The sequence below is a fragment of the Hippocampus bargibanti genome, linkage group LG13 (assembly GCF_051943395.1).
Source record: "Hippocampus bargibanti isolate YZ-2025 linkage group LG13, ASM5194339v1, whole genome shotgun sequence".
Taxonomy (NCBI): domain Eukaryota; kingdom Metazoa; phylum Chordata; class Actinopteri; order Syngnathiformes; family Syngnathidae; genus Hippocampus; species Hippocampus bargibanti.
The window spans coordinates 4,032,401-4,176,579 of NC_142746.1; the positions used below are offsets into that span (position 1 = coordinate 4,032,401).

Consider the following 144,179-nt stretch of genomic DNA (forward strand, 5'->3'; position numbering starts at 1 on the left):
TTTTGAAGGCTCCCTTTTGAGAGAATCTTTCACCGCAATCTGAACAAGCAAAGGATTTCACAACTGTGTGTGTTCTTGTGTGTATTTTTAAACTTTCCTTCCGAGTGAATCTTCTCGCACACACTGAGCATGAAAAAGGTTTCTCTCCTGTGTGGGTTATTGTGTGTGATTTCAAATGACTCTTAAAAGAAAACCTTTTGTCACACCAAGAACATTTCCAGGGTTTGTTGTCAGTGAGACATGTCAGATCACCATCATACACTTCATTCTTGTCATCATAGTCATTTAACAACATGTCATGATCCGATAGTGGCGCTAATAGGCCATCTGTTTTTTGTTCCCCCCAGTGGTTTACAATAGCTTGTGTTGTGATATGTTGACATGAGCTGCTGCTTGACGGCTCCACCCCTCCGTCAGCCTCATTTCTCTTCTTCAGGGCAACACCAGTCAATGGCAACTTCCAGGAAACCTCCTCATGCCCTACTGGGATGTAGGAGGGATCATCCACCTCCACCTTTATGCATGGCTGCACTGGCTTCTCTATTGTTTTGATGTAATCAGCCTCCCTCTCCTCTTCCTCCTTAAAGTGGGATACCTCTTTTGTCTCTACTTCCAGTTTAATATCAGCGAGTGATGCATCCATTTTAATGTCAGAGGGCTCCGCATCCTGCCGCTCAGGATACACATCTTCACTGGTGACTGTAAGACAAATAAAGACAAACGTGGAATTACGGTTTACATTTTCGAATTACAATCAACATGGCACTGACAAAGGCCATTATGAGACCAGCGAAACATTCCCCTGTTCTGCTCGGGGATACATTTGTGCCATCCCCCCAAGCAGGGAACAAGGGTGTGGCTGATGAGCTAAACGCATTTATTTGCTAATTTGAAAAACACAACCCCACGGACAGCCGTGTAGAAATGTCTCTGTTCGGCCTTTTTCAGGATGGAGGTGGTGTGGACCTCCCACTTCAAGTCCTGAGAGACTGTGATTTCCAGGAACTTCAAGATCTCGATGGTTGACACGAGGCAGTTGGATAGTGTGAGGGGCAACTGTGGCAATGGATGTTTCCTGAAGTCCAAGATCATCTCTAGGATCTTGAGCGTATTCAGCTCTAGGTTGTGACGGCAGCACCAAAGCACCATCTCCTCCACTTGTTGTCGGTACTCGTCCCTGTGTTTGATGAGACCATGGTGTCATCTGCGAACTTCGTGAATTTGACAGCTGGGGTGTTGAGGTGCAGTTGTTTGCGTAGAGTGAGAAGAGTAGCAGCGAGATGACGCATCCCTGTGGGGCTCCAGTGCTATTGGTACGTGTTTATGATGATATTTTTCTATTTTCCCAGTCTCACCTGTTGTGTCCAGCCTGTCAGGAAGCTGAGGATCCACTGGAAGATTGTATCATGAGAAAGACCCAACAGAGGATGTACTTCCTGAGGCTGCTGAAGAAGAATGGCCTGCCAGTGAAGGTGCGATGACATTTCTACACAGCAGACAGCAGTGTTCTACATACTGAGTATTCTGATGACAAAGGAACCTGTTTAAAATACATACGCTCCCCAATTTACAAACCTGATACGTTCCGAGCGGTTGTTCGGAAGGTAAATTCATTTGTCAGTTGCTTCAGTGCTATATTTTCTATGGAATGTATGTTTAAAGGACAACCGACATCACTTTTTTGTTTTTTAACTGACACCAGAAAAACGTTTTATAGCATCTAAAATACCCAAAACAGGCAGTATGATATTTTTAGTCAAATGCAAAACACCAATAAAAATGACTTAGTGTCCAAAATCTGCAAAAAATTGAGCTGCGAATTGGGCATTTTCAGAAAGTCCCGCCCCCAGTTCGTGACGTCACGCCAAGACGTCTTGCATTGCTGGAGAATCAAAACAATGGCTTCAGATTCGGAGAATATGCTTTCTTGTTACACATCCAGTTATGAATATGATTCAAATAGTCCTGATGAGCAAAGCATACATGTTTGCAATCGATTAAATAATTTATTTGGGCCATTTTGAGGCAAACGGGCGGGGGGGGGGGGGTGTCTCACACAAAAACAGAAAAATGGCGACCAGCTCCGGTGAGGAATGAAACAGCCCGTTCCCACAGGGTTATACATTCTTTTCATGGAGTTTGCCTCCCTCTGTTGGCGGCTTTTGGGTGTAAGACATGGTTTAAAAAAACAGTACAGCAAAATACATTGATGCTACAATGCGTCTTTTGTACGGTGAGGAGGCGGTCCTTTTCTGACGTCACGTACGGACTTGTCACCAACTCAAAAACAAGACTTCCTGAATGTTCAGCGCGAGTCTTAAAACGTAAAACGTAAGCTATATGCGGTGGAATCTTATTAAAATACGCCCAGTAGAAGTCATTTGAAGCCATTTTACAAATTATGGACACAACTTGTCCGGAGACGTCGGTTGTCCTTTAAGGCTTACATAAGTATGTTCAAGGTTTATGTAAGTACGATTCCCGTTGTATACACGTGCAACGCTCAACATCTTCTCACCCGCATGTACCTTCTTTATTATTGCCACTCAAATGAAATGGCTGGCATCTTCTTTACACTTATTTCTTTACACACAGCCTTTGGCTTTTCACCAACCATATTGAATAAAGGATGCACGAGATATTTAACAATAACACATGTCAAAGTTCATAGCACGCTGGAGATATGTTGACACACTCGGGCAATTTGACAAACTGGAGAAAGCCGGTGCAGGGTGGATGCTGCACTGAAATACATCGAAATTCGAACCAGATGCTTTGTTTTTGACCATTAAAGTATTATGACAATTGTAAGCTGAATTTAAAAAGTACTGACGTTGAAATTAAACATTTTTGACAGTTAGAGCCACTTCATGTAAGATTCGGTTTCGTCAGTCACTATGTCGTACACGTTTAGGGACTTCTAATGATGGAAATATGTTGTGAGAGCTTTGTGTTTTTCTACTTGTCATTTCCTACAGCCGGTGTCTGTGACTTATTTGAACATGCGTGCACTGCGTTCAAAAAAAACAACACATGAAGCCCGTTCAAAAAGACTTGGAAACAAGCGAGACGAAGAGTGTGACTCAACCTAATCTGTGAAGAACAATTCTTGGCTGCATCCTCCAAATGGCGTCCTGCAGTTGACGTTGTCCTTTGTGGTCCTCTTTTTCCTCATAAAGTTCCTCCTCGTCTTCTGGTGTCCTTCTTGCGCACATTGCTCACACGAAAATGACAACAATTTTCGCTGACGATGACTGCAGCCTTTTTTTGCAGCGAGCTAACTTGGCTAAGCTAAACTAGGCCGGGAAAACACCTGTGGCCAGAGGCGACTTGAATCGGACAATAAACTTCAACTAAAGCTGTTGTAGCCGTGCGAGATGGCGGTGGGCCATCCGAGTGGGGGTTTGAGCATGTCGCCGACAAATTCAGGAATATTTGGTCAGGCGCTCTTTGCGCCGCAGTGTGAGCCTGCGTCAGACCAGCGATTGTGAATTTGTGATGTGTCATTCGCGAACAAGCCGGATCACTGACGAAGAGAGCCGGTTACTAACAAAGTGCCGGAAATGGGAGCCTACTTTTTCCGCTCTATTCCCCGCTCCCAGTCTTTGGTTAAAGCCGCACTTGATTGGTCAAGATCCGCGATAGAGTCAGGGCGGGAGAATTACAGACACACATAGCAGTGAGGAGAACACGAAGTGGTTAGAGAAATAGAAGCACACCGTGAGTAGCACATGAAACAGGAAAGGGCTTTCTGATTCTGAAAAGACTTTCTCAAAGAATCATACCAAAATCATATATGACAACGAACGTGCTGCAGTCCAAGAACGGGTCAAAAAAGCCATAGTTATTTGTCTAAAGTCAAAGTCAGCCTTATTGTCAAATATGCTAATATAAATGGCATACAGCACAGATGAAATTACTGTCCTCTCGGACCCAGCGTGCAAAGCACTTATAATGACTTTAACAAACATAATAAACATGAAAACGCCAATTTGCCGGGAGAGGGGAGCCGCTGCGTGTTCACACGCCGCCATCTTGGGGAAAAACAAAAATAATAAATAATATGACAACACAAAGACACAGAGAGTCATTCATTCTTCAGGACTCGCTGTACCCTCTTTGTGATGACATGAAGCAGTTCTAGATGAAAGAGGAGAGGATCAAAGCATCCATTTCATCAGTGGATCAGGGACGTCATGGTGGAGTTTGCACGTCTACTACAAGCTAAATGTTGAAAGCAAACACGAAGCTGTAGCATCCATTGACGACAAGACACAAGTCTCACATCTCCTGTTCCACATAAATCCGCTTCAATTCCAAGCCGCGACAGTTCTACATACGCATCGGCGCTCTGCGCTGACGCTCCTTTCTTCTTATCGCGGGCTCCTCGAGCCATGCATCCATCCAACAGCAGACTGTCCAACAGCACCGACCTTTCCGCTGAACAAAGCGGGGCTGTGAAGATGCTGCCCATTACAGGCAGCATCTGACAACTGACTGCTAGATATCCAGAACCACGAAATCCTAGATGTCAGTTACATGCCATTTTATTGAAAATTTCAAAGTAGGGACACGTCTGCTGAATGGTTTTGAGTTCAATGAAAGACAATTTTCAGAGAATTTAGCAGAGGAGCTGGGGAGGCAGTGTAGGGCGTGTGAACTGTTTTGGAGCCATTTGAGCAGGTCACTGGAAATCATTGTAGACATGTACAGTGGACAAATGGTATCACATTATGTTGTTATTATTATTCAATTATTATCAATTTTACTAGTTGGGATTATAGCATTATTAATATGAAAAGCAATCATCAGACAAGAGTAACCACAGGGAAAGTGAAAGTTAGCATCCACTAACTCTGTGCACATATAAATAAAGCCATACATTAAAAAAACATATTTGATATAGTGTATTTTTTACATGAGTAATTCGTTTTTCACATTATTTTACATGATTTTTGATAGTTAATTAATTTGGAATTGGATTGGGTTTGCCTTTATTAGTCTCTCAGTGGATACATTTACATTTCACAGCAGCAAAGTTATGAAACGAATGAAAGTAGAAAAACAAAATACAGGAGCTGCTGGAATTTAAGCAAAAAAAAAAAAAAACTAGGAGCCATTTGGGAGCCAAAAGAACCGGATCTTTTTAGTGAGCCGAGCCAAAAGAACCGGCTCTCTGAAAAGAGTCGGAATTCCCATCACTATTGTGGACATTCTGCATACCGGAAATCTTCCCACGGTGAGCGCCGTTTACTACCTTCGAAATAAAAGTTTCAAAACCGTCCTTGGTTTTGATTTAAAATAATGTTTTAAAATAATTTCTAGGCGGTCATGCAACGGCGAGTTCACCCAAACCGAACGAAAACGATCTCAAAATAGAATCAAGGAAAGGAGACACAAAATGAAGTCAAAATCAATGCTCAATAAAAAAAAAAACAAAAATGTTACCATATTTAAAAAAATATTCCTGCAACAGGACCAGACCAGGTCCAAGGCGCACAAAACGGCATCAATTATTTTTTTTACATTAACGCCTGTTGTAATAAAAAACAGTCAACAGTAAAACAATGCAGCCTTTGTGAGGAAAATGGACGGCTGGGTGCATCTTTGGATTGTCTGGTTGTGGTTGTGATTACCTTTTCCTCCTCGCTGTTTTGTTTGGGTGAAATTAAGACAGGTTTGTTGAGTCATTTCCTCCTCGCTGTTTTTTTTTTTTTGGGTGAGATTAAGACTGGTTTGTTGAGTCAATGTGATTTAGTTTTGTTCGAATGCAGTTTTTTCCATCTTGAATTTTCTTTTTGTGTTCTTCAATGAAAAGCTGTACACTCAAAATGTGACTTTAACATTATGTTTAAAGGAAAACCGACGTAATTTTTTTGTTTCCTAACTGACATCAGAAAAACGTTTTATAGCATCTAAAATACCCAAAACACGCAGTATGATATTTTTATTCAAATGAAAAACACCAATAAAAATGACTTAAAGTGTCCAAAATCTGCAAAAAATTGAGCTGCGAATTGGGCATTTTCAGAAAGTCCCGCCCCCAGTTCGTGACGTCACGCCAAGACGTCTTGCATTGCTGGAGAATAAAAACAATGGCTTCAGATTCGGATAATATGCTTTCTTGTTACACATCCAGTTATTAATATGATTCAAATAGTTCTGAAGAGGAATGCATACATGTTTGTAATCGATTAAAGAATTTATTCCGTGTCATTTTGAGGCAAACCGGCGGGGGGGAATGTCTCACCTAAAAAGAGGCAAGAAAATGGCCACCGAGCTGTGAGGAATGAATCAGCCGTTTCCACAGGTTGATACGTTCCTTCCATGGAGCTTGGGCTCCCTCTGCTGGCGGCTTTTGGGTGTAACACATGGTTTAAAAAAACAGTACAGTAAAATACATTGATGTGAATATGATTCAAATAGTTGTGAAGCATTCTTGAAACATTCCCCCCAATGTGTGCAACATTGGGGGGAAATGTCTCACCCAAAAAGAGGCAGAAAATGGCCACCGAGCTCCTGTGAGGAATGAATCAGCCCGTTTCCACAGACTGATAAATTCCTTGCATGGAGCTTGGACGCCCTCTTCTGGCTCTTTCTGGTGCAACACAAGGTTTTCAGACCAAACAAGCATTGACGTGATGGAAGGACTGCTACAATGTGTCCTTTTTTTTCGGACAGGGGCGTTCCTTCAGTGACGTCACCTACGGACTCGTCATCAACTCTTCCGGAATATTCAGCACGAGTCTTAAAACGTAAAATATAGCTATATGCGGTGGAATCTTTGTAAAATATGCTCAGTAGAAGTCATTTGAAGCCATTTTACAAATTATGGACACAACTTGTCCGGAGTTGTCGGTTGTCCTTTAATTGTTTTACATGAATGTACATTAAATTGCATTCAACAACAATGTGATTACATTTAGTATTATTTGTCAATTCCTTCAATTTAAATCAAGATAATGACGAACCACCGTGCACTGTTGCGACGAAGTGGGTCACCCTTCTCTGCCTCACAGCAATACTCCACCAGTGACGTGCAGTCTGTGGAGGCAGGGGAGGCAATATCCCAACCCTGAAGTCATTTTTTCGTGTTGCTTGGCCTCACTTTCAGAATGGAGGATTACATATCTAAATTTGAATTTTCTAAACTGGACTTTCAATCGAAGCAGGAGGTAATAATTAAAGGAAGACCAACACCGGAGCTAAACGGTTTGCTTCAGACAACGGGACACAATAATCGCTCTTTTCAGGTGGACTGGTACACATGAAAAGGCTGGCTGTGTGGATGTCCAGCAAGAAACCGCCTTTTCTGCTTTTTCTGCCTTCTGTTCTCAAATTGTGACAATGTCTGGACTCAAATGGGATATTGCGACCTGAAAATTTTACAACGGAGCCTCATCAAAAATGAGCGAAGACTCAACATCAGCATCGACAACGCTAAGGTAAAGGAGAAGCGGGAGATTTTTAAAGATCTCATCAATGCCACCTGCTTCCTTGCCAAACAACAGCTGGCATTTCGTGGAAATGATGAAAGTAAAGGCTCCGCTCATCGTGGCAACTATGTTGAACTATTACATGCTTTCGCTGAGAAAGATGACAGGCTAGCGAGTCATTTTGGGACATCCACTGTATTTTCTAGCCTGTGAAACAGAATACAGAACGATTTAATTGAAGCAGTTAGTGATGTCATTAGAAATGACATTAAAAAGGAGATCGGTGCAGCCCAATTTGTTGCTGTAGAATCGGAATCAGAATCAGAATACCTTTATTCGTCCCGCAATGGGGAAATTTGCAGTCCACAGCAGCAATTGAGGAGGGATGGGGTTGGGGTGGGAGTGAAAGGATAGAAAACAAGATATTCTAAGCATAACAAAATAAAAATGTCAACTGTATACTGTGCAAATGTAGATGTGCAAAAACCGTTCTATAAACAAGACTGTACATAGTGCAGAATCAAGAAATGCATTTAGATATATTGCAACAACCCATATTTACAAGTGTCCAGTTTTTTTTTTTTTTTTTTTCACATGTGATCATTGGGAATTGTGAAGCCTGACAGCAGTCGGTAGGAACGAGCGGCAGTACCTCTCCTTCTTGCAGCGCGGGTGTAATAGTCTCTGGCTAAAGGAGCTACCCAGAGCTGTCAGGATGGGCAGGAGGGGGTGGGAGGGGCTGTCCGTCATAGCTTTTAGTTTAGCTAGCGTCCGTCTGTTGCCCACCTCCTCTAGAGAGTCCAGCGAGCAGCCCACGACAGAACTGGCCCGCTTGACAAAGCGCTCCAGTCTTTTTCTGTCCCGGGTGGTGATGCTGCCTGACCAGCAGACAATGCCATAGTGGATGGCTGATGCCACCACAGAGTCATAGAAAGTCGTTAGGAGTGACCCCTGAACTCCAAAAGACCTCAGTTTCCTGAGGAGGAAGAGGCGACTCTGTCCCTTTTTGATTAGGGCATCCGTGTTTGTTGTCCAGTCCAGTTTATTGTTGAGAGTAACACCCAGGTACTTGTAGGAGGTCACCCTCTCAATGTCCGAACCCTGGATGTTCAATGGTGCAGGTGACGATTGTTTCCTGCAGAAATCCACCACCAGCTCCTTGGTTTTGCCGGTGTTGATCTGGAGGTGATTCTGCTGGCACCAGTCCACAAAGTCCTTTGTCAGTCCCCTGTACTCCCTATCGTCTCCCTCTGTAATGAGGCCGACAATAGCTGAGTCGTCAGAGAACTTCTGAAGGTGGCAGGTTGGGGTGTTGTAGTTGAAGTCCGAGGTGTAGAGGGTGAAGAGGAATGGAGCCAGGACTGTTCCCTGCGGCGCTCCGGTGCTGCAGAGAAGCCTGCCAGACTCACAGTTCTTTACTCTCACGTACTGTGGCCTGTTTGTGAGGTAATCTGTAATCCAGGATGTGAGGTGATGGTCGACTCCGGCATGCTGCAGCTTGTCCCCCAGTAGACTTGGCTGGATGGTGTTGAAGGCACTGGAGAAATCGAAGAATGTGATCCTCACCGTGCTCCCAGCATTCTCCAGGTGCAGCAACGCCGTATGGAGGAGGTAGATGATGGCATCCTCCGCACCGATGCTGGGCTGGTAGGCAAACTGCAGCGGGTCCAGCGATGAGCTTGCCAGCGGTCGCAGGTGGGCGAGGACGAGTCTCTCCACCGTCTTAATCAGGTGAGACGTCAGCGCCACCGGTCTGTAGCTGTTGAGCTCTTTGGGGGAAATAGACGAGATTGTCATTCTCAGCACTGAAAACATACAGTCGGAACAGGACTGATCAAGGACGACTTTCTTCACTGGCAGTCATCTCCGTTGAGACAGAGACTTTTAAAACTGAAGAAAGATAAGGAAGGCTTCTACAAAGAAGTTATCGATGCCTTTCTTCAGAAGGAGCGGCGCATGGACTAAAGGTAACACGATAAAAACGTTTTTTTAAATTATTTTTTTCTATGCTACAGTTTGTATACAGTATATAAAGAATGCTGACATGAAATTTTAAACAAAATACGTTAACTGTTGCCAATCAAATGGTGAATAAACTACTCTGTAGAGTTAATATGTTTGTAAATCTGACTATGATGACGTAATTGCCTCACCAGCCATGAACCTCACCGCACGTCACTGTACTCCACTATCTTTGTGCAAATGGTAGCGGAGTATTTTCATTAATCTTGCAATATACAACACTTATTGCAAGATTAATGCGGCACCACATCACACCTGATATTACGTTGCTTTAAGTAATTTTTATTGGTGTTTTGCGTTTGACTCAGCCTGCGTGTTTTTGGGTATTTTAGATGCTATAAAACGTTTGTCTGATGTCAGTTGGGCACCCAAAAATTGTCTGTGATTAAAGTAGAAAAACTTAGCTCGTGTTGATAGACGGACATATATATGACGGACGCACACTTGACCTCGCAGCCATTTTGCGTTGCCATTGTGACGGACAATTATTTTTTTTCGTTCGTTGTGGAGTGTCTTGCACTTTACTCTGCATTAAACACTCAGGATAATCATATGATTGCTTTAAGAATTTGCTTTTAATTTCATTCATGGTACTGACAAATATATGCAAAGCTTTGGGTAGCAATCGGGAAAAACGCCCACAAGATTGAATCAATAACTGTATTTTTACCTATGAAATATGTAAATACAGTCGCGCTTCTTTCAAATGTAATAATACAGACGCACGCTGGTGTCGTAGTTAAATAACGGCACCGGTGGCTTCCTTTCACGCTGTGGCAAGTAGGTGGTAGTTGTGAGTCCATCGTCTAAATGTTTCCGTGTTGTCTCGGATTCTTTGAAAACTTCCTTATTGACCGTAGTCGAAGAGGATCAAAACTAATTCCTGTCCTAAAGTCAAAGGACGTCGACAGCGAGTTGTGTCTTGACCGGGGTTACTATTTTAAGGTGAGTCTCAAGGGAAAGTGCCAGTTAAACCAGCTTTCTTGACATACAGATACATGTTGTTTCGCCCGTCTGTACATGAGCTGTTTCATAATCTTGGCTATGGAGCAAAGACTTTGAATTTTTTCACATTAAATGAACAGAACACAGAAAACACAGAAAACGAAATTTCTTCAAAAAGTGCGATTATGCAGGAACGCTGCACGATTTTTGCGCTCGCTGGTCTATGAAGGGCTTGGCCGATCGGAGATGAGAAAATATGTTTTTATTATGTTACAAATTGACAAAAACCCAGTGTGAATTATGGAAGGGTTTGAACACAAAGCGGGTGTGCTCAAAGTCTCAAAGTGTCGTGTTTTTGCCATTATTTGCAACATATGTTAAACCTGCTGTCAGCTGGTGAGAGAACGCCCCTCTCCTCATTTCCAGTTGTCCTTACTAACTAATTAATAATAAAAATGACCAACTAAATTCGAGGACGGAATGGCTCAATGATTTTATAGCTAGTTGGTTAACTATTTAGTTAATTACCTAGTGAGTTAGTTCACGTACAGTCCTGCTGCAATGTTTCTGACATAATTTTGTTCCAAAAGGAAGGTGGAAAAGTAGAAAATAAAAGATACAATTTTATTTGGCTACTAAACTATTGCTGTTAGTATTTGTTGAATGTTTTGTTGCCCCTTCAAATAAGGTTGAGCCTTTTTTAAAGTATTGTTTTCATTTATTTACAAATATATTTATTTTATATTTCAATGTACATGTTCTACATTCTTGGCCATTGAAAAATAATTACATTTTAAAAGGATGTTATCCATCCATCCATCCATCCATCCATCCATCCATCCATCCATCCATCCATCCATCCATCCATCCATTACATCATTACATCGAACATCCTCAGTTTATCAGGGGCATTTAAACCAGCAACAAACAAAACTATTGCTTATCATGTCATAGGTACTTATTCCAGTTGACGGTTCAATGTTTCATATCATTTCACCCTCATAGAACAGTTATTTTAAATATATTTATTGGGGTAATTACATTCCAAACAAAACATATATCCCATGTTTGCAGACGCAGCTACAATATATCTTGTGTGAATACAATGACGCAAGTTAGAAGTCAGCCATGGGGGCAGTTCCCCAGCAAGGTGGATCTGTGGACGCTCCAGTCCTCTCAAGTGAAGGTGGAGGTCCTCACACTTGGAGCGATCATCAGGTCTGTTTGTAGCAAGGGCAACAACGGTCAAATGGAGGATGTTGTCTTGGGTTATGATGACCTGGAAGGTAAGCAGTCAGGCTATATAAGTGTGTTCAAGTATGGAAAACAAACTGGATCGGATGACTTAAAAACACGTCTGCTGTTGCCAGGTTACATGTTAGACAAGCGGTTCTTTGGAGCTGTGGTCGGCCGTGTCGCCAACAGGATTGCTCAAGGACGTTTTGTAGTCGAGGGAAAAACATACCAATTAGATATCAACAATGGACCTCATGCTCTCCATGGAGGCCTCCGTGGCTTCAATAAGGTAAGACAAAATAGAAACTATGCAACTCACTCCATCAGAGTTCATCAGCAATCAGATGTACTCAATTAAAAGATGGTTTTCTTTATTTCTCTTTGTTCATTCAATTTACAGTACAGTGATACCTTGGCTTACAAACTTAATTGGTTCCCAACAGAGTAAGTAAGACGAAAATTGTATCCCAAAAATTAATTTCCCATAGGAAACAATTAAAATGAGAATAATCTGTTCCTAGGTCCCCATAAAACATAGGTTTCTACTTTCTAATTTTCTAAGCCTTAAAGCTACACACAATATACCTTATTTTATGTATAATAAATGTGCTATTGTATTATAATTAAAGAAATAAACTGTACTTTATAATAAAGTCATTTTATTTACCTTTGTGATGGTCGTTGATGGCTTGATGGAATGGAGTGGCCACTTTCATCAGCATTAAACACTTGATGAAGAACGTAACCTTCTTCTTTCACCATCTTGAGGAATGATCCCTTGTAGGTGCTTTCGCTGCTATAATTTTACCTAGTTCCTCATCAATTGTGTTCTGTTTAGCTGGGTTGATAGCTTTTTGCATAAAGTGTACAGATGACTTGTGCGGGTTATTTGTGGAGCCTGATTGATGGGATATTTTAACCTTGCAGTCTACAGTCTGCTTTTGAAACAAGTCAAAATTTCACTGTTTTCCATCCATTTTCTCACCGTTTCGCTTTTGTTTTTTTCACTTTTGTTTTTTTGTTTGAAGCTCTGTCGTCTCCCTTTCGTGTGTGTATGTATGTGTGTGTTTTCTCACTCTCTCTCTCTGTCGTCTGCCTGTCTCTTTAATGTTTAACCCCCCTCCTCCACTGCTGCGTTATTGACCAATTAAGTGGTTTTAATCGACGACGCCATTTTGTTTTATGGAGAACGGCCTCACTCGCTCTCTGTCTGTAACCCCACCCCTTCACTGCTGCGTTCTTGACCAATCACGTGTCTTTAACAAAAGACTGGGGGCGGGGAATAGAGTAAAAAAACAGTGGCCACCGTTTTCTTGTTAGGAGAACGGACTTGTTCGCAAACGACACATCACTCATTGTGGCAGCTCCATATGTACCCTGAAAAATAGTTCGTATGCCAGGGTAAAATTTTCATAAATGTAAAGTTCATAAACCGAAAAGTTCGTCAGCAAAGGGGTTCATAAACTGAGGTATCACTGTACTTCTACCCTTTGTCCTCATGCTGTACAGAGAATTCCAAGTAACGGTACACTAACTTTAAGATTAAGAAAAGACATGTAAATAAAACTAGAAAGATGTCTCAGGTCGGATCTCTATCAATTGAATCTTTTTCTTTTCTTATCGGTACACATTTCCAATGTATCTAACATTTGTTAGATCAGTTATAAATTATATTTCAGCTAGCTTTTTATAAAATATTTTATTTTGGAAATTTTATCAGATAATCATGTATTCAATGAAAAATATATTTTTTATTAAAGGACAACCGACGCCCTGGACAAGTTGTGTCCATAATTTGTAAAATCACTTCAAATGACTTCTACTGAGTGTATTTTACAAAGATTTCACTGCATATAGCTATATTTTAGGTTTTAAGACTCCCACTGAATATTCAGGAAGTCTTGTTTTCGAGTTGATGACGATGCCTGACGTGATGTCACGTCTGCAACGCCCCTGACCGAGAAAGCGACAAACAATGCATTTTGGGTACTTCGTTTGGTCTGAAAACTTCGTGTTGACGGCAAAATTAGAAGTAAAACACATAAATAACGCAATGGTGTATCGTTGTGTGTTGCACCAAGACTACTATTTGATACTCGTTGACACAAATTCCCAGCAGACAAATCAGCCCATTTCCAACGGAGCTTGGGCGCCATCTTGTGCATTTTCAGGGACGCTACATTGGAGTCCAGGCGCCTCAAAATGATACGGAAGGACTTCTTTAATCGGTTGCAAACATGTATGCTTTCCTTTTCAGAACTATTTGAATCATATTCATAACTGGATGAGTAACAAGAAAGCATCTTCTCCGAATCTGAAGTCATTGTTTTGATTCTAGAGCAAGGCAAGACGTCCTGGCGTGATGTCACAAACAAAGGGGCGGGACCTTCTGAAACTCGCCATCCTGAGGTTATTTTGAAGTAGTTGTGGGACACTTTAAGTCATTTTTATTGGTGTTTTGCATTCGACTAAAAATATCAGCCTGCGTGTTTTGGGTATTTTAGATGCTCCAAAACGTTTGTTTACATCATAAAATATGTCTGTGTAAGCTCTCAGTCGTACAAGAGTGGTCCATCGATGAAAAGGTTTCTTCAGCCGTCATCTGTACTTTTTTTGAAGGTGTCGGACGTTTCGCTTCTTATCCAAGATAAGATATGGTAGGGTTGTGATCGTTCGTACAATAGCCTGCTAAGGCAACATAGGTTGGGCAACATTAGTAAGGCTGATGAGGTGATACTGGAAGGAGTGGGGCAATCAGGCCAGGCGTTAGTCAGGAATGTAGGAACAATCGGTGGGCTGCAGGGAGTGGTCCTCTGCTCCCCCCCCAACCTGAGACTAGGGACATATCATAGCAGTGTCCGGCGCCGCCATGTCTGGACATTAGGGATATATATTTAGGGACGATACTACCAGTAAGACTTTAGTTCGCTGAAGAAGCATCAAAAAAGTACAGATGACGGCTGAATAAACCTTCTCCTTGTTAGGTTGCAGTGTCCATGAAAGGATTTAACAAAAATAAAATTTCAGAGCTTGTTCCTCAAATGTGGAGATACAAACAATTTGGTGGACGGGCCTCGCGGGTGATGTGACTTCTTTGTATTGCTTTGTTTTCTGTATTTTTTTTCTTTTTTGTACTTGCTGAAACGTTGCTGAATTGATACAATATATCGTACGGTTTTCTGTTTAGGCAATTTGGATTGCTACAGCCGTGAAAGATGGTGTGAAATTGTGTCTTACCAGTCCAGATGGAGACCAGGGCTACCCTGGAACGTTGCAGGTCTCAGTTACCTACACATTGGAGGTAAACAACTAGACAGTGGTACGCCACAGTGTCACAACAAACTGCTCCGCTCCATTGAATATTTATCCGATTAAATTTCAAATTAGATTCAGATTCAGCAATATCAAAATCCGTTTTAATTCTTGGACTTTTCCTTTTTACTAAAATTGTAGTTGATTAGAGTAATTGAAAATGGAATTGCTGGCATACCAAACTGCCAGATGGGAAGATCTTCCCTCCACTACTTGCAAAATGAAGCAGTTTTAAAAATGTGCATTCATTCATTTTCCCCTCTGAGTCAAGAGGGGTGCTAGAGCTATCCCTGTTTTTTTTTATATATATATATATATATATATATATATATATATATATATATATATATATATATATATATATATATATATATATATATATATATATATATATATATATATATATATATATATACGTAAGTCGAAATTCATTCAAAATGTTGAATAGAGACTCGGCGCTGAATGACTTGCAAACGACCTGATTTGGACGCCGCGGGGGCAGGCAGTTGTGGGTCTGGGTCTCCAGTGTCCTACCGTTTGCCTTCTCCCCGGCCTTACCCCGCTCTCCGACGTGCGGCCGTCTGCGGCGCAGATGCGCCCAAACCCGCCACTTCGCAGAACCAACTGTTTCAAAGAGGCGGCGGCGCCGGCTGTGGGCGTGGTATTCTCGTGTGTGTGTGTGTGTGTGTGTGTGTGTGTGTGTGTGCGCGTGTGTGTGTGTGTGTTGTGTATAGACTTATTTTAATCCAACTATGTTAATTTTTAATACATAAACTGATTTGTTGAACAATGATAAATATTTAAGACTTTTTACTGTTGTTGTATTCTGTACAGGGGGAAACATTAACTGCAGAGTATCAAGCCCAATCTTCTAAAACAACACCAATAAGTCTCACCAACCACTCCTATTTCAACCTTGCTGGAAAGGTAAAAAAACATGTTGGAGGGCCTTTTCTTAATTTAATTTCCTTCTTTTCAACAGTGCTTTTGTATGTTCTTTGAGACAAACTACTCAGAGGTGCCAACTGTTAAATTGTCTATATTTTGTTTATGAAATCACTGAATGTAATAATAATAATAATAATAATAATAATAATAATAATACATTGTATTAATAAGTCCCTTTCAAAACTATCAAGGTCACTTTACAGTCAAGGGATGCGTTTTTCTGTGGGTGAGCAGTGGCAGCCACACGCGCCAGCGTTCACTCAACCCGGAAGCAAATCAAATGGATAGAAAGCTAGCTAGCTAAGATATAGCTAATGATGATAATAATAATACATTTCATTTACAAGCGCTCTTCAAAACTCTCAAGGTCACTTCACAGTCACAGGACAAGCTAAATAGCCAGCTCTATAGCTAGCTAGATAGCGAGCCAATAGATATCTAACTAGATAGCTAGCCATCTAGATAGCTACATGTACAATTCTTTCAATCATCGGTGAGGAAGGAAAGCGCTAATGATTCGAGAAAAAAAAACTCGTTTTCTTCTGAAAACTAGTTTTAGCATGTTAGCATTAACATACACTCAATCGGATTCAATGTTGACTGTAGCAAATCGCCGCCAAGTTAACAGCAAATCGCTGAAAGACTGATTGTTACAAATAATTCCGCAAACGAACTGCAAAGAGTTCATAGACAATTTGTTGTCTAGTATGTTCAACAATATGCAAATTACAGATGCTCCAGTGAATATTGCCCTAGCATTCTTCACACAAGACAGACATTAGCTAAATGCAAACAGGTTTCCGCTAACTCCATTCGCCGTTAGCCTGAAAAGATTCATCTCAGCAGCAAGGAACAATGCAATACTATACATATTTATTTATATAACATTTTCACAAGAGCCTCAGCTATAACAAAGCACTTTACAGAACAGTTAAAGGACAACCGACGTCTCCGGACAAGTTGTGTCCATAATTTGTAAAATGGCTTCAAATGACTTCTGGGCGTATTTTAATAAGATTCACTGATTTGTTTTTTAACTGACACCAGAAACACATTTTATAGCATCTAAAATACCCAAAATACACAGTATGATATTTTTAGTCAAATGCAAAACACCAATAAAAATGATTTAAAGTGTCCAAAATCTGCAAAAAAATTGAGCTGCGAATTGTGCATTTTCAGAAAGTCCCGCCCCCAGTTCGTGACGCCACGCCAAGACGTCTTGCATTGCTGGAGAATAAAAACAATGGCTTCAGATTCGGATAATATGCTTTCTTGTTACACATCCAGTTATTAATATGATTCAAATAGTTCTGAAGAGGAAAGCATACATGTTTGCAATCGATTAAAGAATTTATTCCGTGTCATTTTGAGGCAAACGGCGGGGGGGAATGTCTCACCTAAAAAGAGGCAAGAAAATGGCCACCGAGCTGTGAGGAATGAATCAGCCGTTTCCACAGGTTGATACGTTCCTTCCATGGAGCTTGGACTCCCTCTGCTGGCGGCTTTTGGGTGTAACACATGGTTTAAAAAAACAGTACAGTAAAATACATTGATGTGATGGAAAGACGCTACAATGCGTTTTTTTTTACGGTCAGGAGGCGGTCCTTTTCTGACGTCACGTACGGACTCGTCACCAACTCAAAAACAAGACTTCCTGAATGTTCAGCACGAGTCTTAAAACGTAAAATATAGCTATATGCGGTGGAATCTTATTAAAATACGCCCAGTAGAAGTCATTTGAAGCCATTTTACAAATTATGGACACAACTTGTCCGGAGATGTCGGTTGTCCTTTAAATTTGCATATACTCTCAATAAATAGCTTGGCAGAGGGCTGCAGAATTCGGGCGTCTGTCATTAATTGCTGTGTCTCCTGCAGGCAGTAAAGACAATCTTTTTGGGTTCAAGTCTTTGTCCACAGTGTCCGATCGAACATCTCTGACAGTTTCATTCCCTGATTATGTTCAGTCATGCTCATAAACAACTCACAATGAAAACCTGGTTTCTCATCGAATAACCATCAGAATGACACTTCATGGCACCTGTGTCTTCACTGTCACAATACACATAATGATTGAAGCGTAGCTGGCGGCCATTGGAGGGTTAGTGCACCGATCTCACAATGCAGAGGTCGTGGGTTCAATCCCACCTCCGGCTTCCCTATGTGGAGTTTATATGTTCTGGGCCTGTGTGAGTTTTCTTCAGTTACTACGGTTTCCTCCCACATTCTAAAAACATGCATGGAAAGCCGTTTGAACACTCTAAATTACCGGTATCAAAGTCAAGGCCCGGGGGCCAAATCTGGCCCGGCACATAATTTTATTGGGTCCGCAAAAGCAAATCAAACTTGTGAACTTCCATGATGCTTGCTAAAGTGTGAAGGAAAATGTAAAATAGTCCCATGTAAACCACACCAACAGTCATTATAAGTTTTTCATTAATTTGTTGTGTGCTCTTCATGTAATATGTGGAGGGGATTTAACATTCAATGAAATTCTGCGTCGGTGGATATAATGACCCTAATATTCAGATAGAAATCATTTGCAATGGCAGTCTGAAATTTGGAGCCCATGGACTTCAACACATTGTAAATTTTAAAGTTTTATGTGTATCTACAGGCGGCAGATAATATTTTGGACCATGAACTGTCCATCTTTGCTGATTCTTACTTACCAGTGGATGGCACGTCTATTCCCACAGGTAAACTGTGAAATAAAGTGTCCCTGTAATTGTTCTGTAAAATGCAACCCAATGTTTCTTGCAGATTATAGCAGATATAGCATGCCCAATAGTTACTTGTAGTTTATCCAAACATCAATTTTCTTGGCTCAGACTGTGAGTTTCGGCCTGGATGAGCATGTCTCAACAAATGAATTAACTTGAGGATAAGACAGGGATGGGCACCTCAATTAGTTAACACCAAAAGAAAGGGCAATTATAAACTTTAGGTCAAAGTCAAAGTCAAAGTCAGCTTTATTGTCAAATATGCTAATATGCATGACATACAGCACAGATGAAATTAATGTCCTCTCGGACCCAGCGTGCAAGACATGCAAGGCACTTATAACGTGGCTAAAAAAGACATACAATTGACAACAGACAATACATGTAATTTCTGTATGTAAAGTGAGGTAGTGTCGTATGGAAAGTGAGGTAGTGACGTATGTAAAGTGAGGTAGTGACATATGTAAAGTGAGGAAGTGACGTACATAAAGTGACGTAATGTTGTAATTGCAAAAACAAACAACTAGAAAGGGTTGAAGTGAGGTCTTGTCTAATGAGAAATAACAAAAAATAGAGTTCAGGATGATCGTACAGCATGTAGCGTGTACTCAGAGTTCGGTGAGTGTGGCAGTGGGAAGGGGCAGGCTGGGCAGGGCTGGGAGGGAGTTGAGTCTCCGGACTGCCTGGTGGCAGAAACTGTCCTTGAGCCTGCTGGTCTTGGCTCGGAGACTCCGCAGTCTCCGACCCGATGGCAGCAGGCTGAAGAGGCTGTGGGAGGGGTGGGTGGGATCGCCAGCGATCCGGATGGCTCTGCGGGTGAGGCGGGTGTTGTAGATGTCCTGAAGGGGGGGAGAGAGACACCGATGATCTTCTCAGCTGTCCTCACGATGCGCTGCAGAGTCTTACGGCAAGACACGGTGCAGGCGCCGTACCACACGGTGATACAGCTGGTCAGGATGCTCTCTATGGTACCGCGGTAGAAGGAGGTCGTGATGGGGGTCGGGGCTCCAACTCTTTTGAGCTTGCGGAGGAAGTACAGGCGCTGGTGGGATCTCTTGGCCATTGATGCCGTGTTGTGGCTCCAGGACAGGTCTTCGGATATGTGCACTCCCAGGAACTTGGTGCTGCTCACTCTCTCCACTGCAGCACCGTCGATGGTTAGTGGAGCATGCTGGGGGCGCACTCTCCTGAAGTCCACAACAATCTCCTTCGTCTTCTCCACATTCAGACGGAGATTGTTGTCCTTGCACCACGTGGCCAGGCGGCTGACCTCGTCCCTGTAGGCTGTCTCCTCATCGTTGTTGATGAGGCCCACCACAGTCGTGTCATCCGCAAACTTTATGAAGAGGTTGGAGCTGGGTGATGATGGTGAGCAGTCGTGCGTGAGCAGAGTGAAGAGGAGGGGGCTCAGCACACACCCCTGGGGGGCCCCTGTGTTCAGCGTGATGGTGCTGGAAGTGTTGTCGCCAACTCTGACTGCCTGTGGTTTCCCCGTCAGGAAGTCCAGCAGCCAGTTACACAGGGAGGTGCTGATCCCCACTTTGCTCAGTTTATTGGTGAGCTGTTGGGGGATGATTGTGTTGAATGCTGAGCTGAAGTCGATGAACAGCATTCTGACGTAGGAGTCTCTGGTCTCCAGGTGGGTGAGCGCTGTGTGGAGAGCAGTGGAGATGGCATCATCGGTCGAGCGGTTGGGCCGATATGCAAATTGGAAGGGGTCATGGGTGGGGGGGAGGGCAGCCTTGATGTGGTTCATAACTAGCCGCTCGAAGCACTTCATGAGGATGGGAGTGAGTGCGACCGGGCGGTAGTCATTGTGGCAGGTGGGGGACGACTTCTTCGTGACCGGGATAATGGTGGTGGCTTTGAGGCACGTGGGCACAACAGCCTGGCTCAGAGAGGTGTTGAAGATGTCCGTGAAGACATCTGTGAGCTCCACAGCGCAGTGTCTCAGAACACGGCCAGGAATGCCGTCGGGACCCGGGGCTTTTCGTGCGTTGGTCCCTCTGAGGGATCGCCTCACGCTGTCCTGGGACAGTGTCAGCACCTGTTCGCCGGGAGGTGGTGGGGTCTTCTGTGCTGGAGTGCTGTTGTCTGCCTCGAAGCGGGCGAAGAAGTCGTTCAGCTGGTTCAGCAGAGTGGTGGAGTTCTCGCAGGTCTGTGGAGTGGGCTTGTAGTCTGTGATGGTCTGTATCCCACGCCACAGGTTCCTGGTGTCACTGCTGTCTTTGAAGTGGTTGGCGATCCTCCTGGAGTGCTGTCTCTTGGCCATCCTGATGCCACGTGACAGGTTGGCCCTGGCTGTCCTCAGGCCCAGCTCATCGCCAGCTTTGTAGGCAGCGTTCCGAGCCCTGAGGAGCCTGTGGACTTCACCCGTCAGCCATGGCTTCTGGTTGGCCAGGATGGTGACAGATCTGGTGACAGTCACGTCATCCATGCACTTCCTCATGTAGGAGGTAACAGAGTCTGTGTACTCTTGGAGGTCGGTGTTGTTGTTGTAGGTGGCCGCTTGTCTGAACATGTTCCAGTCGGTGTTGGAGAAGCAGTCTTTGAGTGCCTCTGACGACCCATCAGGCCACACCCTTATCTGCTTCTTCACTGGTTTGACGACTTTGACAAGTGGCCTATATGCGGGCTTTAACATGATAGTGGAGTGGTCCGAAGCTCCTAGGTGGGGGAGGGGGTAGGCTTTGTAGGCTCCTTTGTGTGTGGTGAAAACATTGTCCAGAATGTTGTTACCTCAAATTTTAAACTCTACCTGTGAATTCGCCATTCCTATATTGTTTAAAATACAGATAACATCTGATTTACGGCCGGCGCGACTTAGAACCACCTGTATTTACGACCACGACCGCCAGACCATTTTTTTAAGTCCCTCCCCTGATAAAGGGGAGGGACTTTATCAGCCATTTATGAGAGAAGGAAAGCGGAGAAAGAAAGAGCGGACATTAATAATAATAATAATAATAATAATACATTTCATTTCTAAGCGCCTTTCAAAACTCTGTCATTTTACAGTCACAGGATAAGTTTTTCTGTGGGTGAGCAGCGACAGCCACATGCGCCAGCTTTCACTCAACCCGGAAGTAAATAGATAGAAAGCTAGCTAGCCAGCTCGTAGATAGCTAATAGATAGCCAACGGATAGCTAACTAGATAGCTCGCCACCTAGATAGCTATATAGCAAATAGAAAGCTAAGTAGAGAGAAAGCTTGTCAGCCAGCTAGTAGATAGCTAGTAGATAGCTAACAGATAGCTAGCTAGATAGCAACCCACCTAGATAGGTAATTAGAGAGAAAGTTAGCCAGCTAGCAGATAGCCAATAGATAGCCAACGGATAGCTAGCTAGATAGCTCGCCACCTAGATAGCTATATAGTTAATAGAAAGCTAAGTAAAGAAAGCTAGACAGACAGCCAGTAGATAGCTAATAGATAGCTAGCTAGATGGCTACCCACCCAGATAGCTAATAGATTGACACGCCCTCGGAACTGCTGAAAAAGGCCAAAACGGGGGCTGGATGGAACAAAAAAGATGGACGATTGATTGACAGATTGAAAAGGTCCCTTTGTCGTCATCCAAAGAACCTTGGCAAAGATGTTGAAAGTGAACAGCTGGCACGGTGGGGATCTCAAAAAATTGAGATCTTATGGAGGGGGGGTTATGTTCAGTTTTCTTAGTATGTCACAAGGGATGGAGAGGCAACTTCTCTCGTTATTAACTTTAGAGAGGCGATTCATTAAGTGATCTCTGCAAACAGCCAATCATAATGCTTGCCTCCAAGTCCTCTCAAAAACCAATAGAAAGCCCAAATACCAGTGACTGATGGTTTTAGCAGTAATTGAACCTTTGACTTTTTAAAACCATGGTAACCCCTCAAACCAAGTATTATAGGATAAAAACATTTTTTTCCGTCTTACGGGTTTTTTATTTAGGTTCCCCATTCAAAAAGTACACATTTTTGTTTCAACTCCAGGTGAAATCAAAGATGTGGCTGGATCACCTTTTGATCTTCGGCAAGCTGTTCTGATTGGTCCTCTGCTAAAAAATGTTCCTGGTGGGGGATTTGACCACAACTTTTGTCTCTCGTCACCTGGAGAGCCATGGACGGAGAGGGTTGCTGCTAGGTTACCCTCAAACATTTGTTTACAACACAATATAATACATATTGATTTACAATACATATTGATTTATATGGTGCTTTAACAACAGCTGAAGCTGTAACAACGCACTCAACAAAACTTGTCTCACGTTGCCACCCTGTAATTTCAGGGTTTCTCACTCAGCCAGTGGTCGCATTTTAGAGGTTTCAACCAGTCAACCAGGAATCCAATTCTATACAGCTAACGTCTTGGACGGCTCTATCATCGGTAAAGGGGGAGTTCAATATGGGAAACACTGCTCTTTCTGTTTGGAGACACAGAATTGGCCAGATGCTGTCAACCAGGTATGCAATTAACTCAGAAGAACACATTGTGAGCTCTATGAAATGCAATGCTGTTTTTAATACGTGGCTTGATATACAGTACCAGGAAATGAAGTTAAGCAGGCTCACTTTCATACTACTTACAACCGACGTCTCCGGACAAGTTGTGTCTATAATTTGTAAAATGGCTTCAAATGACTTCCACTGAGTGTATTTTACAAAGATTGCACGGCATATAGCTATATTTTACGTTTTAAGACTCGTACTGAATATTCCGGAAGACTTGTTTTTGAGTTGGTGACAAGTCCTCACCCTACGTCACTGAAGGAACGCCCCTCAGCGGGAAAGGACATACCTTGCATCACCTCAATGCATTTTGCAATACTTTGTTTGGTCTGAAAACTTCGTGTTAATCCGTGTTGATGGCGAAATTAGAAGGAAAACACGTAAATAACGCAATGTGAATCCTTGTGTGTGGCACCGAGCATCTATTTGATATTCACTGACAAAAATTTTAAAGAATTAATCAGCCCGTTTCCACTCAGCTTTCCACAGAGCTTTGTCGCCCTCTTCTGCCACTATTCGGTGCTACATTTCCCCCCCAGACGACACACATTCAGTGCTACATTTCCCCCCTCAAAATGACACGGAATAAATTCTTTAATCGATTGCAAACATGGATGCTTTCGTCTTCAGAACTATTTAAATCATATTCATAACTGGATGAGTAACAAGAAAGCATATTCTCCGAATCTGAAGCCACCGTGACACCACGAAGATGGGGGCGGGACCTTCTGAAACTTGCCACTTCCGGTTTCAAATTGAAGTACTTTTGACACATTTTAAGTCATTTTTATTGGTGTTTTGCATTTCACTGAAAATAACATACTGCGTATTTTGGGTATTTTAGAGGCTATAAAACGTTTTCCTGTCATCAGTTAGGAAACAAAAAAGTGACGTCAGTTGTCTTTTAAAGGACAACAGATGCCTCCGGACAAGTTGTGTCCAGAATTTCCAATGGAAATTGGGCGCCATCTTCTGCATTTTCTGGGACGCGACATTGCTGTCATTGACGGCTCGAATTGATATGGGAGGACTCCTTTAATCGATTGCAAACATTTATGCTTTCCTCTTCAAAACGATTTGAATCATATTCATAACTGGATGAGTAACAAGAAAGCATCTTCTCCGAATCTGAACTCCGTGAGCCCATTGTTTTGTTTCTTGAGTAGGCAAGACGTCTTGGCGTGACGTCACGAACAAGGGTGCGGGACCGTCTGAAACTGGCCATTTCCAGTTTCATTTTGAAGTAGTTTTGGGACACTTTAACTCATTTTTATTTGTGTTTTCCATTTGACTAAAAATATCAGCCTGCGTGTTTTGAGTATTTTAGATGCTATAAAACGTTTTTTCTGATGTCAGTTAGGAAACAAAAAAATGGTGTTGGTTGTCCTTTAAACAAGACACTCAAAATCTGGGTCCTGAGAAGTTTTTCAAAGAAGTGATCAAAATATTCATCATAATGTATTTCAATGACGATACATTGAAATACAGTGATACCTCGGCTTTCGAACGCTTTAGCTAACGAACATAGAATGAAACTAGAAGTAATCAGTCAGGACAATACAAGTAGTTAGTGTAGCCTCAGGGAATAGTCCTCTGCTCCCCCCAACCTGAGAGCAGCCTGAGAGCAGGGACCTATCAAAGCAATGTCTGGCACTGCCACGTCTGGACAGTAGGGATATATATATATATATATATATATATATATACACACATATAACACATACATACATACATACACATGAATGGCTGCGTCTCCTGCCGGCAGTAAAGACAATCTTTCCGGGTCCGAGCCTTCGTCCACAGTGTCTGATCGAATATCTCTGACAGTTAGCTTCTTGTAAATCTTTCTTCTGAAGCACGAAGTGATTCGATGCAGGCTTCTGATTGGCTGCCAAGTATGCAAATTGCCAAACGAACCGAAATTAAAAAAATACATATTTCGTTTTTTTTTTTTTTTTTTTTTTCTTGAAAAAGTTATCTGCCTTTTGTAAGTTATACGCCCGACGTAAAAGTTGCACTCCCCGGGCATCCGGGCAGTCATTATTTCAGACACTGCTATAAGCATATCGCAAAAGCAATCAACATTGTGTCAGCCAATGTCATCAGTTGTTAATTTTGTTCTATAGTTGTCATTTTGTTGTTCAAGCCGCATTGAATGCCTGTTCTCTTGTCAGATTGAGTCATCCAAAACAAAGATGAAATCAAGCCTCATGTAAATAATTACAAAAAAGATAGTCCTATTTTTGTTTTCTTCCATTATTACCTGCACAATCCTTGTCGCGATCTGGTTGGCGACCCCGCCTGCACTGCACAGGTGTTGGTCGTTCCAATCAGTTGCAGTTAAAAGGACTCCCATCACGACTATTCGTTGTCGGGTCATTGCATGTGTTTGCTTCACCCTGTCAAGTTTTGTTCCTGCTGACTTTATTTAATCCAATTTGTCAATCATACCCTGCTGCTCCCTCATGTCTGCTTTTTTTGGGATCCACCACCATGCAAACCGTGACAATCCTCCACCTTATAATATGCCAAAGTAGCTTGGTGGAACAGTCTCAAAAGTGCACCAATATAATGTTGCAATAAAATAATTATAGTCTTTTCTGTTGTGTCTTTCATTAGGCTTCATTTCCTAGCTGCCTTCTTCATCCAGGCGAGGAATATCGGCATGTGACTCGTTACACATTCACTTGTGCTGACTGAGTCGGTAAATGCTTCACAGATTGTTGGATCCCTGTGATAATTGTATTCAGCGACATGAGGCCTGGAAGTACAGGATTCTAGCTTATGTACATTCCATTCAATGACTTGTTGTGTATGCGGTTTCCTAAACCCTGAAATATCTTGTCAATTTTCATCACAGTTTTGTGTGCAAGTCTTCACTAAACAGTGTGTTCACAGTGATTTTCCCAGAACAGGACCTGCCTTTTTGTGAGAAAGAAGCACTGTATTTGTCATTTTGAAGTATTGTACGGTTTTAATGCTTTCAATCATCCAACCTTCCATTCAGCCATCCAGGAAGGGATGGAGGAAGGAGAGGACATTCTTATTTTCATTTTTCCTAGTATGTCACAATGGGGGGAGAGGGGCAGAGAGAGTAAAATCTATTAAAGGACAACCGACACCTTCGGACAAGTTGTGTCCATAATTTGTAAAATCACTTCAAATGACTTCTACTGACCGCGTATTTCAAATATAATATATCCATGCGCACCAAATCCAAATCCAGCAGACATTTAACTCTTTCAACAGTAGCCAAAATGGAACTGTATAGTGCCACTTAGCAGTTTTTTTGACGACGATACTAGTGCAGCGTGTTCTACTGGAAACAAATTCCTTGTGTGTTCTACATACTTGGCAATAAAGATGATTCTGATTCTGATTCTGATTCATATAGCTATATTTTACTTTTTAAAAGTCACGCTGAATATTCATGAAGTCTTGTTTTCGAGTTGATGTCGATGCCGGAAGTGACGTCACATTCGGTATGCCCCTGACCGAGAAAGCAACACACAGTGCATTTTGGGTACTTTTTTTCATTGTGTCATTTGTTCCTCTGGAGTGCTGTTGAGCTCTCTCTCGTCTCAACAGCTCGGATGTTCGTGTGCTGCTCAAAGTGTGCCGCTGTCTCCAACCCTCTGTCTTCTACCACGGATTTTAACGAATCACGGGCGGCTTTAACCGAAGGTTGGCTCTTATACGCGGCTCCATATACTGGACGAAACGCCGCTTGTGCACCATCTTGTGCATTTTCTGGGCTGCTCCATCGGAGTCCAGATCTCCTTCACCGGTTTCATTGCTTGCAGATGGCTCAAATTGATACGGAAGGACTTCTTTAATTGATCGCAAATATTTATGCTTTCCTCTTCAGAACTATTTGAATCATATACATAACTGGATAACTGGATGAGTAACAAAAAGCATCTTCTCTGAATCTGAACACTCTGAAGCCATTGTTTTGATTCTGGAGCAAGGCAATTTGTGGGTGGGCCAAACCTAACGTGACGTCACGAACAAGGGGGCAGGACTTTCTGAATCTCCCCAGTTTCGAGCTCATTAGTGGCAGTTTTGGGCAACTTTAACATTTTTATTGGTGTTTTGCGTTTGAATTAAAATATCAGCCAGCGTGTTTTGGGTATATTAGATGTTATAAAACGTTTTTCTAATGTCAGTTAGGAAACAAAAAAATGGTGTCGATTGTCCTTTAAATATGCAACAACACAATCATGTAAATATAAACAATCTATGGGTTTCCCTTTGCTTACTTTTGTGGTAAATTGCTTAAATACTGTTTGTTTGCAGAATGTGCTTGGTTGAATGTAATGTAATGCAGTATTGATTTTGTGTGTGAGATTGTAACAATGTATAAACGTTTTTTTTCTCGCAATTTCAGGATGTTATTCTTAAAATATTTGTTTGTATTCAAACGAGCGTTGACGTCTTTGCGGTGCAACTTTAAAGGACAACCGACGTCTCCGGACAAGTTGTGTCCATAATTTGTAAAATGGCTTCAAATGACTTCTACTGAGCGTATTTTAATAAGATTCCACCGCATATAGCTATATTTTACGTTTTAAGACTTCATTGGTGTTTTTCATTTGACTAAAAATATTAGCCTGTGTGTTTTGGGTATTTTAGATGCTATAAAACGTTTTTCTGACATCAGTTAGGAAACAAAAAATGGTGTCGGTTGTCCTTTAAGGGAACGTTATGAGCACGTTGGTTTTTAACGTAATACAGAAACAACAGACAGAATGTTTTTTTTTCAATGTCGAATATAGTATATATAATGTGTGTGCGTGTGTGTGCTTGGAGAAAGCCGTAGAGCTTGGTGACGTGACCAGTTTGCGTTCTACGTATTATGTAAAACTTTGCAAAAATACAAACAAACATATAAACAGCCTACGTGTAAAGGAACTTTTATTGTAAAATATTTCACAGCGTTCATTTCTCGCGAGCACAGATCACATGACAGGCTGCCGTGTTTGATAGGTGTCTTTAAAATACGTCTTCGAGGCTCATTGGTCTGTTTTGAATGTTACGTCGCAACGCGTCGAATTCGAAACATCCTGCTCCAGCAGAAGTCTGTTAGCGTATTCCACCAGAAAGAGCATATTCAACTACACCAGTCAGGTATTGTTTGTCGATTTTTTTCTCGCAATTTCAGATAGTTATTCTTAAAATATTTTAATTTCGTATACGTTTGTTTTCAAACGAGCGTTGAGGTCTGTAAGGGAAGGTTATGATCATGTTGGTTTTTAACGCGATACCGAAACTACAGAGAGAACAAGGTGTTTTTTTACAATATCGAATGACTAACGAATTTGCGTATTTATTATTCTTCAAACACGTAGATTAATATATTTAAAAGTTAGTTCCATCATATATAATACGTTTTGATGGCATGTTAACATTAATCAGTATTAACAAAATCTGTGTCCTAATCAGGCAAAATTAATACAAAACATGTTGCAGTGTTGTTCCAGATCTGACAGCAGTGTTTTCATCCACCTCACTGACAGCAATGGACGATTATTTGAGAATCGAGAAAATCGGAGAAGGTTGGTCAACATTTTTGATTGTCTTGCCCGTGAGATAAACAACATTTCAGACATGGTAGCTGATTTGTTTTTATTGTATTACTTAAATAGAATACGGTTCAGGCACCCACATCTCAAAACCAACCTATTTAAAATCGCATTCTCTGTAGCTCTTTTTTGTTTCTATTTATAACTGTATTTTATTTATTGTATTGTATTTGTGATTGTATTTTATTTATTATAGTCTCTGACTGTAAAGTGTCCTTGAGAGCTTTGAAAGGCGCTTAAAATGAAATGTATTATTATTATTGTCGTATCGATTTGGTCCGGGGCTCACCATCTAGATCACATCCAGTTGACTCCAACAATACTTTTCATTCTAATCTAGAAATATGTCTAATTACTTTTTTCGTGCAGGTACGTATGGGGTGGTGTACAGAGGCAAACACAAGGCCACTGGTCAAATCGTGGCAATGAAAAAGATCCGCCTTGAGAGTGAGGAGGAAGGGGTTCCCAGCACTGCTGTGAGAGAGGTCTCCTTGCTTCAGGAGCTGAAGCACCCAAATGTTGTAAGGTAAAGTTGCTATGTTCTTCCTTTTCGGCTGACCAGATCATTTGCTTGGCCAATGTATTGATTAAGTGTTTTGCTTGTGTAGGATTGATAGTTGATTATTAGAAATTTGGTGTGTCTGTAGAACAACATGACACTTGCTATATATACACCAAACCAAACGGTCGTACAACGCCACGGTGGCGGGTGGACTGGTTTTTGTCACCCCCTTTCTTTCACTGTACATTAAACACAATCAAGTCATGACCTTGGTGTTACAGTTGGCACACTTTAGTTCTCCAGAATTTTCAAGAAAAAAATAACATGTATATCCAGGAAAACCATTTGTCACTATGCACATATGCACAATCACACAGTGTTATTTAAAGGGTTGTTGAATTTTACAGACTCTTAGATGTCCTGATGCAAGAATCTCGCCTCTATCTTGTCTTCGAGTTCCTGTCCATGGACCTCCATAAATACCTGGACTCCATCCCTTCTGGCCAGTACATGGACCCAATGCTCGTCAAGGTAATACACAATTTTTTTACCCTGATCCTTTCAATTAGTCATTGTTTCCCATAATTTAATGTGGCATGGTGTGTTTCTGACATTAGAAAAAGGAAGGCTGATATGAATTCAGATTTCCAAAATACTGAAGTAATAATAGTAACAATAATAATGACAGTACCGTGTGTGTCTTTGTGTGTATATCTATATACCTAGCTAGCTATCTATCTATTTACTATCTAACTGACTGGCTATCTAGCTAGGTATCTGTTGGCTATCTATTAGATAGCTAGCTTTCTATCTATTTCAGTTACTTCCGGGTTGAGTGAACGCTGGTGCGTGTGGCTACCGCTGCTCACCCACAGAAGAACACATCCTGTGACTGTAAAGTGACCTTGAGAGTTTTGATAGGTGCTTAGAAATGACATGGATTATTATTATTATTATTATTATTATTATTATTATTATTATTATTATTATTATTATTATTATTATTATTATTACAGTAAAGTCTCGTTATATCGATATCGGATATATCGATATTTTTTCGGACTCCCTTGAATATCGATATAACGAGACTTTACTGTATGTCCCATCCCCACCGGAAACTGCACTGCATTACATCCAACATGACGGATGAGTAAAACTCTAAAAGATATTAAAAAGAGGCAGCAAAATCAGCTTGCCATGAAATTAAGTATACAGTATATCAAAAGCTGGCAACCAATTCAGGGTGTACCCCGCCTAGTGCACGAAGACGGCTGGGGTAGGCTCTGCAGCACCCCCCCGCGACCCTGGTGAGGATAAAGCGGTCAGTCAGTAAAATGAATGAATGAATGAATAAACACACCGCATGATGGTTGATTGACTGATACATCTGCAATTGACTACTTTCCCATGGCACACTTTGTGGTTTTTCATGACAAAGTGGTTAGGAATCAGTGAAATATGCTGTCTAAAATATTGCAGACCAGTTTTTTTCCCATATTTTTTCTTCTCTCTGAATTTCATTGCGTGATGCTACAGAATGATCTGGAGTTCCACATTACTGCAAACTGCAACCACGAAAAAACACATTGCATAAAATATTCCCCCTATTTTCTAAGGGTAAAAAAACTTGATTTGAAGCGGATTATATTTTTTAGAACCAGTTCTACTTTTTGTACGGTTTCTTTGTTTTGGATAAATGTTGACCAAAAGTATGCTTGTTCTGTATTTCTCTGTGATAGCATTTTAAGAATACCCACTTCTCATTTCCTCTTTAGAGCTACCTCTACCAGATCTTAGAGGGCATAAATTTCTGTCATTGTCGCCGAGTCCTCCACCGGGACCTGAAGCCCCAGAACCTTTTGATTGACAACAAAGGAGTTATCAAACTGGCTGACTTTGGACTGGCTCGAGCATTTGGTGTTCCTGTCAGGGTCTATACTCATGAGGTGAGAGACCATTTCAGTTTACGCTGCCCTGAGACTATTTTTTCAAAGCCAGCAGCGCATTGATTGTAACAAGAAAACAAAATGGAACAGGACAATCACAAACTACAAATGGTGACTAGGGATGTGCCAATATTAGATTTTAAAAAAATGGTTTCATATAACAGCATTAAAACTGCAAAAATAAATTCTCTCTTTGAAATATTTCGAAAAATATATTATTAAAAATCCACAGATGTTTTCTTTTGAGTGTCTAACCCAGGGGCTGGGAACCTTTTTGACTAGGAGAGCCAAAAAAGTCAAATATTTAGAAAGGTTTTTCAGTGAGTGCCACGCACGCAAACACGCATGCACGTGATTTCAACAAAATGTGACGTCGGTTGTCCTTTAAATAATATATTCTTATTTAAAGGACAACCGACGTCACTTTTTTGTTTTTTAACTGACATCAGAAAAACGTTTTATAGCATCTAAAATACCCAAAAGACGCAGTATGATATTTTTATTCAAATGCAAAACACCAATAAAAATGACTTAAAGTGTCCAAAATCTGCAAAAAATGGAGCTGCGAATTGGGCATTTTCAGAAAGCCCTGCCCCCGGTTCGTGACGTCACGGCAAGACGTCTTGCATTGCTGGAGAATCAAAACAATGGCTTCAGATTCGGAGAATATCCTTTCTTGTTACACATCCAGCTATGAATATGATTCAAATAGTTCTGAAGAGGAAAGCATACATGTTTGCTATTGATTAAAGAATTTATTTCATGCCACTTTGAGGCAACATTGGGGGAAATGTCTCACCCAAAAAACGAGGCACAAACTGGCGACCTCCTGTGGCCACCTCCCTTTCCACAGGCTGATAAATTCCTTATATGGAACTTGGACGCCCTCTTCTGGCGGCTTTTGGGTGCAACACGGTTTTCAGACCAAACAAATACAGCAAAATACATTGACGTGATGGAAGGACTGCTACAATGTGTCTTTTTTTTCGGTCAGGGGCGAGTCTTAAAACGTAAAATATAGCTATATGCAGTGGAATCTTATTAAAATTGCTCAGTAGAAGTCATTTGAAGCCATTTCACAAATTATGGACACAACTTGTCCAGAGACGTCGGTTGTCCTTTAAAATACCTGTCACCATTAAGATGAACCGTTCCTCATGATTGGTAAAAAAAAAAAAATCAAGCCAAACGATCGGAATGCAAGTCAACTTGCCAGGTCCATAGGCGAAGTTACTGCTAGCTAGCCTGCACACTGTTCATTAGCTTGTAGGCCTGCTTTCTGCTGTCTCTCACAGAAGTATATTGATGCCAACGTTAGCATGGGGCTTGTCAAAGTGCCACTGATATTCAACTGTTTCATTCATGGTATTGTTTCATTGCAAATTAGAAACTCGGCAGAACATTTCCTCTCCACAAAGGCGAATCCTTCGGTCTATTAAACCTGGAGTGTACGATACTCGCAGTGACGTGCAGTCAGGGGAGGCAGGTGAGGCTGTGCCTCAATAAATTAAACGGTTATACAGTAAAGTCTCGTTATATCGATATTCAAGGGAGTCCGAAAAAATATCGATATAACCGGGACTATCGATATATCCGACCCTGTTTGCATGTAATTTTCTCCGTGCGTGCATAGAAATAGTATCGATATAACCGGGACTATCGATATATCCGATATCGATATAACGAGACTTTACTGTATTTATTTAGTGATTTGTATTTTAACGTTCTTTTCCATTTAACATCACCATTTTTTTTTTTTTTTTTCAAAATCGCTGAATTTTCTCATTTACCGTTCAAATACTAAGTGGAGACGAGCGGTGAGGCACCAGCCGGCTGAGCCTCTCCATGGATTGTGCGATCACTATGCTAACTGTGCTGGCTTGCTCTGCAGTGAGACCACATTGCTGCCCCTCTGCAAATCGCTATTAAAGTGTTCAAAAGCTTTTAGTATATGAACTAAATTTCTACAGTTTAGCTGGTGTACATAATGTACAGTCACTGTACATTATAAACGCTGTACTACAGTGTTTACACACAGTTCTCCTGCCTCTTGACAGGGGTCGCTGGTGATTATAGATTCTTCATGCGACTCCTCGGCTTCAGAATAATAGAATTAGTGAAAGCAAGCTACAGTAAACAGTAAGCAAGTTAAGTGCAACCATCCAGTCATTTTTTCGTGTTTCGTGCCTTATTTTCAGAATGGTTGATTACATATCTAAATTGAAAGAATTTTCTAAACTGGATTTTCAATCGAAGCAGGATATAATAATTAAAGGAAGACCAATACCGGGATGTATAGCTCACAAACGGTGAGGGATGAATGTAAATCTCGTGTACAGCTTCTCAGCTTTTTGGCCAAGAAGGATCTCATTGAAACAATTCCTGAAGCGACAAAGTTGCTCCAGCTCGTGCTCACTTTTCCACCTACTACTGCATCAGTAGAGCGGTCATTCTTAGCACAAAAGACTGAAAACATACATTCAGAACAGGACTGATCAAGGACGACTTTCTTCACTGGCAGTGATCTCCATTGAGACAGAGAGACTTGGACTTCATTTGTAAGTAAAGGTAACACGATAATAACGTTTTTTAATTCTTTTTTTCTATGCTAGTTTGTATACAGTATATAAAGAATGCTGACATGACATTTTAAACAAAACACGTTAACTGTTGCCAATCAAATAGTGAATAAGCTACTCTGTGGAGTTCATATGTTTGTAAATCTGACTGTGATGACGTCAGTGCCTCACCAGCCATGAACCTCACCGCACGTCTGGATACTCGTCATTTTTTTAAAAACTTGTCAGGCTTATTTAAAAGTGGTGTTTACCTGTTTTGACATCAACGCCCACCTAGGTCAGTATCATCCAATCAAAATTGCACTTTTCGCCAACTGCCGCCCAAACAGGAAATGAACAGCGAAAAAGCAAGAATATGTATTTAGTTTTATCGGCGAGCCAGAGGCAATCATCAAAACAGCCCTATATGGCTCGCGAGCCCTAGGTTCCCGACCCCTGGTGTAACCCCTACGATCTGGTGTCCATGCGTGGACATCACACTTTTGGTTGTCAAGACTACAATGTTAAATTTTGGACTACAACGATGATTCTCTTATGTGGACATTATTTTCTCATAAACTCTATTGTGTAAAAAGATAATGCTTTGTTTTTAACATTTAACAGGTCCAAATTAGCCCAAAAACACAAAATAAGGAGAAAATGGTTGCCTTTGGGTCCTAGGAGTGCTACAAATCATAAAAGAAAGAGACACCCCCTTCCCTTTCTTTTATGAGCCACACACGTACCCTTAATAGCTTCCTTGTTCGTAATGATTTTTTTCATTCATTGAAGGTGCGCCTTATACAGTATATAAGAAATAGGTGGCTCTCTAGCTAGCTATCTAGCTGGCTACCTAGCTAGCTATCAATTCGCTATCTGTTAGCTGTCTAACTAACTAGCTAGCTATCTATTAGTTATCTATTAACTAGCTAGCTAACTGTCTATCTATTTGAGTTATTCCGGGTTGAGTGAACGCTGTCGCATGTGGCTGCTGCTGCTCACCCACAGAAAAACTGATCCTGTGACTGTAATGTGACCTTGAGAGTTTTGAAAGGCGCTTAGAAATGAAATGTATTATTATGACCTCTGAGATAAATACAACTTGATATCTTTCCAGGTTGTAACGCTTTGGTATCGGGCTCCTGAGGTTCTCCTGGGCTCCCCCCGATATTCAACTCCTGTTGACGTTTGGAGCGCTGCGACCATCTTTGCTGAGCTTGCAACAAAGAAGCCACTATTCCAAGGAGACTCTGAAATTGACCAGCTGTTCAGAATCTTCAGGTAGTGTGTTGTTTTTTCTTGAAATGCAAAGCTGCAATATGTGCAGCTACTGCAAAAAATGTCAAATTCGCTTACAGAGAAATGTACAGGGATGAGAATTTTCCGCCGATCGGTTGCTTTCTGGCTTTTTTCAGACCAAAATGACCATTCTCGAGAAAAGCGCAAATCCGTTGAGAAAATTTCAGGGGGTGTGGGGGATATGTGCAGTGTTCCAATCACCCGCCTTCCGCTAAAACTAAATACATATTTTCGCCTTTTCGCTGTTCATTTCCTGTTTTGGCTGCAGTTGGCAGAAAGCGCAATTTTGATAGGATGATACTGACCTATGACCATTGATGTCGAAACAGGTAAACGCCCCCTATTAAATAAGCCTGATGAGTCAAAAAAAATTACGCGTATCGTACACTCCAGGTTTAATAGACCGAAGGATTCGCCTTTGTGGAGAGAAAAAGTTCTGATGTGATTCTAATTTGCAGTAAAACAATACCATGAATGCAACAGTTGAATATCAGTGGAACGGAAAACTGTTCATCTTAATGGTGTGTGTTATCACAAAGGTATTTTAAATAATATAGTGTATTCTGACATTTTTTTGAAATCACGTGCGTGCGTGTTTGCGTGCAAAAAACATCCTGGTCAGAAAAAAAAATCGGATTTACATGTTTGCCTCCAGTGTAAACATAGCCAAAGTAATCAGCAAGTGAATTTGATTATTAAATTACCTAATCACTACTTGCTGCCCTAGCTATCTATCATCTAGCTAGTTAGCTTTCTATATATTTGAATTACTTCCGGGTTGAGTGAACACTGGCGCGATAAATGAAATGTATTATTATTATTATTATTACGTTGCATTTTATAAAAATAATTGACTACTTTTGAAGTATGGTTGGTTGTTAACTAAATTTTTCAAATTTACTTTTGATATCCTTTGTCTATCTGTTTTTTTTCCTTTTCTTTCAGGACATTGGGAACTCCAGATAATGTTGTTTGGCCTGATGTGGAAAGCCTACCTGACTACAAAAGCACTTTTCCAAAATGGAAGCCTGGCAACCTTGCCTCAACGGTGAAAAATTTGGACAAGAATGGTCTGGACCTATTGAAAGTAAGGTTATTCATTCATACACGGTATGAGGAGATCTACCAAAACTCATTATACTTGACTCAATAATTTGGCTTGAATGCTTTGGAACATAGAACCAGGGATGAGAATTTTCCGCCGATCTGCGGATTTCCGACTTTTTCAGACCAAAATGACCAGATAAAACTAAATATGTATTCTCGCTTTTTCGGCTTGTGTTGGCGGAAAGCGCAATTTTGATTGGATGATACTGTCGCCGGTTGGCGGAAAGCGCCATTTTGATTGGATGATCTTGATTTAGGTGCTATTGATGTTGAAACAGGTAAACGCCCCCTTTTGAAAAAGTTTTGTAAAAGAAGTGAATTTGAATGGACCGAATGATTCGTATTTGTGGAGAGAACAGGTTCTAATTTTATAGATTCTAATTTGCAATGAAACAATACCATCGATGAAATAGTCAAATGTCAGTGGCACTATGAAAAGCCCCATGCTAACGTTAGCATCAATATACATGTACTACTGTGAGAGGCAGCAGAAAGCAAGAGTGCAAGCTAATGTGCAGTGTACAGGCTAGCTAGCAGTAACTTTGCATATGTACCCGGCAAGTTTACTTTTATTCCGATAGTTGGGCGAGAAAAGATTTGTTTAAAATTGTTCATATATTAGAAATATAGATGTTAGTCAAATGTTTTCTATTTGTAATTTAGAAATATGCTCCAATTAACGTATTTTGGTTTATTTCAATCAGTTTTGTATTTTTCGGCAATGTAGTTAAATCGGGCCCATCAACTGGCCCAGTTGGTCCCAGATGTTGGCATGCTAAACACTCGATAACAGGCCACCTTGCTTTGTCATAATTTCCCTTAAAGTCCATTTACGTGCAGTCAGCTAATCAAGGTAGACTGCATTGTGTGATAAATATTTTGAAGCATTGGTAAAGTAGTTAATCCTTTCACAAAGCAACAAAGTCAATGTGGCTTTCAGTCCCGAGGTGCGTGCATGCCCCAACGACTACCATTTTCTCTTCTGATTTGCAGAAAATGTTGGCCTACAATCCTCCCAAACGGATCTCCTCCCGTGAGGCCTTGACTCATTGTTATTTTGATGATTTGGACAAGTCAAGCCTACCCTCAGCGAACATCAACAAAATCTAATAGTTTAGAACCACAATTAATATTTAATCTGTAAATACTTTTGTGTAACAGCGCTGAACCTTTTACAAGTGTGTCATTATTCTTTTCAATAAAGCAATACATCCTGTCGTCTCACAGAGCCTTTTACTCCAATGTTCTGATTTCTGTTGTTTATGGATAGCGTCTGGCGCTTGTGTTGTGCATGTTTGGGGGCTGGGCTTGTCGGGAAAGTGTGACGTCACGGAGAGAAGGAAGGACCAGACAAGGATTTCGATTGATAGATTTCGAATGAGTAGAATGACTGCGCGTGAGTTGTGACGGAACAACGCACATGTATGTTTGTGACAACTGCTACGCTTTTGTTATTAAAAGACCGACCCGCTATACCAGCGACTGTACATTATTTGTCACATACATACAGGAGCTGTTCCGCCTCTACTCACGCGCAGTCACCGACAAGCTCAGCCCCCAAACGTGCACAACGCAAACACCGGACGTTACAATACGTTCAATAATTTCATTTAGGGCTGAACAATATATTTTAGGATTTTGTGTTGAAAGAAGCTGCATAAAAATATGTATGTCTACAGTACTGTATATGCATTTTGCTTTCTTGTTAAATTCCACTTTCCCGCCCCCAAAAATACAAAACTCAACCCATATTTCTAATCGCTAGTTGGCGGTAATGCACCTAAAGGTTATTTGCCAGACAACATTTAACACCAGTGCAAGTGGGAGCAGAAGAAGACAGACGGAACTGAGTTGAAATTCTCATCTGCGACGCGGTCGTAGGATCCCACGCTGCAAAAAGCGTTCGTAAACGCTTTGTTTTCGGTCCAATGTGTCAGGTCCTTGAGGCTTATGATGACTTGCCGCAGGAGGAAGTTCCAAGGTAATCCTTTTTATGTTACACTATTATGAACTCCTTGTCTTCAGCACACACAGGCGGTGTTTTAATATAAGTGGGTCTTGTTTATGCGTCTGAATGAAGTGATCGATTAGTTTTATTGGTCGATATCAACTATTGAATCACAAGGAATGTCTCGTTAAAACGCTGGTTTCAAAAGTCACGTACCAGGGCCAGATCTAGCTACTGTAATGCCCTTCGGCGTGATAAAGGATGCGCACAGTCGCTGGCACAGCTAGTGAGGTTTTTACCGGAGTTGTTGGTGGCACAACTCACGTTCATGCTTTCCACTCAGGCTCTCCCGCGGGCTACTAGTTGTCGGGTCCTCCCTTCTCTCCGTGACGTCATGCCTCCTCGACTCGTCCAGCCCCCAAAAATGCAAATCACAAGTACCGGACGTTACATACAATACATATTGATTTATATAGCGCTTTAACATCAGCTGAAGCTATAACAAAGCACTTAGCATGGACAACTATTATACAAGAAATAAAGTAGTCACAAAGATGGAAAGCACCTGGGAAGTCAAGATGAATGGATACCAGAACCATAAATTAGTCTAGTCGCTGCTAACTTGAAGCATAAAAAAGCCGCTTTGATTTTGAAGCATAAAAAAGCAGGTTTGCGCTGCTCAGTAATCTATTTGTTGTTGACGTGGAAAGCTCACCTACAGAGCTCCAAATGCAGTTGATAGACATCCAATGCAATGGAGCACTGGATGTCTACAATGCTTACAATGGGTGCTGCAGAGTTTGCCCCATTCTTCTCCAACACAATGACCCAGCTGCACATCCAGGCTGTTCAGACATCGATGTTTGTCAGCACATACCTGTGTGAAGAACTCTTTTCTTTGATTAAGATGAAGAAAACATCACACAGAAGTCATCTTCCTGCACCTATACTCAGTTTTAATAATAACAATAATAATAATAATAATAAATCATAATACATTACATTTTAAGTGCATTTCAAAGCTCTCAAGGACATTTTACAGACAGAAAAGCATAGGTACTAAAATAAATAAACTACAATCACCAATAGAATGCAATAAATAAAATACAATTATAAATAGAAACAAGAGAGAACACAGAAAATGTAATTTTAAAAAGGTGGGTTTTGAGATGGGACTTGAAGGTGGGAAGAAAATTGATGTTACGAATGTTGGGAGGAAGTGAGTTCCAGAGTTTGGGGGCAGAGCAGTTGAAGGCTCTGTCACCCATCGTGCTGAGATGGGCAGGGGGGCACACAGGCGGAGGGAGGAAGAGGATCTGAGGGAATAGAAATTTGAAGAAGGTCAGATAGGTATGGGGGGGCAAGGTTATGGATATCTTTAAATGTATCAAAAACAATTTTAAAGTTGATTCTATATTTGACCGGGAGCCAGTGGAGCTCTTGGAGGATGGGGGTGATATGGTGAAAGGGTTAGGTTCTGATGATGATCTGGGCTTAAGAATTCTGGACGAGTTGAAGTTTGTGGAGAAGTTCCTGAGGGACACCAAAGAGAAGTGAATTGCAATAATCAATCCGGGAGGTGACAAGACTATGAACGAGGATAGCAGTGGTGTGAGGGGTGAGAGACGAGCGAAGACGATTGATATTGCGTAGTTGGACGTACGCAGATCGGGCTAAGTTATTTATATGGGAGTGGAAAGATAGTGTGCTGTCAAGAATGACACCTAGGTGTGTGTGTGTGTGTGTGTGTGTGTGTGTGTGTGTGTGTGTGTGTGTGTGTGTGTGTGTGTGTGTGTGTGTGTGTGTGTGTGTGTGTGTGTGTGTGTGGTGGGGGTTTTGGGGATTTCCTCAGCTCGGAGCCTCTCAAATATTGAGAACCTTTCTCAAAAAGATGGCGCACCACCAAGTATCTCTGCTTGCAGTGATTTTTTTTTTAATGTATCCGTCCGTCCATTTGACTTTAACACCCTTGCTCTAATTGACGTCAGATAGTTCGATGGAGCAGAGCTGACTTACAGCTTACTAGAAGATAGAAAGGTAATTTATCTGAAAACAATTCAAACCTTTACATAGAACAGAGCAAAAAATAAGGTGGAGAATTGCATTCACTTGTTAAAAAAAATAGACACCCTATCACTTGATGTCTGGATCACCTGATAATCGATATTCATCTGCGCTTCCTCCCGATCGGGCGATCCGATCACTAGCGCGCGGTCTGGCTTCAGCGGGACACTATGCGAGTTCAAGTGGTGACAGCGCTGCCAGGAATGCAGCGGCGCTGCCTTATCGCCTTCAAACATCAATAACCTACATATTGGCCAACTTGGTCTACCTAAAAAGTGGGCTTACTACAACATCTCAATTACTCTCTGATCTCATCAGTACGGCACTAGTTTATTGTTCGGAACTATCTTTGCGATGCTATTTTGTGTGTTCATAGCCATCTAATTTTTGCACACTTGCCCTGCCTCGAAAGTGGGGTTACTACTAGCCTCTCAATTACTGTACTTTATGATCTCATCGGTACGGCACTAGTTAATTGTTCAGAACTATTTTGCGATGCTAATTTGTTTTTGCATAGTCATCATTTTTTTGCCAATTTTGAGGTGTTGCATGTCCGGCTTAGAAAGTGGGGTTACTACTAGCCTCTCAATTACTTTCTGATCTCATCAGTGCGGCACTAGTTAATTGTTCGGAACTATTGAAAAATGTTGGTATTATCCTGTGCCTGTAAAGTGGCCTTGAGAGTTTTGAAAGGCGCTTCGAAATGACATGTATTATTATAATCTGATAATCATGTGTATCGTGTGCACATTCCACCATGATGTTCCTGATCCACTGGTGAAGAAGAGGCTTTGATCCTCTCTTCTTTCATCTGGAACTGCTTCATGCACCAAAGTGGGTGCAGAAAGTGCTGAAGATTGAATGACTGCCTGTGAAAGGTGCAGTGCTGATGCAATCATTAGCAAGAAAAGAGCCTTAGAAGAGATGGAGAAACATTTGGCTCGGGGATCAGTGGCAAATTTTAATTACACAAAACTCCTCCCAACAAACCCCTGACATTCTGATACAGTTTGTTTCCTTCTGAACACACTTTGGCGCGGCACATCCAAACTTTGCAGTTCTTGTATTGGTTACATAATTATATGTTAATGAAATATGCACGAATGCGAATGTTTTGCTTCACGCCTTATAGTGAGGAAAATACATTCATTCTTACTCTGTTTTTCCTGATTCCTGCTTGATTTTGCAGTGTGTCAAAGAAATGTGTCAAGTGCAAGGAGTCGACTGCCATGGTGGCCATCAGGGCAGGGGACCAATACTGCAGGTAAGATACACATCGGTGTGACTTACTGATCCATAGCCAATGATTTGAAAACCAGGGTTTGACATTCAGTCTTTATGGATGTTGAGCCAAATTGTAGTGGCCCTGTCAGGTGACCCATATGTTGATGAGCTCTGTATAAGCAGGCATTTTTAAAAATAATTTCATGTTAATAGATGCTTCTTCAGCGAACTAAAGTCTTACTGGTAGTCTCGGCCCTATATATATCTCTACTGTCCAGACGTGGCGGTGCCAGACTCTGCTATGATAGGTCCCTGCTCTCAGGTTGGGGGGAGCAGAGGACTACTCCCTGCGCCTCCACTGATTGCTTCTATTGTCCTGACTGACGACTGGCCTGATTGCCCTATCTGCCTTGGTATCACCTCATCAGCATAACTAATCCTATCTTGCCTAAGCGCTCTCTTGTACGAACAATCCAAATTGAACTTCACACCACCATATCGGTTTAATGAAGTTGTTTTATGAACATAGCTTCTTTTACTCCCCTTTCAAACCATCTATGTTCTTTTGCTAAGATTTTAACCTCATTGTCGTCAAATGAGTGGTTGCTAGCTTTAGGTGCATATGTACTGCCGATTGAGGCCCACCAGTATTATCCCTGCGATGTTGATAGTCTTTTTTTGAGAATTTGTATTGCTCTTTACAATTTTCATTTTTACAATGTATTGAATAAACTACATTACTTAGTTTATCATTTGGCAGCCTATCATTTGGATGCCCACATTTTCGCCTTAAAGGACAACCGACGTCTCCGGACAAGTTGTGTCCATAATTTGTAAAATGGCTTCAAATGACTTCTACTGAGCGTATTTTACAAAGATTCCACCACATATAGCTATATTTTACGTTTTAAGACTCGCGCTGAATATTCAGGAAGTCTTGTTTTTGAGTTGGTGACGAGTCCTCACGTTACGTCATGAAAGGACCCCCCCTGACCGACAAAAAGACACATTGTAGCAGTCCTTCATCACGTCAATGTATTTTGCTGTACTGTTTGTCTGAAAACCTTGATGTTGCACCCAAAAGCCGCCAGAAGAGGGCGTCCAAGCCCCATGGAAGGAATTTATCAGCCTGTGGAAACGAAATTCCCCCCCGCCCGCCCACCCGTTTGCCTCAAAATGACACGGAAAAAAATATTTAATCGATTGCAAAGTTGTATGCTTTCCTCTTCAGAACTATTTGAATCATATTCATAACTGGATGTGTAACAAGAAAGCATATTCTCCGAATCTGAAGCCATTGTTTTGATTTTTCAGCAATGCGTGACGTCACGAAGTGGGGGCGGACTTTCTGAAAATGCCCAATTCGCAGCTCAATTTTTTGCAGATTTTGGACACTTAAACTCATTTTTATTGGTGTTTTGCATTTGAATAAAAATATCATACTGCGTGTTTTGGGTATTTTAGATGCTATAAAACGTTTTTCTGATGTCAGTTAAGAAACAAAAAAGTGACATCGGTTGTCCTTTAAAGTGTTTATCGGTTTGAAATAAGTAGGAATTTTGTGTTGCCAAAGGACTCTGTAGTTTTTCAGAAACTCCTGCAATGTAAGGTACTACCAGTAAGACTTTAGTTTGCTGAAGAAGCATCTTGGATAGGAGGCGAAACGTCCGACACGTCAAAAAAGTACAGATGACAGCTGAAGAAACCTTTTCATCGATGGACCACTCCTGTGCAACTGAGAGCTTACACAGACGTTTCATGTTAATACTTTATTCTGTACAGTTTATGGCTATGAGGGTGTACCCTTCTCCCAAAAATCAAGGCATTGCAATTCTCACAATTAATATGAATGTTTCAATGAAGAAAATAATGAAAATATTTCCTTCCCACTGGGATAACAAAAATGCACAACAGCCATTAAATAAAAAAAGCATCTCTTCCCAAAATACTTAGAGGCATGTGAAGACATTTGGAAGGAACACCATAGAGGCAACCAAATAAAAAATATTGCATACCTACATTTGTGCACAGTGTCCTAAAAGTTCACGGATTAATAAATCACTCTTGATCACTCAATTGTTGTGGACAACTGTACATCATAGTATGTACTTTACATCAGTGCCATTGTTGTTCGATTCCACGGTCCCGCTGCTGCTTGCCTGAATCTGCTACAGGTAGCAGTGATTTGGCTAGCCAAAGGTATTGCCATCAGGTTGTGCCCAATTTACTGTGGCTTGAATCCCTGCGATTGGCTGGCACCCAATTCAGGGTCTCCCCTGCCTCGTGTCTCCGAAGACAGCTGGGATAGGCTGCGGCACCCCCGCGACCTTAATGAGGAATAAGCGGTACGGAAAATGGATGGATGAATGTGTAGTTTCCCTCAACATCATCATCTATTCTATAATGTCTGACACCTACATATATACACACATGCGGCACCACCGCATCCAACCCACCACCTCGCACCGAAGCAGAACGAACTGTCTTAAAGAGGCGGCCGTAGGCCTGACGCGGCATTCTCGTCGCGGCGTTCTCGTCGCGGCTGATAGAGTGCTTATGCACATTAGTATATATATTACGTTATTTCATGCTTAGAGTAGTAAACATATTATGTTATTCCATGTTTAGCTTAGTACATATTATGTTATTGCATGTTTAGTTTAGTCTACATGGATTTATGAAGCTTATTAGTTGAATAGTTGTGAAAGCAGAATGTAAACTTTCAGTCTAAATGTTCTCCCAAAAAACTTGTCCGTAGCTGATTGGACAACAGATCGCTGCTATGTGACTTCCAATACTTGTCCGTAGCTGATTTCAAAGCTAGGTTGAGCGGGCGGGCTTTGTTTTCTTGGCTTCCCGTCCCGACGAGAGATATTCTCCTTTTGTTTCACTAGAATAAAGTAGCTTTTTGTTCACCATCTATCGTCCTCGCTGATATTTCATCACAGAACTTCGTTGAACACCGAACCAGATGAGAAACAAGAATTAGAACCGAACAGCGGCGTTCCCCCGCACCTGAGCGCCGACGCCCGACCCGCCTCAGTTCTAGTCCTGGCCATCACACGGTCAATTACTGTGCAAGAGTGAGATGCTGGCTGCCTGGCCAAAATTATCATACGTGTTGCCGGGCTGCTAACGCATTGCAGTGCCAGGCGTAGAATTAAAATTTTAAAAATAGGGTCTGGCGGTCGTGGTCGTAAGTACGGGTGGTCGTAAGTCGCGCCGGTCGTATGTCAGATGTTACCTGTATTGTGTTTGTTGTACCAAAAAGATCTGACTAAGTTTTTATGTTGCACACACCAATCTGCTGTTGCAATTTTTTTTTGGTGTGTGATTATGTTTTTTGTTTTTTCCTTTTTGTTTACTAGAGACTGTTTCAAACAGTACTTCCTTCACAAATTCAGGGCTACACTGGGCAAAAACAGAGTGATTTTCCCAGGAGAAAAGGTATGGTATTTTGTTTTCTCTGGATATTGAATTGGATTTGCCTTTATTAGTCTCGCAGTGGAGACATTTACAAAGAGCAGGGTTTTGGAACCTATGAGCCATATATGGATTTTTTGATGATTGCATATGGCTCGCCGATCAAACTACATACTCTCGCTTTTTTGCTGTTCATTTCCTGCTGGGGCTGCAGTTGGCGGAAAGGCCAATTTTGATTGGATGATACTGGCCGTCATGTTGAAACAGATAAACACCCCTTTAAATAAGCCCGGCGAGTAAAAAAAAAATGATGTGTAAATGTCAGCTTGAGTTGAATTCGCCTTTGTTACCATCGATGAATCAGTCGAATGTCAGTGGCATTCTAACAAGCCCCATGCTAACGTTGTCATCAATATACTTCTGCAAGAGACAGCAGAAAGTAAGCGTGGAAGCTAATGAGCCGTGTACAGGCTAGCTAGCAGTAACTTTGCCTATGGACCAGGCAAGTTGTCTTCCTCCCAACATTCGTAACATCAATTCTCTTCCCACCTTCAAGTCCCATCTCAAAACCCACCTATTTAAAATTGCATTTTCTGTGTAGCTCTCTCTTGTTTCTATTTATAATTGTATTTTATTTATTGCATTGCATTTGTGATTATATTTTATTTATTATAGTACCTATGCTTGTCTGTAACTGTAAAGTGTCCTTGAGAGCTTTGAAAGGCGCTTAAAATGTAATGTATTACAGTAAAGTCTCGTTATATCGATATCGGATATATCGATAGTCCCGGTTATATCGATACTATTTCTATGCACGCACGGGGAAAATTACATGCAAACAGGGTCGGATATATCGATAGTCCCGGTTATATCGATATTTTTTCGGACTCCCTTGAATATCGATATAACGAGACTTTACTGTATTATTATTATTATTATTGAGTACTATCACAAAGTTGTTTTAAATAATACATTCTGACATTTTGTTACAATAAATTAAACACCCAATTAAGTGCCCGTTATTTGAAAATCAAGCCCCAATCGCTTACTTTTTTTGTGACGACTCCATTGATTATTACGTTTTTTTGTACTTTTAGGTGCTGCTGGCTGTATCGGGTGGGCCATCTTCTTCTTCCATGCTCAAACAAGTCCAAGAGGTCTGCCTACGCCAATAAATTATTGTTTTATTTCTAAAAGGGAAACCAGAAGTGGTTAAAAAAAGTCCAAAAAGTACCACGTTTTCCCCGTGAATGTTAAAATTATTTACTGTTGGGGCATCTTCATAATTATTATGATTTATGCTCTCTGCTCACATTTGAAACTGATATCTCGTCTACAGAGCTTTCACTAATCAAACAAGACACTTTGCCCCAACATGTCCTCATGTTTGTTTGTTTGTTTCATGCTTTTCATCCAAACTACCATTATGTTCAAGAATTCACTTTTCATACTTATTTTATCACCTTGAAATACCCGCTCCTTCTCCAGATGGGATAGCCAGCCGGATAGCTATCCAGCTAGCTAGGCAGCTAATAGCTAACTAATAGCTATCCAGCTACCCAGCTAGACAGCTAATTGATAGCGAGCTACCCAGCTAGATAGCTAGACAGACAATAGATAGCCAGCCATCCAGCTATATCTACTAGCTAAATAGCTAGCTTTCTTTCTAGTTGAGTTACTTCCGGGTTGAGTAAACGCTGGCGCGTGTGGCTGCCGCGTGTGGCTGCCGCTGCTCGCCCACAAAGAAAAGCTTATCCTGTGACTGTAAAGTGACCTTGAGAATTTTGAAAGGCGCTTATAAAGCAAATGTATTATTATTATTAAATAACAAGTACGGCTGTTGTTACAGTAATCAAAATAATAACACATTGTAGCGGTAGAGAGCTTGCGTCATAAGTCATGCAATTTACTTAACTTTGATTTCGTATTCATCAGCCTTTATGTCCTATTTGCGGGTCATAACAGATTTTTTTATTATAGTTGATTATTTTCTTATTTTGACTTTTTTTTAATTCAGGTAGTTTTAATTAGCGTTCAGAGTCGGTTTGCTAGTTTTCATTAGTTTTTTTAAAACACGTGGCTTTTGTTCGGTTTTTAGTTGTTATAATTTTTTAACATATGGCTGTGTAGAGTGTACATTTAAAGCAAAGGTTATCAAGCAAGTATAGTGTTATGAAATGCAATTTACAAAACCTGTATGATACTGATTGAGAAAGATACAATACATATTGATTGATTGATAGCTATTCTCTTGCTAATAGCTATTAATCAGAATCAGAATCATCTTTATTGCCAAGTATGTAGAACACACAAGGAATTTGTTTCCGGTAGAACACGCTGCACTAGTATCGTTGTCAAAAAAACTAATTCGCTAGCTATTAGCTATCTATTCGCTACCTATTAGCTATCTATTCTCTAGCTAATAACTATCAATTCACTAGCCATTAGCTATCTATTCGCTAGCTGATAGCTATCTATTTACTAGCGAGCTATGCTTGCTCTCTATTTGAGTTACTTCGGGGTTGAGTGAACGCTGCCGTGTGTGGCTGCTGTTACTCACCCACAGAAAAAAACTGATCCTGTGACTGTAAAGTGACCTTGAGAGTTTTGAAAGGCGCTTAGAAATCAAATGTATTATTATTATTATAAAACAATCACCTACTGGTTTTGCACAAAGGTTCATAAGCCGTTTTGGCAAGAGTAGAAAACAAATGATATTATTGATGTAACTAATACAGTAGTTGGATGGAGTTTAAATTAGTTTGGCTTTAATTTAATTTGTATGTGAACTCATTAACTGCCAGACATGCAAAAAATGTGTCCACCAGTGCCAGGGTTTTTGTCATTGTCACTTGATTTCCAGGACCCACAGAATATTGAGTTTTAGGACTACATAAACATTTAATACAGTGTTAGAAACATTAGACTCTGTTCTTTCATCAGAAAAAGAGTTAATTCCTAAATTATATGGGTCTGGTGTTAAATGAAATGAGGGCAGCTGTTCAAAATACATATTCATTTATATAGCGCTGTAACAACAGCTGAAGCTGGAACAAAGCGCTAACATGGAAAAAGGAAAAATGGAAAACGCTGCCCACTTGTGGAAAAGAAATAACATTGCCAGGGGCCATTGCCAGAGGCGATGGCCAGCGTTTATCGGCACCCAAGCATGAAAAAAAGAAAACCCGAACCCGCTCTACGTCATATTTTCAATTCATGAATAGCAGTGAATGAGTTAAAAGCATTTGCATCTATATTCCATTTTGTTTGTATTAAATTTTGTTTGTTTTCTTTAACTTTACGACTACGGCCAAACATTGAAATTATATCATAGTTGTGAATGGAAAAAGTAAAAACGAGTAATTGTTTGTTTGTTTTTTTTAATAGCTCGGAGTTTCAGTTGGTGAGAAACAGTACTAGCACTACTTTCCTCTGAATTGTGGTGTGAGAAGCACGCGGTTAGGTCTTGTTAAATATTAAAGCCAAGATCCTAGTAACAGGCGAACTGATTAGTGTTGTGTTTCTATTTCATAAATGTTGGAAGTGGAATTAAAGTGTATAAAATGATAATACAGTGAGACCTCAACTTACGAACTTAATTGGTTCCCAGACAGAGTGTGTAAGGCGAAAACTGTATCTCAAAAACAAAATTCCCATAGGAAACCATTAAAATGGGAATAATCCGTTCCCGGCTTTCCATAAAATATAGTTTTTAACTAAATAAGCCTTAAAACTACACACAACATACCTTATTCTATGTATAATACATGTGCTATTGTATTGTAATGAAAGAAATACACTGCATTGTATCATAAAGTCACTTTATTTGCATTTGTGATGGTCATTGATGGAATGGCATTGGAGGTCGAAGGTCAAAGGGAATTGCTGTTTGGAAATAGAGGCACATTACATGAGGACCGTAATTAAAGAAATAAACTGCTGTAAAATAACGTTTTATTTAGCTTTTTGATGGTCGTTGATGGCTTATGGAAGGAGAGTCACCTTCCATAAGGACTGTTGATAACTTAACCTGGTGCTGTTCGGTCGTGTGCTTTCGCCGAAGATCACTCCGCCAGCCGTGGTGGGTGTGTATTATGAAAATAGTGCTTATTAGTGCCTTTCCAGCAGCTCATGTATTTCGTTTTTCTACTTTCATTCCTTTCATCACCGCTGCTGTGAAATGTAAATTTCTCCACTGTGAGACTAATAAAGGCATATCCAATCCAATCCAATCCAATTATAAGGTTTAATTTTCAGAAATTTGAAATTTGTAAGACGAAAAGTTTGTAAGATAAGGTGTTTGTAAGTTGAGGTCTCACTGTACAGGTAACATCCGACTTACGACCGACTCGATTTACGACCACCAATAATTGCGACCACGACCCCCAGAGCCTATTTCAGAGGGAGGAGTTTGCAAGTCATTTAGCCTCCGAGTCTCTATTAAACATTTTGAATGGATTTCGACTTACAACCATTTTGACTTACGATCGTTTGGTCGGAACGGAACTCGTCGTAAGTCGGATGTTATCTGTATTGAATTTCCAGGCTGGAAGATCAGCACACCAAAAATTGCCCCTCGAATGGCCTTTGGTCAAAAGTCTTGGCGGTAGACTTTGCTTACCTTAAAAGTATGCAAACTAAGCATGTTAAAAACAAACAGCATGTGCACAAGTGGGAGATTGTAGCTGAATATGCATAACAAGGTATAAATTTCAACTTGTCAAATACCGTCTTGTTTTTTTTTCTAACAAAACATGCTCAAAAGTCAAGGCTGTGCAAATTTCTTTGTGCAATTCAACATATCAAGTCAGATTTCTTGAAAACTTCTCAACCTATATTTCAGACTAATTGCCAGGCAAAAGGTTACCTAAAAGATAAAAGCTTCACAAACATGCAAGGATAATAAACCTTTTCTTGTTACCTATTTTTTTAAACCATCTTTGCATTCTCACTTCCAGGGTTTGAGTCAAAATGCTCACAAGAAGCTGAGATTTGTTCCCGGAATTGTCTACATTGATGGTAAAATTCTAATCACACTTGAAACTGTGCACATATTATACTTGTTTGCATAGATGAAGAAACATGTTTTTGTATTTTTTTTAGAGGGTTGTACTTTAAATCGATCGAAGGAGGAAAGAAGACAAACAGTGGAAAAGTTGAAAGATATTTTTATAGCAACAGGATTCCCCTTCCACATTGTGCTTCTGGAACAGGTTCGTGTGATTACTCTAAAACGGTCACATTAAATGAGTTCCATGTTTCTTAACAAGAAACTGCCCCAGTCTGAAGGCCCCTTTGAGATCAGATTGATTTAAGTACAAACATTTTTCTGGCTTTTGATATCACTCATAAAATGTATCAAAAGGAAGATTAAAGGTCGCTTCGCCTCACATTTCTTACAGGAGTTCCATCACTGGGTACTACAAAAGTTGCTGTTTAATTTGCGCCACGCCGCAAACTTAATTATAGGGAATTAAGTGCACAGAGGCAGCTCATTAATCTGCTTTTCAAGCAGCATCATATTCTGCATTGCTGAAAAGTCCTTTTTTAAAAACCAAAAAAGACTCATTACCAGTGCAGTGAGACCATACATTTTTAATAGATCTCAGAAAACCATTGACGCACCAGAACCATGTAGTTCAGGGGTCGGGAACCTATGGCTCGCGAGCCATATATGGCTCTTTTGATGATTGCATATGGCTCGCCGATAAAACTAAAATATGTATTTAGTTTTTCGTTTCGTCGTTTTTTTTTTCGCCGTTCATTTCCCGTTGGGGCTGCAGTTGGCGGAAAGCGCAATTTTAATTGGATGACACTGACCTTCAATGGCCGAAAGCGCCATGTTGATTGGATGATAGTGGCCGTCATGTTGAAACAGGTAAACGCCCCTTTGAGCCCAACTATTGCACTTCAGCGTGAATGCCCCGGAGCATTAGAGGAAAGAAAATTTTCTGATTCTAATTTGCAATGAAACAATACCATCGATGAAACAGTCGAATGTCAGTGACGTTTTAACAAGCCCTTTGTTAACGTTAGCATCGACATACTTCTGCGAGAAGGAGATTGCAGATAGCAAGTGTGGAAGCTTATGAGCCGTGTGCAGGCGAGCGAGCAGTAACTTCGCCTCTGGACCGGCAAATTGAATTTCATTCCGATCGTTTTCCTGGATTTTTACCAAACACAAGGAACGGAAAACCATTCATGTTAATAGTGAGTACTATCACAACGTTATTTTAAATAATGCATTCTGATATTTTGTTGAAAAGTAGCCGTGCGTGTGCGCGCGCGCGCGAGCGTTTGTATGTGTGCGCGCGCGTGCGTGTGGCTCTTGCTGAAAAACATTTCTAAATATTTTACTTTTATGGCTCTCTTAGTCAAAAAGGTTCCCGACCCCTGATGTAGTTGTCAAACTCAAGCCCTGGAGGCCCACCATACTGCATGTTTTGCATCTCTCTGTTGGAACACAACAGCTTGGTGGTCGACAATCACACATTTTTCTTTGTGGATACCTTAAAGGGCAACCGACACCTCCGGCAAGTTGCGCCCATAATTTGTAAAATCACTTCAAATGACTTCTACTGAGCGCTTTTTAGAAAGATTCCACGGCATATAGCTATACTTTATGTTTTAAGACTCTCGCTGAATATTCAAGAAGTCTAGTTTTCGAGTTGATGACGATGCCCGAAGTGATGTCACATTCGGAACGCCCCTGACCGAGAAAGCGACACACAATGCATTTTGGGTACTTTTTTTCATCTGAAAACACAGTGTTAATCGCGCAAAATTAGAAGAAAAACTACATAAATAACGCAATGGTGAATCGTGTGGCTGCCAATTGCGATAACACGCATAAAGAAGGTGTAAGTTTACACAAATTCCCAGTGGACAAATCAGCCCATTTCATATACTGGACGAAACGCAGCTTGTGCGCCATCTTGTGCATTTTTTGGGCGCTACATTGGAGTCCAGACGGCTCAAGTTGATGCGGAAGGACTTCTTTAATCCATGGCAAACATTTATACTTTCCTCTTCAGAACTATTTGAATCATATTCATAACTGGATGAGTAACAAGAAAGCGTCTTCTCCGAATCTGAACTCTCTGAAGCCATTGTTTTGATTTGGGAGCAAGGCAGTGGATGGCCCACAGTGATGTCACAAACAAGGGGGAGGGACTTTCTGAATCTTCCCAGTTTCGAGCTCATTTGTGACAGCTTTGGGACACTAAGTCATTTTTATTGGTGTTTTGCATTTAACTAAAAATATCAGCCTGCGTGTTTTGAGTATTTTAGATGCTATAAAACGTTTTTCTGATGTCAGTTAGGAAAGTAAAAAATGTTGTCGGTTGTCCTTTATGTGTACCAACTGTAACACCAAGGTTGTGACTTAATTGTGTTTAAAGTACAGTGAAAGAAAAGGGGTGACGAAAACCAGTCCACCAGCCACAGTTTCTGATGGCAGTTCGGAAACAAAAAAATGGTGTTGGTTGTCCTTTAAATAGACGTAACAATACTGTATATCTGGTACACTAGAATGTGTGCTGGGAAAAAAGTCAGTTTTCCCGTTGCCGCAAATCGATTTCATATGTGGGGCAGTTGCCTAATGTGCTGCATGGAATTACCAAAGGGGTGTTTTGTTTCTCTGCAATTGTCCAGTTTAGTTGCTTTTGACTGGGTCAGTCAGTCGATGAAAAGGTGTTTTTCAGCCGTCATCTGTACTTCTTTGAAGATGTGGACGTTTCACTTTATATCCAGGAGGATTCTTCAGTGAACTAAAATTTGCTGGTAGTTTTGACCCTATATACCTACCCCATACAATGATGAGAGACAATAAATCGAATGACATGCCGGCTCAGACGTCGCCCGGCGGCCAAAAGACGGTTGGAGGCTAAGATCAAGGCGGCTCGGAAAGATGTGAGTCAATTGACGGAGACTCAGAGAGGTGTGAATAAAAGGCCAATACCCGAGAGGTACATGCAGATCACCATACCTGAAGCACTCGAAACTGCCAAACAAAGGCTCCAGGCCTTGTCCAGTCGCCTGAAGAGGTACACGAAAGAGAATGAGGCCAGAGGAATAAACAGGCTCTTCGCAACACAACCTGCGAAATTGTACGCTCAGTGGCAGGGTTCTAACAGCAGAGCAGACCCTCCAAGGTTGGAAACTGAAAGATACTGGAAAGGCATATGGGAGAAGGAAGTCGCACATAACAGAAGTGCACAATGGCTGGTGACTCTGAAAGAAGAGCACAGCAACCTCCCTGAACAGAACCCAGTTACCATAACACCGGCAGACATACAAGAAAGAGTCTCAGGCAACTGGATGGCACCAGGCCCGCGCATATGGTCCACACCTACTGGCTAAAGAAACTCACAGCACTCCACGAGCGCCTAGCAGCACACATGAACAAGTTGCTGATGGATGGGACTCACCCAGGATGGCTAACCGAAGGATTCCTCAAATGACCATGAGAGCCTTCGTTGCAAACTCGATGAGGATGTGGAAAACCACAATTGAAACCAATGGCAAGCCACTAACGCAAGTGTCCATCAAATGTGGCATATACCAAGGTGATGCACTCTCCCAACTGCTGTTCTGCATAGGACTGAACCCCCTCAGCCAAATAATCGCCAAGACAGCCTATGAATCATAGATTCAGAATAGAATCAGAAATGGAGCTACAATTAGTCACCACTTCTACATGGATGACATAAAGCTGTATGCTAAGAGCGAAAGGGACATAGACTCCCTGATCCACACAACCTGGATCTACAGCAGTGACATCGGTATGTCATTCGGGCTGGAAAAATGTAGTCAGATGGTGACTAAGAGGGGCAAGGTAGTCCACACTGAAGGGGTCTCACTCCCTGAAGGAACAATAGCAGATATTGAAAACAGCTACAAGTACCTCGGTATCCCACAGGCCAATGGCAACCTTGAACTAGCAACAAGGAAAGCGGCTAGGACCAAAAACCTCCAGCAGGTGAGGCAAGTCCTAAGAAGCCAGCTCAATGGCAAGAACAAGACCTGGCTAAAACAGCTATACCCTGCCAGTGATCAGATACCCTGCAGGAATAATAAGGTGGCCAAAGGAAGATATTCAGACCACGGATGTTAAGACCCGAAAACTCCTCACCATGCATGGAGGGTTCCATCCCAAAACCAGCACCTGAGACTGTACACAAGCCGTAAGGAAGGGGGCCGGGGACTAGTGAGTGTGAGAGCCACTGTCCAGGATGAAACATCCAAGCTCCATGAATACATCAAAGAGAAGGCTCCAACGGATGATGTGCTCAGAAAATGTCTCAGACAATGGGGAACAGAGGATGAGGTGCTGGAAGAGGGACAATCATGGGAGGAAAAGCCCCTACATGGGATGTACCACCGAACCATAACTGAAGTGGCTGATCTCAAGAAGTCTTTTCAGTGGCTAGAGAGGGCTGGCCTAAAGGACAGCACAGAGGCACTCATCCTGGCTGCTCAAGAGCAGGCCCTGAACACAACAGAGCCATAGAGGCACGGATATACCACACCAGGCAAGACCCAAGGTGTAGGTTGTGCAAAGAGGCACCTGAGACAATCCGACACATAACTGCAGGGTGTAAGATGCTGGCAGGGAAAGCCTACATGGAGCGCCATAACCAGGTGGCTGGCATAGTCTACCGAAACATCTGTGCGGAGTATGGACTGGAAACCCCAAGGTCAAAATGGGAAACACCTCCCAAGGTAGTAGAGAATGACAGAGCAAAGATCCTGTGGGACTTCCAGATACAGACTGACGAGATGGTAATGGCCAACCAACCAGATATCGCGGTCATAGATAAAGGGCAAAGGAAACCCGTTGTCATGGATGTAGCGGTCCCGAGTGATGGAAACATCAGAAAAAAGGAACATGAGAAATTCGAGAAATACCAAGGGCTCAGAGAGGAGCTGGAGAGAGCCTCGAAGGTAAAGGTGACAGTCGTGTCTGTGGTGGTCGGAGCGCTCGGGACAGTGACCCCAAACAGATCCTGGGAACAACATCGGATATCTCGGTCCAGAAAAGCGCAGTGCTGGGAACAACATGGATACTGCGCAGAACCTTCAAGTTTACTGGCCTCTGGTAGAGGACCCGAGCTAAAATGGGGGACAGACACCACCCATGGGGGATGAGACTAGGATATATATATACAGTAAAGTCTCGTTATATCGATATCGGATATATCGATAGTCCCGGTTATATCGATACTATTTCTATGCACGCACGGAGAAAATTACATGCAAACAGGGTCGGATATATCAATAGTCACGGTTATATCGATATTTTTTTGGACTCCCTTGAATATCGATATAACGAGACTTTACTATATATATATATATATATATATATATATATATATATATATATATATATATATATATATATATATATATATATATATATATATATATATATATCTATCCCTACTAAGGGCCAAAACTACCAGTAAATTTTAGTTCGCTGACGAAGCATCTTGGATAAGAAGCGAAACGTCCGACACCTTCAACGAAGTACAGATGACAGCTGAAGAAACCTTTTCGTCGATGGACCTATCCTGTACAACTGGGAGCTTACACAGACGTGTCAGTCATTGTCACGGTTCTACAGTCATTTCCTGATTTTTCCACATCTCTCCATGTAGGTTCTTGACCTCCCCGGTTCTGTTTTAGCGATGCCTCCTTCTTCCTCACCGACAGAACCAAGTTCTGACAAAGCATCTGTGGATCCATTTGTTTGCAACAATAGCAGTATATGTTTGGCACCAAAGAATCATCATCATCAGCAGCAGCAGCATGAAACTTCATCACCTCATGCCGATGAGTCCCAAACTCAAATGCTGCAGAAGCTTCTGGACTCCTCTAAAACCCTGACGGCCAAAGCAGAATTATTGAGCATGTTGAGGTATTTCAAAAAAATTATATCATTTACTTGCAGTTGTATTCAAAACCATTTGGATTATTTACTTTTATACATGACCACAGTGAAATATAAATGAAACTGACATTTTTTAGGTCTTTTCAAGATCCTATTATTTCTTTTCAAATATTTAAATGATCTCGCTGCACCCTACCTTTCCAAGCTCATCCGCCTCTATACTCCTTCCCGGCGCCTAAGGTCTGGTGACCAGAAATTATTACAAGTACAGTGATACCTTGGCTTACGAATGCCTTGGCTACCGAACTTTTTGGCTTACGAAAGTTAAATTCCCGAGAATTTAATCTTGGCATATGAACTATTTTTCGGGATACACATGGAGCGCCACAATGAGTGATGTGTCATTCGCGAACGAGCCTGTTCTCCTCACAAGGAAATGCCAGCCGACTTCTTTTTTGTCTTCTATCCCCCGCCCCCAGTCTTTGGTAAAGCCACACGTGATTGGTCAAGAGCGGGGGGGGGGGGGGGGGGGTTACAGAAACACAGAGCTGCAAATAAAAATACATAGGCAGACGACAGAGAGAGAATGAGAAAATGGATAGAAAACAGTGACATTTGAACTTGTTTCAACTTTATTGATAGTTCAAAGTCAGAGTGTTGACTTCAAGGTTAAAATATCCCATCAATCAGGCTCCACAAATAACCCGCACAAGCCATCTGTACACTTGATGCAAAAAGCTATCAACACAGCTAAACAGAACACAATTGATGAGGAACTAGGTAAAATTATTGCAGAGAAAGCACGGCAACTTCACTCGGATATCGTCAAGAGGCAACCTGGAAGTTCGTCATCCATTGATGATTTCAAGGCTACCTATGGATGGTTCGTGAACTTTAAGCGTTGTACAGGCATTCATTGTGTAATTCGTCATGGTGAGGCAGCCAGTTATGACGATAAAGCTGCCACATCTTACAAGGAATCATTCCTCAAAGTGGTGAAAGAAGAAGGCTACGTTCCTCATCAAGTGTTTAATGTTGATAAAACCGGCCACTCCATTCCATCAAGCCATCAACAACCATCACAAATGTGAATAAAACGACTTTATTATACTGTACTGTTTATTTCTTTAATTACAATACCATAGCACATGTATTATACATAAAATAAAGTATATTTTGTGTAGTTTTAAGGCTTAGAAGATTAGAAAGTAGAAAATTGTTTTATGGGGACCTGGGAACGGATTATTCACATATTAATGTTTTTTATAGGAAATTAATGTTTGGGATACACACTTTTCGCCTTACACTGTCTGGGAACCAATTAAGTTCGTAAGCCAAGTTATCACTACCAACAACTAAGCGGAGGCTCAGAGGGGGTCGAGCCTTTTCCATTGCTGGTCCCCTCTCTGAAGTGGCCTGCCACGGAACATTCGGCAACACCTCGAGCTGCCCATCTTTTGAACCCGCCTCAAAACTCACTTGTACTCTTTGGCATTTGACTCAGCATGACTCAGACTTGGGCTTAGTTTTACACCCTTGTGCTTCCTGTCTTTGTGATTGATTTATTGCTTTATTGCTGTGTATATGATAGTTCCTTCATGTACCACACTTTGTATGCGGCGTTGGCTGTTTGAAAGTGCTTTATAAATACAAACTCAATTAAATTCGAACTTCAACGTACTCAGTGAAATGGCATAGAATCCCTCGCCTGGGAACTGAACCCAAAACACTTTGTCACATGAATAACCTCTTTGTCAATGACAATATGCATCATAGATTTAAATATCTGGCTAGATACCTAACTGGCTATCTATTTGCTATCTATTAGCTATCCGGCTGGCTCACTAAATATCTAACTCAGGGGTGTCCAAAGTCGGTCCTCAAAGGCCGCCGTCCTGCCTGTTTTCCAGCTCTCCCAGGAGCAATGCACCTGGTTTAAATCATCAGGACCATTTTGATGCTGCTTCAGAGCTGGCTGATGAGCTGGTCATTTGAATCAGGTGTGTTGCTCCTGGGAGAGCTGGAAAACAGGCAGGACAGCGGCCCTCGAGGACCGACTTTGGACACCCCTGAATTCTAACTGGCTATTAGTTATACGGCTACCTAGCTAGCTGTCTATCTATTAGCTATCGGCTCTATATTAGCTAACTAGCTAGCTTTCTATCTATTTGAGTTCCGGATTGAGTGAACGCTGGTGCTGCCGCTGCTCACCCACAGAAAAACTTGAATTGGTTCTGGTTCAAATGTGTAAAGTACCCATCCAAAATGCAAGCCAACTAGTCAATATTCAATCTAGGCTATTTATTTGCTATATGGCTATCTAGCTACCTAGCTCGGTATCTATTTGCTATCTATTTGCTATCTATTATTTATCTACTTAGCTGGCTATCGATTTGCTATCTAGTTAGCTGGGTATCTATTTGCTATCCATTTGCTATCGATTAGCTAGGTACCTAGCTGGATATGTATTTGCTATCTATTAGCTCTATGGCTAGCTAGCTATGTAGCTGGCTATTTATTAGCCAGCTACATAGCATTTGCTATCTAATTGCTATTTATTAGCTTTCTACTTAGGTGGCTATCTATTTGCTATCCATTTGCTATCTATTAGCTAGGTACCTAGCTGGCTATCTATTTGCTATCTAGCTAGGTATCTATTTGCCATCCATTTGCTATTTATTAGCTAGCTACCTAGCTGGCTATCTATTTGCTATCTATTAGCTTTATGGCTATCTAGCTAGTTAGCTAACTGTATGGCTGGAAAAGTGACCTTGAGAGTTTTGAAAGGCGCTTATAAATGAAATGTATTATTAATTGAAATGAACTGCAAATTCTCACATTGAGGAAGTTTCACAAAAATGAGGACATTAAACCTTTCTTTTTGTTTTTAGTTTTAGTTTTTTACTGCATTAGAAATATTCTCGTGGTTGTTTAATTTAAACTCCATGATGATGGTCAAATGGTTTTGGTCTGCACGTGTTTCTCTCAATACTTTTATTCTGTCGGAAAGAAAGAAATGAAAAAAAATCTTGACTCTAATATTGTAAAAATAATGCATTACACTTTTTAATTTTAATTGTTTTTTACACTTGCCAAGTTATTGTCACTCATACAAAATGCAGTCTAATATTTATTTTAGATCTAAAATATCTACTGTATATTTTTCCTTAAAGACAGCATCTTTTAGTGCACACCGCTCGCAGTGAAGGCTACAGTAAATTGATGTTTGGAGACAACTGCACCAGACTAGCGGTTAAACTTCTCATTAGTATATCACTGGGCAGAGGAGCACAGCTTGCTCAAGATACAGTAAGTGATTTAAAAAAAAATGTAAATGTTTTTTGCCAACCTGGCCCTCCTGAAAAAAGTGCTTTGTGTATGTCGGTTTTTAGAGTTTCTCTGACTCTCGCTATGGTGACATTATATCATTGAGGCCGATGAGGAACTACTCTGCAAAAGAAATAGCCTATTATAACCATCTCTTCAATGTCCCTTCTGTTTTCACACCAAGCCTTCACACTAAGGTAAGCTCAATCAAGCTATACCAAAGTTTCAGCTATTTTGGCAACTGAAAAAATGTCGAGCTTGTGTTAACAAATATTGTCGTGTACATGGTGGTAACACGGCCACAAAATATCATTCATCTTTACTGAGACAGCTGAAAATTAACTCATTCACTGCCATTCACAAATTCACTCGGAAATTGAAAATATGTCGTAGAACGCCATTCCCGAGTTTATTCGGGGTTCGCTTTTTTTTGTGGGAGAATAACGTTCAAGTCCCGGTCCAGCTTGTGTGTGAATTTCAGAACTGTATGTAATGTATTCACATCAAGTGAAAAGCCTAGGTGTCATTCTTGACAGCACACTATCTTTCCACTCCCATATAAATAACTTAACCCGGTCTGCGTACTTCCACCTACGCAATATCAATCGTCTTCGCCCGTCTCTCACTCCTCACACCACTGCTATCCCCATTCATAGTCTTGTCACCTCCCGGATTGACTATTGCAATTCACTTCTCTTTGGTGTCCCTCAGAAATTTCTCCACAAACTTCAACTCGTCCAGAATTCTTCAGCTCGGATGATCACCAGAGCCTCATCCTTTCACCACATCACCCCTGTCCTCCAAGAGCTCCACTGGCTCCCGGTCAAATATAGAATCAACTTGAACATTCTTCTTTATACATTTAAAGGACAACCGACGTCTCCGAACAAGTTGTGTCCATAATTTGTGAAATGGCTTCAAATGACCTCTACTGAGCGTATTTTACGAAGATTCCACCGCATATAGCCATATTTTACGTTTTAAGACTCGTGCTGAATATTCCGGAAGTGTTGTTTTTGAGTTGGTGACGAGTCCGTACGTGACGTCACTGAAGGAACGCCCCGGACCGAAAAAAAGGACACATTGTAGCAGTCCTTCCATCACGTCAATACATTTTGCTCTGCTTGTTTGGTCTGAAAACATCATGTTGCACCAAAAAGAGCCAGAAGAGGGCGACCAAGCTCCATATAAGGAATTTATCAGCCTGCGGAAACGGGCTGATTAATTCCTCACAGGGAGCTTGTTCGCCATTTTCTGCCTCTTCGCTACATTGCAGTCCAGATGCCTCAAAATGACACGGAAGGACTTCTTTAATCAATTGCAAACATGTATGCTTTCCTCTTCAGAACTATTTGAATCATATTCATAACTGGATGTGTAACAAGAAAGCATATTCAATGAATCTGAAACCATTGTTTTGATTCTCCAGCAATGCAAAATGTCTTGGCATGACGTCACAAACTGGGTGGCGGGACTTTCTGAAAATGCCCAAATCGCAGCTCAATTTTTTTGCAGATTTTGGACACTTTAAGTCATTTTTATTGGTATTTTGCATTTGAATAAAAATATCATCCTGCATGTTTTGGGTATTTTAGATGCTATGAAACGTTTTTCCGATGTCAGTTAAGAAAGTGGTTGTCCTTTAAAGCTATCCATAACCTTGCCCCCCCCCATACCTATCTGACTTTCAAATTTCTATTCCCTCTCGTTCCCTCAGATCCTTTTCCTCCCTCCGCCACTTTGTGCTACCCCCGCCCCCCTTGCCTTTCTCAGCACGATGGGTGACAGAGCCTTCAACTGCACTGCCCCCAATCTCTGGAACTCACTTCCAACATTCGTAACATTGATTCTCTTCCCACCTTCAAGTCCCATCTCAAAGCCCACCTTTTTAAAATCACATTTTCTGTGTAGCTCTCTCTCTTGTTTCTATTTATAATTGTATTTTATTTATTGCATTCTATTTGTGATTATATTTTATTTATTATAGTACCTATGCTTGTCTGTGACTGTAAAGTGTCATTGAGAGCTTTGAAAGGCGCTTAAAATCTTTTTTGTATCTTTCTGACCTGCTTCAAATCTCTGTTCCCTCTCGGTCCCTCAGATCCTCGTCCTCCCTTCACCTCTATGTGCCCTCTGCCCGTCTCACCACGATGGGATGCAGAGCTTTCAGCCTCTCTGCTCCCAAAGTCTGGAATTCTCTTCCACCCAACATCCGCAATATTGACTCCCTCCCTATTTTCAAGGCTCACCTCAAAACCCACTTGTTTAAAATTGCTTTCAATGTATAGTTCTATCTGCCATTTTATTATGTATCATTTTACTTATGGTTTTATTGTTATGTGCTTTGTTTTATTGTTTTTGTTGTAAAGTGTCCTTGGGTGTTTTGAAAGGCGCTTGAAATAAAATGTATTATTATTATTAAAATGTAATGTATTATTATTATTTTAAAATTATTATGTATTTCCCGTGAGGGGGCAACAGTTACGCATTACTAAAAAATGCCTGTCATACGCTTTCTCCAGATTTACAAAGACACAATGCAGTTCCCTCTGACCTTCTCTGTACTTATCTTTCAGCATCCTTTAAGAAAATGCTGCATCTGTTCTACTCTTTTTTTTGCATAAAACCATACTGTTGTTCACAAATGCTCACTTCTGCTCTTAGTCTAGCTAGCTAAACTACATAGTTTCATTGCATGGCCCATCAAGGGGACACAAGCCAGTGTCTTATTATGCCGGTCCCAAGCACGGATAAATACAGAGGGTAGTGTCAGGAAAGGCAACAATGTAAAATTTTTGCCAGAAAATCTGAATCGCCTATGCCTCCCCCGAATACTGTAATATTACTTGTGTCCAACAGAGTAATGAAAGGTCCAGCATCCAGTGTCTGACGGAGAACTTTGTCACAAAACTGCAAGTTGATTTCCCATCTACTGTCAGCACTATATATCGGTTAGTATACATGTATTTGCATTGAATAATCAAACAATACTTGATGTCAACACAACCTCTCCAGATTTTTGTTATAATCACCAAATTCTGTGTTTTCACTTCTACAACTGATGAAAATCTTGCTGTGTCCTTCAGAACAAGTGAAAAGCTGCAACCAACTTGTCAGAGTTCATCCTCTGGAAACTCATGCGACAGATGTTTGCTCTGTATGTGTTCTCTGGATACAGCAGTTGGTGAGTTTTCCAGTTTTAAAGTCATGTCAATGTTACTCATAGTGGCAAGACCAGGTTAAATCAAGACTAGCCATTTGGGTTTACAAGCCGTGCGTTTTAACTGTTTCAAGTTTTCTCATGAGCACCTTCAAGCAGTAATTCATGCCTTATGGCATATGGGAGAAGGAGCTTGATTGCACATAACAGCAGTGCACAATGGCTGGTGACTCTGAAAGAGGAGCACAGCGACCTCCATGAACAGAACCCAGTTACAGTGGCAGATATACAAGAAAGTTATGAAAAACTGGACGGCACCAAGCCTGGATATGGGTCACACCAATGAATTTGAATCAGAAACCAACTGGTTTTCAAATTTGATGTAAAAAATTATGGCAGTTATTGTGGTTTATGTGGGACAGTTTGAGCTTTTGGTTCGAACTTTAGCATGCATCATGGAATTTCACATTTGATTTGCTTTCGTGGGCCAGATTTAGTGTCACAATTCATTGTAAGGTGCAGTGCACTTACTTAGTTTGTGACGCTAGAAGGACATTAATCATTTTCATATGCGTTTACATTGTTGATCCTAAATTAGGTAACTCATGAATGTAACCTTTCACCATTGTCTAGAAAATGCTTCAGCTTTCCAGTCCACCCTCATCTCTGAACGCCTCTGCCAGACCAAATGTGTTGGTGCTATCGGTGCTTCATTTCCCAGACAAAGTACCGGTACTGTATGGTTTTTATTAAATCTCAGCAATGTTCTGGTTCAAATGTGTAAAGTACCCATCCAAAATGCATGGCATCTAGTCACTATTCAATCTGTTCAATCTATCAAGAGACCAATTTCATGGTGCACTTTTAAGAAAACTAATAAAAATGCTGCATCTGTTCTACTCTTTTTTTTGCATAAAACCATACTGTTGTTCACAAATGCTCACTTCTGCTCTTAGTCTAGCTAGCTAAACTACATAGTTTCATTGCATGGCCCATCAAGGGGACACAAGCCAGTGTCTTATTATGCCGGTCCCAAGCACGGATAAATACAGAGGGTAGTGTCAGGAAAGGCAACAATGTAAAATTTTTGCCAGAAAATCTGAATCGCCTATGCCTCCCCCGAATACTGTAATATTACTTGTGTCCAACAGAGTAATGAAAGGTCCAGCATCCAGTGTCTGACGGAGAACTTTGTCACAAAACTGCAAGTTGATTTCCCATCTACTGTCAGCACTATATATCGGTTAGTATACATGTATTTGCATTGAATAATCAAACAATACTTGATGTCAACACAGCCTCTCCAGATTTTTGTTATAATCACCAAATTCTGTGTTTTCACTTCTACAACTGATGAAAATCTTGCTGTGTCCTTCAGAACAAGTGAAAAGCTGCAACCAACTTGTCAGAGTTCATCCTCTGGAAACTCATGCGACAGATGTTTGCTCTGTATGTGTTCTCTGGATACAGCAGTTGGTGAGTTTTCCAGTTTTAAAGTCATGTCAATGTTACTCATAGTGGCAAGACCAGGTTAAATCAAGACTAGCCATTTGGGTTTACAAGCCGTGCGTTTCAACTGTTTCAAATTTTCTCATGAGCACCTTCAAGCAGTAATTCATGCCTTATGGCATATGGGAGAAGGAGCTTGATTGCACATAACAGCAGTGCACAATGGCTGGTGACTCTGAAAGTGGAGCACAGCGACCTCCATGAACAGAACCCAGTTACAGTGGCAGATATACAAGAAAGTTATGAAAAACTGGACGGCACCAAGCTTGGATATGGGCCACACCAATGAATTTGAATCAGAAACCAACTGGTTTTCAAATTTGATGTAAAAAATTATGGCAGTTATTGTGGTTTATGTGGGACAGTTTGAGCTTTTGGTTCGAACTTTAGCATGCATCATGGAATTTCACATTTGATTTGCGTTCGTGGGCCAGATTTAGTGTCACAATTCATTGTAAGGTGCAGTGCACTTACTTAGTTTGTGACGCTAGAAGGACATTAATCATTTTCATATGCGTTTACATTGTTGATCCTAAATTAGGTAACTCATGAATGTAACCTTTCACCATTGTCTAGAAAATGCTTCAGCTTTCCAGTCCACCCTCATCTCTGAACGCCTCTGCCAGACCAAATGTGTTGGTGCTATCGGTGCTTCATTTCCCAGACAAAGTACCGGTACTGTATGGTTTTTATTAAATCTCAGCAATGTTCTGGTTCAAATGTGTAAAGTACCCATCCAAAATGCATGGCATCTAGTCACTATTCAATCTGTTCAATCTATCAAGAGACCAATTTCATGGTGCACTTTTAAGAAAACTAATATCACATGGATTGAGGTTGGGTGAAAGAACAGTTTGCACACGATCACAGTCAGTGAATGAGGCTAAGTGTTATTCAATGATGTACAGATATTTTTCTTGGTGTTGTTAGGTTTGTGTTTGTTCCATTGCATAACACACTTTGTATCATTGCCCTCACGTTTGGAACTGGTGTACGGAATAATGATAGCTGGTCATAGACATAAACAACAAACATATAAATAAATACAAATGGTGTGACAAAGTATTCAATGAAAGACAAAAGTTGAAGACGATTGATCCAACAAAAAGGCCGACAAACCTTGTGGGCTCACCTCCACAAGGGGCTAAATATCCTTAAAACTCCTGTGTATCTCCTTCTGCGGTCGTTTAAATTAGCAGTTTTGGTACTATATTTATTTCATAATGACTGCACAGAGCTCCCTAAGTAGTTTTCTGAGTGTGTGTTAGCGAATGCACATGTCAATTAGTGTCGGGCAGAACCGTTTTCGGTTACAAATGCTGATAATCACCACTAGATGAAATAGGAAGAGTAATAGGAAAACAACTAATGGGGAATACAGTGATACCTTGCCTTATGAACTTAATTGGTTCCCAGACAGAGTGTGTAAGGTGAAAAGTGTTTATCCCAAACATTAATTTCCCATAGGAAACCATTAAAACGAGAGTAATCCGTTCCCAGGTCCCCACAAAACAGAATTTTCTACTTTCTAATTTTCTAAGCCTTAAAACTACGCAAAATGTACCTTATTTTATGTATAATAAATGTGTTATGGTATTGTAATTAAAGAAATAAACTGTACTGTGTACTAAAGTCGTTTTATTTACCTTTGTGATGGTCGGTTTCATCAGCATTAAACATTTGATGAGGAACGTAGTCTTCTTCCACCATCTTGAGGAATGATTCCTTGTAAGCTTTGGCAGCTTTATCGTCAGAACTGGCTGCCTCACCATGACGAATGACACTATGAATCCCTGTACGACGCTTAAAGTTCTCGAACCATCCGTGACTAGCCTTGAAATCATCAATGGGTGACGAACTTCCAGGTTGCCTCTTGACGATATCTGAGTGAAGTTGCCATGCTTTCTCTGCGACAATTTTACCTAGTTCCTCATCAATTGTGTTCTGTTTAGCTGGGTTGATAACTTTTTGCATCAAGTGTACAGATGGCTTGTGCTGCTCTGTTTCTGTAAACCCCACGCACACCCCCCTCACTGCTGCGTTCTTGACCAATCACGTGCGGCTTTAACCGAAGACTGGGGGCAGGGAATAGAGGACAAAAAAAAGTCAGCTGCCATTTCCTTGTTAGGAAAACGGGCTCGTTCGTGAACGACACATCACTCATTGTGGTGCTCCGTGTATATCCCGAAAAATAGATCGGATGCCAAGATTAAATTTTGAATTTAATGTTCGTAAACCGAAAAGTTCCTTAGCCAAGGCGTTCGTAAACCAAGGTATCACTGTATCAAGAGCTCTAAACAGAAAGGCATTGATCAGATTATAGGGCACCTTGTCGGTTTTTGAAAAAAAAAAGTAATACTCTTTGGGTGCACCTTTTACTGCCGAAAATCCAGTATTTATTGTGCCTTGTTGATTAACAAACATGCCTCTTGAACCACAGGACATAGAGGATTAATTTGTGTACATTAAAGTTTCTAGCTATTTGCTATCTAGCTTGCTGGCTATCTAGCTAGCTATCTATTAGCTATCAATTTGCTAGCTAGCTCAGTTTCCATCTATTTGAGTTACTTCCGGGTTGAGTGAACGCTGCCGCTGCTCACCCACAGAAAAACCTATCCTGTGACTGTGAAGTGACTTTAAGACTTTTGAAAAGCGCTTAATAATTAAATGTATTATTATTATTATTATTGTTGTTTTATGGAATCACCCTCCCTCCAAAAAGTTCATGTATTTACATTGAAATCTATTTGCTTCCAGAATTGAGAGGTCCCAGTCAATGTTGCTCAAATGGCATAGGAGAATATTGTGATAGACCTATGGAAGACAAACGCTGCTGTTCTGGTGTCAGGTATGTATTATTTTTTATTTTTTTTGTAAATCTATCAAATGTGTTTAATTTTGCTCACATTCCCCATATAAAATGCGGATTATAACTCTGTGCCGAAGAATGCCTATATTATGCCGTGATTTATATGCCACAGGGTCCCAGATACAAGTGATATCAGAGACCTGCTATGTTACAGTTGTCAGTTGACCATCAAAGATATGGTGAGTGACTGTAAAATTAATTTACAGTCGGAGAAAAAAACACTACTACTTTTGACAATAATAATAAATACCACACTACTACTTACTACTTTTGACAATAAATAATAATATGTTTATCATATATAATTATATTATATAATATAATAATATAATATATAATATAATAATAATCCATTTCATTTATAAGTGCCTTTCAAAACTCTCAAGGTCACTTCATAGTCACAGGATAGGTTTTTCTGTGGGTGAGCAGCGGCAACCACACGCGCCAGCATTCACTCAACCCAGAAGTAACTCACATAGATAGAAAGCTAGCTAGCCAGCTAATAGATAGCCAACATATATAGCTATATAGCTAATAGATAGCTAGCTAGATAGCTAGTTAGCTAATACACGGAATGCTATTTTTAGTTATTCCCGTTTATAGCATAACAATGTTGTCATGTGTTCCCTTGATCACTTTTTTCTCTATGTGTTGAATAATCTAATTTATTGTTATGTATCAAAAGTACTCGTGGTGTCTGCTTCTTGGTATCAGAGAGATACTAAAGCTTTTCTTCAACAGCCGTCCTCTCATACCAGGTGGCACGGGGTGACCCATGGGGGGGTACCGTTTAATGAGATGGGGCTTGGATGGTATTCTCGTGACGTTTGTATGTAGACCACACAAAACAATTTTAAATGCTTTACCGAAAACATTGAAAGAATTACAAGAGAAACTGGATATGATTAAACTAAGTCACTATCCATAAAAAAAATATTATTCTTATTCTTGTTCTTATTCTTATTCTTATTCTTGAAGGAACAATAATAACATTAAATAAGATTAGATGAAGGATCACTCAAGCTAAATGAAATGGTTTTATGCAAAGACAGAGTAAAAGATACTCATGAATGAATGCAGCAATGGACAGCCTTGATTTTAGACCCGATTTAACAAAAGAATTGACAGTTTGAGTAGACCTCATTTACAAGAACATTTGAAAGTATAATTATCTATGAATAAAAAGTGAGCAGGATTAAAAAGAAAATTGTAAATCATGAATTATCCACCAGTAGGCACTTTTTAGTTGGAGTAGCATGCCACACTGTGAAAAGGATGTAGTAGTTAGTATCACAAAAGCACATTGTATGGATGACCGGATGAATTTCTAATAGAAATTTAGTATTTGGCTGTCTTAGCCTCGTTTTTAGTCACTGTAATGTTTAAAATTGTTGCCTCCCTGACCCCTGGACAAACCGGGGCCTGATGATGTGTACTGTACTGTACTGTCTATGGATTCAACTAGCTTCAGCAAGAATAACGTTTCCCTTTTGCTTCACTTGTGTTTCAGTCTTCAGTAGATTGTCTGCCACAATACATTTTGTCAGAGGCTCAGATAAGGCAAAGAAGGTAATCCCTTAGTTTGTATTTTCAGGTTTCTATTTGATTCTCTGCATGCAGAATGTATGAAGAGAAGTGTTCCAGGTCAAAGATAAACAGTTCGAATGATTGCCGGAATGATTAGGATTGCCAGTTTCACTCATGTATCTCTGTTTTTTTTTTCTTTAGGTCTCGCATGAGAGAGGAGATCAGTGATTTTCTGCTGGACTAGTTCAGGCGTGAAAGGATTTGACAGAATGAAAGTTAAGCTATATGAGCAAGGCAGGAGCAAGGTTTTCTATCTTCAAGAGCAATGTTTGATTGCTCCTCTTTTGCATGTAATTTGTCATGCTCTGTATACAATGCTGAGTTACACTCACATCAACATTCACATCCATTGTAAAGCTCCCAGTACACTGGGTGGGGTGCAAAAGGAAGCACATAAAAACACACCAGCATACGGAGCCACCGAGAAAGAAGAAGAGGGGGAGAGAAAAACACACACTATGATGTGAAAAGGTGTTTGCCTCAGTGCTGATTTGTAATTTTTATTTTTTGCATGTTTGTCACTTAAGGGACAACCGACACCATTTTTTTTTTCCTAACTGACATCAAAAAAATGTTTTATAGCATCTAAAATACCCAAAACACGCAGGCTGATATTTTTAGTCAAATGCAAAACACCAATAAAAATGAATTAGTGTCCCAAAACTACTTCAAAATGATCAGAGATGCCGAGTTTCAGAAAGTCCTGCCCCCAGTTCGTGACGTCTCGTCTGGAAACTCCTTCACAAACTGCCTTGATCCAGAATCAAAACAATGGCTTAGGATTCGGAAAAAAGATCCTTTCTTGTTACTCATCCAGTTAGGTATATGATTCAAATAGTTGTACAGTGGAAAGCATAAGTTTTTGCGATCGATTAAAGAAGTCCTTCCGAATCAATTCGAGTCGTGTATGACAAAACTGGTGAAGGACACGACATATGAAGCATATGTGAAACTCCGTGAATAAGCAATATCGCAACAACTTCGGTGATATGTGGCATATAAGGACATGAATAACAAATAATTAGCTACAAGATATCAATATCAATGCAGATTGTTGAATGGTTTTGCATGCAAAACGTTGTTGAAACTTTCAAGATGAAGAGTTACGTACTTGCGTATGAATGACAGCGGTTATCCATCGCTAACTCCGGTTAGCTCCTCGTTCCAGCAACTGAATGTTTGTCCGATCGGTTTGCTCCACTATTATGATGATTGCTCTCTATCACCACTATAAGCAACTTTCTACCCATTGTCAGGTTGATAGGATGATAGCGGTTATCCAAGCAGGGATTCGCGCACTCTGGGGAGCTCCTCGGCTAGCGCTATACTGCTCTGCTCCGTTGGAAATGGCAGGTTCGTCCATTGGGTCGTCCTCTGGGTCACTTGTGTGTCGCTTTCTCGGTCAGGGGCGTTCCCTTAGCGACGTCACTCCAGCATTGTCATAAACTCCAAAACAAGACTTCATGAATATTCAGTGCAAGTCTTAAAAGGTAAAATATAGCTATATGCGGTGGAATCTTTGTAAAATGCGCTCAGTAGAAGTCATTTGAAGTGATTTTACAAATTATGGATGCAACCTGTCCTGGGTGTCGGTTGTCCTTTAAATGTTTTCATCATTGAACAAATGTAAATATTAGTCAAACATAACACAAACAAACCATTTATTCAATTGAATTTTTTATTATTAAAAGGAAAACAAAATCCAAACCGACTTGGTGCTGTGTGAACAAGTATTTGTTCCTTAGTACTAACTGGTTGGGTCGCTACAATCACAGTCAGGCATTTGAAATAACTAGGGATGAGTCACGGTGCTGCGTGCGTGCATGTGTGTTAGAGTGGGACAATTTTGAAAGTGTTCAACTGCCAACCTTATACATTTTTAAAGGACAAGCAATGTCACTTTTTTGTTTCTTAACTGACATCAGAAAAACGTTTTATAGCATCTAAAATACCCAAAACACGCAGTATGATATTTTTATTCAAATGCAAAACACCAATACAAATGACTTAAAGTGTCCAAAATCTGCAAAAAATTGAGCTGCGAATTGGGCATTTTCAGAAAGTCCCGCCCCCAGTTGCAAGACGTCTTGCATTGCTGGAGAATCAAAACAATGACTTCAGATTCAGAGAATATGCTTTCTTGTTACACATCCAGTTATGAATATGATTCAAATAGTTCTGAAGAGGAAAGCATACATTGCAATCGATTAAAGAAGTCCTTCCGTGTCATTTAGAGGCATCTGGACTGCAATGTAGCGTCCCAGAAAAGAGGCAGAAAAATGGCGACCAGCTCCTGTGAGGAATGAATCAGCCCATTTCCACAGGCTGATAAATTACTTCCATGGAGCTTGGACGCCCTCTTCTGGTGGCTTTTGGGTGCAACACGTGGTTTTCAGACGCGATGGAAGGACTGCTACAATGTGTCTTTCTTTGGTCAGGGGCGTTCCTTTAGTCACCAACTCAAAAACAAGACTTCCTTGAATATTTAGCGCAAGTCTTAAAACGTAAAATATAGCTATATGCGGTGGAATCTTATTAAAATACGCTCAGTAGAAGTCATTTGAAGCCATTTTACAAATTATGGACACACTTGTCCGGAGACGTCGGTTGTCCTTTAAAAGTTGAGCTGCAAACACAAAGTTAGCAGAGCTAGCTTTTGTTGCTTTTTAACTTGATCTGGGTGTGACAGTCACTTTGTACTTGGCTGGTTGAAGGACCACGCCAAACTTGCCCTCCAACGAGGGAGGAGGGTGACCGGGTGGGGTCGAGAATGTGAAGCGCTGAAGAATCCACGAGAGGAAGATAAAAAGTTCCATCTTCGCCAAGGTCTCGCCAACACACACCCTGACCCCGGCACCAAACGGCATGTAGCTGGATGATGGATTGATCAGACCTGTGCCGTCACTATTCAAAAATCGACCTGTACAATGGGGGAAATTGGGGTAAAATGACAGTTTAAACAAATTCTCAATGTTTCATATGTTACACAGTATAACAATATTCTTATCTTAACTAAACTGAAAAGTTCAAACGTATTTAGTTGTCCCAAATTACTGTGATTTTACACAGACAGACAAACATTCTTTTAAGTGTAACATTGCACAGTGAAATGGTGAGAATTTGCATTACCAATTGTTCAAATAAGCATTCTCAAGATTATTGAGGGAAATCAACCAAAGAAGAAACTCAGCGTTTTTCGGTACAACCCACGCCTTACTCATGGCTTGGATATTAGCAGTTAGGAGATGGAAGATCTAAAAATTTTCACACTTATAAGCAGTGTCTGAAATAGCGTCTGCCCGGATGCCCGGGACGTGCAACTTTTACGTCGGGTGGCCGACAACTTTTTCAAGAAAAAAAAAAAAACGATTTTTTTTTTTTTTTTTTTTTTTTTTTTTTTTTTTTTTTTTTCCAAATCAAACGTTTGCTTTATTTCGATTTTGAAATCTTTGTTTAGTTTGGGAATTTTGGTTTGTTAGGCAATTTGCATACTCTGCAGCCAATCAGAAGCCTGCATCGAATAACTTCGTGATTCCGGGTGCATTTGCATATCATTTTCCAAAGTAGACGCACAGAACCTCAACCCCAGAAGAAAGATTCAAAAGAAGCTAACAAAATTTATGACGCTACAAAAGGTAAACATACATTAAAAGCATTGTGGAAAGAGGAGTTCACGTGGCTTAGCAGACGACGCAACACAAACATAGCAATGTGCAACATGCTGAAAAGTGTTTGGACAAACGACAACTGGAGCAAAATTATCAGCAAAGGATATTTACCACAAATTAAGCAAGGGAGCATTTGTGGTAAGTACATCAATTACTTCATTTTAAAGTGTTGTGTTTTCCAAAGTAGACAGAGAACACAAAAAAAAAATGGATACGTGGTTAGGAATGCAGCCAAAACCTCTGCCCCAGAAGATTCAAAAGAAGCGAACAAAATGCATGACGCTACAAAAGGTAAACGTACATTAAAAGCATCGTGTAAAGGAGTGGCTTGTAGCAGACGAGGCAACGCAAACATTGCGTTGTGCAACATGCCGAAAAGTGTTTGGACAAACGACAACTGGAGCAAAATCATCAGCAAGGGATATTTACCATCAATTAAGCAAGGGAGCACTAAAGAGTCTAGATCGTAAAATCCACTTGCAGCAACTTTTACGTCCTTTTTACACGGAACGCAGAACGAAAACTGAGGACCATTTATCGACGTTCTTATCCATCCAGCGTATTCACCTTGGAGACTCTCCCATTCTTTTTAGTGGCGACCCGACCCTAGAGTTTTTCTCTTACTTGACGGTTCTCCCATGCTTACTTCTACATCAGGGGTGTCAGTCATTTTTTGCCGCGGGCCACATTGTAGTTATGGTTTCCTCTCGAGGGCCGTTATGAATTTGGGGAACCCATTAGAATGTTTAAATCCCTTCAAATATTACATATAGAGCACACAAAAAATAAATTAATAAGTAGGTTTCAAATTTGAAGTAAAAAATTGACTTTTATTGTGACATCCAAAAATATGAAATTTTGGCTCAGATTTTCAATCATCATAGAATTTAACAGGCAGGAGACCCCGGGGACCCCGGGGACGACCCAGAACACGCTGGAGAGACTATGTCTCCCAGCTGGCATGGGAACGCCTCGGGATCCGCCAGGACGAGCTGGAAGAAGTGGCTGGGGAGAGGGAAGTCTGGGCTTCCCTACTGAAGCTGCTGCCCCCGCGACCCGACCCCGGATAAGCGGCAGAAGATGGATGGATGGATGGATGGATGGATGGATAGAATTTAACAAGTTTGATTTGCTTTCGCGGGCCGAAAAAAATGATGTGGCGGGCCGGTTTTGGCCCGCGGGCCTTGACTTTGACACCTGTGTTCTACATTATAACTAGTTGATTCCTCGATTGCAATACAAATGCCGGACTTCAAATACGGAAACGGAAATACAAGATCAAACTAAAACAATGTGACGCGCATGCTCATATCATGCTTCAACGACAAAGACTCGATAACCGCAGCAACATATTTTTTTATCGGATAAAAGTTGTTATACGGCGTACACAATTCGAAATGATGAAAAAACAAAATACGGGGAAAACGTATATGATGACAGGTATGCCATTGATAGTTTAAAGATTAAAGTTATGGAGCAATGGAGAGTGTGGAAAAGAGGTGAAGAAGCGTGTCCAGGCAGGCTGGAGCGGCTGGAGAAAAATGTCAAGTGTGATGTGTGATAGAAGGGTTTCAGCTAAGATGAAAGGAAAAGTGTATAAAACGGTGGTGTGACCAGCCATGATGTTTGGGCTGGAGACAGTGCCACTGAAGAAAAGACAGGAAGCAGAGCTGAAGATGTTGAGGTGTTCTTTGGGAGTGACCAGGTTGGATAGGATCAGGAATGAGTACATTAGAGGGACAACTCATATTAGAGGCTTTGGAGAGAAAGTCAGAGAGGCCAGACTGAGATGGTTTGGACATGTCCAGAGGAGAGAGAGTGACTATATCGGGAAAAGGATGCTGAGCCTTGAACAACCAGGCAGGAGACCGAGAGGAAGACCAAAGAGGAGGTTTATGGATGTGGTCAAAGAGGACATGAAGGTAGCTGGTGTGAGAGAAGAGGATGCACAAAATAGATAGGATAGATGGAGGACATTGATTCGCTGTGACCCCTGAAGGGAAAAGCCGGAAAAGAAGAAGACCTGAAAAAGTTAAGTCACTGTTGGTACCACATTGAAAAATGTAACTTGATATTTAGTAATGTCAGTGCAGAGCACCGATGCATATGTGGGACTGTCGCGGCTTAGAATTGAAGCGGATTTATGTGGGACAGGAGATGTGAGACAATCTCTGTCAATGAATGCTAGAGCTGCGTGTTTGCTTTCAACATTTAGCTTGTAGTTGATCCACTGCTGAAAAAGACGCTTTGATCCTCTCCTCTTTCATCTAGAACTGCTTCATGTCATAAAGAGGGTACAGACAGTGCTGAAGAATGAATGACTCTCTGTGTCTTTGTGTTGTCATATTTGTTATTTAGTTTTTTTTTTTTTTTTTACTTCGTTACTTTCGGGTTGAGTGAACGCTGGCATGTGTGGCTGCCGCTGCTCACCCGCAGAAAAAATATCCTGTGACTGTAAAGTGTCCTTGAGAATTTTTAAAGGCGCTTAGAAATGTAGTATTATTATTATTATTATTATTATTATTATTATTATTATTATTATTATCATTATTATTATTATACATTGCAGGTGGTAAATAAACTTGGCGGGCTTTATGATCCAATGTCTGTGAGTCCTTTCGGTTGTTGAAATTCTTTCAAATACGTACTTTGTCTTATCCTTGCTGTTTTGCCTGTCATGGCGTTGTCCTACCCATTTCTTCTTTACTGTGCACTTGTGTAATCAGCCCCTGATCATTTCAATCAGGTGACAACCAAAACAATCCGGATCCTGGTTGGTCATCCCTGGTATGTATCATATTATTTAGTGATGGGTCCAGCGACACTGAGGCGTCGATGCGTGCGCCGAGCTTTCAGGCTAAACCCCGTGTCTGTGCGTGTATCGCTTTAAGAAAGTCACGTGACTACTACCGGACCCACTGTTGCTATGGGAACCGGTAGTTCTTTATGACGTCATTGTTAACCTTTTGGGGATTACAACGTCATTTCTTTGAAAGAAATATACCGAAACGCTCACTATAGAATAGTTATAAACTACAACTTCGGGAGGTTCATATTGTATTAAGTATTCGTTAAAAAAATATAAACTGTTTTTCCCCCCTATCTGGATTCCGTTGTCCGTCGTTGAATAATGACGTTGCGGGACATAATTAGGCTTTCTCGTAACGTAAACAAAGTGACCTTAGTTACCAGCCGGACGGAGACTTGTTTACAGGGGGTTTGCTTTTTCAGCACGGAAATCAAGTTTGGGTCGTATTTAATATTTAAGTACATGTTCAAATATATTCTGAATGAACTGGTCGCTCAATATAACGGTATTTTTAAAAAAAGTAAATCGGCATAGGTTAAATGTTTGAACGCAAACTCGTACAGGGTTCCTCGTCATAATTGGTTTATGGCGTTAAATGGTTAAAAATAGTACGACGAAATGTATATATATAAAAAGCTTTTTATTTATATAGTATGGCGGGCACTAGGACCAGGCGTCTCACCCTGCAGGTGCACGGCAGGGGGCGTGTTCATGTTAAGATATTTCACTGCATTTTCATGTTCCAAGTTAGATCCACTTGTTAGCAGTTGGAATAAAGACGTACAGTACTCCAGTCAGTCGTGTGTTCTCCTTCCTCAACTGCTACAATATGTATTTATGTATTTATTTACCTATTCACCAATGTATTCATCTCATCTCATTTTCCGTACCGCTTATTCCTCATTAGGGTCGCGGGGGTTGCTGGAGCCTATCTCAGCTGTCTTCGGGCACGAGGCGGGGGACACCCTGAATTGGTTGCCAGCCAATCGCAGGGCACACAAAGACGTACAACAGTCACTCTCACACTCACACCTAGGGACAATTTGGAGTGGTCAATCTGCCTGCCATGCATGTATTTGGAGTGTGGGAGAAAACCCACGCGGGTCCGGGGAGAACATGCAAACTCCACACAGGGAGGCCGGACCGGGACGCGAACCGGCGACCTCTGCACTGTGAAGCCGGTGTGCTAACCACTTGACTACCGGGCCGCCCCAATGTATTCATTCAGTTCTTTATTTCTTTATTTAACTATCTATTTGTTTATGTATTTATTTATCTTCATTTTCAGGACTACATACCTTGCAAAGATTAAAATATGTGTTGACAGATCAGTGTCAGATGACTGTCAAATGTTTCATGCAAGTCCACCAGGTTGTTAATATTTAGCAACAGTATTCAGCAACACAGTACAGTGGGGCGTCGGTTTACGAACACCTTGCCTTACGAACTTTCCGGTTTACGAACGTTAAATTTACAAAAATTAAACCTTGGATTAAGCACTATTTTCGTGATACACACACCCCCACCACGGCTGGCGCCGTAATCTTCAGCGGAAGAACACCAAAGCACACGACCGAACAGCGCCCAGCCGGCCTACCTTTCCACACCCCCTTTCTATGAGTGCACACGTCGATCGTCTTCAGTGATACTTTTGCCGTTAATGGACCGAAAAAGACCCCACATGCTCGTGTTCAGCCGAAGAAGACACAAAACAAAATTACAGTCAAGGAGAAGGAGGAGATCATTGAGAAACACGAATGAGGTATGCGTTTGTGGCGTCACAGGTGCACACCGCTCAGCCTGACACATTTCCCACGCTGTGTGTCACTTCCCTGAGAGTAACCTTCTACTCCCATTCTACAAATAAAGACCCCGGTATACTAAGTCCACCATTGCTACCATCCTTCGCTTAAAAGATTTACACACAGGTGTTATTTAGTCGATGCTTTCATGTGACTAATGACACCGAAATTGTCACGTGCGAGTTGACAGCTGGAGTGGGGGGCCGCCGCCTGTCAATTCCCTGATCACCGATACTGGGACGTTTCATCAAGTCGCTGTCACCTCACCAGTGACATGATTACGACGCCTCGCCAGTGTCTTGGTCTTGCCAGCACAAGAGTTTGCTTCGCCCGAGATGTTTGTTTGCCGCGATCGTGTAAGTTTGTTGCTTTCCGGGATCGCTTGTTTTTTTTTTTCACTCCCGCTTTCCATTTTATTTTGCCTAGCTTGATAGGCTGGACGGATCGCCCCCGCCTGCCTTCTTTTGTCGGGTCGTGGAATCATCGGACTCGCGCCTTTTGTTGTAATTAAATTGTAAATGTTGTAATTACCCTTCGATCCTTGAAAGCAGCATGGGAGAATTTGTGATGTGCAGGCTTTTATTGAACAGTTCCATCCAAAAAAGACTGTGGCTATGAGAATCATCAACATGATGAATGATAATGTGATGCCTCAGTTTCGTAGGACCTTACAAGTCAGAAACCAACAGGTGTCAATTAAGAGCCATCAACGACCATCACAAATGTAAATAAAGTGACTTTATTATACAGAGCAGTGTATTTCTCTCATTACAATACAATAGTACATTTATTATACATAGAATAAGGTATGCCGTGTGTAGTTTTAAGGCTTATTTAGTTGAAAATTATATTTTATGGAGACCTGGGAATTGTTTATTCTCATTTTAATGGTTTCCTATGGGAAATTTTTTGGGATACACACTTTTCGCCTTCCACGCTCTGTCTGGGAACCAATTAAGTTCGTAAGCCAAGGCCCCACTGTATCAACACAGTGTCAATACAATGTGTCACTGTGTCGAAATGATACAGAATGCCTCATCTACCCATCACCAATATTATTCTTATCATGAAGATTGTTTCTCACCTGGATCAAAAAGCTCAGGCTGTTTCCATTCTTTCTCATCATAGTGCAGTGACCACAGGTTCACGATGACTCTTGTCCCTTTTCGCACTTTGAAATTTCCAAGGCTAGAAGGAAAGAAAAAACGTCGAAATACAAATTAAAACAAGGGGATGGCATTTGTCAATATGATTTTGATAAAACACAATATTTTCTTTTTGCAGGGACATATTAAACCTTCTGGTCTGATTTTTTTTTTTTTTATCAAATTATGCTTGGGATTTTTGGCTTTCTTAAAGAGGGCTCTTGCTTAAAATATAAAGTATCATTGACATGTCGTGTTCTGTTGGACCCTCTTTTCCTTTTGAACGCAATTTGAGAGCAAAGTGCAGTTGAACAGTGTGCATCAGTGGAGTTTTCTTTCCTTTCATAGTCTTGTCACCTCCAGGACTGACTATTGCAATTCACTTCTCCTTGGTGTCCCTCAGAAACTTCTCCACAAACTTCAAATGGTCCAGAATTGTTCAGCCCGGATCATCACCAGAACCTTATCCTTTCACCACATCACCCCCGTCCTCCAAGAGCTCCACTGACTCCCGGTCAAATATAGAATCAACTTTAAAATTCTCCTTTATACATTTAAAGCTATCCATAACCTTTATGACCTTCTTCAAATTTCTATTCCCTCTCGTTCCCTCAGATCCTCTTCCCCTCCTCTGTGCACTTAGTATGACAAAAAAAACATGAAGCCTTTCAAAATCAATAATGATAACTTGTAATCTGATAACATGACAAAATGTCCACTGTGGTGAATGATGTCCCTGAAAAGGTTAAAATTACAGATTGATTTATTTATTTTAAGCCTCATGTGCAGCGTCGGTCTAGATATAAAGATATTTCGATGTAGAAAATGCCTGTATGTTTACTGGCCTTTTAATTGTAATGCTGACCCGTCTCAGACCTTATGATTGGGTCACATTCACTTTTCTCGGACAACCATCCATGCTCACACTCAGCCCCATAGGAACAATTTTAGAGTGTTCCGTTAACCTGCCATGCATGTTTTTGGAATGCGGAAGGAAACCGTAGCACCTGGAGAAAGTCCGTACAAGCATGGAGAGAACATGCAAACTCGACACAGGAAGGCCATAGACGTAATTGAACCCTGCACCTCTACACTGTGAGGTGGAACGTATTAAGCAGTCAAGGACATAAGATATGGCCTGCTGTTTTTCTTCCTTTATCAGCAAGGGGCAAAACTGCATCAAAAACAGCTCACTTATCTGTGCCTATTTAGGCCTACAGTCATGTTATTTCAGTGTTAATGGGGAAAATGAGAGAACAACGACATTAACATTTCATTCTTGGGTAATAGTTTCAGTGGACATTCTTGAAGTTCATTGTCACTTATAAACCAAGTAGATCCAAACATATTCTAAATCAACTACTAATCCACTAAATCAAAGTGGAACATGGCTGCCAACATCATAATTGTATTGACTGTACCTTGTATCCTGAAGGGCCACATGAGGAATGAGCAGAGGTGAAACTGGGCGGATCCTCAAAACCTCCTTGATAGTGGCTTCGAGGTAAGGCAGACTTCCTCTGTCACTGAGGACGGGACTGCGTTCTCTTCCTAACTCTCTGTCAAGCTCCTCCTGGATACGTTTCTGCACCTGAACACAAAGACTGTGGCTATATACAGTGTGTGTGTGTGTGTGTGTGTGTGTGTGTGTGTGTGTGTGTGTGTGTGTGTGTGTGTGTGTGTGTGTGTGTGTGTGTGTGTGTGTGTGTGTGTGTGTGTGTGTGTGTGTATATATACATATATATATATATATATATATATATGATACTTTATATATATATATATATATATATATATATATATATATATATATATATATATATATATATATATATATATATATATAGTAAAGTCTCGTTATATCGATATTCTCGGGAGTCAGAATAAATATCGATATAACCGGACTATCAATATATCCGATCCTGCGGGCATGTAATTTTCTCCTTGAGTTCATAGAAATAGTATCGTAATAAGCAGTACTATCGATATAACCGATATCGATATAACGAGACTTTACTGTATATATATATCGATCAGAATCAGAATCATCTTTATTGCCAAGCATGTAGAACACACAAGGAATTTCTTTCGGTAGAACACGCTGCACTAGTATCGTCGTCAAAAAAAACTGCTAAGTGGCACTATACAGTTTCCATTTTGGCTACTGTTGAAAGAGTTCAAAGATATATATGTGTGTATATATATATATATGCTGTATTTCAAAAAAGCCCAAAAATGCTCAAACTTGAACCTTCATTTAAGAATGCTTTCACCGAATCCAAGCCATCATACATTTATAATAATACATTTCATTTATAAGCGCCTTTGAAGACTCTCAACTCCACCTATAAACGAGCATAAGCACTATGCACTAACATTACCTCCGGGTAATGGATCAGGTAGATGATGGCCCATCTGAGGACAGTGATGGTGGTTTCCGCCCCAGCTCCAAAGATGTCTCCTACAGTCATGAGGATGTGGTCATCGCTAAGGCCCAAAGCCTCGGAATTCGCCTCTGCCATGTTGTTGTTCTCTGCATTGTGCTTCGCTCTGAGTAGAGTGTCTATCAGGTCTCTCTGCAGATTATCACTGTACTGTGCCTGGTGGGGGGTGGGATGTGGTGGGGGGTCAACATACAGAGCACACAGCGTACAGCAGTCGAGAAAACTGTGTTGAATGCAATGTAATATTACACAATATCTCCTCACGGTTGCCCACTTTTTGCAAGCAATACTAGCACACGTTGGGATTTTTCGGGGACAGCGGTTACCACAATGCACAGCTTTTCATGTTATCAGGTTGTAGGGTTCATGAAAGGGCTAATTAACTGCTATCATCATATGCGTATGCAGTGTGCATAGTCACAATGTACCAATGTCAATGGCGGGAATTTCATTTACAGTTCATACTTCAATGGATTCAATACAAAGAATGCAGATGATCATGATAGCAGCCCAATGGATTGGTTGGTTCATTCAGTGTGTGTAAATTGTAAAGAGCAATACATTGGGAAGACTAAACAAATTCTCAAAAAAGGACTTTATCAACATCGCAGGGATAATACGAGTGTGCCTCAATCTGCAGTACATATGCACCTAAAAGCTTGCAACCACTCATTTGACGACAATGAGGTTAAAATCTTATCGAAAGAAAATAGATGGTTTGAAAGGGGAGTAAAAAAGCTATTTTCATAAAACAGCAAAACCCTTCACTAAATCGCCAAGGTGGGTTGAGGTTTAATTTGGATCGTTCAACAGACTTCTTAGGCAACGTAGGCTTTGTTATGCTGATTAGGTGATACCAGAGCAAATGGGGCAATCAGGCCAGTCGTAGATCCCATAATTAGGCAGGACAATAGAAGTAATCAATCAGGACAATAGAAGTAATCAGTGTAGCCTCAGGGAATAGTCCTCTGCTCCCCCAACCTGAGAGCAGGGACCTATCATAGCAGAGTCTGGCACCGGGGAACGGATTATTCACATTTTATTGATTTCCTATGGGAAATTAATTTTTGGGATACACACTTTTCACCTTACACACTCTGTCTGGGAACCAATTAGGTTCATAAGCCAAGGTATCACTGTACATTAAAAAAATCAATATACGTATATTGAACACTATTTCAATAAAGAGCTGCCAGTTATTAACACTTGCAAACTATCACCACCATAGAATTGCTTGGAAAGTACCACATGGTGCTTTGGGGCGCCCTGATGGCTGCGGGCACCACATTTGGTACCCCTGGTATGCATCTTATGTAAAAAAACATGGTTGTTGAGTCTTTTAGGGCAGAAATGATAAATTATGTACCTTGTGTTCTTCATACTTCTTAAGGAGAAGCTTGTCACGGACTGAAACACACTGTTTCAGGAGACGCAGGTCTGCATTAGGAAGAACCTACAAAATAAAATGCGAGTATGAAAATGTGATGACAATTTATTAGTAGTAGTTATTGTGGTGTTTTAATTCCGTATTTTAATAGCATACATTCATTGGAGTGATTTTATTCATTCATTTATCCATTTATCGGTTGTTCATTCATTGATTCATTCATTGGTTGATTGATTGATTCATCGATTGATTCATTGATTGGTTGATTCAGTCATTCATGATATGTGTTGCCATCCACTGCCATATTGTTTTTCCATGCCTAAAGACAGTGTTTGAAATAATGTCTGCCCGGTCACCCGGGGCGCGCAACTTTTACGTTAGGCATACAACTTACAGAACGTCTCCGCCCGGGTGGCTGACAACTTTTTCAAGAAAAAAAAATACATATAATAATCAAATCAAACGTTTGCTTTATTCCGATTTCGAAACCTTCGTTCGGTTTGGAAATTTCGGAATTTTGGTTCATTTGATAATTTGCATACTTAGCAGCCAATCAAAAGTCTGCATCGAATAATGGGGCATTTGCATATCATTTTCCAAAGTAGACAGAACCTCAGCCCCAGAAGAAACACTCAAAAGAAGCTAACAAAATTTATGACGCTACAAAAGGTAAACGTACATTAAAAGTATTGTTGAAAGAGGAGTTCACGTGGCTTATAGCAGACGTCGCAACACTAACTGTGCTGTGTTGCACTGTGCAACATGCCGAAAAGTGTTTGGACAAATGACAACCGGAGCAAACTCATCAGCAAAGGATATTTACCATAAATTAAGCAAGGGAGCATTTGTGGTAGGTACATCAATTACTTCATTTTAAAGTGTTCTGTTATATATTCTGATTATATATCCTTAATACATACTTTGCAACAATTGTTTTTTTTTGTGATTAGTCGTTTTGTTTGTCAAGTTGTGAAATATTGGGGCAGACAACTTTATGGCTGGGCAGGCAACTTTTCAGAGTTGTCTGCCCTGGTGTCCGGTAACTTTTTATCATGAGTTTTAGAAAATCTTGTGTGTGAATGGGTTCATGACGGGCACATTTCTTACATGAGCATTTCAACAGATGCATACCGCAGATTGTCATATTATGCTTGCTGACCTGTAACCATGGGAAAATATCCACCAAGCTGTCTTTGGCAACAGTGTCCACAATTCCTTGGCTGTAATGAAGTATGGCTTCGAACTCAGGATCTCCTATCGAGTACGTGGAGTTGAAACACAGTGAACAGATGACGTTGGTGACAACTCGTGTCAGGTCGGGAGAAAAGTCCACAGGAGCCTCAGCTGTAGCTTTCTCCGTCATGATAGAGCAAAGAGACTGCGCCTGTGTGCAGACTGAGGAATAGGACAAACAATAAGGGCCGTCTTGAGTTTAATTTCAATGAGCTGTTAAATTATTTACATGGGTAAATATCAGTGTTGAAGAAAAAAAACTCATATCACTTTTGGTTACACTTGATTAAAATGTGATAAACTGACATCCTTTTCTACTCTTTTCCTTGAGATTGATCAAATGACATACAGTGTAATAGCTTCACACATTTTAACTCATTCAGAAACAGTGCGTCTGTGTAAGCTCTCAGTCGTACAGGAGTGGTCCATCGATGAAAAGGTTTCTTCAGCCGTCATCTGTACTTCTTTGAAGGTGTCGGATGTTTCGATTCTTATCCATGAGGCTTCGTCAGCGAACTAAAATCTTTTGCTGGTAGTTTCTGCCTATATATATATATATATATATATATATATATATATATATATATATATATATCTCCCTACTGTCCAGACGTCTCCGTACTTGTCACGATCTGGTTGGCATCCAACGGGTGGCGCCGTCGGCTACACCTGCACAGGTGTTGATCGTTCCAATCAGTGGCAGTTAAAAGGACTCCCGGCACGACCATTCGTTGTCGGGTCATTGTATGTGTTTGCTTCACCCTGTCAGGTTTGTTTCATCTTGGCAGATTTTTACTCGTGGTTTTCTTTGATTCTTTGTACTTCTGATGACTTTGATGTGTCAGATTTTGGTCCTGCTGTCTTTATCTTAATACAATTTGTCAATACTTTACACCGTGCTGCTCCCTCCTGCTCCCCCCCTGCCTGCTTTTTGGGGATCCACCACCATCACCACCTTGCAAACCCCGACAGAGTGAAGCAAACACATACAATGACCCGACAACGAATGGTCGTGCCGGGAGTCCTTTTAACTGCCACTGATTGGAACGAACAACAGCTGTGCAGGCGGGGCCGACAGCGTCACCTGTTGGTCCACAACCAGATCGTGACAGTATTTCTTTGGTCTCAGTTTGGAATCATAGATTAACCAAGATAGCCAAGTGTTCCAATATTTTGTTCCCATGGTGGCTGAATGCAATCTAGCTAATGTATTGACTATTTAGTTGGCTGTCTATCTAGCTACATCTATTCACTATCTAGCTGGCTGGCTATCTAGCTAGGTATCTGTTGGATAACAGTTGGCTAGCTAGTGAGCTAGCTTTCTATCTATTTGAGTTACTTCCGGGTTGAATGAACGCTCGCGTGTGTGGCTGCCACCGCTGACCCACAGGAAAAAATGATCCTGGGACTGTAAAGTGACCTTGAGTTTTGAAAGGCGCTTAGAAATGAAATGTATTATTATTAATGTTAGTTTGGATGGTTTTTAATGGCAAACACAATGCATGTTTCAGCCTTGTATGGCAAGATTTTTACTTTGAAACCCTTTCACATATCCTGTAACCTGATAACATGGTAAACTGCCCATTGTAGTAAACGTCGTCCATAAAAGGGTTAAATAACATGAAAAAAAAGTAAAAGACATACCATAGCACATTTATTATACATAAAATAAGTTATATTTTGTGTAGTGTTAAGGCTTAAAAAATTAGAAAGTAGAAAATTATGTTTTATGGGGACCCGGGAACGGATTATTCTTATTTTAATGCTTTCCTATGGGAAATTAATGTTTGGGATACACACTTTTCGCCTTACAAACTATGTCTGGGAACCAATTAAGTTCGTAAGCCAAGGTATCACTGGCCTTTCTTTCCTTTCCTCTTCCTTTCATAACTTTGCTGCTGTGTTACTTCCGGGTAGAGTGAACGCTGGTACTAATGGCTGCCACTGCTCACCAGCACACACAAAAAAAAAAAAAAAAAAATCCAGTGACTGTAAAGTGTTCTTTTTTGTTTTGAAAGGCGCTAAGAAATTAAATGTATTATTATTATTATTATTATTATTATTATTATTATTATTATACATTTAGCTTGTACCCAGGCTCTCAACCAATACTTACTGATCTTCTCAATTGAGCCAGACCCTTGTCCAAACAAGTGCAGAGCTCCATGGACAAGTTTTCTATGGAACTTCCAAGTTGCACTGTAGTCTCCAAAGGCGATGTCTTTCCCATCCCTTGTCAGCACGTCTGTGGTTACCTTCATCACACGGGGAGGAACAGCTCAGAGATTGAATACTATTTTTTGAAAAGAGTGTCGTGAACATAAAGAAGAAGAGGAGGTGCACCCACTGTTCTTGGTCTCCCCGCAAATATCTTGCCCTTCTTCATCAGCACTTCTTTAGCGTGTGAATACTGGTTGACAATGATGACTTGATGCGAGCCCATCATCAGCGAATATGTATGTCCGTATTTCTCTTGTAGTTTCTTGAAAAGCACATGAGGCGGATGGACACTTCGTAGACTCAGCAGACTGCCGATGAATGGGAAGCATGGCAGGCACGGGAGCTCCCGGAGGCCATTTACCGGCTTTCTTAATCTTCCCTTCAAAGCTAAAATACTCAGGCCCGTGAAAAAACATACATACAGACACAGAGCCCAATCCATTTTTGAGTCTGAAAAAATGCACAGCAAAAGTGGCTTCAGTGGAGAGAGGCCCTGAGCGGCAGGAGAAAAGCCTTTTAAACAGCTCCTTCAATGTCACATCCTTGAAGCGGTGCCAATTTCAACAACATAAAACCGCACTGGTAATACTGAACTCTAAGATGAAATGCATTGCTTATGTATCTCAAAACTGCAAATTAGAAGTGTCAAACTAATGTCTTTATTGGTCACATCCAAGTTTGGGTTGGTAATCGTCACCGGGCCAGGTGTGAAGGAGCAACTTCTGACCCCATATCATTGCTATCTAGCTGAAAAGCTAGCTATCTACCTGTATTAGCTAGCTAGCTGTCTATTAGCAAGCTATATAACTAGCACTTCAAACAGAACCCTGAGAACTATCTTAGCTACCTAGCCAGCTTTCTATCTATAATAATAATCCATTTCATTTCTAAGCACATTTAAAAATTCTCAAGGACACTTTACATCTATTTGAGTTACTTCCAGGTCGAGTGAACGCTGCGAAATGTATTATTATTATTATTATTATTATTATTATTATTATATAAATAAGCTATTATATAAATGAGCTAATTTGAGACGTGTGTATCAAACTGAAATCCTTTTGCATTCATCACGAGCCAAGAAGGGGCTCAGAGTGTTCAAAAGGTGGGTGACCCCTGCTCTGAATTTGAGTGTAAAAAGCACTTTGTTTTAGCAGTAATTGTGATGCAGAAATTATTGAATGTCATTTTGTTCAGATATATCCATTACCTATTAACGGTAATATATTATTTTTTTCTACTAGTGATGTCAGCAACATACCGAATATTATTGTTATTTATAATTTTAAAAAATAAATTGCAAATAAAGGCATGTTTCGAGGAGACGCGCGTTGCACAATTTTTTGTGGCCTCTCACTTGCCGTAATTCACCCATTGTAACCCAAACATGGCGTCCAGTGAAGCTCAACCAAGGTTTGGGCAGTCTGTTAAAGGATTATTATCTGATAAAGTGGGTTCTTGCAGCGTAGACGCGATCGCATTGACGCGCCAGGTGCTCAAAGTTTCCCGCAGTCAAGAGGTTGGTTAATGTCCTTGTTTTTAGCCTTTTCGAGCAGCTTCACATTTCATCGGAACGACCAACCAAACAGCTGATGGGATCCTTCACCGTGTTTTTTGTTCTTGTGATACATGCAGCGCTCTTGAATGCCAATTTGTAAGCAGCGGCGTAGCATTACAGTAAAATTTAGATATACAGTATAAGAATTAGGTCTCATTGTGGTTAATTTTATTTTGTTCATGCAAATCCTGCTTTGATGGGAAAAACGACACACACGCTCGTGTGTGTCATGAAGTGTCACGAAATCACCAAGCCATACTGGTAGCCTTACTAATCAGTATCAATTGGCCCTTGTATGGAGGGTTGAGCTGTGATGTGGATCGCTGGTGTTGTTTTTGTTAATATTCTAAAATTCAAATCCTGCCTAATAGTCATGATAATTCCTTCCAGCTTCTCGGTCAAGCTGCCAGAAATATGGTTATTCAAGAGGATGCCATCCTACACTCAGAAGATGTGAGTACACTATACAGGTAACATCCGAGTTACGTCCGGGTTCTGTTCCGACAAAACGGCCATAAATCGAAAAGCATTCAAAATGGCCGATGCAAGGTTTATACGCCAGAATAATACACAATGTCAATCTGTTGTTTTTAAAGAACGTTTTCTATTGAATACTATTATATAGCAAACTGCTTACAGTTCAATTATAAATCTTGTAGTGTCATTTTTATCATTTTCTTTTTCATATTATCGATTTTTATTACTGTGTCGTTCTGCTGACCCAAATATGCACGGCTTCCCACGCATACGGGCTGTTGAAAAATCGCTCTCCCTGCTAACGGAGAAGCCAGAAGAGGTCGCAAATTTGAAATGGATAGAAAACACATTAAAATTTTGACTCGGTTCAACTTTATTGATAGTTCAAAGGCAGAGTGTAGACTACAAGTTAAAATATCCCATCAATCAGGCTCCACGAATAACCCGCACAAGCCATCTGTACACTTGATGCAAAAAGGTATCAACCGAGCTAAACAGAACACAATTGATGAGGAACTCGGTAAAATTATCACAGAGAAAGCACGACAACTTCACTCGGATATCGTCACGAGGCAGCCTGGAAATTCGTCATCCATTGATGATTTCAAGGCTAGCCACGGAAGGTTCGAGAACTTTAAGCGTCGTACAGGGATTCATAGTGTCATTCGTCATGGTGAGGCAGCCAGTTCAGACGATAAAGCTGCCAAAGCTTACAAGGAATCATTCCTCAAGATGGCCGCTCCATTGCATCAAGCCATCAACGCCCATCACAAAGGTAAATAAAACGACTTTATTATTCAGTACAGTTTATTTCTTTAATTACATTACCAAAGCACATTTATTATACATAAAATAAGGTATATTTTGTGTAGTTTTAAAGCTTAGAAAATTAAAGAGTAGAAAAGTATGTTTAATGGGGACCTGGGAACGGATTATTCTCATTTTAATGGCTTCCTATGGGAAATTAATGTTTGGAATACACTGTTTTCGCCTTACACACTCTGTCTGGGAACCAATTTAGTTCATAAGCCAAGGTATCGCTGTATATTTTTGTCTCCTTTGTGAGTGACTGCAAATGTCTTGGAAATCAGCTCGCTGCCCCTCATAATTGCTGTCCCATCTGTCTTTCAGAGTCTCCGCAAAATGTCCATCATTACTACGCACTTACAATATCAGTAAGTCATTTTTGACCGCCGACGAATAAAATACACAAACATTTTGTAATGAAGCGCTCGCCTCTCTTGCACTTTTATTTCATTTAGGCAGGAGGCCATCCAGAAAAAGTAAGTGTCCAACCCTTTCGTCTCCAGCGTTAGCCGCGAGATCATTTGACTTTCGCTCCTTTATGCTCTTCTATTCTTGTAGCGTGGAGCACTCTCAAAACCTGCAGGATCAGCTGATACACCTGCTTAAGTAGACGCGCACATTTGGGTGTTTTTTTTCCATGAGAGAAGAGATGCCACGACATTGTGAATAGCTTGCAAAGTTATAGAATTTCCATACAGTCGTCGTGTCTCCCCATGGAAAGATAGCAATGTTTCATTTTGACAGGACATTGACAGCTGTAAGTCATTCTCTTTATAATTTATTCTCAAGAGATTTTCTTGTTTATGTTTTTGATTATTAAACTTCTCATATTCCATTGTGAAATTCAGTTGCTCATCATCCCATTGTCAGAAGTTGTTTTCCACTTGTGTGTCATACTACTTTCCCTTTCGGCTTCCCGTCAAGGGGTCGTCACAGTGAATCAGTGTTCTCTATCTTTAGAGGTTTGATTCGCATGTTTGTTTTGACCTTTTACGTCGGATGCCCATCCTGACATAACCCTCTCTGTTTATCCGCGCTTGGGACCGGCACAAGAAGACTTATGTCCCCTTTTGGCTACAGAAAAAGCAACTCGCTCAGGAAAAAGCAAAACTATACTCACCATTTGAAGACAATGCTCTGATCTTACCGTGAAATGGGCATCTCTTTCCGTATACAGTGAGACCTCAACTTACAAACACCTTATCTTACAAACTTTTCGTCTTACAAACGTCAAATTTATGAAAATTAAACCTTATAATAAGCACTATTTTCATAATACACACCCACCATTGCTGGCGGAGTGATCTTCGGCGGAAGCACACGACCGAACAGCACCAGAGGTTAAGTCCTTATGGAAGGTGACTCTCTTTCCAAACAGCAATTCCCTTTGACCTTCGACCTCCAACGCCATTCCATCAAGCCATAAATGACCATCACAAATGTAAATAAAGTGACTTTATGATACAATGCAGTGTATTTCTTTCATTACAATACAATAGCACATTTATTATACATAGAATAAGGTATGTTGTGTGTAGTTTTAAGGCTTATTTAGTTGAAAAGTATATTTAATGGAAACCCGGGAACAGATTATTCCCATTTTAATGGTTTCCTATGGGAATTTTTTTTGAGATACACACTTTTCGCCTTACACACTGTCTGGGAACCAATTAAGTTCGTAAGTTGAGGTCTCACTGTATTACATCACAAACAGTACTTCAACGTCCTTTATTTTGCTTTATCTTCCACTCACAGTATATATTATAATAATAATAATCCATTTCATTTCCAATCACCTTTCAAAACTCTCAAGGTCACTTTACAGGCACAGGATTAATTTCTTTCTGTGGGTGAGCAGAGGCAGCCACACGCGCCAGCCTGGAAGTAAATAGATAGTAAGCTAACTAGCCAGCCAGTAGATAGCTAACACATAGCCAACAGATAGCTACATAGATAGCCATCCACCCAGATAGCTATATAGCTAATATATAGCTGAATAGATAGAAAGCCAGACATATATATCTGAATTGTCTAAATTAACCTTATATGAAACTTTCAATTGTTATGTTACTATTTTCAACAAGTATGTAGCGTTGCTTTATTTTGTATAGCACTTTTCACAGGTAAAACCACAAAGTGCTTCACAAAATTTAAAGTCAAAACAGTCATAATAAAAACTGCACAAACAAAGTGCAAGTGAAAAAGTATGCAGGCATAATAATAATAATAATAATAATAATATATTTTTTAAACTTCCTTTTCATAACTTTGCTGCTGTGAATAGCAATTCACTTTAATAAATTTCAACGAGACGTTCTGTGTTTCACATGTTTTTTTTTTTATCATTTAATTTCAGCTATTTTAAGCATGCATTTTGGTTCATTTCATTTGAAATACAAATAATTGAATCTGTGGTCTGATGCTCCTTCCATTTCAATATGATGGCTTGTACAGTGCTCGTCGAGATGTTTAAAGCTTGGGAAATTCAAATTCCTTTCAAATTGCTGCTGTGGACTGCACATTTCTCCATTGTGGGACGAATAAAGGTTTTCTGATTCTGAAATCTTTTTGTATGCAAATCCAGCTTTAAACTTCTCCACAACAGTATCTCGGCCCTGCCTGGTGTGTTCCTTGGTTTTCATGATGCTCTCTGCACGTCAAACAGAACCCTGAGAACTATGACACAGCAGGTGCATATATACGGAGACTTGGTGACACACAGGTGGATTTTAGTTATCATTAGGACAACATTGGATCATTCAGAGATCCTCACTGAACTTCTGGAGTGAGTTTGCTGCACTGAAAGTCAAGGGGCCGAATAATATTGCATGCCCCAATTTTCAGTTTTTTTAGTTGTTAAAAAAGTTTAAATTATCCACTTGACGTTTTAAACGTTGCAAGATTCAAGGGGGCTGAATACTTTTGCAAGGCACTGTATATCTTCTGTTCAATTGATGTCCAGTGTACAGAACTTGAAAGGTGCTTCTAAATAAAATGTGGAACTCGAATGTTTTGTGTTTGTATAATTTTTCTCAGTTTGTTAAATGTGTCCTTTTTTTGTGAAAGTGAACTCAAACTCCTTTTCTGGGTTGCCAATAGAGACATGTCATTTTTTTGTTCTTCGGGTATTGACTGCTGTATTAAGATTTGTTGTCATCACTTTTAGTTTTGTATTCAGTTTTTCAACTGCACAAAATGGCAGAATTGAAAATTCGCTCAATGATGAACCGATTGAGTGATATTTTGTGACGCAGGACACTGCAAAGTGATTTTTTTAAATGGAGGAATATTTTTTTGCATGGTGCAGCACAATACCAGAGGGGGAAAATCTCAGAATGGAATAAATTATTCAAGCAAGGGAGAAAAAAAATGAGAGGCCAGGAGAGTCTCTGCCAGGCAGAAGGGTGACGGTGGAGTGCATTTCATGGCATATCTCTGTTGGAAAAGCACACTTAAAGGACAACCGACGTCTCCGGACACAAGTTGTGTCCATAATTTGTAAAATGGCTTTAAATGACTTCTACTGAGCGTATTTTACAAAGATTCCACCGCATATAGCTATATTTTATGTTTTAAGACTCGCACTGAATATTCAGGAAGTCTTGTTTTTGAGTTGGTGACGAGTCCGTACGTGACGTCACTGAAGGAACGCCCCTGACTGAAAAAAAAACCCACATTGTAGCAGTCCTTCCATCACGTCAATGTATTTTGCTGTACTTGTTTGGTCTGAAAAACTCATGTTGCAGCGAAAAGCTGCCAGAAGAGGGCGACCAAGCTCCATGGAAGGAATTTATCAGCTTGTAGAAACGGGCTGATTAACTCCTCACAGGAGCTTGGATGCCATTTTCTGCCTCTTTTTTTGGTGATTCATTTCCCCCCAATGTTGCCTCAAAATGGCACGGAATAAATTCTTTAATCGATTGCAAACATGTATGCTTTCCTCTTCAGAACTATTTGAATCATATTCATAACTGGATGTGTAACAAGAAAGCATATTCTCCGAATCTGAAGCCATTGTTTTGATTCTCCAGCAATGCAAGACGTCTTGGCGTGACGTCATGAACTGGGAGCGGGACTTTCTGAAAATGCCCAATTCGCAGCTCCATTTTTTTGCAGATTTTGGATACTAAGTCATTTTTATTGGTGTTTTGCATTTGAATAAAAATATCATACTTTGTGTTTTGGGTATTTTAGATGCTATAAAACATGTTTCTGATGTCAGTTAGGAAACAAAAAAGTGACGTCGGTTGTCCTTTAAACTAGCTGGCTATCTAGCCAGCTATCTATTAACTATCTAGCTATCTAGATAGCTATCTGACTAGCTATCTAGCTAGCTATCTATTAGCTTGCTATCTAGCTAGCTATCTGACTAGCTATCTGGCTAGCTATCTATTAGCTTGCTATCTAGCTAGCTATCTATTAACTGGCTGTTAACTGGCTGGCTAGCATTCTATCTGAGTTACTTCCGAGTTGAGTGAACGCTGGTGCGTGTGGCTGCCGCTGCTCACCCACAGAAAAATACTGATCCTGTGTCTGTAAGTGACCTGTGCCTCACCTGTCATCACGGGAATATCAAATGAAAAAATGAAACAGTTACAGTAAAGTCTCGTTATATCGATATCGGATATATCGATAGTCCCGGTTATATCGATACTATTTCTATGCACGCACGGAGAAAATTACATGCAAACAGGGTCGGATATATCGATAGTCCCGGTTATATCGATATTTCTTCGGACTCCCTTGAATATCGATATAACGAGACTTTACTGTATATTTATTTAGTGATTTGTACTTTAAAGTTCTTTTCCATTTAACGTCACCATTTATGGATTTTTTTTCAAAATCGCTAAATTTTAACATTGACCGTTCAAATACTAAGTAGAGACGAGCGGTGAGGCAGCAGCCGGCAGCAGCCTCACCATGGATTTCGCAATCACTATGCTAACTGTGCTAGCTTGCTCTGCAGTGAGACCGCATTGCTGTCCCTCTGTATATCGCTATTAAACTCTTCAAACATTTTTGTATATGAACTAAATTTCTACAGTTTAGCTGGTGTGTATAATGTAGAGTCACTTTACATTATAAACACTGAACTACAGTGTTTATTTAATTTTATTTTCATCAAAATTGTGTGCATAGGTGAGGCACACAGTTCTCCTGCCTCATGACAGGGGGCGCGGGTGATTACAGAGATTCTCTTGCGCCTCCTTGGATGCAGAATAATAGAATTCGTGATAGGAAGCTACAGTTACAACTGAAGAAAGATAAGGAAGACTTCTACGAAGAAGGCTTTCTTCAAAAGGAGCAGCGCATGGACTTCATTTATAGGTAAAGGTAACACGATAATAAGGTTTTTTTAATTCTTTTTTACTATGCTACAGTTTATATAAAGAATGGTGACATGACATTTTAAACAAAACACGTTAATGGTTCCCAATTAAATGGTGAATAAACTACTCTGTAGAGTTCATATGTTTGTAAATCTCACTGTGATGACGTCAGTGCCTCACCAGCCATGAACCTTACTCACCGCACGTCAGTGCAATGGATTGAAGTTCAGATTTTTGTACATGTCGCTTTGTTTTTAACAGATTTTCTTACTCTTTTCATATGATAAACTGTTGATGATGAAGTTTCCGAACAACTTGAAATTGGATGTTAAACAAAATTCTTAAACTGTTGGATGATTAACTCATACAATTGTTCACAAAGTGTAGCTTCACCCATTTTCCCCAAATGTGGCTCTCATCTCTTTCCAATGATTGCCGGTGCAATGCTCCAAAACATCGGTTGAAAAGGATTTAGAAGTCTTAGTATTCCTTTTTATTTACATTTTTACAAAGTGGTGTACTTCACTAGAAATTAGAGTTTGTGCCATGGCCTAAAAATTTAAAGGACAACCAACACCATTTTTTTTTGTTTCCTAACTGACATCAGAAAAACGTTTGATAGCATCTAAAATACCAAAAACGCGCAGGTTGATATTTTTAGTCCAATGCAAAACACCAATAAAAATGACTTAAAGTGTCCCAAAACTACTTCAAAATGACCTCGGAGATGGCGAGTTTCAGAAGGTCCCGCCCCCTTGTTCGTGACGTCATGCCTTGCTCTAGAATCAAAACAATGGCTTCAGATTCGTAGAAGATGCTTTCTTGTTACTCATCCAGTTATGAATATGATTCAAATACAGTAAAGTCTCGTTATATCGATATTCAAGGGAGGCCGAAAAATATCGATATAACCGGGACTATCGATATATCCGACCCTGTTTGCATGTAATTCTCCGTGCGTGCATAGAAATAGTATCGATATAACCGGGACTATCGATATATCCGATATCGATATAACGAGACTTTACTGTAGTTCAGAAGAGCAAAGCATAAATGTTTGCAATCGATTAAAGAAGTCCTTTCGTATCAATTTGAGCCATCAGGACTCCAATGTAGCGTCCCAGAAAATGCACATGATGGCGCCCAAGCTCCGTTGTAAATAGGCTGATTTGTCTGCCTGGAATTTGTGTCAACTAGTATCAAATAGTAGTCTTGTTGCAACACACAACGATTCGCCATCACGTTAATTATGTGTTTTCCTTCTAATTTCGCCATCAACACGGATCAACAAAAAGTTTTCAGACCAAGCAAAGTACCCAAAATGCATTGTGTGTCGCTTTCTCGGTCAGTGACGATACCTACCGTGACGTCACCAACTCGAATACAAGACTTCCGGAATATTCAGCGCGAGTCTTAAAAGGTAAAATATAGCTAGCTATATGCGGTGGAATCTTTGTAAAATATGCTCAGTAGAAGTCATTTGAAGTGATTTTACAAATGATGGACACAACTTGTCCGGAGGCGTCGGTTGTCCTTCAAATCATTTTCAACTGGGATACATTTACATATTTAAAAGCATTGCGGGATAAAAACAAAAGATAAATTGGGTAATTAGGAATTCAATTACAGGTAGATGACCCACTTACAAAAAAATAATAATAAAATCCCTCTCCACACACACTCCAAGACACTAAGAAATGCACTTTACTTCAAAAACGTGCAGTGATAATGTTTGGATTCCTCTAAAGCATTAAGAATGTGTTATCAAATGCCCTTCGCTGACTGCATCATCAGTAGACCTCTGATAATGCGCAAAAGGACAAACTTATCAACAGTTCGTAGTCCCAAACAGCTGCGTGGCCTTCAGGGTGTCCCTGAAACGTAATGCTGAAATGTTACCCAATGTTCTACACGTCTAATAGAAGCATACCAACTCTGTGCGTACATTTGCACAGTATTATACTGAATCATTTTGGGAGACAGGGTGAGACTTTTCAAACCTTTCACCCAAAATCTGAAAATATGTTTTCTATTTGTGAGTTGAGTAGTTCCCATTGCTGCCACTTTTCCCATTTTTTTTAAAGGCATCTTGGAAATGTGTCTAAATTTGACAAAACAGCTTGATCATGACAAAAAGTTAGCGGACACCCGGGCAGGCGACTCTGAAAAGTTGCCTGCCCCATTTTTCACAACTTGAAACACAATAAGACGATTAATCGCAAAAACAAAAAAACATTGTTGCAAAGTATAAAGGATTTTTTAAATTAAGAAAGTACCTACCACAAATGCTCCCTTGCTTAATGTATGGTAAATATCCCTTGCTGAAGATTTTGCTCCCGTCCAAACAAACATTCGTTTGGCAATTTGCATACTCGGCACGGCAGTCAATCAGAAGCCTGTTTCATGCTTTGGACCAGGGGTGTCAAAGTCATTTTTTGCCATGGGCCACATTGTAGTTATGGTTTACTCTCGAGGGCCGTTATGAATTTGAGGAACCCATTAGAATGTTTAAATCCCTTCAAATATTACATATAGAGCACACAGCAAATTAATGAATAACTCGTTTTCAAATCTGAAGTCAAGAATAATGACTTTTACTGTGGTTGACATCCAAAAATATGAAATTTTGGCTCAGATTTTAGCAATCATCGTGGTATTTAACAAGTTTTATTCTCTTTCGCGGGCCGAAAAAAATGATGTGGCGGGCCGGATTTGGCCCGCGGGCCTTGACTTTGACACCTGTGCTTTGGACTATACCGTGACTGAAACGTGTTGTACTTGCGTTTTGAAAGCCGCTTAGAAAGAGGAGTCCATGTGGCTTGTAGCGGTTTGCTTGTAGCTTTTGCTTTATTGAATAAAACAAACGTTTGATTTGAAAAAAAATCTTTTTTTTCCTGAAGAAGTTGTTGGCCACCCGGGCCGAGACGTTTTGAAAGTTGTACGCAACGTGTGTGTGTATATATATACTCGTTATATAAGTCTCGTTATATCGATATTCTCGGGAGTCTGAAAAAATATCGATATAACCGGACTATCGATATATCCGATCCTGCGGCATGTAAATTTTCTCCTTGCGTTCATAGAAATACTATCGTAATAAGCAGTACTATCGATATAACCGATATAACGAGACTTTACTGTATATCGTCCATGTCCGCTTTGTTCCCATTTTTCATCAAGGTGCTCTGGTTCCCCAGCACCTGACGCAGACCTTGTTTGGCCGGGCAACGTCTGAGCCGGCAGGTCATTAGATTTATTGTCTCTCATCATTGTATGAGGTAGGAATTAGCGTGAAGGGTCTTGCCCAAGGACCCACCCTGGATGATGTTTTCTGCTCATTTCATCTCTGCCCCAATGGACTCATACCCTCGTCTCCCGTATGCCAAGCTGCTGGCTTGTCAGCTGAGCTATCCAGCCGCTTTGTCAGCTGAGCTATCCAGTCGCAGTCCTATCAGTGGCTAGAGAGGGCCGGCCTCAAGGACAGCACAGAGGCACTCATCCTGGCTGCCCAAGAGCAGGCCCTGAACACCAGAGCCATAGAGGCAGGGATATACCACACCAGGCAAGACCCAAGGTGTAGGTTGTGCAAAGAGGCACCTGAGACAATCCAACACATAACTGCAGGGTGTAAGATGCTGGCAGGCAAAGCCTACATGGAGCGCCATCACCAGGTGGCTGGCATAGTCTACCGAAACATCTGTGCGGAGTATGCACTGGAAACCCCAAGGTCAAAATGGGAAACACCTCCCAAGGTAGTGGAGAATGACCGAGCAAAGATCCTGTGGGACTTCCAGATACAGACTGACAAGATCGTAATGGCCAACCAACCAGATAACGTGGTCATAGATAAAGGGCAAAGGAAAGCCGTTGTCGTGTATGTAGCGGTCCCGAGTGATGGAAACATCAGAAAGAAGGAACATGAGATAATCGAGAAATAGCAAGGGCTCAGAGAGGAGCTGGAAAGAGCCTGGAAGGTAAAGGTGCCTGCGGTGGTTGGAGCACTCGGTGCAGTGACCCCCAAACTAGACGAGTGGTTGCAACAGATCCCGGGAACAACATCGGATATCTCGGTCCAGAAAAGCGCAGTGCTGGGAACAGCACGGATACTGCGCAGAACCCTCAAGCTTCCTGGCCTCTGAGCAAAAATGGGGGACAGACACCACCCATGGTGGGTGAGGTGAGGATTTTTATATATATATATATATATATATATATATATATATATATATATATATATATATATATATATATATATATATATATATATATATTCCGGCCCCTCTTCTCTGTGTCTAGCGTCACCATCGCCGGTTGCAGTTCCAATTATTCCAGCCTTTCTGAATGCCTACAATCAGGGGTGTCAAAGTCATTTTTTGCCGCGGGCCACATTGTAGTTATGGTTTCCTCTCGAGGGCCGTTCAAATATTACATATAGAGCACACAGCAAATTAATGAATTTTCAAATCTGAAGTCAAGAATAATGACTTTTATTGTGGTTGACATCTAAAAATATGAAATTTTGGCTCCGATTTTAGCAATCATCATGGAATTTAACAAGTTTGATTTGCTTTCGCGGGTCGAAAAAAATGATATGGTGGGCCGGATTTGGCCCGCGGGCCTTGACTTTGACACCTGTGGCCTACATCATGGCCCAAACTTTCTTCCGGCTATACATTTCCCGATTGCAATTTGTAATCTGGAGAATTTAATTTTTTTCTGGTCCCATTTTTGTTAAGCCCATCTAAGTTGTTTTCAGTAACGGTAATATTGTAACGTCCGGTGGTTGTGTTGTGCATGTTTGAGGGTTGGGCTTTTCGAGGTGTGACGTCGCGGCGAGAAGGAAGGACCCAACAACAACGAGTCAGTGAGAGTGCCTGAGTAGAATGACTGCGCGTGAGTTGTGTTGGAACAACAGCTACTGTCTGTATGCGACAACTGCTACGTTTTTGTTATTAAAAGACCGACCCGCTATACCAGCGACTGTGTGCATCTTTGTCACGCTGAGGGGCATTACAATATAAAAAAAAAATCCAGCAACTGTTGAAATGATGAACACATGCATAGTGTGCCCTCTTGCGGCTTAATGTGAAAACAACGCGTGAAATGATATGAGACAACAATCCATCCATTATCCGTACCGCTTATTCCTCATTAAAGGTCGGGGGGAGGGGTTGTTCTCAAAGGCGGGGAAATTGCCCAAAAAAAAAGAAATAGAATGAATAATCAATATTTAATTACAACGAGTCCATTGTCATAATGTCCAGTGTCACAACACTTTTACCTGGGCATTCAGACAGTTGTTGACTTAATTTATCAACTGAGTCTCGTATAACAGATTTTTTTTTTGAATGAAATTACACATGTGTAAAAATAATGTGAATGCAAATGCCTAATCAATGGAATTGGATAAAATTGGTTTGACAGATCAGTGTCAGATGACAGTGTCAAATGTTTCCTGCAAGTCCACCAGGTGTCAGTATTCAGCAACACAGAGTCAACAGTGTCAATACAGCGCGTCACTGTGTAGAAACGATACAGGATGCCTCATCTACCCATTACTAGCAATTTACAGTCCAAAAAAACGGTAATTGCATATCTTCTTTCATCACAAACTATAACGTTCTGGTGGTGTCCGTCCCCCATTTTCGCTCTGGTCCTCTTCTAGAAGCCATGTTTCTGCGCAGTACTGTATCCTTGCTGTTCCCAGCACTGCGCTTCTCTGGACCGAGATATTCGATGTTGTTACCCGGATCTGTGGGGGTCACTGCTGCTCCGAGTGCTCCGACCACCACAGGCACGACTGTCCCCTTTACCATCCAGGCTCTGTCCAGCACCTCTCTGAGACCTTAGTATATCTCACTTTTCTCGTGCTCCTTCGTACTATTGTTTGCATCACTTGGGACTGCTACTCACGCTAAATTTTGGATGTCATCACAAAGAGGGTACAGCAAGTCCTGAAGAATGAATGACTGTGTCTTTGTGTTGTCATATTTGTTATTTTATTTTTCATTTTTTTTCCCAAGATGGCGGCGCGTGAACACGCAGCGGCTCCCCTCTCCCGGCAAATTGGCGTTTTCATGTTTATTATGTTTGTTAAAGTCATTATGAGTGCCTTGTATGCTGGGTCCGAGAGGACAGTAATTTCATCTGTGCTGTATGTCATGCATATTGGCATATTTGACAATAAAGCTGACTTTGAATTTTGACTTTGAATGAGATATTCTAACTTCTTATTCAATTGCCGTTGATCTCTCTGTGTCTTTCCATTCAGACCATAACCTTTTTTTCAAATTGTCTGTGGAATTGAAAACAAAAAAGGGAAAGGGCCATGTTGGCTATCTATTAGCTATTTGTTAGCTATCCATTAGCTAGCTGGCTAGCTATACGCAGTCTAGCTGGCTGGCTGTAAGCTGTCTAGCTGTTGGCTATCTATTAGCTCTTTATTAGCTATCCATTAGCTAGCTAGCTTTCTATCTATTTGAGTTACTTCGGGGTTAAGTGAACGCTGGCGCATGTGGCTGCCGCTGCTCACCCACAGAAAAACACATCTTGTGACTCTAAAATGACCTTGCGAGTTTTGAAAGGCGATTAGAGATGAAATGAATTATTACTATAATTTGCTAGCTATTTGCTATCTAGCTAGCTATTAGCTATCTGCCTAGCTATTTGCTATCTCAATAGCTATATATTCACTATCGAACTGACTGGCCATCTAGCTAGGTATCTGTTGGCTATCTATTAGCTAGCTAGCTAGCTTTCTATCTATTTGAATTACTTCCGGGTTGAGTGAACGCTGGCGCGTGTGGCTGCCATTGCTCACCCACAGAAAAACACATCATGTGACTGTAAAGTGACCTTGCAAGTTTTGAAAGGCACTTAGAAATGAAATGGATTATTATAACTTGCTAGCTATTTGCTATCTATTAGCTATCTGGCTAGCTATTTGCTATATAGCTAGCTATCTATTCACTATATAACTGACTGGCTATCTAGCTCGGTATCTGTTGGCTATCTATTTGCTAGCTAGCTAGCTAACTTTCTCTCTATTTGAGTTACTTCCGGCTTGAGTGAATGCTGGCGCGTGTGGCTCCCACTGCTCACCCACAAAAAACTTATCATGTGACTGTAAAGTGACCTTGAGAGTTTTGAAAGGTGCTTAGAAATGAAATGGATTATTATTATTATTATAATTTGCTAGCAATTTGCTATCTATTAGCTATCTAGCTAGCTATTTGCTATCTATCCAGCTATCTATTCACTATCTAACCGACTGGCTATCTACCTAGGTATCTGTTGGCTATCTATTAGCTAGCTAGATTTTTATCTATTTGAGTTACTTCCGGGTTGAGTGAACACTGCCGCTGCTCACCCACAGAAAAACTTATCCTGTGACTGTAAAGTGACCTTGATAGTTTTGAAAGGCGCTTAGCAATGAAATTGATTATTATTATTAAAACCAATTAAAGGAGAGAAACAAACTGTCTTTCAAACATGATTGTGGTGTGCATTGCATTTGTCTTGACATCTGTTTAGAGGTAGAAAGAACACATTTGCATTTGCGTTAAAAAAATAAATGCCTATCTTTCAATTATTCTATTTGTATACTTTTGGCATATCAATATTTTTTCACAAGTCAATACAAACCAAACACCTATAGCGCCAATCAGCATTAAATCTGCAATACATATTATACCATGGGTGAAGAATCTTGTTACAAGAAATGAATGGTGTATTTTCAAAGTTACAGTACAAGTACAGTACAGATACAGTACAAGGCGCACCGGAGTATAAAGCGCACCCCTAATGAATGCAGTATTTTGAAACTTTTTCCATATATAAAACACCCTAGAGTATACCTAGGATACCTCGCTGTCCAAGAGAAGCAAGACCTCAGTCTCCACCAGACAGCAGCCTTCTAGACGTTACCAATGATTGGGAAATAGCAACCGATCTGAAAGGACATGGTAAATACCCAACCAATGATTAAAAAGTCAGGAATGCGACCAGACCTTGTCCTGTCTTCAAAAGAAAGAAAAACCATAATTGCCATTGAACTGACTGTTCCCAGTGAAGGATGATGGAGAGCCACGAGTACAAAGTGGCTAAGTATGGAAATATGATGCAAGCAGCTAGGCAGGAAGGATTCACAGCCATGCTGTTTGCAGTGGAAGTAGGTGCAAGAGGGTTAGTCAGTTCATTGGTATATGGACTGCTCAAGAAAAAGACTGTCCTCCCAGCAGAAAGCTAGAGCATTGAAAGAACTAGCTGAAACAGCACAGAAAGCATCTAGCTAGATATGGGCAAAAAGAGCTGACAAAGATTGGACAGCTACTATAATATATACTATCAAAGCCACCTACTTGGCGGGATGTGAGTAGAGGTGTCCGAGGCTTAATCTGGAAAGTGGGCTCCTTCCACCTCACCCACCTATGTGGGACTATGTGGAAAAAACCATCAGGGGAACACCTGACAGCCTGCTGGGTGTGGCCCGGCCCCCTAAGAGTATAAGGAAGTTAAGGGCCGAAACACTTAGAAGGGGGTTCCCTTCCTCTGAAGATCTCCTGGTGGTTTATGCTCGAGAATGCTGGAGTACTTAATCTAAGGCGTACCCCGAAAGAATGCCGTATTATTAGCTAACTTCTATCTGATCTGAGTTATTATTGCTGGCTACCTAGCAAGCTATCTATTTTCTATATATCTGCTATCTTGAGTGAACGCTGGTGCGTGGGGCTGCAGCTGCTCACCCACAGAAAAGATATATAGTGACTGTAGTGTCCTTGAGAGTTTTGAAAGGCGCTTATAAATGAAATGTATAATTATTATTATTATATCTATTAGCTGTCTAACTAGCTAGCTATTAGTTATCTATTATTCCCTCTCATTCCCTCAGATCCTTTTCCTAACTCCACCTCTGTATGCCCCCCTGCCCGTCTCAGCACGATGGGGGACAGGGCTTTCAGCTACTCTGCCCCCAAACTCTGGAACTCACTTCCAACATTCGTAACATCAATTCTCTTCCCACCTTCAAATCCCATCTCAAAACCCACCTATTTAAAATGGCATTTCCTGTGTAGCTCTTGTCATGATCTGGTTGGCGACCAACGGGTGGCGGTGTCGGCCCCGCCTGCACAGGTGCTGGTCGTTACAATCAGTGACACTTTTATTTTTATTTTGTTATGCTTAGAATATCTTGTTTTCTATCCTTTCACTCCCACCCCAACCCCATCCCTCTTCAATTGCTGCTGTGGACTGCAAATTTCCCCATTGCGGGACGAATAAAGGTATTCTGATTCTGATTCTGATTCTTAAAAGGACTCCCGGCACGACCATTCGATGTCGGATAATTGTTGAATGTCATTGTTGTTTGATGCACTGTTGCATGATGTTGAACGAATTGTACGCTGTTGTATGCAATTGTATGCATTGTGTGCAGTGCATGTGTTTGTTTAATCTTGACAGACTTTTAATCTTGGTTTTCTTTTGATACTTTGTATTTTTTCCTGCTAACTTTATTTTAATACAATTTGTCAAACACAATCTCCTGCTCCCTCCTGCCTGCTTTTTGGGATCCGCACCCGCCATCACCACCTTGCAAAAACGCGACAGAATTACCCGACCAACCATCGGATCCCGCAGGTACAACGGACCCGTCTCATTTCCACCCTGTGGAGGGAATGCTACGTCCACGTGAGCCCACGCCTCGTCGAGTTTGAATTGCGTCACTCGACGAGCCGTAACGTCCACGTCAACGTCCGGCCGAGACCTCCTGCCAAGTGGCCGTCCAGGGTGACACTAGGTGTCTGGCAGTGCATGCCCACGTCCAGCCATGCTGTCGTCCTGCATGAAGAATTGAGTCGCATCCACGACGAGCCGTGCAACGTCCGCGTCAACGTCAGTCTGAGACCCCATTCACCGCTGGATCCCGGAGCGGCTCAGGACTGGTCTCGTTTCCCCGGTGCTGTGCAGTTCACGCCCACGTCCACGTCAGGTGGAGTCCCGTTCCCCTCAGGCCGCCGCCCACCATATGCTGGAGAGGCAACGGTTGCCGTCTCCACCATCGTTTCCGGGCGAGTTGGAACTTTTGGGAGCCTGTTCGGACTTCTGGAAGCAGCCCCTTGAAGGGGGGGTACTGTCATGATCTGGTTGGCGACCAACAGGTGGCGCTGTCGGCGCCGCCTGTACCTGCACAGGTGCTGGTCGTTACAATCAGTGATACTTAAAAGGACTCCCGGCACGACCATTCGGTGTCGGGTAATTGTTGAATGTCATTGTTGTTTGATGCACTGTTGTATGATGTTGAACGCATTGGATGCAATTGTATGCATTGTGTGCTGTGCATGTGTTTGTTTAATCGTGGCGGACTTAATCTTGGTTTTCTTTTGATACTTTGTATTTTTTCCGTTCAGAAGATTTTGATGTTTTTAGATTTTATTCCTGCTGACTTTATTTTAATACAATATCTCAAATACAACCTCCTGCTCCCTCCTGCCTGCTTTTTGGGATCCGCACCCGCCATCACCACCTTGCAAAAATGTGACAGCTCTCTCTTGTTTCTATCTATAACTGTATTTTATTTATTGCATTCTATTTGTGATTGTATTTTATTTATTTTAGTACCTATGTCTGTGACTGTAAAGTGTCCTTGAGAGCTTTGAAAGGTGCTTAAAATGAAATGTATTATTATTAGCTAGCTAGCTAACTTGATCTATTTGAGTTATTCCTGGTTGAGTGAACGCTGGCGCGTGTGGCTGCCGCTGCTCACCCACAGAAAAACTGATCCTGTGACTGTAAAGTGACCTTGAGAGTTTTGAAAGGTGCTGATAAATAAAATGTATTATTATTATTATTATTATTATTATTATTATTACACATTTTGTTACCTCGTGAGTAATATAGTCTGCCACTCTCACTCACTTTTAAGTGAATGACATTTCTGTATGATAAAATGTCACATACAAAATACGGTTACCTGAAACAAAGTAAGCTCACATACATTTTTGATTGTGGGACTGTGATTCAATTTGGTATGTGGCAAATTTGTATAATTGCCAGAAAACAGTGTGTGTGTATGTGCGAGGGTGTCTAGAATCACCTTCTTAAAACAATTGCTCAAGTCACTCTCTTTTTTTTCAGAAAACACACAAAAACTGCACCGCATTCTGATAATCTTTCATGAACGATCTATTGAACAAATAATGTAGTATTTCAGCAGAGGTGGGGAGTATCCTGAGATGTTTCAGGCAAAAAGAAAAACAACTGACTGAGGTCATTCACGGGCTCTTTTGCGAACGACACATCACTCATTGAGGCAGCTCCGTGTACGAAAAAAAGTTTGTATGCCAAGGTAAAGTTAGTATGCCAAGGTAATATTGTGCTAAATGTAACGTTCATAAACCGAAAAGTTCGTCAGCCAAGGGGTTTGTAAATTAAGGTATCACTGTATATATAAAATTAGTACTTTAGTTACTGCACCAATGAAAGGTTCAAGACATTTACATGGTTATAGTGTCTTTCCTGCACACCCTGAAAACAGAACTGTCAAACTAGACAAACACTTTTCGTATTTCAACTGTGTTATTCACCATGAACAAAGAGTAATACCTTAACGTATCCATTCTGCACAATTACAAGGACGAAAGTCTTTACCTATGAAACTGTGGATCAGTATCAACTGTTATGTGTCCATCTGTGTTTTCATTGCTCTGGCCATGATTCATGTGGCTTTGTTCACATCCCAGGGAACCGCAGCAAACACAGGCTTCCTGCATTTGAGCCACTCCATCATCATCCGCCTGTTCTCTTGGTAAAAATTCAGGCTGATCCCACAATTCTTGGCCGTCAAACACTTCTATTCCAGAGTCCCCTGTGAAGCGCCGGTACCTACCCTGCATTGAATCCTTGTTAGTGTGATTGCTTTGAGACTGGAGCTGCAGAGTCTCTGGGATAGCTGTGCTAACTGAATCACTTGGGATTGGTGTTGCTGCATGGTCACAAGATGCATCAAGTGTGTTTGTGGGTGGAGGTGTTGCCAGGACAGGTGTGTAAGGAGGAGGGGGAGTAGCCGGGCGCTCGATGACCTCATCATAAGCTGGTAACAGGTATGAAGGTAGGAATCCTAAAAAAGACAAATTACTTACAAACAGTAAACCAAATGTTTCCCTTTGCAGTTTTTTTAACTAGCTCAGAATTTGTTTTGTCTTATGTATTTCTTTTTTCTACTTTCATTCCTTTCATTACTTTGCTGCTGTGAAATGTGTGAAATTTCTCCACTGTGAGACTAATAAAGGCAAATCCAATCCAATCCAATCCAATAATTACTTTACGATCCAAAAAGGCTAGTTGGTTCTCTTTCATGTCCTCGGGAGTAAATTTAATATTGATATCTATAGAGTTGAGGTGATCTATGAAGGATTGAATTTCTTGTTTTTTAATTATGACAAAAGTGTATCTAAACCAGTGCCTAGGTTTCGTCCCCGGGAAGGATGTGAGGGCCTGTTTCTCTATCTCTCCCATGTACAGATTAGACACTATGGGTGAAACTGGTGAGCCCATAGCACAACCATGAATTTGTTTGTATTTTTTTCTCCTAGCAGCCACTCATTTGATGACAATGAAGTTAAAATCTTAGCGAAAGAAAATAGATAGTTTGAAAGGGGAGTAAAAGAAGCTATTTTCATAAAACAGCAAAACCCTTCACTAAATCGCAATGGTGGTGTGAGGTTTAATTTGGATCGTTCTTACAACACATTCCTGAGAGCATTACCACACAGGCTTAGTTATGCTGATGAGGTGATAGCAGAGCAAATAGGGCAATGAGGCCAGTCGTATGCCATAATCAGTCAGGACAATAGAAGCAATCAGTGCAGCCTCAGGAAATCGTCCTCTGTTCCCCCCAACCTGAGAGCAGGGACCTATCATAGCAGAGGTCTGGCACCGCCACCTCAGTAGGGATATATATATATAGGGCCAGGGCTACCAGCAAATTTTAGTTTGCTGATGTAGCCTCTTGGATAAGAAGCGAAACGTCCGACACCTTCAAAGAAGTACAGATGACGGCTGAAGAAACCTTTTCATCGATGGACCACTCCTGTACGACTGAGAGCGTACACAGATGTACCGTTGTTCGTAACTCCAATGTTTTTAAGTCGGGAGCGTCTGCATGGATCAGCCCCTATCCATTTTCAAGGTGAGACTCCCGATGTGATTTTAAGTCGTTTCAGTTGCCAACCTTTTTTAATATTCTTGCATCCAATGCTTCCAACAGTAGTGGCATTGGATTTATGCCCCCTCCCCCAAACACACACATTCCTGTTTCAATGGTTTTGCGAGGTCCGGATACCTCCAGATAAGGAGTGAGGACCACTGTTGCTGATATGTTTAGCGAAGAACTAGTGTTACATTTGAAGACTAAATGTCACCCCATTTCAACTTCTTTAAAAACAAACACATAAAAAGTGGACTTGAAACTGAAATAACAGCAGGAGTAAGGTTTCTGAATTGGTACATTCAAAGTCCTCACCCCCTGTAGTGAATTTAGTTAAAATATTTTACTTTTTGTGGTATGAACTTTTCCCTCTTATTAACTACATACACACACACATAATGCACATACCATAAAAATCATTTTGGGTAAATTTGTGAGGACCTTTCTGAAACTTTAACAGATGCATATATAGACCCTCTAGAAGCCTTTAGAATGAAAAAGTTGTGAGGACCGGCCAAAAGGTCCTCATTTGTCAAAAATGTCCTCACTATGGTATAATGGTAGGGTATAAAATGTTAGTGGTCTTCACAAGACTAGTCATATACACACACACACACACACACACACACACACACACACACACACACACACACACACACACACACACACACACACACACACACACACACACACACACACACACACACACACACACACACACACACACACACACACACACACACACACACACACACACACACACACACCACTCCTTACTGAGATAGAGGGGAAGCTGAGAGTTGTTGTGAGCTTCTCTGTAGGCAATGAGGTTGATCTCATTCTGCCGACGCTGCTGCTGGATACGCTGTTTAGAGCGCCAGTGCTGACACAAACAACAGCATGTCAAAATGCCAATTAGAGTCCACACCAACCAGAACCCTGTAAGATGACCACAAAATGTGTCTTTGTATGTGTATATGGTAGAAAGGCTCACAAATAAACAGTACAAGTACAGCTTGTGTAGTATTTCATTTTTCTGATTCATCTGGTAGGAAAAATAAATATATTACATATGCATCATCTTTATATTTGAGTAAATTACATCAGTGTGCAAAATTAACATTCTAATAATTGATTTGTTTTTAAAGAGGTGTTGACATTATGCTGCATTCCTAAAAATATTATTTCAAGACTATACTCAAAGAACCCTTTTCCTTTCAGAAACATTTTTGCAGATCAATGACTTGGGATCAATGTATATAATGTATATTTTCAAATAACCCGCACAAGCCATTGTACACTTGATGCACAAATCTATCAAACCAGCTAAACAGAAAACAATGGATGAGGAGCACCTACAAGGATCATTCCTCAAGATGGTGAAAGAAGGTTATGTTCCTCATCAACTGTTTAATGCTGATGAAACCAGCCACTCCATTCCATCAAGCCATCAACGACCACCACAAAGGTAAATAAAATGCCTTTATTATACAATACTGTTTATTTCTTTAATTATAATACCATAGCACATTTATTATACATAAAATAAGGTAGATTTTGTGTAGTTTTAAGGCTTAGAAAATTAGAAAGTACAAAATTATGTTTTATGGGGACCTGGGAATGGATTATTCTCATTTTAATGGTTTCCTATGGGAAATTGATTTTTGGGATACACACTTTTCGCCTTACACACTCTGTCTGGGAACCAATTAAGTTTGTAAGCCAATGTATCACTGTAATGTATATTTTTATTGGGGCACCCCGGTCGAGTGGTGAGCACGCCAAGCTCAAAGTGCAGAGGTCTTGAGCTTTTGTGAAATGCAAGGGTCGCCACTGCATTTTACTGTTCAAAGTTTGTGGTGTTTAACGTTTGTGAAAAATTACACTTAATTTTGATGTTTCACGATTATGTGTCAACCTTTGTTTCACGATTATGTGTCAACCTTTCATTTTCTTTCATCATCCCTTACTGAGAATACTATAGTTGTAAAAACCCACAGAGGCATTGATTACTCATTTGGAAGCAACTCCAACATGTTTATCTGCATTCATACTGGTTGTCAGCTCAAGCTCCTTGCTGGTATGGTGTAGAGCAGGTGTCGGGAACCTATGGCTTGCGAGCCACATATGGCTCTTTTGATGCTTGCATCTGGCTCACTGATAATATTAAATACATATTCTCGCCTTTTCGCTGTTCATTTACTGTTTGGGCTACAGTTGGCGGAAAGCGCAATTTTGATTGGATGATACTGACCTAGGTTGGTGGAAAGCGCAATTTTGATTGGATGATACTGGCCGTTGTTGAAACAGGTAAACCCCCCTTTTAAATAAGCCAGACGAGTAAAAAAAAGATACACTTCAGGTTGAATAAACTGAAGGATTCGCCATTGTGGAGAGAAAAGATTCTGATTCTAATTTGCAGTAAAACAATACCATTAATGAAACAGTCGAATGTCAGTGACACTTTCACAAGCCCCATGATAACGTTAGCATCAATATACAGTAAAGTCTCGTTATATCGATATCGGATATATCGATAGTCCCGGTTATATCGATACTATTTCTATGCACGCACGGAGAAAATTACATGCAAACAGGGTCGGATATATCGATAGTCCCGGTTATATCGATATTTTTTCGGACTCCCTTGAATATCGATATAATGAGACTTTACTGTATTTCTGCGAGAGACAGCAGAAAGCAAGTGTGGAAGCTAATGAGCCGTGTGCAGGCTAGCTAGCAGTAACTTCGTTATGGACCTGGCAAATTGACTTTTCATTCTGATCGTTTGGCTGGATTTTTACCAATCACGAGGAACGGAAAACCATTCATGTTAATAGTGAGTACGATCACAAAGTTATTTTAAATAAAAAGTCAGAATGTATATTCTGACATTTTGTTGAAAAGTGGCCACGCGTGCGTGCATGTTGCTCTCACTGAAAAACATTTCTAAATACAGTAAAGTCTCGTTATATCGATATTCAAGGGAGTCCGAAGAAATATCGATATAACCGGGACTATCGATATATCCGATCCTGCGCCGAACTGCATTAAACAAAAGCCGCCAAAAGAGGGCAGCCAAGCGCCATATAAGAAACGGAGCTGGCCATTAGCTCCCTTTTTTTTGGGTGAGATGTTCCCCCAATGTTGCCTCAAAATGGCACATATAATTCTTTAATGATTGTAAACATGTATGCTTTAATCTTCAGAACTACAGTGTATTTGAAACATATTCATAACTGGATGTGTAACAAGAAAGCATATTATCCGAATCTGAAGCCATTGTTTGGATTCACAAGCAATGCAAGACGTCTTGGCGTGAAGTCATTTTTATTTGCATTTGAATAAAAAGTGACATCGGCTGTCCTTTAATACACAGTATGGAATGTTAATAATTTTCAAAATCATCGCGCTTCAGCAGACAAAACAAGAAGCAAAAAACGATTGCATTCATATACAGTACAGTGGGCATGTACATAACACAACAGGGAAACTGCAACGCTTACATCTTACTGTATTATGTATACAATTTAAAAAAGTCATCAATCTTCTTCTGCTTCCCATTTTTACCTTTTAACACAAACACTTCAATCTCGTCTGCTACACACAAGCTAGCGTCTGAAAATGAAAATGGCTCTGCTACACGGGTGCTGAGCACGTAACCAAGTCACCTGACCAAGTCGACCAATGGCGCGACTGATGGCGTGACACGTACCAAGACACGTGACCAAGTTGACCAATGGCGCGTCACGTGACAAAGTCACACGGCCAAGTCGACCAATAGCGCGACCGATGGCGGCTCATGTGACCAAGTCGACCAATGGCGCGACCGATGGCGGCTCACGTAACACGACACGTGACCAAGTTGACCAATGGCGTGACGGATATATCGACATAAACAACAAAAATGGCCGGCGGGGGATGAAAAGGAGCACCGTAATAACCGGATTATCGTAAAACCGGGTATCGTACTAAACGGTACTAATTATACATAAAAAGACTAGAAATGTGCAAGAGAAATGAAAATAGTATCGTAATAAGCGGTACTATCGATATAACCGATATCGATATAACGAGACTTTACTGTATTTTACTTTTATGGCTCTCTTAGTCAAAAAGGTTCCCGACCCCTGGTCTAGAGTGAACTTTGATCTCCAACTTCTCATGACGTAAGCACCTAACAAACAACTTGTTCAGGTGTATGTGTCTAGGGAGCGTTGTTGACATTATCATTTCATGATTTCAAAGTTTTGTATGCTGATGATTTATTGGGTTCCTGATGACAGTGAGAAATCATTAGCATTATATCTTCACACTTATTACTATCATGAATTTTCAATAATGAAATACAATAAAAACATTATTAAAAGTAGTTTTAGAAAATGTATTCTTTTGAAAGTGTGCATCAACTAGGTATCCCTGCGCATTAATCAGTACCCAAGAAGTAATTCTCAGTGTCAAAAAGGTTGGTGATCCCTGATATAGGGACAACAACAAAAATCCCAGTACCTGTATCTAATAATGCAACAAAATACATTTTTTTCAGCAAACCCTACTCTGAGTATGGATTCTAATAAAATATCATTAAAAGAATAAAGAAGCAAATCCAATATGGGTGATTCTCAGAAAATGTGGCCCAGAAGTGGAAATGAGAGACGAAAAATAAACATGTTCAACCAGACCAAAATGAGTTACCCTTTCAATCAAATCTTCCTGCAGTGTGTTCTCAATAAATGATATTTCACTCATGTTTTTGTCACAACAGATTGTTGAATGTCATGGTCTATTCTATTGTATCAGACCATTCCTGTACACCAAACATTGAGCACTCAAAATTAAAGGACAACCGACACCTCCGGACAAGTTGTGTCCATAATTTGTCAAATCACTTCAAATGACTTCTACTGAGCGTATTTTACAAAGATTCCATGGCATATACCTATATTTTACGTTTTAAGACAGGCGCTGAATATTCAGGAAGTCTTGTTTTCGAGTTGATGACAATCCCCTACGTGACGTTACATTTGGAACGTCCCTGACCGAGAAAGCGACACACAATGCATTTTGCAGTACTTTGTTTGGTCTGAAAACTTCGTGTTGATGGCGAAATTAGAAGGAAAACACATAACGCGATGGTGAATCATTGTGTGTTCATGAAGACTACTATTTGATACTAGTTGACACAAATTCCCAGCAGACAAATCAACCTATTTACAATGGAGCTTGGGCGCCATCTTGTGCATTTTCCAGGACACTACATTGGAGTCCAGATGCCTCAAAATGGTATGACTCCTTTAATCGATTGCAAACATTTATGCTTTCCTCTTCAGAACTATTTGAATCATATTCATAACTGGATGAGTAACAAGAAAGAATCTGAACTCCGTGAGCGCATTGTTTTGTTTCTTGAGCAAGGCAAGACAACTTCGCGTGACGTCATGAACTAGGGGCGGGACGTTCTGAAAATACCCAGTTTCAAGCTGATTTGTGCGAGATTTTGGAGACTTTCAGACATTTTTATTGGTGTTTTGCATTTGACTAAAAATATCAGCCTTCGTGTTTTGGGTATTTCAGATGCTATAAAACGTTTTTCTGATGTCAGTTAGGAAATAAAAAAATGGTGTCGGTTGTCCTTTAAGCGACATTTTTTTCTACACTTGAAAAGCTTCACCGCCTTCATCCAAAGATATTCATTTCAAAACAGTGACAAATAATAATAATAACGACCAATTGTACGTTGAAAATGACTGTGAATGGTGAACAGTTCTACTTGCTAAAGTTGTACGGGTGGTAGTATAGAAACATGAGGCAATGAACCTAAAATACGTTTTCCTGGTGACATCACATTATGCACAGGGTGGATGTAATTCAACGGTATTGTGTTGCATTAACATTTGGTTAGTTTATTGACTCTGTTTTTGAAACTGATGCATTTTAATGAGGAAGTGGCTGTGAAAACTGTTTCTCACCACGAAAAATACATTTACACATAAACAACATCACAAATCACTGTCATGTTGTTTATTTAATCTCTTCAGTATTTCTGCAATAATTGTATTGTAAGCAAAAAAAAATCTGCTGATTGTAAAGAGAAGAAAATAATGCCGCTTGAAGGGGTTAACATTTGACCATTCAGATAGATGGACTATACATTCTGAGAATCACCCATATGGATGGACATGAATTTGGTTTTAAATATGTCCAACTCAAACTGCTCTGTGTCAAAAGAGGAATGACTCACACCACAGTTCGTAATAGTAGCTGCAGCACTGTGTTTCTCCGCAGCAGTGACCAGATTCACAGGTATAACTCTGGTTGTTCAAGCCAATGCACACCAACTTCTCCTGTAGACACAAAACAAAGTTTTGAATAAGAACAAGAAAACAATTAATAGTCCCACAATGAGGAAATGTTTGGTGTTGATATTTGTCTGTTTGATCAGTGGATGCGTGAATTTGATGAGAGATCATGTCAGGGTTTTTTTTGTCACTTTTGAAACAGATTTTCTTTATCCAAATAATTTCAATTATTTACTTCTTCTGACGTCAACTTTTTTTCTGATGAAACAAAAAGACGATAAGTGGATTCAATCGACTTGATGTAGGTACGCTACAGTGACCTATATTCCACCGCGATTGTTTCTGTCCAGTGAACCAAGCGCACTATGTACTCGCAGTCGTATATCATTGCATTTTTGTGAAGTACGTAATCGTTTTTCGTGGGATTTTCCAAGCTATGCAGCTAATGATGATGTATTACACATGTTTCGCTCCATGTTGGTTATTGAAATTTCCGAATACGACAATGAGAAACAGGGAAAAAAGTTTATAGAAGTTTACGCTCTTTTTGCTAACACTACAGTTAGTAGTAGTGTACAAAGTACAAAGACACAATGCAATTCCTTCTGACCTTCTCTGTACTTCTCTATCAGCATTCTTAAAGCAAACACTGCATCTGTCGTACTCTTTTTTGGCATGAAGCCATACTGCTGCTCAAAAATGTTCACTTCTGCTCTTAGTCTAGCTTCAACTACTCTTTCCCAGAGTTTCATTGTATGGCTCATCAACTTTATTCCTCTGTAATTAGTACAACTCTGCACACATCCTTTGTTCTTAAAAATGGGCACGAGTACACTTCCTCTCCATTCTTCAGGCATCTGTTCACCATCTAAGATCTTGTTGAACACACCGCCACCTCTCCAAGACACTTCCATACCTCGATTGGTAAATCATCAGGCCCAAGTAACACTACACTAACACTACAGTTTATAAAGGTGAGTAAATTGTATTTTTATAACTCATAGAAGTGGTAGAATATATATTTTCCCCCATAACTGCCAAGTTTCAAGCAAAAAGAAGCATTAGCATATATATATTTCTAGAGCTCGCAATTTTCTTTCCTAGTATTGAGTGACAGCCATTTTTGATTTCTGATGAAAATCTGCCTGCATTTGATCGTTGATGTTTCCTAATTTATATTTTGAATCTCTTCTTGTGTTCTTGTTTAGAATGTCAAAAGCTTTCCAATGGTACCTTACTTGTTAAGATCTGCCCCCCCCCTAAAAAATAAGAAGAAAGTTATGATAGTTTAAACTGTAAGAAAGAACTCGGTCACAGATTTTCATTGTCTTAACTGTGTAATTACCGACAGAAAATCCCCTCATATTTCGAAAATTAAAAAATCCATTATTTCCTTATTATTTGTCATAGAACAATAATATATACATCATTTGAAAGCCATTTAAATGCACTTTATTATGGTATGAGAAAATGTGTGATGAATTATTATTGAACAATTTGGTCACATGCCTACTTAATGCACAGGTTTTTTTCAAGTACTGTACGTGTTAACACTTCAATGATGCTATTCTGCAACAAATCCTGCCATTTCGTTAGAACACAGCTCAGATTAGTATTCATCGAAATGGTGTACCCCAAAACTGTCTGAAATTCTCCTTGTTCGTCTAATAAGGGTAGTACTATGAATTACTTGAAAAATACGAAAAATCACTTGGTGGACTGTTTGTGTGGTAGAACTATTAATACTGTTAAAAGTTGATACATTTCGAATTCGTTTATTGTCGACATTGAAATCGCGCTATCGAGATCAAGACTGGCAAGCTTTCAAACACAACCTGATAAGGATATCGATGAAAGGTAAACGCTTGAAACAAAGAATAGCCGTCCAAATAAAAGGTATTGATTGTAAGACGATTGTAGTAGAAGATCAAACAGTGTCGCAAATATGTATTCGGAATCCAAGGGCTTCTGGGTTACTATAAAAGTTAGGGCTAACGTTAGCATTAACCTTTCAACGTTACCTCTGGCACTGTGGCCTCAGTCGCTAAATTTTCTTGTCCAACGGTGTACTCGAACATTCCCATTGCAGTAAAATATTATAATCCGGTATCTATGAACGGCAAATGTGCTGCTAAACTGTCACATTGTTGAAAGGGGGGCATCAATAATAGTGACCAATAACCAAAACAAAATAAGTTGTCCTAAACTTGAACAGTTGAGTATGCTGCATTCGAAGGGGGTGGGAAATTCGGACTTTTCAAACTTCCGACAAGGAAACGTGAAACGTGCTCTGGAACGCCCCCCATCGAACCGAGATGATCGGTTGCGAAGTACTAGTAAAAAAAGACATCGAGTCACCGACTGACTTCAATTTGATGTCGCTTGACAACGGAAACACCATGGAGATGTAGACATTGAATAACAAACCATAATTTACAAGATTATATTCAGATTTTAATAATAATAATAATAATAATAATAATAATAATAATAATAATAATAATAATAATAATAATAATACATTTTATTTCAAGCGCCTTTCAAAGTCTTAAGGACACTTTACAGTTACAGACAAGCATAGATACAATAATAAATAAGATACAATTATAGCCACAAAGGGACATAAGTCTTCTTGTGCCGGTCCCAAGCCCGGATAAATACAGAGGGTTGTGTCAGGAAGGGCATCCGGCGTAAAAGCTTGGAAAAAACAAACATGCGGCTCAAACCTCGAAAGATGGAGGACACTGATTTGCTGTGGCGACCTCGTCAAGGGAAAAGCCGAAAGGAAAAGAAGAAGAAGAAGAAGAAAATACAATTATAAATGGAAACAAGATAGTTTGATTTATTAGTTGTATTTCGCAATTCTACACAACTTCACTGAGCACGTGATTGATACTGACTGCAAGAACATATGCCTCATCTCCCTTCATGGCATTATCTGGTGAACTGAAGGAAATCCTTCGAAGATATTCCATTATTAATATAAATTAAGTCAATTATGAATGTTTGGTTGAAGTCTAACTGTGATGCGATGAACCAAAACAATAAACAATAAACGATGTGAGTGCTTTGAGATCGAAGCAGAGAGTGGGATTATCAGATTTCCTACTTTCGGAAAATGCATCAATCCCGGCACCATAACGGAGTTCGAGGGGTAAAATTGGGGTGGACTTCCATTCGTGGTCAAGTTGTACTTTTTTAAACAAGCCGTTGCTGGTCCGTTTCCGCCCGTTGTGACATGACGTAGTGCCCTTATGCAAGATACGACTGATTCGAGCGTCCACCGGGAAACAGTGCACACGCTTTATCTTCACTCAACTGTATACATAGAGAACTTGAAAGATCATATGGTCGAAAAAGCGCCATACATGTGAAAGCACAATTACCATTTCAACCACACAACGTGCGCTCTCTGTTGGAGACATGTAACACTGCATCCATTACACGCTTTCTCTTCAGGGCTTTTGAACCCAACAAGATCCCCATCCCTATTTTCAAGGCTCCCGAGCTTGACGAGCCCCACATATCTGTTTAACCAGGACAAACGTCAAAGGGAGGGGTGTGTGTCTGTCAAACAGTCAACTCAGTCCTAACTGACTGAGGGTTGAGGTGATTAGATGAGCCTTTATTTGTCTCATTAATTGATTAATTAATTAATTACCGCATTCATGTATGCATTCGTGCATACGAGCATTCATTCTTGCATTGGTGCATACGTGCATAAATACGTACGTACATTCATTCGTACGTACATACGTATGTACATACGTACATACGTACGTACTGTACTGTACGTACTGTACTGTACGTACGTACGAATGAATGTACGCACGAATGAATGCACGCCCGGATGTATGCACGCAAGCATGTATGCACGCACGCGTGTATACACGCACGCATGAATGCACGCACGCTTGAATGCACGCGCGCATGTATGCACGCACGCATGAATGCACGCACGCATGAATGCACGAACGCATGAATGAATGCATGAATGAAAAGTACTGTACATACTGTACATACTGTACATACATACCCACCTACCCAACCCACACACACACGCGCGCGCACACACACACACACACACACACACACACACACACACACACACACACACACACACACACACACACACACACACACACACACACACACACACACACACACGCACACACACACACACACACACACACACACACACACACACACACACACACAGACACGCAGCGACAAAGAAACCTCCGCTCTCACACTCCCACCTTAGTGTTAAATCAGCCTGCCATGCATGTTTTTGGGAATATAGAAGTAAACCGGAGGACCCGGAGAAAGCCCACGCAATCATGTAGTGGGAGAACATGCAAACTCCACACATGGAGGCCACTACCTCTGAGGTTGACGCACAAACCACTGCACCACCGGGCCACCCGATTATGAACATTAAAAACGGCATTTATTATTATTATAATTTACTTATTTGAAATAAGGTCATGTAACAGAATGTGATTTGTACTTACTGTGACTATATGCCAATATATGCCATTGGCATTGTCAGATAAAATATGATATCCAGTGATACCTCGGTTTACAAACCCCTTGGCTTACGAACTTTTCGGTTTACGAACGTTACATTTAGGAACATTTTACCTTGAATTACGAACTTTACATTGGCATACGAACTTTTTCGTACACGGAGCTGCCTCAATGAGTGATGTATCGTTCACAAACGAGCCCGTTCTTCTAACAACAAAATAGCAGTCAACTGGTTTTGTCCTCTATTCCCCGCCCCCAGTCTTCGCTTAAAGCCAAGTGATTGGTCAAGAACGCAGCAGTGAGGTAAGGTGGTTGAAACATTAAAGAGACAGGCAGACGACAGTGAGAGTTACAACTTTGATAGTTCAAAGGCAGAGTGTAGACTGCAAGGTTAAAATATTCCATCAATTAGGCTCCACAAACAACTTGATGCAAAAAGCTATCAACCCAGCGGGACGCGAACGGCAAACCGGCGACCTCTGCACTGTGAAGCCGGTGTGCTAACCACTTGACTACCGGGCCGCCCACTTTATTATATAGTACAGTTTATTCCTTTAATTATAATACCATAGCATATTTATTATACATACAATAAGGTAGATTTTGTGGAGTTTTAAGGCTTAGAAAATTACAAAGTAGAAAATTATGTTTTATGGGGACGTGGGAACAGATTGTTCTCATTTTAATGGTTTCCTTTGGGAAATTATTTTTTGGGATACACACTTTTCTCCTTACACACTCTGTCTGGGTACCAATTACGTTTGTAAGCAAAGGTATCACTGTAGTCATTAATTTGTTGCACGTTCTGTATGTAATATGTGGAGGAGTTGAAACATTCTAATGGCTTCCCCAACTTCGTAATGGCCTCGAAAGGAAATCTTAATTAAAATGTTAAGATGGTGTGTGCTAAATATAAAGTACAATGTAAGTCTGTACACAAACTGTAGTTCACTCACACATTGACACTCTTTGCCATGGTGGTAAAATGTCCTCTTCTGTTTCACCACATTCCCCACTTCTCCTGGTTCACGACATGTCTTTTGAACTTTTTTTTAGCCCAGTTCAAGGGAACAAAAGAAAACAAATCGCATTGTTCAGTCAGGAATTTTTGTTTGTTTGCCGCTTTTCATGGCCTCTTTTTTAGGCACCTTCTTATTCAGGATCCCAAGAAAGTCAATGGTTCTTTACATCCCAGTTTGACAAGTCAGGAGGATACATGCTAATCCCCTTAATCTAGCCTTTCTCTCACACACTGCCACAGGGTGAGAGGGACTGCACAGAGTAATCCTGTCGGAGCAACAATAGGATTAAGGGCCCAACCCTGTGAGCGACAATCATGCATCCACTGACTGATCTGCAAAGCAGGAGCCCCAACCACTCTCTAGAATGTGACTTTATTTTTGTTTGGGGAGGTCTGACAAAGATTGAGGTGAAGTAGGGGAGGGATAGAGCGAAATGTGACAAGGGGGTGGTGACTTCTTTGAGAGACTGCTGGAGGTCTGACAGGCATTTGGGCTCCTGAGCACCAGGGACCCAGGAATGACGGACAGGCCAAGTGGACGGACTGGGTGGGTTTCTTATAGGTGAAAGCTTACCCTTTCGGGATTACACGTGTATTTGTGGTACATTTAAAGTGTAAATAATACTTGTGTTGACGAATAAAAACATAGACACTGTGGTTGTGGCGCAGCTACTGTAGTGACAAAAGATTTGTGCTGTGAACAGATGGACTGAAATATGCTGTTTTGCATTTTAAGGAATTTAACTGAAAAATGGTCCGATAAACAAGTCGCGTTTTAAATCCACATTTGTTTTCATCTTACTTTAATACACCTATTTTCACATGGTACGGGTTATCGCGGCAATGATCATATACAGTGATACCTTGTTTTACGAACTTAATTGGATCCCAGACAGCGTGTGTAAGGCGAAAAGTGTGTATCCCAAAAATTAATTTCCCAAAGGAAACCCTTAAAATGAGAATAATCCTTTCCCAGGTCCCCATAAAACATAATTTTCTAAGCCTTAAAACTACACAAAACATATCTTATTTTATGTATAATAAATGTGCTATGGTATTATAATAAGGAAATAAACTGTACTATATAATAAAGTTGTTTTATGTACCTTTGTGATGGTCGTTGATGGCTTGATGGAATGGAGTGGCCGGTTTCATCAGCATTAAACACTTGATGAGGAACATATCCTTCTTCTTTCACCATCTTGAGGAATGATCCCTTGTAGGTGCTTTCTCTGCGATAATTTTACCTAGTTCCTCATCAATTGTGTTGTGTTTAGCTGGGTTGATATCTTTTTGCATCAAGTGTACAAATGGCTAGTGCGGGTTATTTGTGGAGCCTGATTGATGGGATATTTTAACCTTGCAGTCTACACGCTGCCTTTGAACTATCAAAGTTGAAACTCTCTCACTGTCGTCTGCCTGTCTCTTTAATGTTTAGCCCCCCCCCACTGCTGCGTTCTTGACCAATCACGTGGCTTTAACCGTGGGAATAGAGGACAAAAACAGTCGGCTGCCATCTTGTTGTTAGAAGAACAGGCTCGTTCGCGAACGACACATCACTCATTGAGGCAGCTCCGTGTACGGATAAAGTTCATAGCCAAGGTAAAGTTCGTATGCCAAGGTAAAATTTTCATAAATGTAACGTTCGGAAACCAAAAAGTTCGTAAGCCAAGGGGTTCGTAAACCGAGGTATCACTGTATTGTGTTGAATTTGACAGTGGGGTCATTACCGTGATAGAGCACACCCCAACTCATAATGATATAAGAGCATGCGTGATCTTAAGCAATGAGAAGGGGAAATGTAACTACATTTTTTCTGGCAAAATATTTTTTATCCTGAGAACCCAAAGGACAAAAAGACAATTTCCTGCTCATGGTACTGTCAACATGCTGTTGGACAGAAATGTATTGCTCTATATAAAACCTCTTACACATACCGGTAGTTATTAAAAAATGTGGCTGGTGTATGGAGTGTATTTGTATTTGCCTGTTGAAAACTTTTTCCCCATTTTATTTTTCCAAAACAAACTATGTACTTTTAGTTTCTTTTGTTCCTTTGACTTCAAGATGGCGCCACGAGAGTGGCTGCTACTGTATTTTGTTTTCCTACTTCTTTCAATCCTTTTTTTTGCTTTGCTGCTGTGAAATGTAAATTTCTCCACGGCCAGACGAGTAAAGATACATCCAATCCAATCACTATTGCGTTTACTTTCTGTCCACTAGATGGCCATGTTAATACAGTAGACATTTTTTCCCCCAGATAGTCAAATAAATCGAGGTCTCTCACCTCACCTCACAAGGGCCTGCACCAAATAAAAGGAGAAGCTTTTCCCACTTTTCAGAGGGGAAATATTACTTTTTTTGTGCTGTACCCAACACAGTTTGCAATTCCCAAGTAAAGGACCCCCCACTCCACAAAAAAAAAAAAAAAAAACAGCTTTCAAAAACACCGGTTAAGCATTCAAAACACATTTTGGCGGGCAAAACCCCCAGAAAAAAAATATGAATGAAGCTCAAAATAGCTCATCTTCTATTTTGCCTTGATTTGTTTTTTTTTTTTTACATTTGACTGCAGTGAAGTAGTGCCTCAACAGTTATAAACCTTTGCTGCTGTGAAATGTAAATTTCTCCACTGTGAGACCAATAAAGGCAAATCCAATCCAATACAATCCAACCACACGTCACCGGTATCTGGTTTAAGCAAATGAACTGTAGTAGTAGTAGTAATCAAGGCCAAGAACAGACAACTTCATGCACTTGAAATTGGTTCTTTGGAAATAAACAACAAATCAGTTGTGTGTGTACTTTTTTACTTTTCGCTCGCTGTTCTGTCATTAGGATGAACTGTGAGATGAAACATTAAACCACCATAAATTCCTTAACCTTTATCATTTTAAAGGACAACCGACACAATTTTTTGTTTCCTAACTGACATCAGAAAAACGTTTTATAGCATCTTAAATATGCAAAACAGTCAAACGCAAAACACCAACCAAAATGACGTAGTGTCCCCAAACTGGCACAAAATGTATTTGGAAATGGCGAGATTCAGAAAGTCCCGCCCCTTGTTCGTGACGTCACGCCAGGATACTCCTCCACAAAATGCCTTGCTCCAGAATCAAAACAATGGCTTCAGAGTTCAGATTCGGAGAAGATGCTTTCTTGTTACTCATCCAGTTATGAATATAATTCAAATAGTTCTGAAGGGGAAAACATAAATGTTTGCAACTGATTAAAGAAGTCCTTCTGTATCAATTTGATCCATCTAGATTCCAAAGCAACATCCCAGAAAATGCACAAGATGGCGCACAAGCTCTGTTGGAAATGGGCTGATTTGTCTGCTGGGAATTTGTGTCAACTAGTATCAAATTGTAGTCTTGGTGCAACACACAACGATTCACCATTGTGTTATTTACGTGTTTTCCTTCTAATTTCGCCATCAACACGGATCAACACGAAGTTTTCAGACCAAACAAAGTACCCAAAATGCATTGTGTGTCGCTTTCTCGGTCAGGGGCGTTCCTGACGTGACGTCACGTCTGGCATCATCAACAACTTGAAAAACAAGACTTCCCGAATATTCAGCGAAAGTCTTAAAACGCAAAATATAGCTATATGCAGTGGAATCTTTGTAAAATACACTCAGTAGAAGTCATTTGAAGTGATTTTACAAATAATGGACACAACTTGTCCGGAGGCGTCGCTTGTCCTATAAACTCTGGAAGGGCACCTAAATTTTCATCAGTGCTACTTGGGGGCGAAATAGGACTATGCACTTCCTTAATACGCATGACAAAATTAGCATTTTAAAGATGGAGAATACAAGTGCTCACACACTAACTACGTTTCTATTTATGATCATGTGAACGAAGTACAGTAAAGTCTCGTTATATCGATATTCAAGGGAGTCCGAAAAAATATCGATATAACCGGGACTATCGATATATCCGACCCTGTTTGCATGTAATTTTCTCCGTGCGTGCATAGAAATAGTATCGATATAACCGGGACTATCGATATATCCGATATCGATATAACGAGACTTTACTGTACTTCAAAATGACCTTGGGATGGCGAGTTTCACAAGGTCCCGCCCCCTTGTTCGTGACGTCACGCCAAGACGTCTTGCCTTGCTGTAGAATCAAAATAATGGCTTCAGATTTGTAGAAGATGCTTTCTTGTTACTCATCCAGTTATTAATATGATTCAAATAGTTCTGAAGAGGAAAGCATAAATGTTTGCAATTGATTAAAGAACTCCTTCCGTCTCATTTTGAGGCGTCTGGATACCAATGTAGCGGCTAGAAAATGCACAAGATGGCGCCCAAGCTCCATTGGAAATGGGCTGATTTGTCTGCTGGGAATTTGTGTCACACAAAACGATTCACCATCGCATTATTTATGTATTTTCCTTCTAATTTCGCCATCAACAACGATCAACACGAAAGTTCAGACCAAACAAAGTACCCATTGCTCATCTCCTGCAATTTCGACCAACAATACTGAATTTTCATCGGCACTCTGCAAATGTGGATGTTTTTACAAGTTGTCAATATTTTCATGATATACATATTCAGCTAAGGTGCAATTCAGAAATGAGTAATTGAGTTGTATTTCGCACATAGCCCCAACCCCAGCCTTTGTAATGTGAAACTCCAGGTGCACTGTATGTGTGAGGATAATCCAGTGTCTGCACAAATGTATCCCATCTACTTGTATCATTGCCAAGTAAGAAGGGGATTTGGAGGGGATAAAACATGTAAATCCCAGACGATGTGTGATCTGAGGTGTTTGGGTCAAATGCATGTACACCAAACAGTGACTATCCAGGGCGATGACTTTGGCTTGTCAAGAGGATCATCTGCCTTACTTCAAAGACCTCAGCTGCATTTAGGCAGCCCATTCACAAAGTTGGGGGACTAAAGATAGAGCTGTTTTCCTTACTGGGAGTCACAGGAATTGCGAGCATTTGCATTTTTTTATGTGTCAAACGTCTGTCGTCAACAGCCCTCCAGACAATGGATTAACCTTCTTGCAACAGGCTTCAGCATGTTTTTAAGTCCAACAAATCATTTAAAGGACAACCAACACCATTTTTTTGTTTTCTAACTGACATCAGAAAAACGTTTTATAGCATCTAAAATACCCAAATCACACAGGCTCATATTTTTTAGTCAAATGGAAAACAATAAAAATGAGTTATAGTGTCGCAAAACTACTTCAAAATGACCCCGGAAATGGCGAGTTTCAGAAGGTCCCGTCCCCCTGTCCGTGATGTCATGCCGGGACGCCGTGCCTTACTCTAGAATCAAAACAATGGCTTCAGATTCGAAGATGCTTTCTTGTCACCCATCCAGTTATGAATATGATTCAAATAGTTCTGAAGAGGAAAGCATAAATGTTAGCAATCGATTAAAGAGGTCCTGTATCATTTTGAGGCGTCTGGACTCCAATGTAGCTCTCAGAAAATGCACAACAATTCAGCGACCTCGGCAGCATTCTAACACCCTCCTGTCTAATTGATGATGACGTCCAGGCCCGCATCCATCAAGCCTCCAAAGCTTTTGGCAGATTGCGTACTCGTGTGTTCGAAAACAACCACTTAAGAACTCCAACAAAAGTCGCAGTCTACCAAGCAGTGTGTGTGTCCACGCTGCTATATGGCGCAGAAGCCTGGACCATCTATCGACGCCATGTGAGACGCCTTGATGCATTGCACATCAGGTGCCTCCAACGAATCCTTGGCATCACCTGGCAGGATCGTGTTCCACACACCGACATCCTTCAACGCACTGCCTCCACCAGTATCGAGGCCATACTGGCAAAGAGGCAACTTCGGTGGGTTGGACATGTCATCCGGATGCCTAGCTGCCGCTTGCCTCGACAGGTGCTTTATGGACAACTCTTGTCAGCGAAGAGGAAGCCTGGTGGTCCTAAGCTGCGATACAAAGACCAGCTTAAACAGACTCTAAAGAACTGCAACAATTTGTATTTGCGTGTATGGTGTATTTGATGACTTTTGCTACCTGATAATAATAATAATAATAATAATAATAATATATTTCATTTCTAAGCGCCTTTCAAAACTCTCAAGGTCACTTTACAGTCACAGAATATTTTTTTTCTGTGGGTGAGCAGCGGCAGCCACACGCGCCAGCGTTCACTCAACCTGGAAGTAACTCAAATAGATAGAAAGCTAGCTAGCTAGCTAATTGATTTCTAATAAATAGCTAATAGATAGCAAGACAGCTAACAGCTAACAGCCAGCCAGCTAGACAGCTAGCTAGATAATGGATGCTTCATAAATAGCTAATAGATAGCCAGATATCCAACAGCTAACAGCCAGCCAGCTAATAGCTAGCTAGCTAATGGGTGGTTAATAAATAGCTAATAGATAGCCAATCATAGGATAAGTTTTGCAGTGGTTGAGCAGTGGCAGCCACATGCGCCAGCGTTCACTCAACCCGGGAGTAACTCTAATATCTCGAAAGCTATCTGGCTAGCTAGCTATTGTATAGCAAATAAATAGCTAAGAGATCGCCAGATAGCCAAAAGCTAGCCAGCTAACAGCCAGCCAGCTAATAGCTAGCTTTTTCATTTTGATTTGCAATATTATATAGGACTAGAAGTTTAAAGATCGCATAACCCATCGAAGGAAGAGAAATTAAGAGCAACGATCAACTGATAGGAGCCACTATTTACAGTTGCACCATTATCTAACCATGTTGACTTTTCCGGTTAAGGCCACATCCAATTGATGTGTCTTTACAAGTTATAAATGTAGTTACACGTACTTGTTACACGTAAATAAAAATTTCATACTATACAAAATAACATACATTAAGTTGTTAAAGAGTAGGGAAAATATGCTTTAAAAGTAACATTGTGTACATCGCGCACACACTATTTTCTTAATCCATGAAAACTTTTTCCCCATTTTATTTTTCCAAAACAAACTATGTACTTTTAGTTTCTTTTGTTCCTTTGACTTCAAGATGGCGCCACGAGAGTGGCTGCTACTGTATTTTGTTTTCCTACTTCTTTCAATCCTTTTTTTTCCTTTGCTGCTGTGAAATGTAAATTTCTCCACGGCCAGACGAGTAAAGATACATCCAATCCAATCACTATTGCGTTTACTTTCTGTCCACTAGATGGCCATGTTAATACAGTAGACATTTTTTCCCCCAGATAGTCAAATAAATCGAGGTCTCCCACCTCACCTCACAAGGGCCTGCACCAAATAAAAGGAGAAGCTTTTCCCACTTTTCAGAGGGGAAATATTACTTATTACTTATTAAATATTTGTGCCGTACCCAACACAGTTTGCAATTCCCAAGTAAAGGACCCCCCACTCCACAAAAAAAAAAAAAAAAACAGCTTCCAAAAACACTGGTTAAGCATTCAAAACACATTTTGGTGGGCAAACCCCCAGACAAAAATATGAATGAAGCTCAAAATAGCTCATCTTCTATTTTGCCTTGATTTTTTTTTTACATTTGACTGCAGTGAAGTAGTGCCTCAACAGTTACAAACCTTTGCTGCTGTGAAATGTAAATTTCTCCACTGTGAGACTAATAAAGGCAAATCCAATCCAATCCAACCACACGTCACCGGAATCTGGTTTAAGCAAATGAACTGTAGTAGTAGTAGTAATCAAGGCCAAGAACAGACAACTTCATGCACTTGAAATGAAATGTCATTGGTTCTTTGGAAATAAACAACAAATCAGTTGTGTGTGTACTTTTTTACTTTTCGCTCGCTGTTCTGTCATTAGGATGAACTGTGAGATGAAACATTAAACCACCATAAATTCCTTAACCTTTATCATTTTAAAGGACAACCGACACCATTTTTTGTTTCCTAACTGACATCAGAAAAACGTTTTATAGCATTTTAAATATGCAAAACAGTCAAACGCAAAAAAACAACCAAAATGACGTGGTGTCCCCAAACTGGCACAAAATGTACTCGGAAATGGCGAGATTCAGAAAGTCCCGCCCCTTGTTCGTGACATCACGCTAAGATACTCCTCCACAAAATGCCTTGCTCCAGAATCAAAACAATGGCTTCAGAGTTCAGATTCGGAGAAGATGCTTTCTTGTTACTCATCTAGTTATGAATATAATTCAAATAGTTCTGAAGGGGAAAACATAAATGTTTGCAATTGATTAAAGAAGTCCTTCTGTATCAATTTGATCCATCTAGATTCCAAAGCAGCATCCCAGAAAATGCACAAGATGGCGCACAAGCTCTGTTGGAAATGGGCTGATTTCTCTGCTGGGAATTTGTGTCAACTAGTATCAAATTGTAGTCTTGGTGCAACACACAACGATTCACCATTGCGTTATTTCCGTGTTTTCCTTCTAATTTCGCCATCAACACGGATCAACACGAAGTTTTCAGACCAAACAAAGTACCCAAAATGCATTGTGTGTCGCTTTCTCGGTCAGGGGCGTTCCACACGTGACGTCACGTCAGGCATCGTCATCAACTCGAAAACAAGACTTCCTGAATATTCAGCGCAAGTCTTAAAACGTAAAATACAGTAACGTCTCGTTATATCGATATTCAAGGGAGTCCGAAAAAATATCGATATAACCGGGACTATCGATATATCCGACCCTGTTTGCATGTAATTTTCTCCGTGTGTGCATAGAAATAGTATCGATATAACCGGGACTATCGATATATCCGATATCGATATAACGAGACTTTACTGTATAGCTATATGCGGTGGAATCTTTGTAAAATACGCTCAGTAGAAGTCATTTGAAGTGATTTTACACAACTTGTCCGGAGGCGTCGCTTGTCCTTTAAACTCTGGAAGGGCACCTAAATTTTCATCAGTGCTACTTGGGGGCGAAATAGGACTATGCACTTCCTTAATACGCATGACAAAATTTGCATTTTAAAGATGGAGAATACAAGTGCTCACACACTAACTACCTTTCTATTTATGATCATGTGAACGAAGTACAGTAAAGTCTCGTTATATCGATATTCAAGGGAGTCCGAAAAAATATCGATATAACCGGGACTATCGATATATCCGACCCTGTTTGCATGTAATTTTCTCCGTGCGTGCATAGAAATAGTATCGATATAACCGGGACTATCGATATATCCGATATCGATATAACGAGACTTTACTGTACTTCAAAATGACCTTGGGATGGCGAGTTTCACAAGGTCCCGCCCCCTTGTTCGTGACGTCACGCCAAGACGTCTTGCCTTGCTGTAGAATCAAAATAATGGCTTCAGATTTGTAGAAGATGCTTTCTTGTTACTCATCCAGTTATTAATATGATTCAAATAGTTCTGAAGAGGAAAGCATAAATGTTTGCAATTGATTAAAGAACTCCTTCCGTCTCATTTTGAGGCGTCTGGATACCAATGTAGCGGCTAGAAAATGCACAAGATGGCGCCCAAGCTCCATTGGAAATGGGCTGATTTGTCTGCTGGGAATTTGTGTCACACAAAACGATTCACCATCGCATTATTTATGTATTTTCCTTCTAATTTCGCCATCAACAACGATCAACACGAAAGTTCAGACCAAACAAAGTACCCATTGCTCATCTCCTGCAATTTCGACCAACAATACTGAATTTTCATCGGCACTCTGCAAATGTGGATGTTTTTACAAGTTGTCAATATTTTCATGATATACATATTCAGCTAAGGTGCAATTCAGAAATGAGTAATTGAGTTGTATTTCGCACATAGCCCCAACCCCAGCCTTTGTAATGTGAAACTCCAGGTGCACTGTATGTGTGAGGATAATCCAGTGTCTGCACAAATGTATCCCATCTACTTGTATCATTGCCAAGTAAGAAGGGGATTTGGAGGGGATAAAACATGTAAATCCCAGACGATGTGTGATCTGAGGTGTTTGGGTCAAATGCATGTACACCAAACAGTGACTATCCAGGGCGATGACTTTGGCTTGTCAAGAGGATCATCTGCCTTACTTCAAAGACCTCAGCTGCATTTAGGCAGCCCATTCACAAAGTTGGGGGACTAAAGATAGAGCTGTTTTCCTTACTGGGAGTCACAGGAATTGCGAGCATTTGCATTTTTTTATGTGTCAAACGTCTGTCGTCAACAGCCCTCCAGACAATGGATTAACCTTCTTGCAACAGGCTTCAGCATGTTTTTAAGTCCAACAAATCATTTAAAGGACAACCAACACCATTTTTTTGTTTTCTAACTGACATCAGAAAAACGTTTTATAGCATCTAAAATACCCAAATCACACAGGCTCATATTTTTTAGTCAAATGGAAAACAATAAAAATGAGTTATAGTGTCGCAAAACTACTTCAAAATGACCCCGGAAATGGCGAGTTTCAGAAGGTCCCGTCCCCCTGTCCGTGATGTCATGCCGGGACGCCGTGCCTTACTCTAGAATCAAAACAATGGCTTCAGATTCGAAGATGCTTTCTTGTCACCCATCCAGTTATGAATATGATTCAAATAGTTCTGAAGAGGAAAGCATAAATGTTAGCAATCGATTAAAGAGGTCCTGTATCATTTTGAGGCGTCTGGACTCCAATGTAGCTCTCAGAAAATGCACAAGATGGCGCCCAAGCTCCGTTGGAAATCGGCTGATTTGTCTGCTGGGAATTTGTGTCAACTAGTATCAAGTAGTAGTCTTGGTGCAACACACAACAATTCACCATGGCGTTATTTATGTTTTTCCTTCTAATTTCGCTATCAACGCGGATCAACACGATGTTTTCAGACCAAATAAAGTACCCAAAATGCATTGTGTGTCGTTTTCTCGGTCAGTGACGATACCTACCATGACGTCCCGGTAGGTATCGTCACAAACTCAAAAGCAAGACTTCCTGAATATTCAGCGTGAGTCTTAATACGTAAAATATAGCTATATGCGTTGGAATCTTTGTAAAATGCGCTCAGTAGAAGTCATTTGAAGTGATTTTATAAATTATGGATGCAACTTGTCCGGAGGTGTCGGTTGTCCTTTAACGATTGTCCTGTCTGCCTATCTTTCTGAATGTTTATGTGTCATTCTTCATTTCCACTCCGAAACACTGTACTAGATGAAAAGAACAACACATTTTTATCTGTCGTGGATTCACATAGTGAAAGAATATTCATGAAATTTGTCTTCTGATTTTTAGCAACCACACCAGCAAATATGGCAAATACACAACAGCAAGGCAACATATGTGAGTCAATAACGTATTTGACATTGTCTTACCATCCATCACCCGTCTGTCCATAATCAAAAGGAAAATGTATGTATCCTGTGAAACAGTGCACACATTGGTACCTCTACTTAAGAATGTCTGTGTAAGCTCTCCGTCATACAGGAGTGATCCATTGATGAAAAGGTTTCTTCAGCCGTCATCTGTACTTCTTTGAAAGTGTTGGACATTTCACTTCTCATCCAAGGGCTTCGTCAGCGAACTAAAGTATTTTGCTGGTAGTTTCGGCCCAATATATATCCCTACTCTCCAGGCGTGGCGGTGCCAGACTCTGCTATGATTGGTCCCTGCTCTCAGGTTGGGGGGAGCAGCTACACTGATTACTTCTATTGTCCTGACTGATGACTTCTATTGTCCTGCCTCAGTTTGGGGTCTACGACTGGCCTGATTGCCCCATTTGCTCTGGTATCACCTCATCAGTGCAACTAAGCCTATGTTGCCCATGAAGTCTGTTGTACGAACGATCCAAATTGAACCTCACCCACCATGGCGATTTAGTAAAGGGTTTTGCTGTTTTATGAAAATAGACTATAACATATTCTAAATCGAGATGCGATTTCCACGTGAATGCCCTAATCTGTTTCAAGGACCCCAAAATTCAGAAATATAGATACATATAAAAATATAGATATAACCGGACTATCGCCATATCCGATCCTGCGGCATGTAAATTTTCTCCTAGCGTTCATAGAAATAGTATCGTAATAAGCAGTACTATCGATATAACCGATATCGATATAACGAGACTTTACTGTATGTAACAAACACATATTACAATTAGATTATTGAACAACAAATACGAGTGGTGCATCAAGTAAATAACAAAAAAAAAGAGTAAAGAACAAACATGACGGTCATTAAACTTTTCACTGCATCCTCATGATTTTTTTCCTCCTCTTTAGTTCATGGTCATTTAGTTTGTGGTCTTTCTTTGAAGTGGTTTCTGCTTGGCGATTTGTAAAGAACTGATTTGAGGACATTTGCTGTGGTCGGCTTTTAAAAATCCTTCGGAAATGTCCAAGGCAAACATCAGCATGGTGAGTGATTGCCAGACTGGTGAACACTTTTTCTCGGTGATTCATATTGACGTAAAACAATCTGCGTGCCTCCTGGCCGGAGTGGGGGGTGATAAGGACGCTGCAGAGACATATCTACAGTATCTAGACACATATCATTCTGTAGAGGTTTGATTTCAGAAATAACAGTGTATTATATTTGTTTTGGATCAGGCGGCATGGTGGTGGAGAGGTCATGTGTTGGATTCTGGACCACAGCTCTGCTGTGTGGAGTGTGCATGCCCCTGTGCACTTTCCACATACACCAGTTTCCTCCCACATTTCCCAAAACATTCATGGTTGGTTAATAATTAACATTCCAAATTGTGTTTCCCTTCACATTGAGTCCTGACAGAGTGAAGAGGAGGGGGCTCAGCACACACCCCTGGGGGGCCCCAGTGTTCAGCGTGATGGTGCTGGAAGTGTTGTCTCCAACTCTGACTGCCTGTGGTCTCCCCGTCAGGAAGTCCAGCAGCCAGTTGCACAGGGAGGTGCTGATCCCCAGTTTGCTCAGTTTGTCGGTGAGCTGTTGGGGGATGATTGTGTTGAATGCTGAGCTGAAGTCGATGAACAGCATTCTGACGTAGGAGTCTCTGGTCTCCAGGTGGGTGAGCGCTGTGTGGAGAGCAGTGGAGATGGCATCATCGGTCGAGCGGTTGGGCTGATATGCAAACGGGAAAGGGTCATGGTTGGGGGGGAGGGAAGCCATGATGTGGTTCATACCTAGCCGCTCGAAGCACTTGAGGATGGGAGTGAGTGCGACCGGGCGGTCGTCATTGTGGCAGGTGGGGGACGACTTCTTAGGATAATGGTGGTGGCTTTGAGGCACGTGGGCACAACAGCCTGGCTCAGAGAGGTGTTGAAGATGTCCGTGAAGACATCTGTGAGCTCCTCAGTGCAAGTCTCTCAGAACACGGCCAGGAATACCGTCGGGACCCGGGGCTTTTTGTGCGTTGGTCCCTCTGAGGCATCGCCTCACACTGTCCTGGGACAGTGTCAGCACCTGTTCGCCAGGAGGTGGTGGGGTCTTCTGTGCTGGAGTGCTGTTGTCTGCCTCAAAGCGGGCGAAGAAGTCATTCAGCTGGTTCAGCAGAGTGGTGGAGTTCTCGCAGGTCTGTGGAGAGGGCTTGTAGTCTGTGATCGTCTGTATCCCACGCCACAGGTTCCTGGTGTCTCTGCTGTCTCTGTGGTTGGCGATCCTCCTGGAGTGCTGTTTCTTGGCCATCCTGATGCCACGTGACAGGTTGGCCCTGGCCGTCCTCAGGCCCAGCTCATTGCCAGCTTTGTAGGCAGCGTTCCGAGCCCTAAGGAGCCTGTGGACTTCACCCGTCAGCCATGGCTTCTGGTTGGCCCGGATGGTGACAGATCTGGTGACAGTCACGTCATCCATGCACTTCCTCATGTAGGAGGTAACAGAGTCTGTGTACTCTTGGAGGTCTGTGGTGCTGTTGTAGGTGGCCGCTTGTCTGAACATGTTCCAGTCAGTGTTGGAGAAGCAGTCTTTGAGTGCCTCTGATGACCCATCAGGCCACACCCTTATCTGCTTCTTGACTGGTTTGACGACTTTTACAAGTGGCCTGTATGCGGGCATTAACGTGATGGCGGAGTGGTCCGAAGCTCCTAGGTGGGGCAGGGGGTGGGCTTTGTAGGCTCCTTTGTGTGTGGTGAAAACATTGTCCAGAATGTTGTTACCTCTCGTCGGAAAGTTAATGTGTCCATGGAGTTGTGGAAACACGCTTTTCGGGTTGGCATGGTTGAAATCGCCAGCCAGGATAAGGAAAGCATCTGGGTGGGCTGTTTGTTGCTCGCTGATGTGCTGGTAGAGTTCATTCAATGCCGCGCTCCTGTTGTTAATTGAGCTTGGGGGGATGTAAACTACTATCAGCAGTATGGCACTAAATTCCCTCGGCGGGTAGAATGGCCGACATTTTATGACCATAAGCTCCATCAGTGGTGAACAGTGTTTGCATACCACAACAGAGTTGCGGCACCAGGCATCACTGATGTAAACACGGAGTCCCCCGCCGCGAGTCTTCCCCCCCTCGACGAGTGCTCTGTCTGCCCGGAAACTAGTTAGCTGGGCTAGCTGGATGGCACTGTCCGGTATGCTGTCGGTCAGCTATGTTTCCACAAACACAAGGGCACAACATTCACCCACGGTCTTGGAAGTTGAGCGGAGAAATCTGATGTAGTCCATTTTATTGTCCAGCGAGCGCACGTTAGCCAGCGTGATGGTAGGAATGGTCGGCCGGTGGGGGCTAGCCGCGAGCCTAGTGCGGATACCTCCACGCTTTCCCCTCTTCTGTTTCCTTATACAGTGCTTGTGGCGCCTCCACGCTGGGTTGGGTGCAGGAGTGGGGGTCGGTGGAAGAGTGGGGGTCAATGGACGAGCCGACTTACTGAGCAACCCATGCTTGCGTAGTACTTCTGCTTCAGCTGGTTTTGGTTTTAAAAATGAACTGCCGATGTCGAGCAGAACCTCACGGGAGTAGGTACGCCTCGGGTATAGCGAGGCAGACGGAGACGAACATTTACAGGAGTGAGACAAACATAATAAACACGAAAAAAAAAACAATTTGCCGGGAGAGAAAGAGGAGCCGCTGCGTGTGCACGCGCCGCCATCTTGGAAAAAAAGAACACATTCTCCACAGATTTAAAATAAATACTTTTATTTTCATGTGTCATCTGATGGTACATTTACGTTAAGTCTAAAGTCTAATGAGTGGAGTGCAGTTGCCAGGGCTGCATACAGGTGAGAACTGTTGAAACACAGGGAATACACTGGGCTGCTCGCCAGGTCAGAGCTCAACTGGAAAAACTGTAAAGTAACAAAACAGATTTCAAACCACGGACAGTTTTACTATTTGGTGCAAAATCTATTATGTTAAAGGGATCCGCTCCCCTTCCAAGACCGTGGGTGAGTGTTGTGTCCTTGTGTTTGTGGAAACATGGCTGAACGACAGCAAACCAGACAGTGCCATCCAGCGAGCCCAGCTAACTAGTAGGGCAGACACAGCGCTCGTAGAGGGGGGAAGACTCGCGGCAGCCACCTACAACAACACCACAGACCTCCTGGAGTACACCGACTCTGCTGTCATCGGGTAGGAGACTACGGAGTCTCCGAGCCAAGACCAGCAGGCTCAAGGACAGTTTCTGCCACCAGGCAGTGAGGAGACTCAACTCGCTCCAAGCCCTGCCCCTCGACCCACTGCCACACTCAACGAACTCTGAGTACACGCTACACTTCTGTGGAAGATCTCAGTCGTACAGGAGTGGTCCATCGATGAGAAAGTTTCTACAGCCGTCATCTGTCCTTTTTAAAGGTGTCGGACGTTTCGCCTCCTATCCAAGAGGCTTTGTCAGCGAACTAAAGTCTGACTGGTCGTATCGGCCCTATTTATATATCCCTAATGTCCAGACATGGCGGTGCCGGACACAGCTATGATAGGTTGGGGGGAGCAGAGGACTACTACCTGTGGCCTCACTGATTGTTCCTACCTTCCTGACTAACAACTGGCCTTTTTGCCCCACTGCCACCGGTATCACCGCATCAGCATTACGAATGTTGCCTAACCTGTGTTGCTTAATCGTATGAACGATCCAAATTGAACCTCACCCCACCAGACCGGTTTAATGAAGGATTTAGTTGTTTTATGAGAATTGCTTCTTTTACCCTTTCAAACCATCTATGTTCTTTCGCTAAGATTTTAACCTCATTGTCGTCAAATGAGTGGTTGCTAGCTTTTAGGTGCAAATGTACTGCTGATTGAGACCCACTAGTATTATCCCTGCGATGTCGATAAAGTCTTTTTTTGAGAATTTGTTGAGTCTCCCCAATGTACTGCTCTTTACAATTTTCATTCGTACAATGTATTGAATAAACTACATTACTTTGTTTTTCATTTGGTAGCCTATCTTTTGGATGCACAAATTTTTGCCTTAACGTGTTTATCGGTTTGTGTGTATCGGTAGTGGTCCTTTGCTCCCCCCTACCTGAGATTAGGGACCTATCATAGCTGCGTCCGGCGCCGCCATGTCTGGACATTAGGGATATATAAATAGGGCCGATACGACCAGTCAGACTTTAGTTCGCTGACGAAGCCTCTTGGATAGGAGGCGAAACGTCCGACACCTTCAAAAAGTACAGATGACGGCTGAAGAAACTTTCTCATCGATACACGCTGTACTATCATGCTGAACTCTATTTTTCTTCTTGTTTTCCTTCTACATGTCCTCACTTCAACCGTTTTGTTTTTTGCATTACTACACTACATCATTTTACATATGACACTACATCACTTTACATTTACAATTTATATGTATTGTCTGTTGTCAATTGTCTGTCTTAGTTGTACTAAGTTCATCCTGTCTACTTGATATCTAATTAAAACCAGATTCTTTTCTTACAGACAGTGTATTGTAGGTGTTCAAATACCCGACATGTTTCGGGGTATACTTCCGCCTTCGTCAGAGTGTCACGGATGTTGTTGTGACGCGCCTTTTTCAGCTGGTGTTGCTATGAGGGCGTGACCTACCTGTCAGATCTGACAGACAAGTCATGCCCCCCGCTGTCCGCTCACACCCCCTGCTGTCCTCCAGGATACTGCTCCAGGTAGTAGAGAGCACCACAAGGCGCGTCACAACAACATCCGTGACACTCTGACGAAGGCGGAAGTATATGCCGAAACATGTCAGGTATTTGAACACCTACAATATGCTGTCTGTCAGAAAATAATCTGGTTTTAATTAATTGTCTGTCTTTTTTAGCCACATTACAAGTGCCTTGCACGCTGGGTCTGACAGGACAGTAATTTCATCTGTGCTGTATGGTATGCATATGAGGATGTTTTCCTTTGCCAGAAAAGAGGAGATGCTTCATCAGTCCCGAGCACATCCTTAAGAAAATAACAGTCTTCAGATGTGAGAAGTTATGTAGACTGTAAAGTGACCTTCAGAGTTTTGAAAGGCGCTTATAAATGAAATGCATTATTATTATTATTATTATTATTATTATTATTATTTGATAGAGTGTTTATGCACATTAGTAAACATATTATGTTATTTCATGTTTAGATTAAGTAAACATATGTTTTTTCATGTTTAGCTTAGTATATATTATGAATTGTGCACGTTTAATTTCAGTCTAATTTAGTTAAATAAAACTATCAGTCTTATTAGCTCAATAGTCGTTGGAGAAAAAGCAACAGCTCCAACTTTAATCTGAGACCCGCCCAACGCTGAGTTGTTTGTAACCGATTGGACGGGAAAGATCGACTTGTCCGCAGCTGATTGGACAACAGATCGCCACTGTGTATGTTTAAAAACTTGTCAGAGCGGGAGCTCGGTCTCTTTTGCGCTCTTTTGCTCTTTTGCTCTTTCTCTTTGTTCTTTTTGCTCGTGTGCTCATGTCTTCGTCCCACCGAGACGAGAAGTGCCTTCTCTGTCTCATTAGAATAAAGTAGTTTTTTGTTCACCATCTATCGTACTTGCTGATATTTTTATCAAGTGAACTCCAGACAATACGCGAACCAGGAAAGACAGACGAGAAGTTTTAACCGAACATTATTATTATTAGTCACCATTTTGTTGTAGTCCTTTGATTAAATCCAACAGAAAAAAACAAATGGGAAACGTCTTCATCTAGTGAACAATAAATAAAGCCTTGTTTTTGTTACCCTGCAAACACAGCCTCCCCATACTTGACTAATGGATCTGATGTCACGCAGTGCTGGCTTCATTTATTATTAATTTGTAAATGTTACATTTTTAATTTTTCACCACTTCTCTCACATGGCATTGATTGATGTAGAAAATTGGAGAGTTGTTTAACAAAATGTCATTGTTGGAAGCATTTTACTGCCGAAACGACATGGATGGTTTCTACATCTTTTTACCAATATGGAAAAAAAAATGGTGTGTGAAATAATTATAATTAGCAAATTAAATTACAGAATATTTAAAACGATTTTTATATATTTATAAAACGATGCATAAGCACAGAGTAAATTACTCAATGAGGAGTGTAAAGTACATCCGTTATGAGGCACATGGCTTGCCACATATAAATAAATGAATAAACATACAAACAAACCTTTTGATTTATTATATTTTACTCTCACCTTCATAGTTTGGATGTGTTCACTTAATATTGGCGAAAAGCTAAATTAAATAAAAGGAATTGAAGCCCCCCCATGGGTCATCACATGTTCTGCTGTACTTTCTTCATGAGACATTTCTCAGACATAAAAAACAGAGTCAATCAGATGATCAGTAAATTCGTATCACTGAAGGCCGTAATCGTGTTCTGGACATTATGACCCCATCAAATCCATGCATTTTAATCACTCTCTCTGTCATGACATTTATTTTCTACATGATGGCGCCATGGAACCAATGAGGCCTCAAGATGCTTTGGCCCAAAAGCAAACCATTTTGGATGGAAAGCCTCATTGCTTCACGAAGCCTCATTTTACCATCACTAGCTTCTGTAGCTGAGGATGGGATCGTCCGAGTCCCCGCCTTTGGCTGCCGCCCATCTCACACAGAACAGAGTATGTGTACTCTTGGAGGTCTGTGGTGTTGTTGTAGGTGGCCGCTTGTCTGAACATGTTACAGTCAGTGTTGGAGAAGCAGTCTTTGAGTGCCTCTGATGGCCCATCAGGACACACCCTTATCTGCTTCTTGACTGGTTTGACGACTTTTACAAGTGGCCTGTATGCGGGCATTAACATGATGGCGGAGTGGTACGAAGCTCCTAGGTGGGGCAGAGGGTGGGCTTTGTAGGCTCCTTTGTGTGTGGTGAAAACATTGTCCAGAATGTTGTTACCTCTAGTCGGAAAGTTAATGTGTCCATGGAGTTGTGGAAACACGCTTTTCGGGTTGGCATGGTTGAAATCGCTAGCCAGGATAAGGAAAGCATCTGGGTGGGCTGTTTGTTGCTCGCTGATGTGCTGGTAGAGTTCATTCAATGTCGCGCTCCTGTTGTTAATTGAGCTTGGGAGGATGTAAACTGCTACCAGCAGTATGGCACTAAATTCCCTCGGCGGGTAGAATGGCCGACATTTTATGACCATAAGCTCCATCAGTGGTGAACAGTGTTTGCATACCACAACAGCGTTGCGGCACCAGCCATCACTGATGCATCACAGAGTCCCCCGCCACGAGTCTTCCCCCCCCTCGACGAGTGCTCCGTCTGCCCGGAAGCTAGTTAGCTGGGCTAGCTGGATGGCACTGTCCGGTATGCTGTCGGTCAGCCATGTTTCCACAAACACAAGGGCACAACACTCACCCACGGTCTTGGAAGTTGAGCGGAGAAGTCTGATGTAGTCCATTTTATTGTCCAGCGAGCGCACGTTAGCCAGCGTGATGGTAGGAATGGTCGGCCGGTGGGGGCTAGCCGCGAGCCTAGTGCGGATACCTCCACGCTTTGCCCTCTTCTGTTTCCTCATACAGTGTTTGTGGCGCCTCCACGCTGGGTTGGGTGCAGGAGTGGGGGTCGGTGGAAGAGTGAGGGTCAATGGACGAGCCGACTCCCTGAGCAATCATGCTTGCGTAGTACTTCTGCGTCAGCTGGTTTTGGTTTTAAAAATGAACTGCCGATGTCGAGCAGAACCTCACGGGAGTAGGTACGCCTCGGGTGTAGCGAGGCAGACGGAGACGAACATTTACACGAGTGAGACAAACATAATAAACACGAAAAAAAAACAATTTGCCGGGAGAGAAAGAGGAGCCGCTGCGTGTGCACGCGCCACCATCTTGGAAAAAAAAGAACACATTCTCCACAGATTTAAAATAAATACTTTTATTTTCATGTGTCATCTGATGGTACATTTACGTTAAGTCTAAAGTCTAATGAGTGGAGTGCAGTTGCCAGGGCTGCATACAGGTGAGAACTGTTGAAACACAGGGAATACACTGGGCTGCTCGCCAGGTCAGAGCTCAACTGGAAAAACTGTAAAGAAACAAAACAGATTTCAAACCACGGACAGTTTTACTATTTGGTGCAAAATCTATTATGTTAAAGGGATCCGCTCCCCTTCCAAGACCGTGGGTGAGTGTTGTGTCCTTGTGTTTGTGGAAACATGGCTGAACGACAGCAAACCAGACAGTGCTATCCAGCTAGCCCAGCTAACTAGTAGGGCAGACACAGCGCTCGTAGAGGGGGGGAAGACTCGCGGCAGCCACCTACAACAACACCACAGACCTCCTGGAGTACACCGACTCTGCTGTCATCGGGTAGGAGACTACGGAGTCTCCGAGCCAAGACCAGCAGGCTCAAGGACAGTTTCTGCCACCAGGCAGTGAGGACTCAACTCGCTCCAAGGGGGGGGGGGGGGGGGGGGGGGGGGGGGGGGGGGGGGGGGGGGGGGGGGGGGGGGGGGGGGGGGGGGGGGGGGGGGGGGGGGGGGGGGGGGGGGGGGGGGGGGGGGGGGGGGGGGGGGGGGGGGGGGGGGGGGGGGGGGGGGGGGGGGGGGGGGGGGGGGGGGGGGGGGGGGGGGGGGGGGGGGGGGGGGGGGGGGGGGGGGGGGGGGGGGGGGGGGGGGGGGGGGGGGGGGGGGGGGGGGGGGGGGGGGGGGGGGGGGGGGGGGGGGGGGGGGGGGGGGGGGGGGGGGGGGGGGGGGGGGGGGGGGGGGGGCCCCCCCCCCCCCCCCCCCCCCCCCCCCCCCCCCCCCCCCCCCCCCCCCCCCCCCCCCCCCCCCCCCCCCCCCCCCCCCCCCCCCCCCCCCCCCCCCCCCCCCCCCCCCCCCCCCCCCCCCCCCCCCCCCCCCCCCCCCCCCCCCCCCCCCCCCCCCCCCCCCCCCCCCCCCCCCCCCCCCCCCCCCCCCCCCCCCCCCCCCCCCCCCCCCCCCCCCCCCCCCCCCCCCCCCCCCCCCCCCCCCCCCCCCCCCCCCCCCCCCCCCCCCCCCCCCCCCCCCCCCCCCCCCCCCCCCCCCCCCCCCCCCCCCCCCCCCCCCCCCCCCCCCCCCCCCCCCCCCCCCCCCCCCCCCCAGCTGAAAAAGGCGAGTCACAACAACATCCGTGACACTCTGACGAAGGCGGAAGTATATTCCGAAACATGTCAGGTATTTGAACACCTACAATACGCTGTCTGTCAGAAAATAATCTGGTTTTAATTAATTGTCTGTCTTTTTAGCCACATTACAAGTGCCTTGCACGCTGGGTCTGACAGGACAGTAATTTCATCTGTGCTGTATGGTATGCATACGAGGATGTTTTCCTTTGCCAGAAAAGAGGAGATGCTTCATCAGTCCCAAGCACATCCTTAAGAAAATAACAGTCTTCAGATGTGAGAAGTTATGTAGACTGTAAATTGACCTTCTGAGTTTTGAAAGGCGCTTATAAATGAAATGCATTATTATTATTATTATTATTATTATTATTATTATTATTATTATTATTATTATTATTATTATTATTATTATTATTCACCATTTTGTTATAGTCCTTTGATTAAATCCAACAGAAAAAAACAAAGGGGAAACGTCTTCATCTAGTGAACAATAAATAAAGCCTTGTTTTTGTTACCCTGCAAACACAGCCTCCCCATACTTGACTAATGGATCTGATGTCACGCAGAGCTGGCTTCATTTATTATTAATTTGTAAATGTTACATTTTTAATTTTTCACCACTTCTCTCACATGGCATTGATTGATGTAGAAAATTGGAGAGTTGTTTAACAAAATGTCATTGTTGGAAGCATTTTACTGCCGAAACGACATGGATGGTTTCTACATCTTTTTACCAATATGGAAAAAAGATGGTGTGTGAAATAATTCTAATTAGCAAATTAAATTACAGAATATTTAAAACGATTTTTATATATTTATAAAACGACGCATAAGCACAGAGTAAATTACTCAATGAGGAGTGTAAAGTACATCCGTTATGAGGCACATGGCTTGCCACATATAAATAAATGAATAAACATACAAACAAACCTTTTGATTTATTATATTTTACTCTCACCTTCATAGTTTGGATGTGTTCACTTAATATTGGCGAAAAGCTAAATTAAATAAAAGGAATTGAAGCCCCCCCATGGGTCATCACATGTTCTGCTGTACTTTCTTCATGAGGCATTTCTCAGACATAAAAAACTGAGAGTCAATCAGATGATCAGTAAATTCGTATCACTGAAGGCCGTAATCATCTTCTGGACATTATGACCCCATCAAATCCATGCATTTTAATCACTCTCTCTGTCATGACATTTATTTTCTACATGATGGCGCCATGGAACCAATGAGGCCTCAAGATGCTTTGGCCCAAAAGCAAACCATTTTGGATGGAAAGCCTCATTGCTTCACGAAGCCTCATTTTACCATCACTAGCTTCTGTAGCTGAGGATGGGATCGTCCGAGTCCCCGCCTTTGGCTGCCGCCCATCTCACACAGTACCCGACCCCTTTGGCCCCTCCCATAGGTGGTGAGCCCTTGAGAAGAGGGACCAACGTTGCCTCTTCTGGGCCCCTCAGTCAGAGCCACATATACAAAATATAAAAATGTTGGTATAATAAGCCTTTGAATATTTTCTTTTCTTTACACTGTCCGGTATGCTGTCGGTCAGCCATGTTTCCACAAACACAAGGGCACAACACTCACCCACGGTCTTGGAAGTTGAGCGGAGAAGTCTGATGTAGTCCATTTTATTGTCCAGCGAGCGCACGTTAGCCAGCGTGATGGTAGGAATGGTCGGCCGGTGGGGGCTAGCCGCGAGCCTAGTGCGGATACCTCCACGCTTTGCCCTCTTCTGTTTCCTCATACAGTGTTTGTGGCGCCTCCACGCTGGGTTGGGTGCAGGAGTGGGGGTCGGTGGAAGAGTGAGGGTCAATGGACGAGCCGACTCCCTGAGCAATCATGCTTGCGTAGTACTTCTGCGTCAGCTGGTTTTGGTTTTAAAAATGAACTGCCGATGTCGAGCAGAACCTCACGGGAGTAGGTACGCCTCGGGTGTAGCGAGGCAGACGGAGACGAACATTTACACGAGTGAGACAAACATAATAAACACGAAAAAAAAACAATTTGCCGGGAGAGAAAGAGGAGCCGCTGCGTGTGCACGCGCCACCATCTTGGAAAAAAAAGAACACATTCTCCACAGATTTAAAATAAATACTTTTATTTTCATGTGTCATCTGATGGTACATTTACGTTAAGTCTAAAGTCTAATGAGTGGAGTGCAGTTGCCAGGGCTGCATACAGGTGAGAACTGTTGAAACACAGGGAATACACTGGGCTGCTCGCCAGGTCAGAGCTCAACTGGAAAAACTGTAAAGAAACAAAACAGATTTCAAACCACGGACAGTTTTACTATTTGGTGCAAAATCTATTATGTTAAAGGGATCCGCTCCCCTTCCAAGACCGTGGGTGAGTGTTGTGTCCTTGTGTTTGTGGAAACATGGCTGAACGACAGCAAACCAGACAGTGCTATCCAGCTAGCCCAGCTAACTAGTAGGGCAGACACAGCGCTCGTAGAGGGGGGGAAGACTCGCGGCAGCCACCTACAACAACACCACAGACCTCCTGGAGTACACCGACTCTGCTGTCATCGGGTAGGAGACTACGGAGTCTCCGAGCCAAGACCAGCAGGCTCAAGGACAGTTTCTGCCACCAGGCAGTGAGGACTCAACTCGCTCCAAGCCCTGCCCCTCTACCCACTGCCACACTCAACGAACTCTGAGTACACGCTACACTTCTGTGGAAGCTCTGTCGTACAGGAGTGGTCCATCGATGAGAAAGTTTCTTCAGCCGTCATCTGTCCTTTTTGAAGGTGTCGGACGTTTCGCCTCCTATCCAAGAGGCTTCGTCAGCGAACTAAAGTCTGACTGGTCGTATCGGCCCTATTTATATATCCCTAATGTCCAGACATGGCGGTGCCGGACACAGCTATGATAGGTCCCTACTCTCAGGTTGGGGGGAGCAGAGGACCACTACCTGTGGCCTCACTGATTGTTCCTACCTTCCTGACTAACGACTGGCCTTTTTGCCCCACTGCCACCGGTATCACCTCATCAGCATTACGAATGTTGCTTAATCTGTGTTGCTTAATCGTATGAACGATCCAAATTGAACCTCATCCCACCAGACCGGTTTAATGAAGGATTTACAGTAAAGTCTCGTTATGTCGATATTCAAGGGAGTCCGAAAAAATATCGATACAACCGGGACTATCGATATATCCGACCCTGTTTGCATGTAATTTTCTCCGTGCGTGCATAGAAATAGTATCGATATAACCGGGACTATCGATATATCCGATATCGATATAACGAGACTTTACTGTAGTTGTTTTATGAGAATCGCTTCTTTTACCCTTTCAAACCATCTATGTTCTTTCGCTAAGATTTTAACCTCATTGTCGTCAAATGAGTGGTTGCTAGCTTTTAGGTGCAAATGTACTGCTGATTGAGGCCCACTCGTATTATCCCTGCGATGTCGATAAAGTCTTTTTTTGAGAATTTGTTGAGTCTCCCCAATGTACTGCTCTTTACAATTTTCATTCGTACAATGTATTGAATAAACTACATTACTTTGTTTTTCATTTGGTAGCCTATCTTTTGGATGCACTAATTTTTGCCTGAACGTGTTTATCGGTTTGTGTGTATCGGTAGTGGTCCTTTGCTCCCCCCTACCTGAGATTAGGGACCTATCATAGCTGTGTCCGGCGCCGCCATGTCTGGACATTAGGGATATATAAATAGGGCCGATACGACCAGTCAGACTTTAGTTCGCTGACGAAGCCTCTTGGATAGGAGGCGAAACGTCCGACACCTTCAAAAAGTACAGATGACGGCTGAAGAAACTTTCTCATCGATACACGCTGTACTATCATGCTGAACTCTATTTTTCTTCTTTTTTTCCTTCTACATGTCCTCACTTCAACCTTTTTGTTTTTTGCATTACTACACTACATCATGTTACCTACGACACTACATCACTTTACATTTACAATTTATATGTATTGTCTGTTGTCAATTGTCTGTCTTAGTTGTACTAAGTTCATCCTGTCTACTTGATATCTAATTAAAACCAGATTCTTTTCTTACAGACAGTGTATTGTAGGTGTTCAAATACCTGACATGTTTCGGGGTATACTTCCGCCAGTGTCACGGATGTTGTTGTGACGCGCCTTTTTCAGCTGGTGTTGCTATGAGGGCGTGACCTACCTGTCAGATCTGACAGACAAGTCAGAAAATCACATCCCCGCTGTCCGCTCACAAGAACCAAGGACCCAACAGGGATGAGGGATCTTACATGCTCTCCTCCAGGATACTGCTCCAGGTAGTAGGTCACGCCCTCATAGCAACACCACAAGGCGCGTCACAACAACATCCGTGACACTCTGACGAAGGCGGAAGTATATGCCGAAACATGTCAGGTATTTGAACACCTACAATATGCTGTCTGTCAGAAAATAATCTGGTTTTAATTAATTGTCTGTCTTTTTTAGCCACATTACAAGTGCCTTGCACGCTGGGTCTGACAGGACAGTAATTTCATCTGTGCTGTATGGTATGCATATGAGGATGTTTTCCTTTGCCAGAAAAGAGGAGATGCTTCATCAGTCCCGAGCACATCCTTAAGAAAATAACAGTCTTCAGATGTGAGAAGTTATGTAGACTGTAAAGTGACCTTCAGAGTTTTGAAAGGCGCTTATAAATGAAATGCATTATTATTATTATTATTATTATTATTATTATTATTTGATAGAGTGTTTATGCACATTAGTAAACATATTATGTTATTTCATGTTTAGATTAAGTAAACATATGTTTTTTCATGTTTAGCTTAGTATATATTATGAATTGTGCACGTTTAATTTCAGTCTAATTTAGTTAAATAAA

The 144,179-nt window shown here is 41.3% G+C and overlaps 8 protein-coding genes across 15 annotated transcripts in view; 4 read left to right on the top strand and 4 right to left on the bottom strand.

Annotated features, from left to right (window-relative positions):
* Positions 1-3,506, bottom strand: part of LOC148889073 (uncharacterized) — a 5,092-nt gene extending 1,586 nt beyond the window's left edge. Inside the window, 2 exon segments of the mRNA XM_089012360.1 lie at positions 1-699; positions 3,089-3,506. The exon segment at positions 1-699 is cut by the window's left edge and continues 850 nt beyond it. Coding sequence (XP_088868486.1) covers positions 1-699; positions 3,089-3,215 — 826 coding nt within the window. The 5' untranslated portion in view covers positions 3,216-3,506.
* Positions 3,507-10,247: 6,741 nt separating this feature from the next.
* Positions 10,248-27,945, top strand: galm (galactose mutarotase). 2 transcript variants are annotated; one of them, XM_089011853.1, is made up of 9 exons: positions 10,248-10,403; positions 11,478-11,689; positions 11,774-11,928; positions 14,827-14,940; positions 15,786-15,878; positions 18,520-18,601; positions 22,599-22,749; positions 22,895-23,069; positions 26,703-27,945. In XM_089011853.1, the coding sequence occupies exons 2-9, from the start codon at positions 11,509-11,511 to the stop codon at positions 26,790-26,792; spliced, it is 1,041 nt and encodes a 346-aa protein (XP_088867979.1). In that variant the 5' UTR covers positions 10,248-10,403; positions 11,478-11,508; the 3' UTR covers positions 26,793-27,945. The 2 variants fall into 2 exon arrangements, with proteins under 2 accessions (XP_088867979.1, XP_088867980.1); XM_089011854.1 differs by having other exon boundaries at positions 25,734-26,782.
* A 213-nt stretch (positions 27,946-28,158) lies between these two features.
* Positions 28,159-37,334, top strand: cdk1 (cyclin dependent kinase 1). Of its 3 annotated transcripts, none has more exons than XM_089011855.1 (8): positions 28,159-28,244; positions 28,587-28,672; positions 29,069-29,225; positions 29,609-29,732; positions 30,977-31,147; positions 34,823-34,986; positions 35,950-36,091; positions 37,105-37,334. In XM_089011855.1, exons 2-8 carry the CDS (start codon positions 28,636-28,638, stop codon positions 37,219-37,221), a joined length of 912 nt encoding a protein of 303 aa, XP_088867981.1. In that variant the 5' UTR covers positions 28,159-28,244; positions 28,587-28,635; the 3' UTR covers positions 37,222-37,334. The 3 variants fall into 3 exon arrangements, with proteins under 3 accessions (XP_088867981.1, XP_088867983.1, XP_088867982.1); XM_089011857.1 differs by having other exon boundaries at positions 28,195-28,244; positions 28,598-28,672; XM_089011856.1 differs by lacking the exon at positions 28,159-28,244 and adding an exon at positions 28,282-28,402.
* A 171-nt stretch (positions 37,335-37,505) lies between these two features.
* ctu2 (cytosolic thiouridylase subunit 2 homolog (S. pombe)) lies at positions 37,506-69,820 on the top strand. 2 transcript variants are annotated; one of them, XM_089012364.1, is made up of 16 exons: positions 37,510-38,092; positions 41,313-41,387; positions 44,716-44,794; positions 45,868-45,927; positions 49,729-49,789; positions 49,874-49,983; positions 55,429-55,688; positions 58,835-58,970; positions 59,054-59,185; positions 61,848-61,939; positions 62,075-62,172; positions 62,782-62,880; positions 66,415-66,505; positions 66,639-66,705; positions 68,037-68,095; positions 68,255-69,820. In XM_089012364.1, exons 1-16 carry the CDS (start codon positions 38,040-38,042, stop codon positions 68,295-68,297), a joined length of 1,515 nt encoding a protein of 504 aa, XP_088868490.1. In that variant the 5' UTR covers positions 37,510-38,039; the 3' UTR covers positions 68,298-69,820. The 2 variants fall into 2 exon arrangements, with proteins under 2 accessions (XP_088868489.1, XP_088868490.1); XM_089012363.1 differs by lacking the exons at positions 61,848-61,939; positions 62,075-62,172; positions 62,782-62,880; ... (2 more) ...; positions 68,037-68,095; positions 68,255-69,820 and adding exons at positions 59,700-59,810; positions 60,706-61,834 and having other exon boundaries at positions 37,506-38,092.
* A 150-nt stretch (positions 69,821-69,970) lies between these two features.
* On the bottom strand, positions 69,971-85,283 carry cyp17a1 (cytochrome P450 family 17 subfamily A member 1). Its single transcript, XM_089012361.1, has 8 exons — positions 84,949-85,283; positions 84,718-84,856; positions 82,528-82,763; positions 81,348-81,434; positions 79,919-80,137; positions 78,959-79,128; positions 77,477-77,580; positions 69,971-71,033 (listed from the first exon to the last, which is right to left on the bottom strand). Exons 1-8 carry the CDS (start codon positions 85,261-85,263, stop codon positions 70,780-70,782), a joined length of 1,524 nt encoding a protein of 507 aa, XP_088868487.1. The 5' UTR covers positions 85,264-85,283; the 3' UTR covers positions 69,971-70,779.
* Positions 85,284-86,184: 901 nt separating this feature from the next.
* On the top strand, positions 86,185-90,673 carry borcs7 (BLOC-1 related complex subunit 7). Of its 2 annotated transcripts, none has more exons than XM_089011896.1 (5): positions 86,185-86,340; positions 86,770-86,832; positions 87,988-88,031; positions 88,119-88,139; positions 88,222-90,673. In XM_089011896.1, exons 1-5 carry the CDS (start codon positions 86,209-86,211, stop codon positions 88,271-88,273), a joined length of 312 nt encoding a protein of 103 aa, XP_088868022.1. In that variant the 5' UTR covers positions 86,185-86,208; the 3' UTR covers positions 88,274-90,673. The 2 variants fall into 2 exon arrangements, with proteins under 2 accessions (XP_088868022.1, XP_088868021.1); XM_089011895.1 differs by having other exon boundaries at positions 86,197-86,340; positions 86,770-86,849.
* Positions 90,674-104,114: 13,441 nt separating this feature from the next.
* wbp1la (WW domain binding protein 1-like a) lies at positions 104,115-114,748 on the bottom strand. The gene is made up of 4 exons (XM_089012567.1): positions 114,521-114,748; positions 112,442-112,544; positions 106,978-107,139; positions 104,115-105,111 (listed from the first exon to the last, which is right to left on the bottom strand). Exons 1-4 carry the CDS (start codon positions 114,581-114,583, stop codon positions 104,639-104,641), a joined length of 801 nt encoding a protein of 266 aa, XP_088868693.1. The 5' UTR covers positions 114,584-114,748; the 3' UTR covers positions 104,115-104,638.
* Positions 114,749-141,437: 26,689 nt separating this feature from the next.
* The window catches only part of fbxw4 (F-box and WD repeat domain containing 4), a 51,351-nt gene continuing 48,609 nt past the window's right edge, over positions 141,438-144,179 (bottom strand). For all 3 annotated transcript variants that reach the window (XM_089011443.1, XM_089011441.1, XM_089011444.1), the window contains one exon: positions 141,438-141,603. In XM_089011443.1, coding sequence (XP_088867569.1) covers positions 141,460-141,603 — 144 coding nt within the window. In that variant the 3' untranslated portion in view covers positions 141,438-141,459. The remainder of the gene's footprint in view (positions 141,604-144,179) is intronic.

What these genes read in the sequence shown, in the direction of transcription:
- ctu2 (XM_089012364.1), top strand. Translation starts at nt 38,040, where the DNA reads ATGTGTCAGGTCCTTGAGGCTTATGATGACTTGCCGCAGGAGGAAGTT. An exon ending in CGGAATTGTCTACATTGATG is followed by an intron (nt 49,790 to 49,873) that starts GTAAAATTCTAA and finishes TATTTTTTTTAG; the next exon opens with AGGGTTGTACTTTAAATCGA. An exon ending in AGTTGACCATCAAAGATATG is followed by an intron (nt 66,706 to 68,036) that starts GTGAGTGACTGT and finishes CTTGTGTTTCAG; the next exon opens with TCTTCAGTAGATTGTCTGCC.
- wbp1la (XM_089012567.1), bottom strand. Translation starts at nt 114,583, where the DNA reads ATGGGAATGTTCGAGTACACCGTTGGACAAGAAAATTTAGCGACTGAG. An exon ending in CTGAGGCCACAGTGCCAGAG is followed by an intron (nt 112,545 to 114,520) that starts GTAACGTTGAAA and finishes TTGTGTCTACAG; the next exon opens with GAGAAGTTGGTGTGCATTGG. An exon ending in TCAGCTTCCCCTCTATCTCA is followed by an intron (nt 105,112 to 106,977) that starts GTAAGGAGTGGT and finishes TGTCTTTTTTAG; the next exon opens with GATTCCTACCTTCATACCTG.
- galm (XM_089011853.1), top strand. Translation starts at nt 11,509, where the DNA reads ATGACGCAAGTTAGAAGTCAGCCATGGGGGCAGTTCCCCAGCAAGGTG. An exon ending in TGGCACGTCTATTCCCACAG is followed by an intron (nt 18,602 to 22,598) that starts GTAAACTGTGAA and finishes TTTCAACTCCAG; the next exon opens with GTGAAATCAAAGATGTGGCT. An exon ending in ACGGAGAGGGTTGCTGCTAG is followed by an intron (nt 22,750 to 22,894) that starts GTTACCCTCAAA and finishes CTGTAATTTCAG; the next exon opens with GGTTTCTCACTCAGCCAGTG.
- borcs7 (XM_089011896.1), top strand. Translation starts at nt 86,209, where the DNA reads ATGGCGTCCAGTGAAGCTCAACCAAGGTTTGGGCAGTCTGTTAAAGGA. An exon ending in AAGTTTCCCGCAGTCAAGAG is followed by an intron (nt 86,341 to 86,769) that starts GTTGGTTAATGT and finishes AATTCCTTCCAG; the next exon opens with CTTCTCGGTCAAGCTGCCAG. An exon ending in CAGGAGGCCATCCAGAAAAA is followed by an intron (nt 88,140 to 88,221) that starts GTAAGTGTCCAA and finishes CTATTCTTGTAG; the next exon opens with CGTGGAGCACTCTCAAAACC.
- cdk1 (XM_089011855.1), top strand. Translation starts at nt 28,636, where the DNA reads ATGGACGATTATTTGAGAATCGAGAAAATCGGAGAAG. An exon ending in AATCGAGAAAATCGGAGAAG is followed by an intron (nt 28,673 to 29,068) that starts GTTGGTCAACAT and finishes TTTTTCGTGCAG; the next exon opens with GTACGTATGGGGTGGTGTAC. An exon ending in ATGGTCTGGACCTATTGAAA is followed by an intron (nt 36,092 to 37,104) that starts GTAAGGTTATTC and finishes TCTGATTTGCAG; the next exon opens with AAAATGTTGGCCTACAATCC.
- cyp17a1 (XM_089012361.1), bottom strand. Translation starts at nt 85,263, where the DNA reads ATGGATTGGGCTCTGTGTCTGTATGTATGTTTTTTCACGGGCCTGAGT. An exon ending in TGGCTCAATTGAGAAGATCA is followed by an intron (nt 82,764 to 84,717) that starts GTAAGTATTGGT and finishes CCTATTCCTCAG; the next exon opens with TCTGCACACAGGCGCAGTCT. An exon ending in GCCTGAGCTTTTTGATCCAG is followed by an intron (nt 71,034 to 77,476) that starts GTGAGAAACAAT and finishes CCCATTGTACAG; the next exon opens with GTCGATTTTTGAATAGTGAC.